Raw genomic sequence first — 108,914 nt, 5'->3', positions numbered from 1 at the left:
TGTTCCAGTCTCCAGGCCTTTGCTTCTGCAGTTCCCTCCACCTCGCTTTTGTGGGGCTTGCTTGCTTTCTACAACTCAGGCGCAGTTCGAATGACCCCCTCCTCAGGTTACATGGGCTACAGCGGTCTCTCTTATCACGCACACTCTAATGTTGATTTTTTTTTTTTCTTTAAAGAGTCTTTGTTGTTGTTGTTTTTTAAATTGAAGTATAGTTGATTTACAATGTTGTGTTAGTTTCAGGTGTAGAGCAAAGTTATTCAGATATATATATATATATACACTTTCTCAGCTCCTTTTCCCTTATAGGTTATTACAAAATATTGAGTATAGTTCCCTGTGCTATATTATCAGTCCTTTCTGATTATTTTCTATATAGTAGCGCCTCACAGCTCTTACGAACCTATCTTGAGTATTAATTTCACGGCTTATCGTGTCTCCTCCTGTAGTAGAATGCAGAGTCTAGGGACTTGTCTGCTTTTTTCACTTTTACAGCCAGGGCCTTGCACGAGGAAACTGTAATGTTCGTTGAACTAGGAAACATAAGCCCAGAGAGGTGGAGCCACTTTCTCATTTGTCACACAGCAAAATCTGAATTAGAACTTCAGGCTCTGAGCCTTTGCTTTCTTTTCCCTCCCTCTTTGGTGGGGATTAGGGCACAAAATTTAAGGGGTGTCAAAAAAATTAGTCATCGAGATATTTTTAAAAGTCAAAATTGGGAATTCCCTGGCGGTCCAGTGGTTAGGACTCTGCGCTTTCACTGCGGAGGGCCGGGGTTCAATCCCTGGTCTGGGAACTAAGATCCTGGCCAGCTGTGCCGCCGCCAGGAAAAAAAAAAAAAAAGTAGAAAGAAGCAAGCTGTGTGTCGCCGCCAGGAAAAAAAAAAAAAGTAAAAATTAATGTCAACAAAAAGCAAAAGACAAGATTCGACCTTGCACTCGCATGACTCACCCCGCCCTAATCCCAGTCCTGGCAGATCCCGTCTTTATTTAAAATTTTGCTATTCTGTTCACCATGGATTTATTTTTTTCCCATTAATTTTGATATTTAAAAAATATTGCAATATTTCATTAGAATGTTATTCATCTTGATGATTGAGTTTTCCCACCCAAGACGCTCACCCTAGTACAAGCCCCGCTTCTGTCTCTTCTCCCCTAGAGAAACTGAGACACGGAGGACTCGGGGTGGGAGTGGGGTAAGGATGGGGGAGCTGTGTGGAGCCGGTTGAGCAACCCGAGCTGCCCCGGGAGGGGCTGGACGCTGACCTTTGTTTATCGCCCGCGGTAGAAGCAGCTAATTAAGTCTCCCCCGCCTGCGGGAGACCTTTCCCAGGTCGGCCCGCGCCTCCTGCGGGGCCGAGATGGCCGCGGTAGCCCCGGCAGCGGTGACCTTTCCGGGTCCAATGGGGCGGGGAGGCGGGAGAGCGGGATGGGTTTAGGCGGAAATGGTGGCGGGGGTGCCGCGGCCCTGGGATCGAACCCCGCCTCGGCCCCCCACGTTCATCCTACCACCATAGGGTAATAGGGGGAGGGAAAGAACGCCCGGTGACGTCATCGAACCCCGAGCCCGGCTTCCGCCGCCGACGTCACAGACAAGCAGCGCAGCGTCACCGCATTCCTCCCGTGACGTCAGCGCGCGAGGCCAAGAACTGGCCCATAGGGGAAGGGAGAAGTCTGAAGGAAGAGATCTTTCCTTTCTCGCACTTTATATTTGGTAAGGCGTTTAAAGTACGCAGAAACTGACTACCACTCCCATCTGGCCTTGCGTGCTGCGCATGAGCACAGCTTCCAGCGAGAGAGCGCGGCAAACCTTTGGGCTAGATTGACGTCCCTTTAGTCGAACCAAAAAGCAAGTTTTACGGCCGCAAACCAGTCCGACCTCACAGGCCCCACCCCTTTATTCTTAGCCCGCAGCTTCCTTGAGGGAGTGACGGGCTCCTCTGCCTTTGAGGGCTTAGTTTCCTTTGATTGACATCCACACCGATGAATCAGAGCGCCGGGAAGTCGAGAGGATGTTGAAATACGTGCCTTGGAGCCAATAGCTTAGCGGCAGGGCCTGGCGCCGTCCAATCACTTTTCCCAGTGCCGCCAATCACCCTGGACCCCGCCCCCGGCGCGTGACGTAAGTAGGGTGGGTAGCAACAGTTGCCCCGGTGAGGGAAACGGAGGCGCCATAGCCACGGTAGTCGTGGCGACCAAGCAACCCGGCAACGCGAGTCAACAACAACAACCGACCGGCCGACCCCCACCCCCACCCCCCCGGCCCGGCCTGGGGACCCCGGCACGTTCTGTCCCCCTCCCAACATCGCCTCCGAGACCTGTGGAAAGCCCTTCCGCGGACAGAAGTAGGGAGAAGCCGAGGTAACCCGTGCGGCCCCAGGGTGGCGGTCCGGGCCGGGGAGGACAGCGATGCCCGGGCGGCGGGTGTCGCTGTAATCATAATCTTGGGGGAAGGGGCGAGCGGTCAAAATGGCGGCGGCGACTGTCGGGGCCGTGGGGGAGGGGGCTGGGGCCCGGCTGGGGCTACACCACCCGCCCCCGGGCCCCGCAGCCCGGCCCCCGCGAGGGGCGGGCGCTCGCAGGCAGACGGCGAGTGGAGGTAGGCCGGCCAGCCGGGGCGGGGGGCTTTTATATGTCGGGAGGCACAAGGGGGCGGGACTGGGAGGGCTGGGCCAATGGGAACGAGGGAGGGGCGAGGCGGGACCGAAGTGGGTGGGCGGGGCCAGATCATAAGGTGTGGGCGGGACCGGCCGGTGTCCCGGGAACCGGGTGGGGCAGCTGCCGCCTAGGCATTCCTGCTCCCCTAAGCGATGGAGGTCACCTGTGCCTTGTCACTTTAGAACCTGCCAGGACTCTGTCTACCACATGTGTGGCCTCAGTTTTCTATCCTGTAAAGTGGGGAGAATCACTGCCATCGCCTCTTTTTTGCATTTCAGGGACTCCTAATTCCTTTCAGGAATTTCTCTAGGGCTCATTCTTGAACTTTTTACTCCTATCTACTTTTTCTGAATTTTTTTATAGATTAACTGTTAGTCTTGATTTCAACATTGCTGTTCGCTCCTACATCTGCCTTCTCTCTGAGAAGAGGTGAAGGTAGACAATTTCATGAAGCTGTGGGTAGGGGTATGGCTTTAGTCTGGACGATTTGGTTCGCAGAAAGTGAAGCCCATGGCAGAGAGGAGTGATCTTGGGTGACTGAGTTAGAAGAACAGAAACTTGATTGCTTCTATGTGGGCAGCTCTAAGATCTAAGATCTCATCTTGTCCCTGGGCAGGGGGCTTGTTCCTGGAGATGGGACCATTCCTAGCTGTTCTGCCCATTCTGGTCTTCCTTTGGGGAAGGAAGTAAATGATGGAGTAAAGGGCGCCTGAGGAAGTTTGACGCTGAGCAGTATGACGCTGCTTCTCTTGGCTAGACACATGTTTTTGTGTCAGTCAAGTTGGTGTCAACTGGGTCACATGTCACTGAGGAGGTACCAGCTTCCAGAGCCACGTGGGCAGGGAGCCGGGACACCGAGGTCGGAGGGAAGGGGAAGTGTTCCACGTTTGTTAGAGGAGAATCTGAGTGACTGCTTTGCCGGGAGACAAGATCTGCCAGCTTGGGGAAGATTTTTTTTTTTTTTTTTTTTTTTTTTTAAATAGCAGCTGGGCCAAGTCCACTGTGCTTATTCTCTGTCTTGCTTTGGAGCTTGGCATCAGCAGAGCCGAGTGCATGCTGCAGCCGTTTTCTTTTAAAATCAGTTAGTAAACTTCAGGGAGAAGGAACGTTTCAGGTTCTCCCAAAGCCTTCCCTCAAGAATTTGAGATAAGGCTTGGGGGTGTCACTTCTCCAGGGACTTTTCCCAGGTCAGGAAATAACCTGATCTGGGAAATATTTCTAAAATCTAGAAATAACCAAGTTGCCAGGTCATCGGCACCTATTAGAAAGGCGAGCTCTGAGCAGAAAGTGATCTAGTCTTGTTAACTGCCCCTCCCCCTTCTTATATCTTATGCATTTGAAAGGCCCAAGCCCAGAGGGGCTATTAGACTCCTGAAGGGAACACTGGCTTTGGTCACTTGTCCTTGAAACAAACAACTACTTTCTAGCTGTATGCTCCTGGGCAAGTAACTTAACTTCTCTGGACCTTAGTTTCCTCCCATCTAAACTAGGGACAGTGATCTTTGGTAATGATTTTAATCTCATATTACTATGCTGTGGATCCCATCAAAGAATACATGTTGAGCATCAAATACATAGTAATTGCTCAAACTATGTTGGCTGCTACTGTTATTATGATGGTTGTTGCTTCCTGCTCAGCCTTTGGAATTATACCATTCGCATTTATTTTTATCATTTTGAATCGGGTGACAGCCTAGTGGCTTTAAAGCTTGACTCACTTGCTGTGTGGGCCGATGACTGGGATCCCGGGAAGCTGAGTGCTAGGACTCTAGTTTCTAGTGGGAAAGTGTCACTCTCCTAAGGCCCTTCTCCAGCTTTAGGAGGGTAGCCAGAAAGAAAATTTTTCCCTGGGCCCAGGCTCAGACCCAACCCTCCGGGAGGCAGCTGGATGAGCTGGAGCTGTGGGTGTCATGGGAAAGGTGGGGACCTGGGAAGGGTGTCTCTGGAGCTAAGGGTCTCTCCCTCCCCTTCCTGCCACACGCCCCAGCATTTTGGGGCTGAAGACAGGGGATAGGCTAGGCAGGATCCACCCCCTCCCCATCACCACCTACTAGGGACACGGCTTCCAGATAGCACCCACACAGCGCATAGTCTTCCTGGCCTAAGGGGCCTGTTCTGGACCAGGAGGCATCACCTGCCCCTGTAGCACAAGCTTGCTGCTGGCAGGAGGCAGTAACTTTTTCACAAGGTCTTACCAGTTGCTAGATTTGAACCGGCGTTTTTTTTTTTTTTTTTTTTTTTGAACCGGCTTTTGACAGTCACTAGCAGTGTGTTCCCAGCATTGTGGACACTCATTTGACAGTAAAAGTTGAGCCCCAGGTGTGTGCTTGTCAGTGTTTTAGTAGCTGGGGATAGAGTCATGGGCAAGGCAGGTCACATCTCCACCCCTGGGGAAAGCTTACCTTTCTGGTCGTGGAGGGAAGAGGAAAATAAACAGGATACAGGGCCAGGAAAAAAATAAAACAGGAGTATGTACTCCAGAGGGCTTGGAAGGGGGTTACCTGAGACCTGAGAAGGTGGCATATGAAGTAGGACATGAGTGATAAGGAGCCAGCAGGTGGAGGCGAGGAGAGCATGCCAGTAGATGGAAGAGCTGGTGCAAAGGTCCTGAGGCAGGAGGAGGCCTGGAGCATTTGGGAAGCCACATTGTGGCTAGAACATTCAGAGTGAGAAAGGGGACTGGAAAGGGCCAGATCCCACAGGGCCCTATGGGTCACGGGGAGGGCTCTGGATTTTATTCTCTGTGATGGGGAGCCTTGGAGCCTTCTCAATAGAGAAGTGACACGATAGGGTTTGTGTTTTCAAAGGATCTTATAGACTATACAGGCAAGAGTAAAGCCAGGAGCCAGTGATGAGAGGGTCCAGGCAAGAGATGATGGTAGCCCAGACTAGCATGGTATTGATAAAGATGGAGGGAAATGCCCAGCCTTAGGATCTATTTTGGAGGAATTATTGACAAGTCTTAAAAACTAACTGGCTAGGGAATTCCCTGGCAGTCTAGTGGTGAGGACTCCGTGCTTTCACTGCTGGGGCCCGGGTTTAACCCCTGGTTGGGGAACTAAGATCCTACAAGCTACGTGGTGCAGCCAAAAAAAACACAAAAAAACCCCAAAAAACTGGATATAGAGGATGAAGGAAACACACATTATTATATGTAATTTCCCCATTCCCCCAAAGTGAGGGAAGTGAGGTTTTCTTTCCATTTCCTTGGGAGGGCCTTGTCCAAGATGTAAACCATTCAGTTAAGTATCTGGCATCTAGAACAGTTGGCAAACTACAGCCTTCACCTGTTTTATATGGCCTGTGAGCTAAGACTGATTTTTACATTTTTAAGAATGATATTTTGTGACATGATTAATATATCATGATATGTGAAAATTATGAAAATTCAAATCTAAGTGTCTAGAAATAAACTTTTATTGGCACCCAGCCACACTTGCTTGTTTACATATTGTCCATGGCTACTTTAATACTCCAGTGGCAAAGTTGAGTCATTGCAATAGGCTGTCTGCCTTCAAAGCCAAAAATGTTGACTTCACAGAAATTTGCCAGCCCCTGACCTAAAGAATTGATTCAAACATTCTCCAGAAACAGGTGTTGGCTTTGAAGATAGGTGCAGCCATTGGTGCTTTTTTTTGGCAGTTTCATTGCTAAGGAACAGATTTGCTGAGTCATGCTCAGATAGCCGGGGAATGCCTCATCCTGTATAAATATTTGTGACTTATTCCTCTCTAGGGAACACCCTACAGAACTCTGCTTAACCTAGTCTTCCACAAATGGCAAAAAAAAGAGGGTTCCCTGGTGAAATAATTATGGGAAATATGTCATTCTGTATCATTGTTCCTGGAGACTAACAATGACAGTGCTGAGAAGGTCTCCAATAGAGAAGTTGGTTTAACTGTTTTATCCATCTCCCCTTCCCCTTTTTGAGCTCAGCCTTTCAGTTGTCTCATCACCACCTCCCCCTGCCCCTGAGGGGAAGGGAGGAGGCCTGCAGGGTTGGCACCTCGAGGAGGAGAAAGCACCAGCAAGTGTGGAGCTTTTTTTTTTTTTTTTTAAATTTATTTATTTATTTATTTATTTATGGCTGTGTTGGGTCTTCGTTTCCGTGCGAGGGCTTTCTCTAGTTGCGGCAAGCGGGGGCCACTCTTCATCGCGGTGCGCGGGCCTCTCACTATCGCGGCCTCTCTTGTTGCGGAGCACAGGCTCCAGACGCGCAGGCTCAGCAATTGTGGCTCACGGGCCTAGTTGCTCCGCGGCATGTGGGATCTTCCCAGACCAGGGCTCGAACCCGTGTCCCCTGCATTGGCAGGCAGATTCTCAACCACTGTGCCACCAGGGAAGCCCAAGTGTGGAGCTTTTAAAGCCCTTTTGTGGTGGGAGGGGCCCCTAGGGGCCAGCTCTCCTAGGGCTGGGAAAGTCCAGGCCAGGGTTTCTCAGTGCCCCCAGTACCACCTGCCTCTGAATCATCCAGGGGACTAGCTCAAACAGTAGACTCCAGGGTCATCCCAGACTCTGGCAGTGGGGCCTAGGAGCCTGCCTTTAACTAACTCCCCAGGTGAGGCTGATGAACACCAGAGTCAGAGTCCCCCTTGGCACCTCTTTGCAAGAGCTTGAGGATTGTGTCTCTCTCCCCCTTCCAGCCCCAACTGGCATGGATGTTTGTTGAATGAATAATAATAATAGCAACTTCCACTTCTCAGTGCTTATTGGGTGCTGAGCTGATCACATTGGATCTTTACAACAGCCTTATGAATCAGGTGTTCTCATCATCCCCAGGTGACAGATGGGAAAACTGAGACCCAGAGGAAAGTCAGTTACATGTTTATGAATTAAGAGACAGGCCAGGGTTCACGTGGAGGTGGGTCTGACACTGGGCAGACAGGTGCTGATCAGCTGCAGTGACTTGAGCACCTGATCTGGGCCAGAGTTTGGACCCAGTAGTATGAGGAGACCTGAGGAGGTGGGCCTCTCTAATGCTGGCAGAAAAGAGTTTGGGAAGGGCAGGGGCTGGGGGAAGATGTCTTCTCTGTGTGCATGGCAGGCAGTAGCCTCTTCCCTCTCCCGGTGGGCAAGCTCCCCCTGCTGCCGGAGTCCCTGGCAGGCCACCCTTCCGTCCTGCCCAGTGGGAAAGCCCAGAACAACTCCCCTGGACCTGAACCAGGGCCCATTTCCCCTTGGCAAGAGAGACCATGTGCCTCACCCAGCTCCTGGGAGAGGGACCACAACCTTTTAGCAACCACAAAAGCTGCCTCTGCCTGGTCAGGTGGGCCCCATTCTGAGGTCAGCGGCGGCTGCTGGGCCTGCCCTGTGGCCAGGACCTGTTCCCAGCCCAGCTGCCCCTGGCCCTAGAAGGCCACTTTCCTTGAGGAGCTCACATCTGGTGTCACCACCCATAACTGCCCTCACTTCTGTGGCAGCAAGCAGCTCAGGAGGCTTTTTGGACTCAGACAGCTTCCCTGTGTCTGGCACCCCACTGGGAATGATACTCAGCCAAGAATCCAAGCCCAGATGGCAGGCAAGTAGGGAACTGGCACAGGTTGGCTGGGAGATAGCTTTTCCCATGACTTTCCTTTCTGGCAATTAGCCACCTAGTCAAGTGCTTAGAATGCCCAGGGTTCAGACTCAGTCCTGCCACTTCCCTGCTGTGTGGCCTGGGGCAATCTCAGCCTCTCTGAGCCTCAGCTCCTCCTCTGGCAGAAGGAACCCAAATTCAGATGTGATTGTTGCAAAGTTTTAAATTAAGTAATGTAGGGGGACTTCCCTGGTGGTGCAGTGGTTAAGAATCTGCCTGCCAGTGCAGGGGACACAGGTTCGAGCCCTGGTCCGGGAAGATCCCACATGCCGCGGAGCAACTAAGCCCATGCGCCACAACTACTGAGCCTGCGCTCTAGAGCCTGCGAGCCACAGCTACTGAGCCCGCGTGCCGCAACTACTGAAGTCAGCGCGCCTAGAGCCCCTGCTCCACCGCAATGAGAAGCCCGGGCACCGCTCGCCACAACTAGAGAAAGCCTGTGTGCAGCAATGAAGACCCAGTGCAGCCAAAAATAAATTAATTAATTAATTAAAAAAAAAAGAAAACCACAAGCTTTAAAAAAAAAAAAAAAAAGTCATGTAGGGACTTCCCTGGCGTGGCAGTCCAGTGGTTAAGACTCCACGCTTTCACTACAGGGGGCGCGGGTTCAACCCTGGTCAGGGTACTAAGATCCCACGTGCCACGTGGCGTGGCCAAGAAAAAAAAAATTAAAATTAAGTAATGTAAAGAAAGCACTCAGCACAGTGCCCAGGCTGCAGGAGCCCTCAGGAGAACTGTACTATTTGTTTTTGGGTGAGAGCCGGAGCTCTTCCAGCACAGGGGTCCCCCAGGCGCTGGGGCCTAGGAAGGAAGAAGGCAGGAATCCTGGGCAGGGATGAGTGGAAGAGGGCAGACCAGCTCCGGTCCATACTCAGTTGCCCTGCAGTGATGGATTCGTTATATCTTGCCACCAGCCTCGGGATTTAATTAAGTTACTGATGAACCCAAATATGTCTCTAGGGAGCCAGGAGCTGTCCCTGGTTTCCTCTGCCTGTAGATTAATTCTTGTTTTTCCTTCTTTTTTTTTTCCTCCTCTTCTCCCCTGCCCCACCTTTCTTCCCAAGCAAGCAAAAAAAAAAAAAAAAAAAAAAAGAAAAGCCTTATTTATTATCATTTTCCCCACTGTTGGCATGGCAACACAGGCGTACGTTACTGAGCTACAGGCAGCCCCTCAACCATCCCAGCCGCCACAGGCCCCTCCACAGGCCCAGCCCCAGCCACCGCCACCACCACCCTCAGCAGCACCCCAGCCCCCCCAGCCCCCCGCCACCACCGCCACCCCCCAGCCCCAGTATGTCACCGAGCTGCAGAGTCCGCAGCCTCAGGCACAGCCACCGGGCGGCCAGAAGCAGTACGTGACAGAGCTCCCGGCCACCCCCACGCCCTCGCAGCCGGCCGGCACACCCGCCCCATCCCCAGCATCCCAGCAGTACATCGTGGTCACCGTCTCCGGTAAGTGGACACGTGCTCAGAGCCAGGGCGCTCAGTGAACAACCCCAAAGGGAGTTTTGGGGAGCCTAGCATCCTGGATGTGGGGGCACCCTGGCGCCCTCCCATTGTCACTTATTACGCCTGTTACCAGGAGGGCAGCTTTTAAACTCTCTGGGGTTCCCCGGTGGGATCTGGGGGGCGCCTCTGGGGAAGGAGTAGTCAGACCAAGCAGCGAGGCCTCTGTGCCCCCAAACTCCTCCCCACCGGGGCAGCTCTTAGAGCTGTTTCTGTCTCTATCCTCAAGTAAGGTGTCACTTGAAGAAAGGGTTGGGCAGTGGAGTTAATTTGCAAACGCCTGCTGGAGATGGAGGGTGAGCGCTCAGCCATCATCCGTAAAGGGATCGTAGCAGCTTCGAGCGCTCAGGGGCTGCGTGTGAGGTGCTCCCTGTGGCAGTTCAGGGAGGTCCGCTGGGCGGCCTGGAGGGACCACTTCCCCTCCCCTCCCATTTCATTTTTTGGCAAGCCTCAGGCCAAGCGGGGCTCTTGGCTGGGCGAGTTCGTGAGCATGTCATGTGGCCAAGGGCTCCTGTTTGTCACTGTGGCCGCCCCTTGAGGCTGTGGAGCAAATGACCAGGAAGCGTGGGTCATGGCACCCATGGTTCCTGCCTAGAGCATCTTCCCCGTGCCCGCTTATTCTAGAATGGGGATGGGCTGAGCAGAGGGAAGTGGGAGCACAGGGTCACGACAGGCAGTCTCTCCCCTAAGGGAGAATGGGGAGCTCCGAACAGGGCTCGGCGTCATTAGTGGTTTCTGACGTGCTCTGTGTAGCGGGGAGGATGCAGCGAAACCTCATGTCGAGGCTGGCCCTGGTCCTCCCAGAGTGGACAAGGAAGTGGTGGGGATCCTAAGGGCATCCTGGGAGGCTGCGGAAGGAGCAGGTCAAGACTGCGTTTAGGACCATAGGACAATAAAGAGTCAAAATTTGTGGCAGTTGACATGGCCCCATAGGACCAGGACAGAAGCAGCTGGGCCCCGACAGCATCCTGGAGGCTCCTGGCTGTGTCGGGGTCCCCAGGGAGGGCCAGCGGGTGGGGCACGCAGGGGCTCAGGACAGTGACTCTTTAACACACAGACTGGTGTGGAGGGATGGCATGTGAGAGTCAGCTGAGTGCAGAGCGAGGCCAGGCCAAGGACGTGGCCAGGGTCACCGGGCCACAGATCCCCACGGGGTTCTCGGCGCTGCACAGGGATCCTGATACATTTCCTAGCCAGCATAGCCCTCACTGTCCAAGAAACCCACTCCCCCATCTCTCACCTCTGTCACCTCCCTCTCACTCTGTGCTCTTGACCCCTGACCCTGCTACTGACCTCACTGGGGACAAGGCATCATCACATGACAAGAAGGACCCCTTCTCCCACCCAGCCAGCCTCCCAGCACCCGGGCTCCATCTGCACCCACCAGCTCTGCTTTCTGGCTTCTGGAAGGGTGAATCAGCCCCCTGCCTGTTCCAGGCTGCCCCCTCCAAGACTTGCTTCTGCCATCCCGGCCTCTTCACTTGGTCCCTGTCTTGCTGATCTTTTCCACTTGCTTGAAAAGATGCAACAGCTCCCATTTTAACCTGGCCCCCCAGGCCCTTCACCCCCTTCAGCTGCTGCCCGATTCTCTTCCCTTTAGGTTAGAATTCCTCAAAGGATTCATCCTCCCTTCCTCAGTCTCTTCTCCCTCACCTCAGCCACCTGCACCTTCCCTGCCCATAGTCCCAGGCAGGGTCACCCATGGCCCCTGTCTGGTCGATCCACTGGTCACTCTCTGTTCTTCTCTTCCTTGGCCTCTGGGCAGCGCCTGACACACTGGTCCCCCCTCCTTCCAGAGATGCCCTCCTGCCCTGGTCTCTGCCCACCTCCTTCCTTCCTCCTCATCTCCCTGACTTCGTCAGCAATGACCTCATCAGGCCTGAGGCCTCCTCTCTGCTCCAGTGATTCTCCCTTCGTGGTGGCCTTGTCCAGCGTCTCAGCTTCCGATGCCACCTCTTATGCTGGCAGTGCCACATTGAGGTCTGCATCCTGGGCCTCAGCCCTGAGCCCTAGCTACCTGTGAGCCAGCAAAGGGACCTCTCAAACCAGCATGGCCAAATAGAAGTCTGGATTTTTTTCCTTCTTCAAATCTGGCCTCCACTGAGACTTCCTTGTCCTAGTAAATATCACCCCCAGGTCTGGGTCAGCCTTGATTCCTGTCTTACCCATCCTTTTTTTTTTTTTTTTTTTTTTTCTGGCCACACCGTGCGGCATGTGGGATCTTAGTTCCCTGACCGGGGATCGAACCCTTGCCCCTGCAGTGGGAGCGCAGGGTCTTAACCACTGGACCGCCAAGGAAGTCCCCTGTCTTACCCACCCTTGAGCAAGCAAGATCTCTTGGCTCCACCTCCTAAATGCAGCCAGAACCCACCCCTCTCCCACCTCCACGGCCCCTACCCTGGTCCAGCCTCTGCTCATACCCTTCACAGTCCTCCCCCCACAGCAACCAGAGGGAGCCTCTTGCCAGCTGTTGATTAGGTTCCATCATGTCCCAGCTCAACCCAGACTATTCCAAGGCAGGTGGCCCTGGGGGCACTCTCTGAGAAACCTTGGCCTGGCCGTTCTTGGCCCTAGGAGACCTGGCCCCCTGTGGCTCACAGGAAGGGGCTTAAAAAGCTCCACACTCCCCATGCCCCTGCTGACAAGTGTCCAACCTCCTGACTCTGGCCTTCAAGGCCTGCTGGCCACCCAGCCCTACCTGGTACTAACCTGCCCCCTAGCATACCTGCTTCAGCCCCACTGGTCTTCCTGTGGCTCCTCAAACCTTCCAGGCTTAGTTCGCCTCTGGGCCTTTGCACTCACCTTGCCCTCTGCCGGGAGCGCTCCCATCCCAGACCTTCTGGTGGTTCATCCCTCGTGAATGCTGGCCTGACCCAGCTCAGCCCTCATACCCCATCAGCCCCTGGGCAGCCAAGAGCAGGTAGGAGGGCTTGCCTGTCACCACTCGAGGACTTTTCGTAGCCTACAGGGCATCTTATTGGCCCTGAACCTCCTGAGTGCTGGCTTTTGCTGCTTCAGGTGTCCAGGGTCCCCAGAACAAGGGTCTGGAATGGATGCACATCTCCAGACCCCAGAACACCCCAAGTCCCAGCCTACCTCCTCTCTTCCCCTTGTCTTCTCCAGCTCCTCCCAGCACTCCCCCAGGGAGTCCCTGGTGCTTACAGGTCAAAGCCTTTGTTTCCCTCCTCCCCTGGTCCCCCCATCTTGCTGTGGGGCACTCAGTGTGGACGGGTTGCAGTGTTGGCGTGAATGGCTGTTGGCGTGAATCTTAGCCTCCCTTCTTTGGTCAGGCAGTGGCTTAATTGTCTTTCACAGTGGTCCCGGGGAAATTTCATTTCCCTTCTGCTCCCAGTTCTGCCAGGAGCAAGCCTGTCCCCGGAAGGCTTACTGGGCAACGCTTCCTTGATTTGTTCTAAGAGGAGGTTGGGTTGCGCCCTGTCACTGAACTTGTGCTGCTCCGTTCACCCCGCCCCCATCCCCTTGCCGTGATTTCCTAGGGTTCCTCCATAACCCTCTCCCAGTTTTAGTGTCCCTTTTATCTAAGGGTGGCCTTTGGGCCACGTGAGCCAGTCCTAGGGGTGGAGGTGGGGGTGTAACTGACACCAGCAAAGGCTGCAGCAAGGTGCCTGGGGTTCCTCCAGAGCCAGACGCAATCTGAGCTGAGCAGGGACCCAGGGAGTGGCAGGGAGGAGGCAGGGAGGGGCCCTGGACGCAGACCTGGAGCCTAGGCTGGAAGCCAGCCAGGAGCAGCACAACTAACCCGATCCTTGCAAGCTCTGCCCTAAGGTGACTTTGGAGGTGATGGGAAGGAAGCTCCAATGTCCCGGCTTAGGAACAGTCCTCTAGATCCATAAATCCCTGGCCTCAGAGGCAACCGGACTCTCACGCGAAACCCGGGTAGAAGGAGGGCATTGTGGGTCCCGCCAGCTGTCCCTAGGAAAGTGAAAGTGAGCCTGTAGAAGGGGATAGGGCTGGGCTGAAGGAGGGACCATGTCCAGCCTCCCCTCCCTGCTTCTGACTTGGAGTCCTTGGGAGTCCAGCAAGACTTGTGTCCAGGAGAGGGACATGGAGGGTGTTTGTCAGTGTCCCCAAGCATAGATGGGGAAACCGAGGTCAGGGCAGACAAGGGACTCAGGACGCTGGGGGCAGCAGGAGTCCACAGGCCCCCCCAAAGAACCTTTGACTGAAATCATCGGCAGGATGGGAGCAAAGGATCAGGAGGGAGAGGGCCATGACTGCCCCATCTGTTGTCCGTGGTGAACTGGGACCCAGCTTGGAGTCGAGCCTCTCAGGTTTCCCTCTGTCTTCCCCCAAGTAGCTCGTGACATTTGAGGCATGAGTAGGTCTCAGCGAGGAAGTGCAAGGCCCAGGGAGGAAGAGACACTCATCAGATTGAGGGACAGGAAATCAGCTGCCGCTTCCTGACTGGAGACTTGAGACAGCGGGGCCCTCTCTGGTCTGGTGCACACGTCCAGAATGGAGTTTGCAGACAGATGCAGATGCTCGCAGATTCATTGGCCCTCTACGCACACGTACACACACACACACACACACACACACACACACACAGAGCCAGGGCTAGACACAATGGTAGGGAGCCTGCCCTGGCTACAGGCAGACAGGGGCTCACACACAGGAAGCCCCTTGTCCAAAGAGTAGACTCTGGAACCTCACCTGCCCGGCATGCCCTCCTGGCCTGGCAAAGATGGGGATTCCGGCCTCGAGGGCTACCCCAGAGGCAGAAGATGGCCAACACTGCTTCCCAGGGCTTCCCTGTCCCAGGCAGATGCTTGATCTCAGCAAGTCCCCAGGCCTCCAACTGCTCAGGGTCCCGCTTAAGGATCAGCCTTGGCACTTTCATCAAAGCACCGGGGCCTAGGAGGTGGCTGGGGCCAGCCCCCCATTCGCTGCCCACCCTGAGCCAGGCTAAACCTGCCACGGGCCTCCTCTGTCAGGCACTATCCCTTGGGCTGTGCCTGGCTTCCTGTGCCTCATGGACACCCAGGTGTGCCGGGCCCCTCACGTGACTTGGGGCTTTCTCAGGTTCCTCCCACTGGGCCAGCTCAGTGAGGGCCTCCTCTTTTACCATTCAGGGAAGCCTAAGTACAATAGATGCAAGGGACAATTCCAGCAAAACATAGGAATCGGTGCCCCCTGGAACTGGTTGCAGAGGCAGCTGGCCAAGCAGGCCTGCGGTTCCACTGTCCGCCCCACATCTGGCTACCACTCCCCCACACCCAACATATATACATTCATGTGCTCTGCCCCAGACTTGGCCCCTGAGGTCCCTGCTTCTACCTGGGGTGACCTTTCTGTCCCGGCCAGGCCCTTCTCCATGTCTCCCCACAGCAGCTGAGGCCCAGCTCCCCGCTTTGGAAGCTGAGCCCCAAAGGGATGCTCTGGACCTTGTGGTGTCCCCATAGGCCCCCGGCTCACTGTCCTCCGGTACCCGCATGCCTGAGTCTGCACACCACTGCCTTTGGGCCCTCAGCCTGGGCCTGACCCTTGACTCTGGGTTCCACACATGGTGTGACATTCATGTGGGCACAGACACGAGCCTGTGTTCTGGTCTGCCAGTTCCTGGCTGGGCGACCTCGGACAACTTACTTCCTCTCTTCCGGTCTCTGTTGCCCTCTCTAAAAACAGAGGTAATAAAAGTTCTTTCCATTTCCAGCTGCCCAGGAAGACCCTACTGCAGTGCCTGGGGCACTGGAAGTGCCATAGTTACTCTTATTATTCCTTGCCCACTGCCCTCCAATCCCACCAGAGGGCTCCCAGGGGATGGGACTGGGACCTTGGCTCCTTCTGGCAGCACACTGGAGGAAGGGCAGGCACATGTGTGCCCCCAGCCCTACCCCACAACTGAAACTGCTGGGAGCAACCAGGCGACACAGAGGGGGTGGGGTGGATTGTGTCCCAGCTGGGGTGAGGGTCTCCCAACCAGTGCCTCTCAGGGACACTCGTGCTCCACGCCCCTCCCTCCCCCCCAGCTCCCCTGTTAGTCACTTAGCGAGATGTGCATGAAACTCGACCCGTGCCTTCCTGATAACATCTCTGGGTACCAGCCTCCCTCCTGACCCCACAGAGTGGCCCCAGCCCCGCGAAGGCCCCACTCAGGCTCTGCCCGCTGGGAGGGAAGTGTGTTTATCCCAAGAGGACAGCCAGGAACTCTGCATCCACTGGGGGGATTAGCTCCCCAAGGTTGCAGGTATAAAGCCGCCCGCACAGCCTGCTGTTCCCCAAGAGGTGGGCGAGGAGTGCTGGGCAGGCTCCCCGGGATGGACGGGGCGGTGGGGCAGGTGGGCACCATGTTCTATGATTGCCTCTTCTTGGCTGCCTGTCAGCGTGAGTACCCGCCTGCCCAGCTCCAAGCCCTCTGCCCCCCCTCCCACCCCGGTGAGGACCGGGAAGCAGGGACAGTGGAGAGGGAGGGGGCGTTTGGCCTGCAGGCCCGTGAGACCTTCTGAGCGACTTCTCTGACCAGCTTCCATCCCTGGGAAGCCAGGGGTCATTTCAAGGAAGGTGGCCCCGACGCCTTGCAAGGCTGTGGGACCTGAAGGGGGGGGGGGCGGGCGGGGTCAGTCCCGGTCCACAGTCCTGCCTGTTGGGCAGAGGGGTCCCTCCCTCCGAGCTTCCGCTGCCTCATGGCTTCTCAGTCACCGCTTCTGGTCTGACTTCGGGACAGTGAGGGTAGGGGAGAGGAGGGGGGCTGCTTCTGGGTGTTAGGGATTATAGGCCCTTGGGGCCCCCAGCCCACCCCAGTGGGCAGTGTTGGGGCTGACCAGGGGCCAGGCAGGAGTCTTGGAGAGCCTAGCCCCACCCAGAGCTGGCCTCAGGCGGCATCGTCGCATCCCAGCGGGCTCAGGCTCAGGGTGGGGGCAGTGGCAGCAGGCAGAGCTGACCTGGTGACCTTTCCCGACAGAAGGTGCCATGCGGGCCAGCGAGACTGTGTCAGAGGCCAGCCCGGGCTCCACGGCCAGCCAGACCGGAGTCCCCACTCAGGTGGTGCAGCAGGTGCAGGGCACCCAGCAGGTAGGACACACACCCCTCCCCCAGGGGTGTGTAGAGAGGGCAGCTGAGGGGGGCAGCGAGGCTGTGGCCGTGGGTACCTTGCTTCCCCCCTGGTCCTGCTGCCCGAACCATCTGCTCACCTGTTCTTATCAAGACGTTCACTGCTGCCGCCCCAACAAATCCCCCCCCTGCGCGCCCCGGGCCGGGCCTCCCCGGGGAAGCCAGCGCGGCTCAGGTCCTTCCTCCTTCCCCCACAGCGGCTGCTGGTCCAGACGAGCGTGCAGGCCAAGCCGGGCCACGTGTCACCCCTCCAGCTCACCAACATCCCGGTGCCCCAACAGGTAAGCGCCCCGCATCCAGCCCCCGCCCTCAGAGCCTCCCCAGGGTGCGGAACCCACCCCGTGGCCTGCTCTTATCTACCCTCACCAGCACCGAGGCTGTGGGGCCTATCCAGGGGCTGCCTTACCTGCTGCCTCCAGCCGGGGAGGCCGTGTCAGTCAGGGCCCACCGGGGAAGGAAGAGCTGCAGGAGTCACCTTAACAGAGAGACCTGAGGATTGACAGTAAGGCACGCGGCTGGTGGGTCCAGCCCCAGTGTCCCAAAGCAGAGACGCCAAAGCCGATTAAGAGCCAAGAACCCATAGCCAGCACAGGGGCGTGAGTGCATGGCGGTCTGTCGCCTGGAAGGCTACACACCGGGTGCCGGCGTCCAGTGTGGACCGGGACAAAGTCCTGTCAGGTTTCAAGGGTGAGAGCACATTTCATGTGCCCTGTGGAGCCAGGCTCCCTGGACGCAAACTCCAGCTCTGCTGCACGTGGGCTCCAGGATCTCGGGCAAGTCCTTTCGCTGTCCTAAACCTGTGTGAAGTGGGGGAGCGACTGCAGCATCAGGACTGTCAGGGCGAGTCTGTGAGCTAGCAGGCATGCAGCCCTAGAATGGTGCCTGGCACGGCACAGGTGCTCCTTAAAAACACACAGGCCGTTGTCAGGAGCTGTGGTCCTTCTCCCCTCTGGCTCCAGGCTCTCCCCACACAGCGTCTGGTGGTGCAGAGCACAGTCCCGGGCGGCAAGAGCGGCCAGGTCTCCCTGACGGTGCATGGCACGCAGCAGGTGCACTCACCTCCTGAGGTAGGTGGCGGCCCCTTTGGCCACCCTCCCCACCCCTCTCCCCGGAGGAGTCAGGACTCACTCCTCCCAAGTCCTCTTTGACCCTGGGTGGGGTGGCTCGGCCGCCAGATCCTAGCCCTGCTGGCTCTGAGCTGAGCCCGGCTCCGGGAGGAGGAGGCAGCTTCTCCCCTGAGTCGAGATGGGCCTTGAAGCTCCAGCGCAGGGCACTGCATCCCAGGAGGCAAAGTGGGCCCCTCTTCCCTTGACAGGGTGGGTAGAGGTTCCTCCTCTGACCACAGGGTGGAATCCAGGGACCCCTGAACACCAGTGAGGGTGTGGAGGCAGGCGAGCAGCCGTGGGTGGCCGGGAGCATGGGTGTCAGCAATCGGAGCTCAAGGTCAGATCCCTGGCTCAGCCATTCAGTCCTGGGGACTCTGGAAAGGCCCTCAGAGCCTACTGAGCCCAGAGTTAGAAATGTGTAACACAGTTAATGATACCCCCTGTGACACAGCATGGCCCAGAGCTATCGGGCTCTGCAGCCAGCCCGCCTGGGTGCCACCACTCACAACTATGTGGCCCTGCATATGTCCCTTCCCATCTGTGCGTCAGCAACTCATCTGGAAAGCAGGGGTGCCCTCACCTATCCTTTCTCACTTCAGGGCTGCAGCCCATCTGATGATGGAGGCAGCAGGTGGCCCATGAGCTGAGGCTAGAGTCCCAGCCCTCTTCGCTGGGGAAGATGGGTCTGAACTCTGAGCCTTGCATCTGGGATGACTGGGGCTGTGGTGGGGACCAGGCATTTGGATGCAAAGGATGGTTACCAGCTTAGGTGGTGGGATACGTCCCCTCTGGCTGCTGCCCTCCCCTAATAGCTCTCTGGACAGCCCTTTCGAGCAGGGTTTTGTCAGGCCCCGGCTGCTCCACACACACACCGTGTCTCCTTCCATTGCAGCGGTCGCCAGTGCAGGCCAATAGCTCCTCCAGCAAGACGGCTGGGGCCCCCACGGGCACGGTGCCTCAGCAGCTGCAAGTCCACGGCGTCCAGCAGAGTGTCCCCGTCACCCAAGAGGTGCCAGGCAAAGGCGGGCAGTGGCAGGGGCGAGGGTGCTGGCCAGGCGGCCTCTGCATCCTCCTTCAGTTGTCAGTGGGAGTTGCAGCGGGGAAGGCCTGTGAGAGACAAGCAGATGGGGGTCCAGCCCCAGCCTGCCACCTAGGCCTTTGGCAAACACCTCTGCTTCTCTCCAGACTCTGCGTTCTCACCTAAATAACGGTTTCTCCCCGAGGGCCTGGGAGCAGGGTGGTTGGGGCCGCCGTGAGGATGAAGCGTGTCCTCGTGGAAAGCACCTAACGCTGAACAGGCACTGGAAACAGCTTCGAGAAACAGCCTTGGCCTCTCTGGGCCCATTTGCCTGGAGGAAACCCCAAGGCCAAGTCCTGGCTCGCCCCTAAGGGGCTCAGGGAGAGGCCTCAGCCTCCAAAACCATGCCCAGTCTTCTGGAGGAGGCCTCACTCTGAGCTGCCAGCCACGGCGGCCAGAGCAGGTTAAGAGGCAAGGGCTGTCTGCCATCTGGTCGTTACCGCTCAGGTTGGGAGGTTCCCAATCCCTCGGAGAACCAGATGAAAGCCATAGACCCTTTCCCTGGAGGAAAGCAGAAACCCCACCCTGAAGGATTCATAGATACTCTCCTGCCTGGCACCACAGCCCCTCTGAACCTCTAGGCCTGGGTTCAAGTCCCGGCCCCATCACTCAGCAGCTTCCCGCCTCCCAGCCTCTGTCCCTCACTCTGTGCCCTGAGGGTGATGCCGGCATCCCCTCCATAGCATGGAAGTAAGGACAGCCAGTATCATGGACGTGTGGGCTAACCCATGTAGGGAGTGGGGGCAGAGAGCAGGGAACCCCTCAGTCAGTCCCAAGTTCAGCTCAGTGCTACTTCCCATCAGCCTCACCTTGTTGAGCCTGGGTTCCACACCTGTAACATGGCGCCCAGAGGCAACCTGGTAATGAACCTGGAAGGCACTTGGTGCAGGGCCAGCAGTGAAAAGCTGGAGAAAGGTGGCGTCTTTCCTTACGGGGCTGCTGTGAGGCTTACATGAGTTCACGTGGGCAGGGGGTGGTGCTTAGGGGCAGGTGGGCAGCCATCATCGCCATCGTTACCATAGTCTGACTTGCCTTTCCTTCCCCAGAGGTCCGTGGTCCAGGCCACTCCACAAGTGCCCAAAGCTGGCCCCGTGCAGCAGCTCACAGTGCAAGGGCTCCAGCCGGTCCACGTGGCTCAAGAGGTGTGTGTCTCCCCCACCTACCTCTGGGCAAACTGGGGCCGGGCCTGGGCTGAGCTGGGGAGGGGTGCAGGCCCCTCAGGCCGCAGGGAGGGAGTGGAGCTCCCCTGGGGGGATGTGGGTCGGTAGGTGGGGAGGCAGCTGGAGCCTTCAGAACCGCAGCCCCATCCTGGGCTCCACCTCTGGCCTTGGGCTGCGGACCCGGTCCTGGAGCCTTACTCTTTCCGGGCACCTGGCAGTTTAGGGCCCAGGTTTTGCTGAGAGAGATCTGGGTTCTCCCTTCCCTTACACGGGGTGGGGATCTTCTGGTCGGGTTGCTGAGTGAGCTCAGCAGCCTCGTGGGCGGTGGAGGCCTGGAGCCCCACCCGCGGCCGCCCCCGGTGACCCCCCAGTGTCTCTGTTTGTCCTCCAGAGCTCAGGCAGTCAGTTTCCCGCTAGGAAGGCAGAGCAGCAAGAGCCCCGGCCCACGCCGCCACCGGAGCCGCCGCCCCGGCCGCCCACGCCTGGGCCCGGGTCGGGCGTGCTGGCCCCGGAACCGCCAGCGTGCAGCGGGGAGGCCCCGCAGCTAGGCAGGCCCGAGCCGCCGCCGCCCCATTACGAGCCGGGCGCCGAGCAGTGGGTGGAGCTGGTGGGCGTGCTGCCCCCGCACCTGCTCCTGCCGCAGCAGAAAGTGGTCCTCGAGCCACTGCCCGGGCTCCCGGCCCGAGCCAGCCCCGACCAGAGGGTCAGGATCCAGAGAGTCCCCCAAGTGCTAGTGTTCGGCACGGCCGCCACGGCCCTCAAAGTAGGTGGCGGACGCTTGGGCGGGGTGCAAGGGGCGGGCGGGGGCGGGATCCGCCGGCCCCGGCCCGCGCCCGGCCCCGCAGGCCCTGTAGACCCCACCTCCACCCAGCCAGTCTGGGGACCCGCCTCTGATCCCCCCCTAAATCGGGCTCCATGTCCCAGGCTCTGCCACTACAGATTGGGGTGGGGGATGGGGTGGGGAACTCAGGCCCCGCCCCTAAGACTTTGTCAGTAGTTCCAGATTCTGGCCCACAAACAGGGCCCCACCCCTGGCCCCGGCTCCGCCCCTAGCATCCGGTTCAAGGTTTTAGGCCCCGCCCCTGTAGACCGGGGTCCGTCCCTGATGCAGGCTCCAACCCTGAAGCCATGTCTGTAGTTCCAGACTCCGGCTTTAGTGACAGCCTTGTCCCAGGACTTGGCTCTGCCCCTGGGTTTCAACTTTCACACCCACGGTAGGACCCCGTCTGGGGTCCCCTCTACGCACCTCAGGCCCTACCTTTACTGTCCCCAGCCCAAGCAGAGAGTCCTGGCTTCTCCTGCCACAGCTGTGCCTGATTCCCAGCCCTGGCCCCGTCCGGGGTATTCAGAGAGCCCAGAAGTGCAGCCTTCCAGCTGGGGAGCTGCCAGACTTTTAGGAGCAGAGGCGAGGAGCTGGGCCACCCCTGACCCTCTGTGTACCCTTCCTCCTGTGCCAGGTGCAGCAGCTCCAGCAGGTGCCAGTCCCACATGTGTACTCCAGCCAAGTGCAGTATGTGGAGGGCAGTGATGCCAGCTACACGGCCAGCGCCATGTGAGTGGGGAGGGGACTGGGGGAAGGGACAGGAGGAGGGGCATGGGTCTGCTCAGGACCCACCGGGGCTTGAGGCCCCCCCCCAGCCCCCAGCGGACCAGCCAGCCTTCAAGGCCTCAAGTGGCGGTAAAGCAGAGGGGACCCTGGCAAGTTGGGAAAGGCATCCCAGCAAAGCATAAGACCTTTGGAATCAGGTTGGTCTGGTTCTATGCAAAAAAAACAGAAAACAAAAATGGAAAAAAAAAATTTTTTTTTTAATTTTACAAGATAAAATTTTCTAAGGAATAGGGAATGTTAAACTGTGGGAAAAAAAGTTTCCTTCACTCCTGACCCCCAACCCTGCCCCAGAGGGGATGCTGTGGCCCATTTCTTTGTTTCCTCCCAGAGATACTCTGAGAATAGAGATTACCCCCTTTCTTTACTCAGAAATAGAGGCCGCGTGTTCTGTCCCCTATCTCTTCCCCTGCCATGTAGCTTGAAGCTCTTTGACCACGTGGGGCCCAGTCACCCTCTTTAACCGCCGTGTGACACTCCAGCGTACAGCCGCAGCATGAATGACATAGCCAATGCCCACCCAGCCAACACGGAGGTGACTTCCACTCACTGGTGCTGCGCACAGCTCAGCGTCAGCAGGTGCCACATCAGGCAGCTGTCGGCCCCAGGCCTGCCTTAACCCCGGCTCTGGCTCCTTGCTGGGGATGCTCCACGCGTGTTACCATGGAGACGGAGCTCCCCTTCTCCACGGGCACAATTCCAGGGCTCACAGTCTCTCTAGTTGTTGTTTCAGTTTCTGGAAGCTTCGTTTGCCTCTTCTTGTATTTGCCTGACTGTTTTCTTACGTCCCTGCCACCTGTGTTCTTGTGGGCATGACACCGGGGGTGGATTAGCTCATGGAATGACTTGGTCTCTGGGGCCTGATGCTGTGGCTGACCCCGAAGGGTGTGACCCTGGCGCCTGAGTCGTGCTCTACGGCATCCAGCTGCCTCATAGTTCTGCTGATTTATTTCCAGTGCTGCCACTTTCTCTTATCCGTGCAGTTGATCAGAGCTGGCGGGGACCGCAGAGGACATTCCAAAGAGGAGCCAGGCTCCCGAGGGCCCCCAGGGGCTCTTCTGCCTCTCCTGGTCTGTCTTTTGCGTCCTTTTTTTTTTTTTTTTTTTTTTTTAACAAAATTATTTATTTATTTATCTTTGGCTGCATTGGGTCTTCGTTGCTGCACGCGGGCTTTCTAGTTGCGGTGAGCAGGGGCTATTCCTCGTTGTGGTGCACGGGCTTATTGCGGTGGCTTCTCTTGTTGCGGAGCATGGACTCTAGGCGCCCGGGCTTCAGTAGTTGCGGCACGCAGGCTCAGTAGTTGTGGCTCGCAGGCTCTAGAGCGCAGGCTCAGTAGCTGTGGCGCAAGGGCTTAGTTGCTCCGTGGCATGTGGGATCTTCCCGGACCAGGGCTCGAACCCGTGTCCCCTGCATTGGCAGGCGGATTCTTAACCACTGCGCCACCAGGGAAGTCCTGGTCTGTCTTTTGCTTCTGGTTCAATTCTTCCTTCTGTGATTATGTGTTTGATCCCACGGAGTCCATTGTTGCCATCAGATTCTTCTGCTATGTGAAGTTTTTGAGGACACTGTATCTCGTCTCTCCCTCATAGTGGGTCATTACCATGTTCCCAGCCCTTTGCTGGTCCAGGTCCCCACGCTGACCAAAGCCACAGCCCTTGGGCCTCCGTCCCTGGCCCTGTCCAGCTTGTGTCCAGAGATACACACATTCATTTATTCAGTCATTCAGCAAACAGTTACCAAAGCAATGTTTTCTGGGAGCACGTGTTGCGTGTAGGGTGCTGGGCTGGTTTTGGCTCCTGCCGCGGGGGGCATGGGCACCTACCAGTCCCTGCTCAGGTCACGCACTCTTGGTGTCACTTGTGCAGTAGATGTGGACTGATGCGAACCAGGGCACAGTGATCAAGAGCTGCATCCTGGTGTCTGATGGGCAATGCTACGCACGTCAAGTGATCACATCCCGCACCCCAGTCCCTCTCCTTGCTGCTCCCAGAGGCCCCCACGACTCCCTCCGCTGCATCCTTCAGCACCTTCTGAGCCAGGCCACTCCTGACGGGCCTCCCTCCCTTTCTGGATTCTAAAATTTAACTTATGTTTTTAAATCACTAATGCATTGAGAGGGCTCAAAAATCAAAACTGTGTCCAGCCACGTTTGGTGAAGTGCCTGCCCCCAGTCCACGGGCCCTCCACCCTCACAGACGGCAGATATAGATATGAAATGCCATGTAATCTCCCCCTTCTGCCCACTCTCTGCACCCTTCCCTGCCTCTTTTGTTCACCTAACCGAATGTTCTGGAGCTTGTTCTTTGGCAGGACCCCAAGACCTTCTTCCTCCTCTCTCACCCCTGTGTAGGATTCCATCACCTTTTAACTTGACATCCCACTAAAGATGGACACCCCCCGCCCAGTCATTTTTACTCTCTTGCTGCGATTTGCAGCCTTGAGCTCGTGTGACCTGATGCAGATCCTGGGATAGCTGGAGAACTCTCCGGGGTGGGGTGGGTTTCTGGGTCAAAGGGAAACACATCTGTGCCCCGATAGTCATTGCTGACCAGCCCCTCAGGGTGACGGCTGCTGGATTTAGAAGTAGAGCCCCCGCTTCTCCAGCACCCTCTTCCTGCCTCATGTACCTTGGTGTGTACCAGCTTCCGAAGTGCCCTCAATTTACCTTTGTACTTGGCTTCTCCTCTGGCTCCCTCGCTAAGGCATTAACACCCCTGGGGGGGACCTTTTCTCTCTCATCCACTGTTGGGTCCAGCATACCTAGAACAGTGCCCAGCATACAGCAGGCACTCAATAGTTCTTTTTTTTTTTTTTTTTTTTTCCGGCTGCATTGCGTGGTTTGTGGTATTTTAGTTCCCTGACCAGAGATTGAACCCCGGCCCCTGGCAGTGAGAGCGTGAGTCCTAACCGCTGGACCACCAGGGAATTCCCTCAGTAGTTCTTTTTATGATTGACTGAAGTGTGTAGCCTATTGCAAGTTACTTAGCTCTTCCAGTTCCACTTCCTCCCATCTGAAGTAGGGACTCCCAAGTCAGGGGGCCGCTTTGAGGATTAAGTGAAAATTTGCCCATCATGCACCTGGGGTGATGCCCGGGGCTGTTGCTTCCCGCTCTCCTTCTCCCCCCGCGGCAGGCCCCCCTCAGTCATGCCCCTGTGCCACCCAGCTCTTGTCCCCTGACTGCCTCCCTCTACTTCTTTCGCAGCCGCTCCAGCACCTACCCCTACCCTGAGACGCCACTGTACACGCAGACGGCGGGCACCAGCTACTACGAGGCCGCGGGCACGGCTGCCCAGGTCAGCACACCTGCCACCTCCCAGGCGGTGGCCAGCAGTGGCTCTGTGCCCATGTACGTGTCCGGCAGCCAGGTCGTCGCCAGCTCCACCAGCAGTGGGAGTGGGGCCAGCAACAGCAGCGGCGGCGGCAGTGGCGGCGGGGGAGGCGGTGGCGGGGGCGGTGGCAGTGGCAGCAGCAGTGGCAGCGGAGCGGGCACCTACGTGATCCAAGGCGGCTACATGCTGGGCAGTGCCAGCCAGTCCTACTCCCACACCACCCGTGCCTCACCAGCCACTGTAAGTGCCAACCCAGGCCCCAGGGGAGGGGGTGGGGTGGGAGGGGGACCCTGGGTGGAAGCGGTGGGTGGTGGATGGTGGTTGCCGGCCACCGTCAGCAGGAGCCTGGGTAGCCTGCTGTCAGGGTGCTCAGGTGAAGATGGCCTGGGATTGAATCCTCGCTGTGTGGCCTCAGACAAGTTACTCAGCCTCTCTGGGCCTCAGCTAATATGCATGACGCTCTTGGAGCTATTACCCAAGAAGTGTCATCTACTCTGATAGTAACCGGTGATGGCGGATAGATAGCAAGGGGAGGGAGATGCAGGCACCACCATGCAAGGAGCTGCCCCGAGCAAGGTTCTGTGTCCATTCCGAGGGCAGCGAGATAACCTTCCTCTGCCAGTGGGGCTCTGTGGAGCAGCCCTAGATCCTAATCCTTACTGGGCCCCTCACCAGCTCTGTGACTGTAGGTGGGTTGTCCTGGGGTGGTCCCCGTCCTCTTGGAGCTTGGCGTCTGGAGCGATGGCTTCCCCTCGTTTTTTCTTGTTTTTTGGTTTTTTTTATTCATTCATTTATTTTTGGCTGCGTTGGGTCTTCATTGCTGTGCATGGGCTTTCTCTAGGGGCAGTGAGCGGGGGCTACTCTTCGTTGCGGTGCGCGGGCTTCTCATTGCGGTGGCTTCTCTCATTGCGGAGCATGGGCTGTAGGCGGGCGGGCTTCAGTAGTTGTGGCACATGGGCTTAGCTGCTCCACGGCATGTGGGATCTTCCCGGACCAGGGAAAGAACCCATGTCGCCTCCACTGGCAGGCAGATTCTTAACCACTGCACCACCAGGGAAGTCCCTTCCCCTCATTTTTAACTGTCGCCCTCTCCCATGGCGACCCACTGTGGACCCCATAACCAAGACAGAAGGTTTCTCAGAAGACAGGACCTCCCTCACGCACCCAAACAGCCTGGCTTCTAAGTCTAATATTTTAATGCTGATCATAACCCACATAACTGATTTCATGACTCCCTAATGGGTCCTGAAAACATGCTTCGCTAGACCAGTGACGTCCGATAGAACATCCTCCGGTGATAAATATTTTCTCTCTGTGCTGCTTAGTGCAGAGGCCTCTGGCCACATGAGGCTATTGAGCACTTGAAATGTGAGTTTCAAGGTCCCAGGAACTGAGTTGTTTTTTTAAAAAACTATTTTGAAAGAATTATAGTCACAGAAGCTGCAAAATAGTACAGAGATCCCTGTGGACCCTTCACCCAGGTTACCCCACTAATTACATTTTACGTAACTGTAGTACAGGATCTAGCTAGGAAACTGACATTGGTACAACGTGAGGGTGTCTACTTCTGTGTCTTTTTATCACATGGGTAGGTTTGGGAAACCACTATCACAATCAAAATGCAGAACTGTTCCGTCACCACAAACCCCTCCTGCTAACCCTTTTTAGTCACCCTTGCCCTCCTCCCTCCCAACATCGCTAACCCCCGGCAATCACGAATCTGTTCCCCATTTCTCTAATGCTGTCATTCCGAGGATGTTCTATGAATGGACTCATACTTTACATGACCTTTTGACATTGGCTTTTTCCATTCAGTGTAAATTAATTTAACAGCCCTCTGTGGCTGGTGGTGACTGATTTGGACAGTGCAGTTCTAGAGAGTGCCACTGGATTTAGTTCCCGTGGGAGATTGTGATATGACACCCTCTCCAGTGTGGTTGTCAGGATCACAATCAGAAATAAATATAGAGAGCACTTAGCAACGAGCACTTGAGAAATGGAAGCAATTCTTAGCATTCTTCCACCCCTCCTCGGGCCCCAGGTCCAGTGGCTCCTGGACAACTATGAGACAGCCGAGGGCGTGAGCCTGCCTCGGAGCACCCTCTACTGCCACTACCTGCTGCACTGCCAGGAGCAGAAGCTGGAGCCTGTCAACGCCGCCTCCTTCGGCAAGCTCATCCGCTCTGTCTTCATGGGCCTGCGCACCCGACGTCTCGGCACCAGGTGGGACCACCTGCCCCTGACAGTCCCTAGCAGCCACAAGGCCCAACCTCACCCTAAGTTATCGAGGTCCTCAGCTCCCCTTGTCCCCTCACTCACTCCACTCCAGCCCCACTGACCTCTTCACAGCTCCTCTGACACTTGCATGCTCCTACCTCAGGGCCTTTGCACTGCTGTGCCTTCTGCCTCACGTACCTTTCTCCATCTCCTGACTCAAACGTCCCCTGACCCCCTTAACTAAAACTTCAGCCTTCCCTCACCTCCTTGACATCCACCCCCCTTACTTTATCCTCCTTAGCACTGAGCACCATCCAACATGCCTTTTATGTTACTTCTCCTTTCTGATCTGTCTTCCAATGCTGAAATGCACGTCCCTTGAGAGTGCAGGGGCTACACACAGTCAGTGCTTAATCAGGGCCTATGAGTCAGTGAATCCATGTAGGAAGGAGCAAGGAGCCCTCCCATGAACCCGCTCTTCCCTGCCTCTCCTTTGCGATCCCCCACACCTCTCCAGGCTGAGCCCCGCTCTTCTGCTGGTTCCAGCTCCCAGCTTAGGCCTTAGACATCACCTCATTCGTGCATTCATGCATGTGTACGTGCAGAACCTTGGGCAAAGTACTGCATGTCTCTGTGCCTCAGTTTCCTCAGCTGTCAATCTAGGATGCTAGGAGTACCCTTCACAGGGTAGGGATGAGGAACACGTGGATTCGAATACGCTAAGTGCTCAGAACAGTGCCTGGCAAATTGTTATGACTAGCAGGCAGCAAATACCTGCTAAGTGCCTGCCCCTGACTCTGGCCCTGTCTTCACAGAGCTCAGTCTGCAGTTGGGGGCCTCTCCTGGCACCCATAGTCCCTGTGGCTTCCCCAGCCCAGCACCCCCAGCTCTGTGGAGATATGGGTCTCACCCCCTGGGCTCTGTTCGGCCCCCTAGCAGAGAGGAGGCAGGTGTGATGTGAAGCTCCTGGTGGACGATCGGTGACCACCCCCAGCCCAGCCCTCATCCTCTGCCTCCCTCCCAGGGGCAACTCCAAGTACCACTACTATGGCCTGCGCATCAAGGCCAGCTCACCCCTGCTGCGGCTGATGGAGGACCAGCAGCACATGGCCATGCGGGGCCAACCCTTCTCGCAAAAACAGAGGTAGGAGGGCAGGGCTGGCCCGGTGCTGGCGGGCAGGGAAAGGCATGGCAGCCCGTCCCCACTCCAGTCCCCTGCCTATCCCTTCTCCAGGCTCAAACCCATCCAGAAGATGGAGGGCATGACCAACGGTGTGGCCGTGGGGCCACAGCAGGCCACTGGGCTGTCGGACATCAGCGCCCAGGTCCAGCAGTACCAGCAGTTTCTGGGTGAGGGCTCCCTGGACTCTGGGGTGGGCCCAGGGCAGGGTATGTGGCCCCCGGAGAGTGTGCAGATGGTTCACTTGCCCTCCCGGAACCTCTTCGCCCCCACTGCACATGGGGGAACTTCTGCTTGGTAGCAAAGTGGTGCCAACTTAATAGGATCCCAGGATGAGGCTCGAGGGGGCAGGCAGCTGGGGGATGAAGGGGCTCACGGTGTCTCCTCTGCCCCCAGATGCCTCGAGGAGCCTCCCTGACTTCTCAGAGCTCGACCTCCAGGGCAAAGTGCTGCCCGAAGGCATCGGGCCTGGGGACATCAAGGCCTTCCAGGTCCTGTACCGGGAACACTGTGAGGTAGGGCATCTGGGCAGTGGGCAGGGGCGAGGGAGGGCCACGCTGCCGCTCAGCCCCCTTGAGCATCCAGCCTCCCCAACAGGCCATCGTCGATGTCATGGTGAACCTGCAGTTCACCCTGGTGGAGACGCTGTGGAAAACCTTCTGGAGGTACAACCTGAGCCAGCCCAGCGAGGCACCGCCGCTGGCTGTGTGAGTGCCTTTGGGGGAGGGGGGAGGAAGGGAGGAGGTTGGGTACCATGTGAGTCAGCCCCCAAGGCTGGGGTGGCCAGACCTCAGACTTCATGCAGGAGTGGGGGCTCCTCTCTACTCCTGCAGTTTGTGGGGTGCACACGGCCTTCTGAGCCCGCCTCCAGAGTGTGCATTGGTACCGGTCTGATGCTCGGTGTTTGGGATGGCGTGCCCCACCAAGCCATTTCCTCCCTGCGGTGGGTAGATGCCTGTGCCCCAATGTGCAGGGTGTTAAGATCCCTGTCTGACCCTGGGGGCAGTGGGGTCTGTGTCAGCCTGACCCCAGGGGTCTTCCAGAGACAGAGAGTACCTGCCTGACCCCAGGGTGGGGTGAGGGTGCTGTGCCCTTCTGACCCTGGGTACAGGACCGTGGAATGTCCTCGTGACCCCCAGGTGGGGTGGGTGCCCACAGGCATGATGAGGCCGAGAAGCGGCTGCCCAAGGCCAGCCTGGTGCTCCTCTCCAAGTTCGAGCCCGTGCTCCAGTGGACCAAGCACTGTGACAACGTGCTGTACCAGGGCCTGGTGGAGATCCTCATCCCCGATGTGCTGCGGCCCATCCCCAGTAAGTGCACGGCCGCCCGGTCCCCGCACCCCACCCCACCCCTGAGTCCTGACCAGCCCCCCTACTGCCCACAGGTGCCTTGACCCAAGCGATCCGGAACTTTGCCAAGAGCCTGGAGAGCTGGCTCACCCACGCCATGGTGAACATACCCGAGGAGATGCTGCGGGTGAAGGTGAGGGCGTGAGGGGGTCTGAGGGGCCAGCTTGGCCCACAGCCCGGGGCCTCCCTCCCGGCTGGGGGCGGCTGGGGGCCTCGGTCTCCTCTGCCTAACAGCGGCGGTAAGATTTGTCCCCGTTTCTGTCCCCTCAGAGTGAGCTTTGGCCGTTGTCTTTACAAACCAGCTTCCTCAGGAGCCCACTTCTGAAACACAACCTGTGTGTGGTGTTTTTGTATGCAACACAGCATCTTAAAAAAATAAAAACCAAATGCACACTTGAAGTAGTTGTCTTCAGAGAGCTTCAGCAGAAAGTGCTTTAGGTGTTCAGAAAGAGACAAAATCTTAAAAAACCAAAAACAAAAACGTCTATAAGGAAACAGAATAGCCCCCTTCGTCAATGCTGCACATTCACTAACTACCAAGATGTGAGGAATTAGATGGGGTGTGCTTGCTCTTGAGCAAAAAAAAAAAAGTTTGTTTTCAAAGTCCTCAAAATGCCAACAGGACAGCTAAACAGAAAGGGATGTCTGAAGAATGACCCCTGGGTACGCTGGACACAGGGCTGGGGTTGGGGGCCTGTGGAGAGAGTAGAAGCTGGATCCCAGGGGAGCCCCCTTCAGAACGGGCAAGACTTATGTATTCATTCATTTATTCCACACGCATTTATTGAGCACCTGCTGTGTGCTCGGCATGGTTCTGAGTGCTGGGAGCACAGCAATGACCAAGATGCACAAAACTCTGGCCCTCCCGGAGCTGACGTTCAAGGGAATAATACAAACAAAATGAAACCAAAGGTTATGGAAGCAGTGCCCTTTCTGGGCAGTGCCCTCCGAGACTTACTTGTGTCCTTTGATGAAAAATAATAATGCTGTTCAGATATAATACACTGAGTTTTTTGGAGGCATTCTTTGGGTGGGTGGTCGCCCAAAGTTTGAAAGCCCTGACCCTTTGATCTCCCAAAGAAAGCAACAAGGTACATTCCTCCCTTTTTTTTTTTTTTAATTATTATTTAGCTCCTAACTCTTTTTTTTTTTTTTTTTTTTTAATTAATTAATTAATTTATTTATTTATGGCTGTGTTGGGTCTTCGTTTCTGTGCGAGGGCTTTCTCTAGTTGCGGCAAGCGGGGGCCACTCTTCATCGCGGTGCGCGGGCCTCTCACTATCGCGGCCTCTCTTGTTGCGGAGCACAGGCTCCAGACGCGCAGGCTCAGTAGTTGTGGCTCACGGGCCCAGTTGCTCCGCGGCACGTGGGATCCTCCCAGACCAGGTCTCGAACCCGTGTTCCCTGCATTGGCAGGCAGACTCTCAACCACTGCGCCGCCAGGGAAGCCCCATTCCTCCCTTTTAGGGGAAAGAAACAGGCTCAGAGAGGTCGCATTGGGTGGGGCAGGGGACTGCGCGGGGTGGGTTCCGCGGAAGCCACAAGCCCTGGGCCCCACAGGTGGCAGCGGCCGGTGCCTTCGCGCAGACCCTGCGGCGCTACACGTCGCTCAACCACCTGGCGCAGGCGGCGCGCGCTGTGCTGCAGAACACCGCGCAGATCAACCAGATGCTGAGCGATCTCAACCGCGTGGACTTCGCCAACGTGCAGGTGAGCGTGGACGGGTCAGGCGAGCGCGGGGCGGCCCGGCGGCTCGGGCCCGGGGCGGCGGCTGAGCCCCGGGCACCCGCCCACTGTGTCCCAGGAGCAGGCCTCGTGGGTATGCCGCTGCGAGGACCGCGTGGTGCAGCGGCTGGAGCAGGACTTCAAAGTGACTCTGCAGCAGCAGAACTCACTGGAGCAGTGGGCGGCCTGGCTGGACGGCGTCGTGAGCCAAGTGCTTAAGCCCTACCAGGGCAGCGCCGGCTTTCCCAAGGCCGCTAAGCTCTTCCTCCTCAAGTGGTCCTTCTACAGGTGCGCGCTGGCTGGGCGGGATGCGGGCGGGGAAGGGGCTGGGCGGGGGGACGTTCCTCCTACCAGGGCCGGACCCAGAGAAGGCTCCTTTGCTTTGGGATCAGGCCAAAATGGGACCAATGAAGGCCCCGCCTCTTCGAGGAGGGTGGGGCTGGACGAGGGCCCCAGCCCCACCCTCTCTGGCGGGACCAGAGAAAGCCCCACCCCCTGGGGGGACTCCGGTGCTTTTTAGGAAGTCGAGGGTCCTGCTGGTGGTGGGCGGGGCTAGGGCCCTCCTCCCTCTCTGAGGGACGCCTTCCCTCTCTGACCGGGAAGCCTGTGCGGGGCCGGGCGGTGGTAGCTGGGCTTGCTCAGGCCTGGGGTCCTTACGGCAGGGAAGAGGGGCGCGGGGCGGGTCCCGGCCTGAGGATTTCCTCTCTGTCGCCTCCCCCAGCTCCATGGTGATCCGGGACCTGACTCTGCGCAGCGCCGCCAGCTTCGGCTCCTTCCATCTCATACGGCTGCTCTACGATGAGTACATGTACTACCTGATCGAGCATCGCGTGGCCCAGGCCAAGGGCGAGACCCCCATTGCCGTCATGGGCGAGGTGCGCACGGCGGGTCCGCTGAGGGCACGGGCGGGGCGCCCCTAGGCAGGACCCTCATTCCTTCTCCTCTCCCCTCCTTCCAGTTCGCCAACCTGGCCACCTCGCTGAACCCCCTGGACCCGGACAAAGGTAGGTAAAGCGTGCCCCTACCCAGGGCCAGAGTCCAGGGGGCGGCGTACAGCGAGGCTGGGGTGGAGGAGGCGGCGGCTGGGGCGCCATGTGGCGGCCTGGTGGCGCCGCCGCCCCGCGCTGAGCCAGGCCTGGTCCGTGTACCCCAGACGAGGAGGAGGAAGAGGAGGAGGAAAGCGAGGACGAGCTGCCGCAGGACATCTCGCTCGCGGCCGGTGGCGAGTCGCCCGCGCTGGGCCCCGAGGCTCTGGAGCCACCGGCCAAGCTGGCGCGGACAGACGCACGCGGCCTCTTCGTGCAGGCGCTGCCCTCCAGCTAAGCCCGTGGCCTCCCCCATCCCCCCACACCACCCCCCCGCCCCGCCCCGCCCCGCCCGCCCTACCCTGCTGCCCCTCCTCGCCAGGGTCCCTCACAGCTTCTGTGGCTTCGCTGTCACCGCTCCAGCCTCGGCCGGGGCCGGGAGGGGGCCTCCGAGACAGGGAAGGTAAGGGGGTCCCTGCCCCGGGTGGGGCGGGCACAATCACAGGGCCGGGCGGAGCCGCAGCTGCAAACTCTGACACAAAAGACGTGCCTTAAGGAACCCGCCGACGTGCCCAGGTGCCCCCTGGGGCAGCCAGCTTGGCCCCTTGGCCCCAAAGGCTGCAGCATCTCCCTCCCCCAGCCCCACCCCCACCCCCCCAGGGGGCAGGCAGGCAGGCCCCCTCCCTCGCGGAACTGTTAACTTATTCAGCTCGCTGGCTTTGCACAGCCTGTCCTAGGCCCAGCCCTGAGCCCCGGGTGGGCGCAGGTGGGCATCACCTGGGGACCCGCCACTGTCAGCAGCAGCCCCGGGATCCCTCCCCCAGCAACCCCACCGCTTCCCACTCCTTGGTATAAGTGCAATTAAAGCTGTGGGTGTCGCATCTCCAGAGCTGGGCCCTCCCTTGCCCCGCAGCCCTAGAGGGGGGCACTGCCCGGCCTGGATAGGGGGAGGGCAGAAGGGGCACCACCCCCAGCTTCCAAAGAGCAGCAGGCTGGACCGGGCGCCAAGCCCGGAGGGACCTGCTGCAGGCAGCGGGCCCGGAAGTGCCCATGCCTGCCCCAGCCAGGGCTGGGTGCTCCGCTCGCTCAGATCCTGGGCCCTCCTCGCCGCTGGTTTGTAATGGAATCTCTATGCTCCTACTCTCCCTGGAGACCGCGCTTCTCCTCCATGCGTGCGATCCCCGCCCTCCACATGACTATTGTGCGATTTGTGAGCGCCGCCTGAGCGGAGTCGGTAACTTGTTGGGTTTTTTTCCAACCATCATGGCCTTATCTGTTCCGGTTTTCTCAGTGTTTTCAACCTGTGAGATAGATGTTTATGGCAAAAAACGAAAAAAAGAAAGAAAAAAAAAACAAAACCTGATCTATTGTATAAAAATCACTATTTTGTGTGCTCCGTGTGCTACAGCTTTTGGGGTGGCTTGCCGACTCCCCCTCCTTACCCCTCGGGGCTTCCCTTCTCCTGGTGGTGAAAGTGTCCACGCGTGTGGTAGTCTAGTGTGCCGAGCTGTTTTCTACCTTTTTGTAGTCTTTCTTAAAACACAATAAATTCCGCTGTGATATTTGGCTACTGCTGACTTGCCGGGCGTTGGTGGGAACCTTGGGGCTGGGGGCTCCAGCTGGGCCCCGAGCCCCTGAGTGGCAGGCAGTAAAGGGAACTCAGTGAGGTTCAGAAATAAAACATTTATTATGTGAAGAGGAACAACAGGGCCGGGAAGGGGAGGTGTGATGGCCACGAGGTTCACCACCTCAGGTCGGGGGAGAGGCTGGGGGTGGACAGGGCAGGGGTATGGGATCCATCTGGCCTCCCTGGGGTGGGGGTAGGGGGGCAACGTCCACACCTGTAGCCGAGAAAAGGGGCAAACTCGCGAGGAACGAGGGCCCATGCCCAGCTTGGGGTGAAGGCGGGCGCTCAAGGCTGGTGGGGCAGGGGGCTCCCTCCCTCTGCCCCTTTCCAACTTAAATAGGCATAAATAAGAAGCGTCCAGACTCTCAGGCCACCAGGGGCTGCCCCGCCCAGCCCCCTCCCCGCAGCCTAACACTAGTGCCGGCCATCGGCCGGCCGGCAGAGGCTGCCGGGAAGGCGGCCAGCTCCCGGGCCGCGGAGGTAGTTGGAGTCAGTGTCCAGGGCGGCCGGGCCCTCACAGCACAATCCACGTGTATCGCTCACTGTCCGCCAGAACCTTCAGTGAGCACCCTGCAGGGAAGGGTGGGGACAAAGCCTTGGAACCTTGGCCTGCCCAGGCTGTAGGAGAGGCCTCTTTCCCCGACTTGATATGGGCCCAGAAGGTTCTGGAAGGCAGGCACCCTGCGACGTTATCTCTGCCTCCTGCCTGCAGCCTTTCAATAAAACGTCTGCTGAATGACTGACTGAATGACAGGCCGGGGGCCCCCAGGTGCCACACCTGAGCTGGCCCCCCGGCCTTGGCCTGGGCTGCCCTCCCCTCACCCAACGCCACGGTGTCCACTAGCTCAGCCAGTGTGCTCCTCCATTCAGCAACACTTAGGAATTAGCGCGTGCTCTGGGCCTGGCCTGGCCCCAGGATAAGGACCTCAGTCCCGGACTGTCGTCGGGTCACGGGGCCCACCTTTGTGCAGCGCCTCGTTGGTCATCCTGTTGACGTAACGGCCGCTGCTCTCAGGCACCAGCCACTTCATGACCATGTCCACGCAGCTCTTGCGGTATGAGCTCCAGACGCTGCCGCTGAGGGAGAGGGGGTGAGCAGTTCTCACCCTGGCCCAACCCACCCCCAGCCCTGGCCCCCCGCCCTGCCTCACCTGGTCTGCCCTTTGACCTCAGTGAGGTCGCCCACGCTGACTGTCACAAAGATGCCCGTGTTGAGGTCCCATGCCACCTTGAGGCTGGTGTGATAGGTCTTTGGTCTACAGCGGGGAGGGATGGTGAGCAGAGGAGAGAGGGAGTGGGACCACGGGGTCCCTGAGCTTGAACCCAGGCTACCCAGAGGGGCCTTTATCTTTGGAGCAGTAATGCAGTGGCCGATCCAAGTTTTGGTGGGCAGGGGGAGGCTTCTCGCATCCCCCATTCCCCCCACTGAGAGGTCTTGAGTGCAGGGCCCTGCTGGGCAAGGGTGAGGGTGGGGTCCCTGCCCACTCACCGGAGCTGGCCCTCCTCGGTGGGGGACGGGAATGCCAGGAGCAGCAGGCCAATGTTAATGAGGACCTGGTTGGTTTCTGGGCAGACCTGGGGGGCGGGGTGTGGATGGTGACACATACTGAGAGTGCTGCCCAGAGCTGGGAGGCCCCGGGCCTGCCCTGCCCGACACCTGGGCCCACCTCCAGGATGACAATATCGTAGTCGCTGAAGGAACAGAACTGGTGACCCCAAGTGGCATCATGGCGGATGACCTCGTTGATGACATACTCGAAGTCCAGTGTGAGCTGCTCCACTGTCAGGTACTGACCCTGTGGACAGTGGGCAGAGGGGGAGGGGGAGGATTGCGCCAACTGCCATCCCAGCAGGTCCCCTGGGAGCTGCCCCTTGGCCTGCCCGCTGCCAGCACCAACCTGGACGGCAGTCTGCTCCCGCATGGGCCGTAGGTTGCGGCCGCGGAGATCAGTCACCACGAAGGGCAGGGAGATCTTGTCGTCCTCCAACTCTGAGGGGGCAGGATGTGGGGGTAGGGATGGTGGTGGGAGGCCTAGAGGCCCCTCCAGGCCAGCCTCCCATGCCTGGGACCCCACCAGGTGGGCTCCCCGCTCACCATCCTCTGGCTCCGTCCCCTCACCGGAACCCAACACATAATACAGCTTGGTGTAGTTGACGTATCCAGGCTCGGAGGCGGGCACCTCTGCTGCAAGGGGGCTGTCCCGGGGCACCGCCTCCCCACCTGGGGCTAGGGGCTCAGAGGGCAGGCGGCAGTGGCTGCTCGAGGGCCCCGGGCAAGGGGGTGGCCGGACTTCCTCCGAGGTCCCACCCTTGGCCTCTTTGGCCCTGCGGAAGATGTCAGCCACAAACTCCTTGGCTTTGGCGATGGCAGGCGAGTGCTCGGGGGCCCCAGAGGGCCGGGCTGGGGCCGCTTCGGGGCAGAGGGTGGGGAGGACAGGGGACATTTCTGGGCTCTGGGGCCCAGGGGGGCTGGGAGGGGCCGGGGGGTAGGTGGTGTGGTCGTACAGGATTTGGCAGAAGCTGCTATCACCTGGAACATAAAAATAAAAGGTGATGGCTGTGGGAAAGGGGTCAATAGATGAGTTCAAGTCCAGAATGCTCTTCTGATCTCCCTCATTATGCTGGGGGGTTCTTAGAAATCCACCATGAGGAGACGCCTCTAGAAGATTTACATATTCTGAGATCAGTCTGAAACACCCAAAAGGGAAAAAGGACTTTTACACACACACACACAATCATGTTCATTCAAACCTTACTTACTCTTGAGCATCTGCTGTATGCCACACACTGAGGACACAGGAGTGAACAAGACAGACAAAAATCCCTGCCCTTGGTAAGCTGACATGTCATCATCATACCAGATAAAAGCCACTTAAGTTTGACAGCTTACTACACAGCCCTCTGTCCTTCCCAACGCGAGCCAGACCAGCACAGGCACAGACTGCCCGAATCCCAGGCCTCTATGACTCCATCTGACTGGGAGGCAGATCCCCCTCTGGGGAATGTCAGTGTGGAGAACCCAGCGTGTTCACTGAGCAGCACCATGGCCAGGCCCTGGGCTCTGCCTGCCCTGCTTCATTTGGGCCCCCCTCAAGCAACCCTTGGAGAGGGGAACTGTCCTCCCAGTTCAGACTCGGGACTGGGCTCAGAGAAACTTGTCCAAGGTCACACTGAGAGATAATACAAGTCTGCCAACGAACTCCTGTCTGCCAGAGTGGTGGCACTTCTTCCGGAGGGGAGGGGGAATGAGCGGAAAATGTTCAAGTCAAAACTCCCCCTCTGTGTGAGTGCCCTCCTAGGGTGAGATGAGTGTTAAACACTGATGACAATGCCCCTCACCTGGGCTGTGTGCGCACGGGCTGAATCCCGTCCCATGTGGTCCTTCCTAACGGGGCAGGGGGTGGCGGCCCCATCCAGGCCTGGCTTGTTGGGGGCTCACGGCTTGGCGAGAAGCAGGGCCTTGCCCATGCCGGCACAGGTGGCCAGGGCAGGGGTGGGAGGCCCCTGGACAGGCCTGAGGACAAAGCACCCTGCCCCTTGCTGGTCTGTGGGCTTCGTTATATACACAGAGTCCTCCTTTCATGTCCATTCCCCTCACACCCCCAGGGACAACCATTTTAAATGCAGTTAGTGGGCATCTTTTTTTTTTTTTTTTTTTTTGCTGCACCGCGCAGCTTGCAGGATCTTAGTTCCCCGACCAGGGACTGAACCCAGGCCCTAAGTGAAAGCACGGAGTCCTAACCACTGGACTACCAGGGAATTCCCAGTGGGCATCTTTATTTGACTGCATTCTGGCAAAACTGGAACACGTTTTAAATTTAAATATAAGTGGTATCACTATCAGGTGATAGATCTTCTTGTGTTTCTTCTGCACTTGAACATGTCTTTAAGGTACACTCTCCACAGATGTGCACGCTGGGGCTCTCCCTGCTGACCCAAGGGAAGTACCCACCCTGTCCTACCTCCCCAAACCCCAGCGATGGACACCAGGCAGCCCCTGGCTCCCGCCACCAAACCTTCGGACATGTCTGGGTGCAGCGCTGCCGGGCCACAGGCACCTCTCTGGCCATAAGGCCCTGGGAGAGCGAGAGAGCCCCCAGGGCCCCACGCTGCCACCAGCCAGTGGCATTATCCAGCTTTTTAACATCTGCCACTCTGCTGGGGGACATCACCTGATTTTCGCTGGCATTTCTGCGATCATCAAAGATGTAAGAAGGCCGTCTGTCCACTAACCACTCCCTGAAATTTTTAATCAACATTTCTCTTTTTGCAGAGAAGAACGCACTGCACTGTCTGTCCAGCACGGTAGCCACTGACCACATGTGACTACTTGAACTTAACATGACTAAAATTAAATTTAACAACTCAGTTCCTTGGTCACATGAGCCACGGTCAAGTGGCTACTGGTGGTAGCTATAGCAGATACAGCAGATCTGGAACATCCCAGCCCTGTGGAAAGTTCTAGTGGACCGCGCTGGGGTGGGCAGTGGCTGGGTTCGGATCCCACATTCCCACTGCCTGGCTGTGTGACCTTGGATGAGGGACTTCACCTCTCCAGGGCCCTGGTCTCCTCATCTGTGACGTGGGGTAGTGACAGCACCGAGCTCGCAGGGCCGCTTGGCCAAGTCATTAGGTCACAGGGCCCCGAGGCTGACAGCGCACGCGTGAAGGGCCTGTCCTCAGACCTGGGGGCCTACCTGCCGAGTGGACCGAGACGGCGCAGGCCACCAGGGAGTAGCTGGTGTTGAGCAGCACCACCTGGTCCTTCTTGAGCTGGAAGGCGGGCTGGAAAGTGGGGAAGGGGTAGACCACCTGGTACTTGGTGTGCAGCATGAAGCCATGCCGCAGGCACTGCGCGCTCGGGTCACCTGCAGCGACACAGGCCACGCAGGCTCAGCTGTGGCCCCAGGGCGGGGAAGCAGGCAGCCTGCGCCCCAGGCCCCGGCCCCTCACCTGGGTGGGCGCGGCTGGCGTCCCGGCAGGCGGCGCAGCGTCCTGGCGGCGGCACGGCCACGGTGCTGATGTAGATGTCCCGGTGGTTCTCATCGCTCATCATCATCATGTTCATGAGCATGCCGTTGGCTGAGCGAGTGCTGGGGGCCGGCACAGCCTCAGAGCCTGGCCCAGGCGCCCGCCCCACCCACCCCTGCCCACCCTATCCCTAAGTCTCACTTGAAGCCGAAGACAATGACCTTGGAGGCGTCGCTGGGCCACTCGCACACGGTCAGGTACAGGTCACTGTAGATCTCCTCATCCTGGAAGAGCCGTACCTGCCGGACCTGAGAGGCATGTTCGGGTCGGGGGTCCAAGCGGGCCCGGGGCCCACCCGAGGCTGCACCAGCCAGCAGTACCGGGCCAGGGAGCCCCAAACAGCCCCCACCAGCACCCCTCTGCCTTCCTGAGGACAGGCTGAGGAGACTCACAAGCGTTTCCCCTCACAAGTGGGGGACACAGGGAGGCCGGGCCCAGGATAGGACACGGCCAAGGAGAGCCCTGCCCCAGCAGAGGGGGCTCAGCCAGACACAGCGGTTCCAAGCCCAACCCACCCTGAAACCTGTTCGCCTCTCTGAGCTCATGTGTAAACTGGGGTTAATGGCACTCACCTCCTGGGGTGGGGCATTTGAGGAGTCGAGGTCAGGGCTAAATTGGGTGTGGCAGCCTGCTCGGTCCTAACAAAGCTAATGGGTCCCTCCTGGCTTGAGGCGTCAAACCATATGAAATTGCTGCCATTTACCCATTTTCAACTCTAAAAATGGCAATTTCCTACACTTCGACCTAACACTTGGAGTCTCAACAATGGCCCCATGAGTACACTGTTTTCACTTTGCGGACATGAAACCTGAGGCTCAGAGGGGTGCCGTGACCGGTGGGAGCCATGCTGTTGGAAGGGACAGCCCAGCGTCAGGCCTGGCCCTACCAGCTTGAGCTTGCTGTGGACGTTGAACTCCCACCAGTACAAGTGGTAGATGTAGAAAGAGAAGTCGTCGTCCCCGCTGCTGCTGGTGTAGGAGAGAACATAACGGCCGCACTTGGAAAAGCCCAGGAAGATGTGTCTGTGTGGATGGGGGGAGGGGCAGAGTAACCAGGTCAGGGCCAGCCTGCCGCCCCACCCAGCCACCGCCCTGCCTGGCCCCAGCCTCACCCTGCGTAGAGAAAGTCTTCATCCACGATGTTCTTGAGAGAGACGCAGACCCTGGGTGGCAGCTTCCGGAAGAGGCGAGGAGAGAGCTGCCCACTGATCTGAGGAAGGGGCAGCCAGGGCTCTTGAGGCACCACGTGGCGGAAACAGCCTGCAGCCCCCCAGTCCCCTCACCCAAGGCCAAGCAGCACCTTTGGGGCCCAGCCCAGCCATGCAGGCCTACTCCCTGCCAACCATAACGGTCCAGGGAGGTCCAAGCTCTGGAAGGTGCAAACGGCGTGAGCCTGACTCTCCACCAGGGACCCGAGCCATCCTCCCACCTCCAGAGCCTCAGGGTTCCTCTTGCCTACGCCCCCAACCTTTGAGGACTAGGGCTGGCATCACCTCCCCCAGTCACCCTTGGCCCAGACTGGGCCACGGAGCTGCCTTCCTGAAGGCTGCCTCACTGCACAGTGAGCTGTGGGCATCGAGAGCCGCTAAGGAGCCTGGGATGGGGGCTTGATCAACTACACTCACCTGTTCCCGACCCACTAGCCTATACACGGGGCGCTCAGGCCCCTCGGGGGCCAGCTGAGGCAGACAGAGGGTAAACCTGACCAGTGACCTTCCAACCCCTGCCCGATTCCCCCTTCCAACAGACTCCCTCATCCCAAAAACTTCACCAAGGACGGATTTGGGGGGCCAGGCAGGCACAAGTTGGGCACTAGGGGATCAGAGCACCTTGGACCCTGCTATCCAGTCTAATGGGGGAGATACAGCCCAGCCCTCAAGGAGATCCCAGGGTGGAACAGCCCTGTCAGCGAGGCCCAGGCTGCTGGGGAGACACAATCCCTGTCCAGGGAGCTTCCAAGCTAGGGGCGGAGCCACAGCCCAACCCAGGGAGCAGTCAAGCTGAGGGTGGAGACTGTCCCTGCCCAAGGAACTCCAGTCAAAAGGAGAAGCCACAGCCCTGCCCTCACAGAGTTCCCAGCCTAATGGAGAAGGCACACTACTCCCGATCCATGGAGACACAGACCTGCCCCAGTTGCTGCTGACCTGACAGCAGATTGTCCGCCCTCCCAGAGCTCCCAAACTGATGGGGGAAAGATCCCAGCACACTGAGAGTTTACAGTCTCATGGGGAGACAGAGCCCTGCTCAGGTAGCTGAAGATCAGGCCTTCTCCAGGGAGCTCCCTCCCATTCAATGCGGGAGGCAGACGCAGTTACAGGAACTCCCAGCTCCCCTGTGGTCAGAGCTGGACAGAGAGAAGAACCCCAGGCGGAGGAATCCCAAAGCCGGTAGCAAGGGCTCTGCCAAGGGGGCGGTAAGGCTCCATAACCGAAGGGCCGTGGGAGCAGGGTTTTGAAAAATGAGTCTGACCCTGGATCGCCCCCTTCCTCCTTACTCCCCCAGCGGCCTCTAAGGCCCCCTCCATCCAAGCCCCCTTCCCGGGGCCCCGCCCCCAGCCCCCTCCATCCAAGCCCCATCCCCGGACCCCGCCCCCAACCCCCTCCATCCAAGTTCCCGCAGCAGCCCCCCCAATCCAAGCCGTCTCCCCGGGGCCCCGCCCAACCCCTTTCCTCCGAGCCCCCCTCCCCCGGGGCTCCGCCCCCAACCCCTCACCCCGCGAACGCCCTCCCTCCCTCCGCCTCCCTCGTCCCTCCTCCCCACCCTTCGACGCGCTCCTCCCAGACTCCAGGCCTCACCTTGACCCGCTCCAGCTGCTTGAGGACGTGCTCCCGCCGCCGCCCCGTTGCCCGCTTCCCCCCGGCGCCCCCGGGGCCGCCGCCGCCGCTCCCGGCCCCGCTGTTCCGCTCCGATTTCGAGCTGGGCGCCATTTTCACCCCCTCCCTCCACTTCCGGAGCAACCGGCCTCTTCGCCCCACCCCTGCCGCCTCTTCATTGGCCCTTTCTCGGCACTGCCGCCCGCGGGTTGGGTGAAAGCCCGCACTCAGGGCCTTTGCCCGCTATGCCTGTCCATCACAGCCATCTCGGCCCCTGATTGGTAGAGACGGTACAGTCCCCGCGGCCTGTGGCCGTATTCCCTCCTTCCCGCAGGGACGCCCCCGTCAGAGGCCCCATTTGCGCCCCTCGCCGAGATGACTTTGACTCAATAGGCAGAGGCGCCCATCAGTCTCCACGGCGTCACGCCCCCTTGTGGCTGGTGGGTTTCCATGGAGACCCAGGCGGTCCAGGCCTGTGGGCGGGGCGATGGGAGCCTGTGGTCCTGAAGGGCCAGAATTCCCAGCCCAGGGATGTCCGCGCCCCGTCCGGGTGCGCGGAGGCCTGGCGAGCATCCCGGGGCCACTGGGCCGGGCCGAAGGAAGGGATTTGCAAAATAAAAGGAAGAAATTCGATTAAAACATCTTTCAGATGGTCTGGGGGGCGGCCTGGCTGGATGATGATGATGGTAATAATGACAACATTAATCACTTGTATATCACTTTACACTTGCCAGAAACAGTTCTCAGCTTACGGTTCTATGTAGTAGGTCGCTGTTATGCCCCTTTTATAGATGATAGTAATAACAGTTGTTTAATGCCTGTTATGAGTATCATCTTCCTGTGCTTTTAGCTCATTTAACTTTCAAAAACCGTTTTGGGGATGGGTCCTTTTATTATCTTCATTTTACACATGATGAAACTGAGCCTTACAGTGTAGCGCTCCTGAATGGTACATATATACCCCAGATGCGAACTGTTACTATAATTAGAGAAGAATCAAATGGATCTGGCTCTCATATTCTTCCAAGCCTCTCACGTTCATTTATTCAACAAATACTTATTGAGCACCTACTATGTTCTAAGCACTGGGGATACAGCAGTAAACAAGACAGATAATAAACAAGGAAATCAATTTGTGTTATCTAATTCCAGCTAGGATTAGAGAGGAAGGAAGAAGGCTGCTTAAACAGGGCAGTTAGTGAGGGGCCCTGTGAAGGTGAGGAGGAGGAATATTCCAGCAAAAACAAAGGTTTCAGGGTGGCAAGATTGAGAGACCATAAAAAGACCAGTTGAGCCAGAGCAGGAATGTGCAAGGAAGAAAGTAAGAAAGGAAAACAGACAAGGACCAGGAAGGAGGTAGGGAGTGTATGAGGCTTGTAGGTAAGAAAGACACCTGGGTTTCACTCTTAAGCATAAAAGGAAGTCTCTGGACGGTTTTTAATAGAAGATGATGGAATCTGAGATGAAATTTAAAAGATCATTGTGATCCAAAGAATTAAATACCCATGAGTCCATACTGGTATAAATAAATGATTGAATAAATAATTGGGGGGGGGAGGGACCAATCTTCCTTATAGAAGATGAGGGATTAATAATAAAAGTAGGGGACTTCCCTGGTGGTCCAGTGGTTAAGAATCTGCCTTCCAATGCAGGGGACGCAGGTTCGATCCCTCTTGGGGGAACTAAGATCCCACATGCCATGGGGCAACTAAGCCTGCCCTCTCTAGAGCCCACGTGCCACAACTAGAGAGCCCTCACACTCCGCAACTACTGAGCCCTCGCGCTCTGCAACTACTGAACCTGCACGATCTAGAGCCTGTGCACCACAACTAGAGAGAAGCCCGCGCGCCACAACGAAGAGCCTGCACTCCACAATGAAAGATCCCGCGTGCTGCAACGAAGATCCCGCAACTAAGACCTGACGCAGCCAAATAAATAAATAAACAAACAAATAAATAAAAATAATAAAGGTAGAAGGAATGAGGGAAATAGAAAATCATCATCACACAATTACCACAGTAATCATTGCAGCAAGCAAGATCTACCAATGGATGCTAAAATTCATGGATGAAACTTGAAGGAGAAATAAGACTTTTGCCTACCCTAAAGGTATCGCCCCTAAAATATTTATTCAGTACTGGCAGTTTTTAAATATATGTCCACAAATTATTTGATGTGCCTCCCTCCAGGAGGTGGAGCTTAATTCCCCTCGTTGGGTGTAGGCTGGATTTAGTGACTCACTTATAAGGAAGAAAGAATGGAAAGGGGACAAGTAACCTGGCACTGAAGAAACCTGGCAGATACCACCTCAATCAAGTGATCAAGTTTACCATCATAGTAATAAGTCATGTGCATGTCATGGGCTCTTGATGTGATGTGATGACACTCGCACCTCTCTGGCATCCTCTCCAAAACCCATAACCTCCATCTAATGAGGAAACATCAAGTGATTGTCCCAAATGGAGGGACAGGACATTCTACAAAAGTCCTGACCAGTATACTTCAAAAATGTTAAGGTCATGAGAAAGCATGACCAAGAAACTGGCACAGTTTAGAGGAGTCTAAGAAGACATGATAACCAAATGAAATGTGATGTCCTAGATGGGATCCTGAACCAAAAAAGGACATCAGAGTGTCCTTTTTTGGGGAAATTCATATTAAGTCTGTAGTTTAGTGAGTAGTATTATACCAACAATGGTTAATCTCTTAGTTGTAACAAATGTGCCATGGCTAGGCAAGATGTTAACATTTGGGACAGTTGCGTGAAGGGTAGACAAGAATTCTTTGTACCAACTACCTCTGCAAATTATCTTAGTCTGTTCGAGCTGCTATAACAAAAATACTATAGACTGGGTTGATTTACAACAAACATTTATTTCTCACAGTTCTGGAGGCTGAGAAGTCCAAGATCAAGTTGCTGGCAAATCTGGTGTCTGGTGAGGGCCCACTTCCTGGATTGTAGACAGCGCCTCCTTGCTGTACCCTCATATGGCAGAGAGAGAGACAGAGAGAGAGACAGAGAGAGAGAGAGAGAGAGAGGCAGACAGAGAGCTCGAAAGCTCCCTTATAAGGGCACTGATCCCATTCATAAAGGCTCCACCTGCCAAACCTAATTATCTTCCAAAGGCCCCAACTCCTAATACCATCAAATTGTGGGGGGCGGGGTTAGGGCTTCAACATTTGAATTTCAGGGGGACACAAGTACAGTCCATAGCACAGACCTGTAAATCAAAAAATTTTTCAAAATAAAAAGTTTTTAAAGAGTTTAAAAGTTTTTAAAGGGGGAAAGGTCATTATGGCTGTGATGGTGTCTTGAATTCAGATAGTAGCAGCAGAAAGAGAAAAGTGGTCATATGCAGAGCTGAGGGGCGATGCTCATGGATTGGATATTGGGGTGGAGGCGAGAAGGGAGTTAAGTCAGTGACTTCCTTAAGCAAGATGAAGGCAACCACACAGGGGGTCCCCCTCATCCCCTTTCCAGAGCCCCACCTACCCCAATGGAAGAGACCTTGTATCCGTTATCCATTGTTGTATAATAAACAACACCAAAAACAGTGGTGTAAAATTACAATAATCATTTAGTATTATTATCTCTCACAGTCCTAAGTGTCTGTTGGGCTCAGCTGGGCAGTTCTCACTTGAGGTCGCTCATGCAGTCAGATGGTACCTGGGGCCGGAGTCACCTCGAAGGCTTTCTCATGCCTCATGCTGTCTGTCAGCAAATGCTGTCTGTCAGCCAGAACAGAACAGAGTGGTCTGTCCAAGTGTCTTGGGCTTCCTCACAGCATGGTGGAGGGGTTCCAAGGGCAAGTCCTATGAGAGAGAACTAGAAGCAATCTGTATCATTTTTCGTGATCTAGGCTCAGAAATGGCATTGTATAACATCTACCAAATTCTATTGATTGCATTAGTCACAAAGGTCCACCCAGATTCAAGGGGACGGGACATAGAATCCACCTCTTAATGGGGGAATGGAAGGACATATTGTAAGAAAATCATGTGGTCCCAAAATTTAAATAACTATGCAGTAAAGTTTTAATATATATTTTAAAAGCACATGGCATTTGAGTTTTTGTCACGGCCACCTTTGGAAATTACAATCTGCCATAGTCCTCTTATCAAATGTTGATAAATGTGAATTATCAAATATTGAATATACAAAATAATAATTTTAAATACATGTGTATGCCTTGTATAAGAATAAAAATTTTACCAATATTCTTGAAGATCCCATTATCTTTATTCCTCCTCAAGGTAACAATATTCTGGAATTTTGTTCTATCATTCTCATATGTTTATATCCCTAAATAATATATTATTTGTTTTGCCTGTTTTGTACTTTTATATAAATGGATTCATAATGGTGGGGGTCTCCTATGACTTGCTTTTTACACTCGACCGTATGCTTTTATGATTCATCCATATTGTGAGTAGTTGGGGATGCATTTATTTTCACTACCATACAGTGAATGCCCCATGATTTATTTATTCATTGTCCTGTTGGTGGAAAGTGCAGCTATTTCCAGTTTGAGGGCTATCATGATCAGTGCTTCTATGAGCCCTTTTGTACATAGGGTTCCCGGGGAACCTGTGCAAGAGTTTATCTGAGGCTCATACATTGGAGTGGAGTTGCTGGTACGTGTCAAATTGTTTCTCCAAAGTGGTCGTGCCAATCTACACCTGTAGCAACAATGTATGAGCATTCCAGTTGCTCTACATCTGCAGCAACACTTGACATAGTCAGACTTCTTCAGATGTGTCCTTTACCAGGTCAGAAACACAGCACTGATGTGTCAGTCATCCCTGCTGGGAGCATCCCAGTCAAGAAAGGTATCCGTATTCTAGTTATAAAAAGGTGTAACCTCCCCTAGGAAGCCTCCTCCCCCAAGCTTGGTGCCCTCTCTGTGTTTCCTTCTCCCATAATAGCATTGTTACTGCTTCCATGGACTTGTGGTTGACACACATTTAAGATACGTAGATTCTACTGTATGTGTAGAACCCACAGAAAAACATGGTAGCTTCTGAGAAGGGGTCCACCTGCTGGGGCGGAGGCAAGCATGGGATCAGAAGAAGGTTACAAGATGCCCTCATGAAGCCACTATTAATTACTGTGGCCAAACCTGTATGCAAACTAATACAATATGTACATAACATTTCTTTTTAATAAATATGCACAATTTGTATACATATTGTATACAGTATATACACATTTCATATACATTTTGTATTCCAGTGTACTTAAGTTTTTTATATATACATATATAAATACATTTGTTTCATTGTATTTAAGTTTTGCTTTTTTTTAACTTTTTGGCCACACCACGCAGTATGTGGGATCTTAGTTCCCCAACCAGGGATCAAACCCGTGCCCCCTGCATTGGAAGTGCAGAGTCTTAACCACTGGACTGTCAGGGAGGTCTGTACTTAAATTGTACGTGTATGTGTATACATATATATTACACACATATTTGTAACAAGTACAATTTATTAAAGAAACCACCATTTAAGCTTGACTATTTGTAGTAAAAAAAATTTTATCACATTTAAAAATTGTGGTAAAATGTATATAACATAAAATTTACCATCTTAGCCATTTTTAGGTGTACAATTCAGTGGCATTAAGTAAACTCATATCATTGTGCAACCATCACTACCTCCATCTCGAGAACTTTTTCATCACTCCAAACAGTACCTCTGTCCTCATTAAACATCTCTTCCCATTCCCCCTCCCCCAGCCCCTGGCAACCACCGTTCTACTTTCTGTCTCTATGAATTTGAAACTCTAAGGACCTCAAAAGAGTGGGGTCATACAGTATTTGTTCTTTTGTGACTGGCTTATTTCACTTAACATAATGTCCTCTAGTTCATCCATGTTGTAGCATGTGTCAGAATTTCCTTCCTTTTTAGGGCTGAATAATATTTCATTGTGTGAATATATCACATTTTGTTTATCCATTCAGCCACCGATGGACCCTTGACTATCGTGAATAGTGGTGTTATGAACATGGTGTGCAAATATCTGTTCGATTCCCTGTTTTGGTGTTTTTGGGTGTATACCCAAAAGTGGAATTGCTGGAACATAATTCTAAGTTTAATTTTTTGAGGAACTGCCATGCTGTTTTCCACAGCAGCTGTACCATTTTACATTCCTCCCAGTGCTCAAGTGTTGCAATTTCTCTACAACCTCGTCAACACTTGCTATCTTCTGGTTTGTTTGTTTGATACAAGCCAACTTAATGGGTACGATCACTTAATTTTTAATAAGTGTTATATTCACACGATTCAAAATTCAGCAGGAGGAAGACATAGAATGGGCAGTAAGCACATAAAAAGTTACTCAACATTATTAGTCATTAAGGGAAAGCAAATAAAGTCACAATGATGTACCACTACACATTCACTAAAATGGCTAAAATTAAACAGACTGACTACACCAAGTGTTGACAAGGATGTGGAGGAACTGGGACTCTCTTAGACTGCTGGTGGGAGTGGAAAATGACACAACCACTTTGGAAGACAGTTTGGCAGTTTCTTAAAAAGTTAAATGTACACTTACCATGCGATCCAGCCATTTCACTCCTACATATTTACCGAAGTTTCTAAAAGACATATGTTTGGGACTTCCCTGGTAGTCCAGTGGCTAACAGACTCTGTGCTCCCAATGCAGGGGGCCCAGGTTCCATCGCTGGTCAGGGAACTAGATCTCACATGCTACAACTAAAGATCCTGCCTGCTGCAACAAAGATCCCGCGTGCTGCAACTAAGACCTGGCACAGCCAAATAAATAAATATTTTTTAAAAAGACATATGTTTACTCAAAGACTCATACATGACTGTCCACAGCAGCTTTATTTGGATCATCCAAAAATGGGAAACAAGCCAAAAGTCCATCAACGTGTGATTAAAAAAAAAAAAAAGTTGGTCTATCCATTCTCTGGATACTATCAAGTAACAGAAAAGAACGAACTATGGTACACGTAAAACTATGTTTTATGTCAATTATATCCTAATTTTAAAAATAAAGATAATTTTAAACAGAACACTACGGTTACATTTGACAACATGGATAAACCTCAAAACTGCTACCAAATGGAAGAAGCCAGACAACAAAAACTACACACTCTATGATTCCATTTATATTAATTTCTAGAAAATGCAACCTAATCTATGGTGACAGCAGACCAGTGGTTGCCTGGGGTGGGGAGTAAAGGGAGGGAGGGAGAGAAGGCTGACAAAGGGGCATGGAGATACTTTTGGGGGTGATGGAAATGTTCACTAAACCATGGTGATGGTTTCATCGCAGGTGCATCCATGTTGAGTTTTGAAATGATGAGTTTTTTTTTAATTGAAGTATATTTGATTTACAATGTTGTGTTAATTACTGCTGTACAGCAAAGTGATTCAGTTATACATATATATACATTCTTTTTTAAAATATTCTTTTTTATTATAGTTTATCACAGGATATTGAATATTGTTCTCCGTGCTCTACAGTAGGACCTTGTTGCTTATCCATTGTATATAAAAGTTTCCATCTGCTAACCCCAGCCTCCATTCCATCCCTCCTCCAACCCCCTCCCCCTTGGCAACCACCAGTCTGTTCTCTATGTCTGTGAGTCTGTTTCTGTTTCATAGATAGGTTCATTTGTGTCATATTTTAGATTCCACATGTAAGTGATATCATATGGTATTTGTCTTTCTCTTTCTGACTTACTTCACTTAGTATGATAATCTCCAGTGGCAGAAATGAGGTGGTTTTTTTAATTTTATTTATTTATTTTTGGCTGCATTGGGTCTTCGTTGCTGTGCGCGGGCTTTCTCTAGTTGCGGTGAGAGCGGGGGCTACTCTTCATTGCTGTGCGCAGGCTTGTCATTGCGGTGGCTTCTCTTGTCGCGGAGCACAGGCTCTAGGTGCACGGGCTTCAGTAGTTGTGGCACGCAGGCTCAGTATTTGTGGCTCACAGGCTCTAGAGTGCAGGCTCAGTAGTTGTGGCACACGGGCTCAGCTGCTCCGTGGCATGTGGGATCTTCCTGGACCAGGGCTTGAACCCGTGTCCCCTGCATTGGCAGGCAGATTCTTAACCACTGTGCCGCCAGGGAAGCCCCAGAAATGAGTTTTGACTCATGTACGCTTTAAATATTTTCATTTTTATTGTATGTCAACTATATCTCAATCAAATTTTTTATTGAACAGATATACAAGGATATTTGGTGGCAAACCCCCTCTCCTCTCAGCACCAGCCACCCAGTTCTCCCCTCAGAGACAGCCAACTTATGAAAATGTTTAGTTTATGAAAATGATCGCTGTTGTTAGCCTGGCTCTGCAACTTTTTTTTTCTTCATAAGATTAGCTCGACTCACACTAATCCATATAGTGGTTTGAATGGTGATCCACAAAAAGATGTGCTGACGTCCTAACCCCCAGAACATGTGAGTATGACCTTATTGGGAAAAAAAGATACACTTAAATGAAGGATTCTGAGATTATCCTGGATTAACCGGGTGTGCCCTAAATCCAATGACCGGCGTCCTTAAAAGAGACAGAAGAGGAGAAACACAGACACACACAGAGAGAGAAGAAAAGGCCACGTGGAAACTGAGGCAGAGATTTGCGTGATGCAGCTACAAACCCAGGAACAGCAAAGATTGCCAGCAACCACTAGAAACTGGAAGAGAGACAAAGTAATCTCTGAAAGGAACCAACCCTGCCGACACCTCGACTTTGGACTTCTAGCCTCCACAAGTCCAAATAAATAATTTGGACTTCTGAAATGAATCCGTTGATGTTGTTTAAAGCCATCCAGTTTGTGGTCATTGGTTACAATGGCCACAGGAAATGAATACAATATGTGTAGATAGAGTCCCTTGTGCATCCTAGATCTTGCTGTCTATTATTTTAATAGGACACTTTTTTTTTTTTTTTTTGTCTGTTTATCTATTCCCCTCTTAAGGGATTTTTTTCACTCGCTCGCACAACACATGTTCATGGATCACCTGGTACTCAGGAAGCACTGTTCTAGGTTTGGGGAGACATCGGTGACTATGGCCACGTGCCCACCTCCATGCAGCTAATATTCAGGTGGGGGAGACGGCCAGTGGGCAGAAATATAAATTAGGATGTGAGAAATGCCAGGAAGAAAAATAAGGCAGGGAAGAGGAAACAGAGTCAAAAAAAATTGCTTCTGATCAGGGGATTTGGGGTGGGGGTGGGGGTTCTCTGCAGAAGTGAAGTGAAGTTGCCAGCCTCGTGAGATGGAGAGCAAGAGAGAATTTTTATTCCAGTTAACGAGCCTGCAGGGAACGTCCTTGTGCATACGTGTTTGGGCTGTGTAAGAAGAGATGGCTGGTCCTTGGGTGTCGCAGAGAGGGTACTATTCGGAAAATTCCACTTGATCCTCTTCCCCAACCCGGTGCCCCGCCCAGCCCCCCGCAGATTTCTCCCTTCCTTGCGGTCACGCAGGACCACGTGACTAATCCTTGCCAATGAGACGCGAGCAGGAGGGTAGGGTGGCCCTTCCGAGTGGAAGCCCTGAAAAAGTGATGGGGAGTCTTTCTCTTCAACTGCGCCAGCCACGCAGAGGCTGCTGTGCAAGGCAGTGCAGCCTCTGTTGGACTGGATCGCAGAGTGACTGTGGCTCCGAGGCCCTGCTGCTGATCTGTTGAGATCGCCGTGTGGGGATGACCGACTCTGATGCCAGTCACTGACCGTTGGGGTTGTTTGTTATGTGGAATGATCTTGCCTGCCCAATATATACGTATATACATTTGACCCTTGAACAGTGTGAGGGTTTGGACGCTGACCCTCTGCATAGTCAAGAATCCGTGTATAAGTTTACAGTTGGCCCTTCAAATCCAAGGTTCCGGATCTACAGATTCAGCCCACCATGGTGTGGTACTGTAGCACAAATTTAGTGAAAAAAATCCATGTATAAGTGGACGCATGCAGTTCAAGGAAATATATATATACACACACTCAAAGATACATAAAATGTGCGTGCGTATATATATAAAATATGTGTAAAATATGTGTATTATAGTATATATGGATATATATAATACAGTTGCTATACATATATCCTTTTACATATATACGTATGTATCCTTTTATGTATTTATATAAAATCTATATAAATAAAAGGAGATTTATCATGAGGAATTGACTTAAGTGATTATGGAGGATGAGAAGCCCCACAAGCCGCTGTCTGGAAGCTGGGGACCCGGGAAAGCCGGTGGCATAATTCCAGTCTGAGGCCTGAGAACCAGGGGAGCCGATGGCGTACATCCCAGTCCTGGGGCAAGAGAAGACTGATGTCCCAGCTCCAGCAGGCAGGCAGGACAAGAGAAAAGGGGCGAGTTCCTCCTTCCTCCGTCTTTCATTCGGTTCGGAGCTGCTGTAGATTGGATGATGCCCAGGCACAATGGGGAGGGTCACTGAGTTTACTGAGTCCACTGATACCCATGCTAAGCTCCTCTGGAAACACCCTCACAGATGCGCCCCGAAAGAATGTTTAATCTGGGGGGGGTCCCATGACCCAATAAAATATTATCATATGATTTTATACTTGACACATTTAACCATCACCAACCAGTATGTGGCAGGCACATCTTCAGTTTTACCAGATACTTTCAGGTTCCTTTCTGACCCTCCTTGTCCATGGCCATCGCTGGCTTCTCTTCTGCCCACCCCTCAGGCATAAGCATCCCTCGGGGGTCTCCCTTGGACTCCCTTCTGTTTTCCTTCTAGACTTTCTCCTTGGTGAACATCATCCATGCTGTGGGTCTACAGTGAGGTGAGAGGAGGGGAGGGAATTCCCTGGTGGGCCAGTGGTTAGGACTCTGCGCTTCCACTGCAGGTAGTGTGGGTTCAATCGCTGGTCAGGCACAGCCAGAAAAAAAAGAGAAAAAAGAAAAGAAAAGGGTGGTGGGGGAGAGAGGAAATAAAAGAGAGAGAAATGGTGGCTTAAACAAGAGAGATACCTCTGTTTCACGCCTGGTCAAAATGACTGGCGCTGGTTGTTTGGAAAAGCCTGAAACTCCAGGGGCTGCTTTGATATCTTTGAGCCTGGTAGGGCCTCAAAGGTCTAACTGTGTTTCCCTGCTTTTGTCAGATATGCATCCCCACCCCCAACCACCTGACTTGTTTCTCTATCAGCCAGACCAGCCACACCCCATGTGGTCCTCGACCTAATGGGTTTCACCTCTCTGCCAGACTGAGAAATTATTCAAACAAGCCAATCACATCCTCTGATGGGAACCAGAGGTCACCCCTCCCTTTTGTCACTACCAAGCCCATCTCCCACAGCCCCTGCTTCTTGGCTCTGCTGCTGAGTGCACCCCCAACCATGTGGCTCAGTGCCCTCCTCCAATTCTGGCCTGTGAATGTGACTAACTAATCATCAGATGATCTCATCTATCCATATTAGGTGTCATGTGTTTGGCCATCTTGTACTATTTAGGGCATGTGATTCCTCTTTCACCAACGGGGTCAATAGGAGGTGATCAAAACACTGGTCAGTCCATGGGTAGCACAGCCTTCCTTGGTATGTGAGACCCAGGTTCCTTCTATCTTGTTGCTCCACCATTCAAGGCCTCTAGTCCCAAGGCAATGTCATGGCCCAAGATGGCTGATGGACTTCCAGCCATCACATCTACATTCCATCAGTAGGAAACAGAAAAGCACCCCCCTTTCCTCAAAGTTGTACATACCACTTATGCTTACATATGGCCACATCCACCTGCAAGGGAGCCTAGGAAATGTAGTTCTTTATTCTAGGCAGCCATACGCCTGGCTAAATATCAGTAATTTTATGGACTGGGTCCAGATCCTGAGGGGCTTATCAGCCAGATGAAGGCTGACTGAGGAATTTGGCCTTAGCCTGTGTCTCAAGGTTGGATGCCATCATAGGATGCGGAGGGGCAGGCCCAAGGTGTGCCTTGGGATCATTAACTGGTACTGAGTTAAGACCCCTCCTTTCCTCTTCTAATTGGGAAAAAACTACATTTTCCATCAGCTTCTTGCTTCCTCCTACATCAACCCTGCCTCTTCTTCCCACCAACCAAAATAAGACCAGATTGCTGCACTAGCTGCCCACAGTGTTACTGCAACCCGCTGACTCCACAGTCATCCCTACTCTGAGATCAGAGCCTCAGGGAAACCAAGAGACACCAACAGCCCCTCCCCATGCAAACTTCCCCACACGTACAGACACAATTCTACATGCATTTCATAAAGGTGTACTAAATGCTGATTCTGCCAGGCTCTACATTGGTGGACCATACTCCTTTGCTGTCCCTGCAGAACTCCCTCCTGGGCAGGGCAGGGCAGTGGAGGACTGAGCTGGGCTGGGCAGAGCTGGGATGGGCTGGACTGGGCTGGGCACGGCAGAGTGTAGAGAAGGGAGTTTGTTGCAGGAAGATAAGGCCAGTGGGTCATTTACAAGAGTGGTGATTATGTTCCTAGCCAATCAGCACATTCCATCTCTGTGGCCACAGGGACTGATTCCAGATGGACATGTGACCAAAACTAGGCCAATGACATATAACCTTGGGGCTTTCAGCTGGACTAAAGCTGGGGATATCTTGGCACTGCACAGAGAATCCTGCCAGTAGAGCTGAGAGGTAGAGAGAGACTCCATCCTGAAAGTGTCATTTGAGTCCCTGGATCCAGCTATGCCTGAAAGACAGCCCCTCAACATTTCCATTCATGAGTTAATAAATACCCTTGTTTGTATTAGTTAGTTTGGCTTGGATTCTCTATCCTTTGCAACTTTAAGAGGCCTGCCAGGAACTCACACAGCTTGGTTCTCATTGCCACTTCCCTGGGGTTAGGATCAGTGCAGTAGTTCAGTAACTCTGTGGGGTTGGCCGCATTACTCTGTTAGGGAGACTAAGGGGCTTCTACACAATGTCCAAGCTAGTGGTGGCCAGTCCCACAGGGAGAGCTTGGAGTGGGGCCCGTTGTTCTCTTCTGGTCGAAGCTAAGACATGTCTTCTAGCCCTGAGGGACCCCTCTCCTGAGGCCACACAGTCCTGGGAAACGTGGTCAAACGACTACATTTTTGGGTCCAAGTTTCCTCCTCTGTGGAAGAGGGATTAATAATACAGACACCCTCTGTCTCCATCATTCTTCCACATCTTAGTCCCTTCTTCCCGCCCACCTGATATACTTCACTTCCATCACCCCATGGCTTGACCCCCACCCCCCACCCCAACAAGCCCCCTGTAGTTGGTGCTGTCTGGGGCCTACCACGCCCCCCTCCGGCCTCACCAGCAGGCATGTAATATCTCTTTAGGGATGGAGTCTGCTCTACCCAAACTGCCAGGGAATTCAGATCCCTTGGGGGCAGCCCTCAACCAGTGACTGATGGAGGGAGTTGGAGGATCAATACCCCAGCTCTCTCACCCCTCGGGTGAGATGACTCTGATCCCCCAGGGTTCCCCAGCGGGACTGAGCCCCAGCTGCCTATAGTGAGAATTTGCTTAACTACAAGTGACCAAACTATCCCAATGTGACCAGGACTGAGGGTTCCCCAGATGCAGGATTTTGAGAGCTAAATTTGGCAAGTTCCAGGCAAGTTGATTACCCCAGTGATAACTCATCGATTCATGACTGCTCCCTTCCTTCTCTCTGCCACATCCCTGCTCCCCTACAGCTGCTGTCTCCCAGACAAATGCACTCAGTCCTCAACTCAATCTGTTTCTGAGAGACCCCAATCTCCTTCACGCCCTTTGAGCAGCCCATCAGCCACTCTGACCCAAGCTGAGCACTTGTGGGGCAGACGCTGTGCTTGGAACTTTTTGCCCACTACCTGCCTTTGCCTTGTGACTGCCTTTTGAGGAGGGGTCTTCTGTCAGCTCCATTTTATGCGTGGGAAAGCTGAGGTTTGGCAGGAAAATGACTTGTCTGAAGTCTTGTGGGTAAGTGGCGTGTCTCGGGGGATCAGACCTGGGGCAGAGACGGGCTTCCTCACCCCTCAGCACACACTTCCGCTCTGCTGTTGAGGGCCTGGCATGTGCTGGGCACTGTCTCACCCCTTTCTTATGCATGATTTCATTTAATGCTTACACAACTCCCGGGAGGCGAGGCAACCATTCCCTCACTTTGCAGAGCGGGAAACCAAGGCCTGGAGAGGTGGCAGAGCCCAGGTTGAAGCCCAGGCAGGCTGCCACTGAGCGCGCATCCTTAACCACCAGGCTGGCGCCTCAATACGTGTAATTTCCTTTTGGGCGGCGGCTGTGGCTATTTGGGGATGGGGGAGCCTGGCTGCCAGTGAGGCCAGCTGGCAGGGGGGAGGAGGGGCCCAGATGGCAGACCTGGCTGGGAGCCCCCAGACCGGTGTCTGCATTGGCAGGCTGAGCCCAGGCTTGCCCTGACCCATCGTTGCCAGCCCCGGTTCCTTGGGGACCCTCCTGTGCCCTGAAGCGTCCTCCACTCCTCTGCCCCCACCCCTACTCCTGCGGTTGGCCCAAATACCAGACAGGGCAAATCTCAGCTTTCCCCCAAACATTCCTCACTCCTGTGGCCCGGCCCAGGCTGGCCGAGGTTACGCAAGCAGAGCTGGGGGGGGGGGGCGCGGGGGCGCGGAGGGTTGGGGGGAGGCGGGTGGGACCGAGGGGACATGCTGGCCTGTCCTCATCACCCCATCCGGCGCCTGTCCGCCCTCCGCAGGGCGCGGAAAGGGTGGGCCAGCTCCCCTGAGCCCCTGGGAGAACAGGCTCGGGGCGGGGGGGAGGGTGGCCAGTGCCAAGAGATGGGGGGTGGTGGCGGCCACAGCAGAACCTCCAGGAGGTGACCGCCTGCTTTCCATTAGGGAGCCCTGGTCAGCAGTTCCGGCGAGACGGCAGACCTGGGGCTGGCTATGGTAAGTTGGGGCAGGGGAGGGTCTGAGGGTGGGGCCTGCCTGCCCAACCCCCTCCATGCGGGGATGCTCCTGTCACCATGGTGACCCGGTGCCCAGCCTGGGGACACCCTGAGCCGTCCCTCAACTCCCAGTGGCTGAGCCTACTGCTGCTTCTCCTGCTGCTGCCCGGCCCCCCACCCGCCCTCGGCATGGAGGACGCCTCGTTCCCCCACCTGGGGGAGAGCTCGCAGCCCCCGCCCCGGGCCTGCCCCCCACGCTGCTCCTGCCCCCGGGCTGACACAGTGGACTGTGCCGGCCTGGACCTTCGGGTGTTCCCGGACAACATCACCAGGGCAGTTCAACACCTCTCCCTGCAGGTGGGGCCTGGGGTGGGGTGGGGGCAGGGTAGCTCCCAGGGGAAGCGGGGAGCCTGGGCAGTGGTTGGGTTGAGGGTGATGGGGTGTGGGGTCCATGTGCAGGGCTGAGGCATTGGGCGTGAGGGTCTTGGCACTGATGCGAGTTGGCCTTGATGAGGGTGCAGGGCTCCGTGTGTCCGGTGAGAGGAGGTGGGGGCGTAGATATTGGAAGTGGGAGGGGCTGAGGGTTTAGGGGTGTCGGGGAGGTCAACGTCTGGTGATTACAGGGTTGCTTGGGGTCAGCGTGGCGGGGCATTTGAGATCAACTGTAGGGGTGCATGGGGCGCTGGGGGCCACTCTCTTTTTGGTTACAGGGTTGTTCCGAGGTAATAAGGCATTTGGGATCAAGTAGAGGGTGATGGGTGTCAGGGCTCACTGCTCAGGCTGATGGGAAGCTTAGAAGCAGGGCCCAGGGTCACGGGGGTCAGGGTGTGAGCGCCCCTTTCCCTGCCCCACAGAACAACCAGCTCCAGGAGCTCCCCTACAACGAGCTGTCGCGCCTTAGCGGCTTGCGGACCCTCAATCTCCACAACAACCGCATCTCCTCCGAGGGTGAGGGGGACAACGGGAGGCGGCCCCTCCCCACCACGGTCCCCGCTGCCCTCTCCCTCCCTCCCCAGCTCGGTCTGTGGGCAGGTCTGCGGCAGTTCCCAGCACTGCCCTTTGCTGAGCAGGATGGAAACTCAGGGGATGGGGGGCAGGGGCTGTGGCTTTTGAGGACGTGGGGGGCGGGGCCTGGAGGAGCCTCTGCCAGTCCCTGGCTGGATGGGAGCACAGACTCCGCCCTGCCCCCACCCCGCACCAGGGGTCCCCTCACCGCCCACCTCATTCATAGGCCTGCCTGACGAGGCCTTCGAGTCCCTCACGCAGCTGCAGCACATCTACGTGGCCCACAACAAGGTGAGCCCCCCTCACACACACACACACACACACACACACACACACACACACACACACACACACACAGGGGTGCAGCCGGGCTGGGGTCATGTAGCACAAAGTGTAGATGGGACAGCGAGGGGTGGGGTGCAGGACGGGGGCCACCAGGACCAGTGCAGCTCTGCTCCCGCAGCTCTCTGAGGCCCCCCAGTTTCTACCCCGCTCCCTCCGTGTCGCGGATCTGGCTGCTAACGAAGTGACGGAGATCTTCCCGCTCACCTTTGGGGAGAAGCCAGCGCTCAGGTAGCCCCTGGCCCGGCCCAGGCCCCAAGGGTCTCAGATATGCCTGGGGTCACTCCCCACCCTGGGGGGGGTCTGGTGGGGAGACAGGGCCCTGGATGCTCTGTTTGGAGAACTCAAGACTGAAGCAGAGAGCACGCACGCTCACACACACACACACACACACACACACACACACACACACACACACATGCACACACTCTCACACTGAAGGTGGCCCTGAGCTGGGGTGCGGGGCGGTGGGGAGGCCAGGGCGGGGCTGGTGGCCGGAGCCTGGCTCCCCTCAGGTCCGTGTACCTCCACAACAACCAGCTGAGCAACGCAGGCCTGCCCCCCGACGCCTTCCACGGCTCCCAGGCAGTCGTCACCCTCAGTCTCTCCAGCAACCGGCTCAGCTATGTGCCGCCCAGCCTGCCGTCCTCGCTGGAGCGGCTCCACCTGCAGGTGCCCCTCCTTCACCTCACCATCCCCGTGTCCCCACCTCCCTGGGCTCCCTGCACCTCTCTCCTGGGGGACCCCTCCACCTCCTTGTTATCCCAGTAGTCAGAAATGTCTTTGAGTCCCTTCCACTGGCACTGGTCGCTCACAAGCTCTCCGTGGGCAGCCTTGCTCAAGCGAGCTCCTCCTCCCTTACTCAAGAGCCCTCTGTGGCTCCCCACTGCCCTCTGTCCTGGACCTCAGTCTCACTCTCTCCTCCCTTCCCAGAACAACCTCATCTCCAAGGTGCCCCGAGGAGCCCTGAGTCGCCAGACCCACCTCCGTGAGCTCTACCTTCAGTACAACCAGCTGACGGACAGAGGCCTGGATGCCACCACGTTCAGGTGGGGCCTGGGGACAGGGGGTTCGGGGGTGCAGCCTCGTGCCGGCAGTAGGGGCTGAGGATTCAGCCTCTGGGGGCCCCGGGCCTCCATCCCCCACCCCTGTATGACTGCTAACTCGAGGCCTCACTTGGTGAGCGCCTACGATGGGCCAGGCTCAGCCAGGCACCTGGCGGCATCCTCGTCTCCAGCCACCCTGTGCCTCGGTCCTACTACCCAACGGCACAGCTGCCACGTGAACATCTCAGACCCAGAACTCTGTCCTGGTCACCCCTACATCTAACCCTCAGGCTGGAATCTGCCCTGATCACCCCCAGGTTTACCTCCTACCCAGCTCTCTCGACTCATCACCCCCAAGTTGGAATCTCCAGCTTACGTCTCTCAGGACCAGTCCTCAACAACCCCCCCCCAACAAGATCTACCCGGCCCCCGACTCTGGGTGCCCAGCCCGACGCCGACCCTCTCTCTCCTGCCAGCAAGCTGCACTGCCTCGAGTACCTGGACCTGTCCCACAACCAGCTGGCCGCGGTGCCCGCCGGCCTGCCGCGCACCCTGGCCGTGCTGCACCTGGGCCGCAACCGCATCCGCAGGGTGGAGGCTGCCCGGCTGCGCGGCCTGCGGGGGCTGCGCTACCTGCTGCTGCAGCACAACCAGCTGGGGGCGGCAGGGCTGCCGGCCGGGGCACTGCGGCCACTGCGGGGCCTGCACACGCTGCACCTCTACGGCAACGGGCTGGACCGCGTGCCCCAGGCGCTGCCCCGCCGCCTGCGGGCCCTGGTGCTGCCCCACAACCGCGTGACCACGCTGGGTGCCCACGATCTGGCCGCCACGCCCAGGCTGGCTGAGCTCAACCTGGCCTATAACCGCCTGGCCAGCGCCCGCGTGCACCGCCGGGCCTTCCACCGGCTGCGGGCCCTGTGCAGCCTCGATCTGGCCGGCAACCAGCTGACCCTGCTGCCCTCTGGCCTGCCCGCCAGCCTGCACACCCTGCGGCTGCAGCGAAACCAGCTGCGGGCCCTCGAGCCTGAGCCGCTGGCCGGCCTGGACCAGCTTCAGGAGCTCTGCCTGGCGCATAACCGGCTGCGTGTGGGTGACATCGGGCCTGGCACCTGGCATGAGCTGCAGGCCCTCCAGGTCAGGGGTGGGCTGCTTGGCCACAGTGAACGCCCGCAGGTGTCCCCACGGCCCCTCCACTCACCGGCCTGCCTGCCCAGCAACTCCCCTGCAAGGCCCTGAGATGCCAGAAAGAGAGCTCCCACTGCAGGCCAGCCCTGGGGTGGATAAGACAGATCCAGCCTCCAGGCCTTTGCCTGTGCTGTCCCTGCCACCTGGTCCTCCACGACCACCCCTCCACCTCCCCAGCCTCTAGCTCCTGCTGAGCGCTGTTGATGCCACAGAATTTAGGGCTTCTGTGGGTGCCAGGCGCTATTCTAGGTCCTGGAGATGCCACTGGGCACAGAAGGACACAGCTCCTGGCCCCTGGCACAAACATCCTAGTTAGGGAGAAAGCAGTCAGCAACGATCATAAGCAGACAATTGTTAGAAGGGCACGAGGAGGTAAAGGAAGTACCATCTTTGTGAGGGGTTAACTGAATCAACGGTTCCCACAGCAGGCAGGGACCCTGCCTGCTAGAACAGGGCCTGCCCCAGAGGGGACTCAGTTTACCTCTGTTGAGGGCAGGATTTGGCAGCCACGAAGTAGCTGAGGGAGGGGGCAGAAGGACCGGGCTGGGCGTGGAAGGGGGCCCGGGAGGAGAGCAGTTTGGGGTTTGGCTAAATGGGTGGCCCAGGGCCTGGGGCCGCCACGGCGCCATCTCTGCCCGCCTGCCCAGGTGCTGGACCTCAGTCACAACGAGCTGTCCTTCGTGCCCCCTGACCTGCCTGAGGCCCTCGAGGAGCTGCACCTGCAGGGCAACCGCATCAGCCACGTGGGCCCCGAAGCCTTCCTCAGCACGCCCCGCCTACGTGCCCTCTTCCTCAGGTGCCCTGAGGGTGGCAGGGCCAGATGGCTCCAGGTGGACAAGGGAGGGCTGTGGGGGACGTGAACAGGCCTGGGGGTGCACCTCCCCTCAAACCCGCCCTCACGCCCACCTCTCGGTCCAGGGCCAACAGGCTTCACATGACCAGCATAGCGCCCGAGGCCTTCCTGGGCCTCCCGCACCTTCGCGTGGTGGACACAACGGGTAACCCTGAGCCAGTCCTGGTCCAGCTGCCGCCCACAGCCCCACGTCGGCCACGGGCAGAGGGGCCCTGAGCCTGGAGGGGCCCAGTAGAGCAGCCCAGACACCTGGGGCTCTGCTGGGCTGTGGACTAAGGAGACAGCACCCAACCTGGGGCCTCGAGCTGGCTCTCCCAGGCCTGGAGAGCTGGGCCCGCCTAACCCAGGCTGGCCAGGATGCTGGGACAGGGGTGCCACCTGGACACACAGGGAGCCCAGGGAGAGACTGAAGCATGCAGCTCGCACACTGGGTGTGCAGGCAGCTCCGACCCTGCTGGACACTCCCCCACTGCCCGTGCAGATGGACACAGCAACAATAAAGCCTAGCCCGGGACCTCCCTCGCCGTCCAGTGGTTCAGACTCCGCGCTTCCACTGCAGGGGGCGCAGGTTCGATCCCTGGATGGGGAACTAAGATCCCACATGCCACACAGTACAGCCAACAACAACAACGAAAAGCCTAGCCCTTTCAAGTGTTCACCACCAACCGGGTGCCCTTCAGCTTGTGGGAGGGGCTCTCATCTTCCCTGCATCCAGCAGAGGAAGCTGAAGCTCTGGGATGCTAAGTGGGTCAGGCAATTTGGCCCAGGTCCTGTGGCCAGTGAGCGGCAGGGCTGGCTGTCAAGGCCCTGAGACACACACGGGTCACCAAGCACCACCACGTATGACCTGACCACACGTGTAAACCCAGATACGCCCAAGGCCACCAGCTGAAGAGACACTTGCAGATGCCCTCAGGTGGGCCACAGACGCTCATGACACGTGCACAGGCCTTCACACACGTCCTCGCAGCAAGGGTGCGCGTAGCACACATCCTTCACGGCACACCCCCTGCCAGCCTGCTCCTCTCGCAGGCACCTCTCCATCAGCCCCCAGGGGAGCTGTGAAGGAGACCCAGCCCAGGCACTGAGGGCAAGAGCAAGAAACAAAGGCAGGACAGAGTGAGCCAGGTATGGCCCTGGCTGTTTATTCCGTGTGTCAGCCCTGGGGGCCCAGCTGGGCCAGGGCAACCCTCTGGGGAGCCAGCTGGGCTCTGGCTGGCCTCAGTGGCTTCTTTGGGGTGTGGGTGGGCGTCAGGGTTAAGGCTGGGGAGGGGCTGGAACTAAAGTGCTTGCAGGGGCCCTTGAGGTTTGGTCCTAGCCGCCCTCCCACCTCGGAGGCAGGCAAGGGGCCGCACACCCCTGGGCTGTGCAAACGGACTCTCTGGGGCCCACCCGGCCAGGCCTAGGTGAGGGGCACACACAGGCTGGCGGACACCGCCCCCAACGTCCCCTGTCAGGGAGGCTCCAGTCGGGCCAGGTGGGCCCAGCCGGGGGAACGTGTCCGTCCAGAGCCGACTGTCCACTGATTGTCTGCTTGTCTGGTCTGAGGCTGTGGCCGTGTTAGCTCCTCCCAGCGCCGGGGCCTTGGGCCCGCTCCCGGCTCTCCAGGGGCCGCCCGCCCCTTCGGCCCCTCACCTGCGGAGCCGCTGCAGCTGAGGGGAGAGGCCGTCGGGGTCAGGGTTGGGGACATGGCCACAGCTGCCCACCCCGTCCCCAATACCCAAGCCTCTCACCTCACTCTCGACCAGGTTCCGTCTATACAGTGCCTCCTTGGCAGCCTCCTGGAGGGCCAACAGGTGGTCAGTGGGCAGCCCCTGGCAGCCCCGGCCCCCCGGCCCCCCGATGCCCGCCCGCCCGGCCCGCCTGCGGCTCACCCTGCTGCCATCATTGCCCAGGCGCCGGGCGGCCTCTGTGTAGAACTGCAGTTGCCGCTCCAAGTGGGCCATGTACTCTGAGGGAGGGAGGGGGTCATGATGGGGCCCCCTGCCTTGCCCCTCCCCCACATACTCATCCCTGAGATCCTACCCCGCCGGATGCCGGGGCCCCCCTGCTCCAGCTGTGCCCTCTGCCACTGGCTGCGCTGTATGATGTCCTGGTACTGCTGGGCCACCTCGGGGGGCACCGGCCGCCGTGCCTGCCTGAAGGCCAGGATCTGGGGGGGTGCAGGGGGAGTTGTGAGGGCCCTGCCCGGGCCTGCAGACCCCCAATCCTGCCCCACCGAGCCTTGCAGGATGGGTACCCACCTTCCGCTCCAGACGCTCTTGGTCGAAGGCCAGTACGCTGAGACTATGCAGGGGCCGGGCTGATCTACGGGGTTGGGGAGGGGGGAGGGGCTGCAGGGATCTACCATCCACGACCCCATTAATTCAACAGACACACTGGGCACTGGGGAACAGTGGGAGACAAGCCAGGCCCACCCCTGTGTTGCTGAGTCCACAACCTAATACGGACAATGGCTGTACACCCAGGCAACTGTGGTGCCAGGTGTCAGGGAGGGCTTCCTGGAGGAGGTGAGAGCCAGGTTGGGACTCAAAGGAGTCAGAGTTGGGCAGAGGAGCAAGGAGATAGTGTGGGGATAGGGGTGCTCAGGACACTGTAACACAGAGAAGCCCAGAGGTCAGTGAAAACTAAGTGTATCCATGAACCAACAGGAGGAAGTGGGGAGAGAGAAGGCTGGACATATTGACGGAGGTCACAAAAGGTCTTAAGGATCAAGCTGAGGAGTTTAAACTAGATGCTCTAGGAAAAGGGAAGCCAGGAAAGGTCTTGAAGCAGGGGAGAGACATGCTCCAATTTGTGCCTGATGGGAAGTTGTCCAGGACAGGATGAGGTAAGAAGAAGGGGGTTCTCTCCAGCACAGCCGGGCCCAGCCACCTACCTGTTCCCTGGCTCCCTCACAGGAGCAGGCACGGGAGGGGCTTTCCCTTTGGGCCCAGCAACCTGCTTCAGAGGACAGAACCAGTCCTGTGAGCCTTGGCCCCCTTGAACCAAGCCTCCCTCCTTCCCGGGGGCTGCCGATGGGCAGGGGTCTCACTGTGGGCGCGGCTGCTGGCACGGGGTCGATGACCAGCCACCTCTCAGTTGTTGTCTCCAACTGCTGGGCCGCCAGTGGCTCCCGAATCCGGACCATCGCCTCCAGCCGCCCCCCTGTGGGCCTGCGACCATCCAGGACCTGGGTGGGGGTGAGGGGAGCCTGTTAGGAAGCAGGCAGCGGCTGGAGGCTCAGGGCTGGGCTCAGGGAGACCAAAGCAACTTCCAAAGTACGAGTCCATGGGAACGGCTGACACGCCAGCGGCTCCTACTGGAGCAGGGTGCTGAGGGTATTTAAGGCTGGGGAGCAGGGAGGTCTGGGGCTCCCGGGGAGGGGCTGGGTCAGCAGAGGGGACCCTTGGGGGCTCAGGGCAGGCAGCACCTGGGTGATGTTCATGAGCGGCACGGCCATACCGGAGCGTTCAGACGAATGTCCACCTCTCACCTCAAGGATCTCCCGGACCTCGCATGCTGTCTCCAAGGCGTCCAGCTTCAGCTGGGCTGTGCCCAGGACCCGGTCGGTCTTGAACAGCCCCCTGTGTGTGTGAGAGGGGACACGATGGTTGGCCCAGGGAAGCTCCCCCTCCTCTAGAGCCCATGCAGCACCTGCGGCCCCAGCTCACCCCTTGTGGACCACTTCGAACTTGATGCCTTTGGTCTGGATGGCCCTTCGGAAGCCACGGTGGCCGCGGTTGATGCAGAGTTTGAACTGCTCCTTGAACTCTGCCCAGGGAAGGAGGGAGGGAGGAGGGAGGGGTCAGGCTACGGTCTCGTGGGCTTTCTGAGGAGGGCTGCCTCCCGCCAAGGCTCACCAGGGGAGTCTGTGTTCTTGATCACACTGGTCTTGTCTTTCTGAGCTTCTTCCTGTGACCAGACAGGAGGCGAAAAAGCTCAGGGGCTGAGGCCTGCCCTTGAACCCCTGCCAGACCCACTCCCGGGCCTGATGGGGCTTGAGCCCGTCCCTCCTCAGCTCCCCACATACCACATTGGGATAAGGGAAGTCGAACCGAACAAAGACATCCAGGTCACCGGGGGACAGCCCTGTGGGCAAATGAGGGTCAGAGCTGGGCAGAGGGGTGGACCCCACGGCCCCACCCCTGCCTGACGCCCCCTCACCTGGGGGTGTGGGCAAGTTGATGCCCTTCACGATGAACAGGAGCATGTCGTTGCTGCTGAGGTCAGGGAAGATCCTTCCAGGAGGGCGGGCAAGAGACAGAGGCACCTCAGTGCCACAGCCTGCCCGCCTTCTCTGCCCTCCCCCCACTCTCTTAGGGGTGTCTCAGCTCCTAGGCTTGAGTTTTGGGACCAGACAGACTAGAATTCTCTAGCCAGGTCCACCACTGGCTACCTTCTGAGTCCTTTCTCCACTCTGCACATATTTATTTGGCCAGTGGCCCTAGCTGCTGTGGGACCTCCTCTTTCTTTGACAGTATTTCTTGAGCATCTACTACATGCCAGCCAGTGTCTTCACTGCTGGGGATACAGAAGTAAACGAGGCAGACCCCACGCCTTTGCTCATGGAGCCGGGGCTAGCCGAGTGGACAGATGACCCATGAATATATAAATAAGCAAACAAAACAACAACAACTCTGCAGAGAATTAAAACAGGGGAGAGAGTGGAGCGTGCTCAGGAGGGGCTGCTTTAGACAGAGTGACCAGGGAGGGCCTCTCACGGCAGGTAACATCACAGGTGACTCTGAACGTCAAGAAGAGGCCGCTACGTGGTAACCTGCCTAAGAGAGTCTGCGCAGAGGAAACAGCTAGTGCAAAGGTCCTGAGTGGGAACGCGGCTGGTGTGTCTGATTGACCAAAAAGAGGTCTATGTGGCAGGAGGTGAGTGAAGTGGGGACGGTGGGAGGAGATGAAGTGATAGACAGCCAGGCTATGCAGATGTAGGGGAGCCGGGGTAAGGGGTGTGGGTTATCCTAGATGGTGATCTTAGGTTATCCCAGGGGCTGCACCTAATCTCGTCGATAAGTGGGAAAAAACAATCCCAGCTCCCTGGGAGTCTCCTGTAAGAAGACCTAACAGGAGCAGGACCAAGATCACCACCCCACGGGCTTGCCCAGGCCTTTGGGCCCAGGCACATGTCTGCAGTCACGAGATCATCCCCGTTTCCAAATGTGTCACTGTCAACACCCCACTGCCGTCCTTCACTCGCGCGTCACGTCTGCCTCAGGACCCCTGCACGCACTGTGCTCCCACCAGCTCCCCAAACTCTACTCCAGAGGCAAGTCCTCTGCTGGCTTCCGGGGAGCACACACCCCTCTCCAAAGGGCTGGGGGGGGTCTCAGGGGCCTTACTTGATGACGCTGAAGGTTCTCTGCTCAAAGCGAGCAGTGGGCGTGGGGAGACCCCGGGCAAAGGCCTGCTTCAGGGTCTCCATGCTCCGCTTGCAGTCGTCCGCCAGCTTCTCAAATCTGCCGGCAAGAGGGCCCTGCTCAGGTCCCGGGTCCCAGGGGCAGGCTGGGGGTGCAGATGTCTGGTGGGGATGGGGGTGGGGCTTCTTACTTGCTGGTTTCAGCGATGTTGCCCAGGTGGGTGAACTGGTTAGAGTGGTTCAGGCACATCTGGGGGAGCAGAAGAAAGTGAGGGGAGGGTTGGGGGGGCCGTGCCCTTGTAGCGACTTGGGCAGGGAATCCCCCTTCACCTCGTGCTGCTGCCTTATGAGCTTGGTGAGTTCACCGTAGCGCCGGACAGACTCCTGAGACAGACCTGGGCCGGGCCGCTGGACCAGGGCGAAGTCGTCCTTGTTGACAGGGGCGGGCGGCACCTGGGGAGGACGAGGCTCATGAGGTAGCGTCTGCGGGTCAGCACGGAGCAGGTCCAACCAGGGCTCTGCCGAAACGTCACCCCTCCTTAAAGAGGCCTTCCCTGACTATGGCTTCATCCCCTGTCCCTGTTCTTTCTTCTTTCCCAAGGAGAAAAGTAATGCTCAAAGAGAAGTGGATGGTCCTGCCCCAAATGGCAGAATCTGCTATCCATTTTCCCCCAAGTCTGATCCCCACCCCCTCTTCCCTAGTAATGGAGTCCTGCCTGGGCACACAGCAAGAGACTACATGTCCCAGTCTCCGCTGCAGCTAGGTGTGGCCATGTGACTCAGTTCTGGCCAATGGGAGGCAAGCAGAAGTGATGGCAACTCCATGTAACTTCTCATAGCCTGGATGCAGACAAGGCATCAAACCACTGTGACCATGTGGACAAGACCTAGGGTGTGGCAGAGCAACAAGATAAAAGAACCTGGGCCCTGAAGGGCTTTGTCTTTTAGAGACCAGAATGCCCTGAATGTTACATGCAAGAAACATAAATGTCTGTCTGGTTTCAGCCACTGTCCTGGGGAGGCCTATTTGTTTCAGCAGCTTAACCTGGACGCTGACTAATACACTCCAAGTCACATGGCTGCTAAGTGGCATGAGCCTGAAGGGTGAGTGCTTGGGAAGGTCCAGCAGGCCTAGAGGGTTCACCTTGGCGATGTCCACAGGCAGCCCGTTGCGTGAGGCCTCCAGCATGGGCTCCAGCCCCTTGGCCTGGCGCAGGTGCATCTTGGCGCCCTCCATGTCATTCTTCTGCTTGGCTCGCAGCGCCGCCTGTAGGAGCTGCTTCCTGCGGCCCTCCAGGAAGGCCAGCTGCTGCTGGGCTGTGGGCACAGGGGCGTCTGAGGGTGCTGCCCAACCCATGGCCAGGCAATAGGCAGCCCAGGTGGGGCAGGTGTACCTACCTCTGGTGGATGTGCCTTTGGGGGCTGCTTTGGCTGCTGGGGCAGATCCTGACTGGGGTGCCTTTGAAGGTGGGGCTTTGGGCTGGGCTGTGGGGGCTGCAGGGCTGTTGAGCTGCTGAGGGATAGAGAGGCAGTCAGAGCTTTCCCAGCACCTGTGATGAGTCCACTCCCCACAGGGTCAGGGCCCGACACTGACAACACTGACCGTCTTAGTTTCTGTTTCCTCAGCACTGAACACAACACGTGATCTTGTTCACACTGAATCTTTGCAACAGCCCTGGGAGGTAGGGACTATTACTGTGCTCAGTTTACAGAGGAGGAGCCCGAGGGTCGAGGGTCGGAGAGCAAAACGACTTGCCCACGGCCACACAGCCAGGAAGCGGCAGGGCCGGACGTGTGGCCGGTTCTTTCTGGCTCGAGGCCAGGGCTGCTTGGGCTTGGCTTTGCTGCCACTCCCTTGCCTCACCCCAAGGTTCCGGCCCCTCACACCTTCTTAGGCTCCTCATCCTCTTCGTCCTCGGGGCCTTCATCCTGGTTGGCCAGCTTCATGGCAGTCTCTAGGACTCCCACCAGGCTCTGCTGGGTGGGCTCGGTGGCCTCCAGGCCCTGGATCGGGGGAAAGCCTGGGCGGCCAGTTGGGACCCGATCAGGAGGGAGAGGCCCACACCATAATGGCGGAGACTCAGGTTCCTCCCCTGATAAGGAGCCTCAGGCCGTTGAATCTACTTTGCACGTAAGAAAGGAGATGCTGCTGGTTGGGTGGAGATGCCAGACCATCCCAGCCTCCCTCCTGCCCTTCCTCTTGCCTGACCCCGGCTGGGCCTTGACCAGACTCCAACAAGCAAGCACTGTGTGAGGTAGTGTGCTGGGCATAAGAGGTAGTCTTGGGCCTGGAGGGACTCCCACGGGACCAAGGTGCAGACACATAATTGCTCTCATGGGGGACACACAGGCAGCTCTGAGATCCCAGAGGACGCCTCCTACCCACTGGGGGGCTGACGGGAGGCGGAGCAGGTACCTGTAAAACTGAGAGCTGATGACTAGGAAGGAGTTGAGTCAAACAAAGAAGAAATGGAGGCAGCAGGCAGTGGTGGGCTGGTGCACAGGCTCTCCAAATAAAACCTCCTGAGTTTTAGTGTTTGCCAATTTCCGTGGTATAAACTCTCCCACTGTGACTGATTTTAAGCTACCAATTGTCTAACAAGCTTGCAGAATTTCTGAATGTGCAAGCCATCGGCTCCCTGAGACTGCAGAGTCGGAAGGAATAGCACCTGCAAAGGCTCAGAGGTTGGAGGGGTAGGGGCCGGGGGCGGGGCCTACCTGGGGGCACAGGCAGCTCGGCCACATCCACGGCTCGGCCAGCCTTGTGGGCTCGGATGGCATCTTGGTATTGCTGCAGGGAACGCAGGTGTTAGGGCTTCCTGGGCAAGGTTTCCAGGGGCTGCCGACTCGCCCACTTGGTCTCCACGCACCTTAACAATGCGCTCGTGCATGCGAGCCTTCCGCTGGTCCCCCGTGGTCTTCGCCTGAGCCGCGGCCACACGGTACCGCTCCATCCGCTGCTCCAGCGCCTCCAGGAGAGTCCTTGGGGGTGCAGGAACCTCTGGGCCAGACCAGGGGGTAGAGTTAAGAGTCTAGGGGCGGGGAGACTGTCTTGCTCTGGCTAGCCCACCCCACAGGGTCCCAGAAGCCTACCTGGCATGGAGGGCACGACGGCAGGAGTTGGAGGCTGTGGTGGCAGTGATGGTGGGTCTGGGGGCAGCTGGTCTGGGGGCAGAGAGGTCCAGTCCAGTGGGGGGCTTGCTTGTGGCCGCCCTTTCCCCCACCAGGCTGGCCTGGCCTGAGGGCGGGGTCCCTGGGCCTGACCAACAGGGGCGGCAGCATTAGAAAGAACTTCGTGGAGGCCTCCAGCAGTCCTGGAGGGTGGGCAGGGTGGGGTCCTCACCAGGTGGAGGGGGCAGGCGTGACAGGTCCACAGGCTCGCCCCGGCTCAGGGCCTCCAAGACAGCGTCAAAGCTCTGGGAAAAGGAAGATCAGGGGAAGAGGCTGCAGCTGGGGGCCAGGACCCTGAGGGGAGTCTCTATGCTCTGCCCGCAACAGAGGACTCCTCGCTCTGTGCCTTCCTTTGCAGCAACTTGCTCAAGCCTCTTCCAGACACTTATGCCCATTTCACAGAGAGGGTAGACTGAGCCTTCAAGAGGTGCAGCAAACTACAGCTACGGAGTGACCAGGATTCAAATCTGTCTGACTCCAGAGCCCCTGTTCTTTGCCATCACGCAATGTCAGGAGCATCCTGTCCTCTCCCTCCGACCCTGTCCGTCAGTCTGGGCATACCTTGGCCACGCGGAAGTGTCTTGCGGCAGTGGCGGTATCTCCCTGCTGCTTGGCGCGGAGGGCGGCCAGCTTGTACTCGCGCTGGCGGCTCTGCAACTGGGCCAGGGGGCCAGGGCTGCAGGGACCTGGGAGGGGGAACAGCACGCAAACCATTTCTACCTAATTCTCACAACAAAGACTGCTCTTAGGCCCACCTTATAGATTTGAGAATTAAGGCTCAGAGAGGGGATACTGCCTCCCCAAGGTCACACAGCCTGAAGATGGCATGGTGGGGACTCAACCGCACGATTGTCAGTCTCTGGAGCCATTGCTGTTTTGCCCCCAAGAGAATTCTGGAAAATTTTATGTACCCTTACACATTTTAAGTTGACATCGAAAACTTTTCATTTTAAGTTGAAAAAGTAGCAAGGGTTGTCATTCCCAGTGTCTCCAAATATTGACATTCGATAAAGAAAACCATCACACCACTCTTTTAAATCAAACGTATCCTAACTACTACGGTGATTTGAAACTCACCAATATTCCCTTTTTGTTTTTTCAAATTGTGGTAAAATACACACAACATAAAATTTACCATCTTAACCCTTTTTAAGTGTACAGTTCAGTGGCATTAAGTACGTTCACATTGTTGTGCAACATTCACCACCGTCCATCTCCAGAACTCTTTCATCTTCCCCAACTGAAACTCTGTCCCTATAAACACTAACTCCCTATCCCCTCTCCCCTCTCCCCTGGCACCCACCATTCTACTTTCTGTCTCTATGAATTTGACTCCTTTAGGGACCTCCTATAAGTGGAATCATACAGTATTTGTCCTTCTGTGACTGGCTTATTTCACTCAGCATAATGTCCTCAAGGTTCATCCATGTTGTAGCATGTGTCAGAATTTCCTTCCTTTTTTTTTTTTAAATGATATTGATTGATTGATTGATTGATTGATTGATGGCTGTGTTGGGTCTCCATTTCTGTGCGAGGGCTTTCCCCATTTGCGGCAACCTTTTTTTTTTTTTTAAGGGTGAATACTATTCCATTGCATGAATGGACCACACTTGTTTATCTATTTACAAGCATACCTCTGAGATATTTCGGGTTTGGTTCCGGACCACCACAATAAAGCAAATACCGCAATAAAGTGAGTCACTCAATTTTTTTTGGTGTCCCAGTGCATATAAAAGTAACTACACTATACCGTAGTCTATTAAGTGTACAATAGAATTATGTCTAAAAAACCAACGTACATACTTTAGTATAAAAATATTTTATTGTTAAAAAATGCTAACTACCTACGGAGCCTTTAGCAAACTGTAGCAGTAACATCAAAGATCACTGATCACAGAGCCCCATAACAAATATAATAATAATGAAAAAGTTTGAAATACTGTGAGAATTGCCAACATGTGACAGAGAGACACAAAGTGAGTAAATGCTGTTGGAAAAATGGCGCCAATAGACTAGCTAAAAGCGCGGTTGCCACCAACCTTCATTTTGTAAAAAACCGCAATATCTGTGAATCGCAATAAAGCAAAAACTAGAAAAAACAAGGTGTGCCTGTATCCGTCAACAGACACTGTGTTTCTTCTACCTTTTGGCTATTGTGGATAATACTGCTAAGAACACAAGTGTACAAATACCTCTCCATGTCCTTGCTTTCAATTCTTTTGACTATATACCAACATTTACTTTTTTTTTGCTTGGTAAAAATTTTTAATTTCTTATATAAAAAATAGCAAAGTTAAAACTGACTGGGGAAAAATATATAGAAAAAGGTAAAAATTATTTTTTGCTATTTTATTAGTCTCCTGTTGCTGCTGTAACAAATTACTGCAAGGTGAGTGGGTTGAAACAACACAAACCAACATTTACTATTTAAATATATGTCAGGGTTCACATTTAGCAATCAGGAATTTCAGATCTCCTTTTGACTATATACCAACATTTAATATTTAAATATATGCCAGGGTTCACATGTAGCACTCGGGAATTTCAGATCTTCCCTTATTTACATCCACATCTCCCGCAGAACTGTATCCTAACGTGACATATGTGGGTACTTGAAAGGCTTTTTTTGACAACCCCGTTGTACATTTAAATGTACATCTATGCACTGTATCAGCAAAGTTGGGCAACAGGATTAAATGGCTTATTAAACAGTATGTTAGTTACAGTTTCAAACAATATGCTCAGTTTTTAGGGGAAGTATCCCTAAATTGAAAGCAATAGGTACAATTGTCAGTATATAAAAAAAAATACAATAGATACACCACCCAGTGTCCAGAAATACTAGAAACACCTGAAAAACAGCATGCATTGTACTTTTTCAGACTGACAACTGGACCCACTGCTTTAGTTTTGGAGGACTTGTCTGAAGAGGTATCTAAAACACCTTAACTTTTTTTTAAATTGAGGTATAATTAATTTACTACGTTGTGTTAGTTTTAGGTGCACAGCAAACTGATTCAGTTATTTATATATATATATTTATTTATTTATTCTTTTTCAGATTCTTTTCCATTATAGGTTATTACAAGATACTGAGTACAGTTCCCTGTGCTATACAGTAGGTCTTTGTTGTTTACCTATTTTCTATTTTATATATAGTAGTGTGTATCTGTTAATCCCAAACTCCTAATTTATCTACCCCTCTCCCCAACACCTTGACATCTGATTGGCTTTGTTTACTGCCATCGCAAGCCTCTGTGTTAAAGAATTTTTCTTCCAGGATAGAATTACTGTTACAATTATTATCAGCACGAAATTGAGCAAAGCCTAAATATATTGAGCTTTTTTGACAAATAATTTTATATACTAAGAGTAAAATTTTATTGGCAAGGCAGCTCTTGCTGACACGGCGGTGGCTGGGTCCACCTCCTAAAATTTATCTCCTGTTTCCTTGTTTATTCTTTTCCTACTTTCCTTTTTTGTTTTTAATATGTAGAGAAACCTGCTTCACATCAACAAATAGACGGAAAGAGACAGTCTTATTATTGTGATGTCACGTGATTCTCAGAGCCCCTGCCCAGCTACATACCAAAAACTCCATTATGAAAAATTGTTGATGATTTCAGCTGAGAATCTCAGATGATGATTTCTGATAGTCGTCCTTGAACTTTGCCAAAAACAAAAGCTTAGAAACCAGCCTGGCTGCAGAAAGATTTAGAGACCAGGGGTTCACTTTCTGAACCCCAGGCCAGTGTTTCAAGTTATCTCTTTGGTTCTCACCAGGGCAGCGTTTGCCCCTGGGGCAGATCCCCATGTTCCTTTCCTAAAGGGGGAGAAGGGAGGATAGGGGGAAAGAAACTTCTTGGGAGGTGCGTCCTCCAGCAGGTGAGTTTTACAGGAAAGACAGACAAGCTGAGGGCTTGGGAATTATTCACTCAAAACCCTATGTGTGGGAATCAAAAAATCTACAAACAATAAATGCTGGAGAGGGTGTGGAGAAAAGGAACCCTCCTACACTGCTGGTGGGAATGTAAATTGGTACAGCCACTATGGAGAACAATATGGAGATTCCTTAAAAAACTAAAAATAGAGCTGCCATATGATCCAGCAATCCCACTCCTGGGCATACATCTGGAGAAAACCATAATTTGAAAGGATACATGCTACAGGGTGAAGTAAGTCAGGAAGAGAAAAACAAATACCGTATGCCAACACGGAACCTAAAAAAATGGTTCTGAAGAACCTAGGGGCAGGACAAGAATAAAGACACAGATGTAGAGAATGGAGTTGAGGACATGGGGAGGGGGAAGGGTAAGCTGGGACGAAGTGGGAGAGTGGCATGGACATATATACACTACCAAATGTAAAACAGATAGCTGGTGGGAAGCAGCCGCATAGCACAGGGAGATCAGCTCGGTGCTTTGTGACCACCTAGAGGGGTGGGATAGGGAGGGTGGGAGGGAGACGCAAGAGGGAGGGGATATGGGGATGTATGTATACATATAGCTGATTCACTTTATTATACAGCAGAAACTAACAAAACATTGTAAAGCAATTATACTCCAATAAAGATATTAAAAAGAAAAAAAGGATACATGCACCCCCAACGTTCATTGCAGCACTATTTACCACAGCCAGGACATGGAAGCAACCTAAATGTCCATCAACAGCGGAATGGATAAAGAAGATGTGGTACAGGGACTTCCCTGGTGGCGAAGTGCTTAAGAATCCGCCTGCCAATGCAAGAGACACGGGTTCGAGCCCTGGTCTGGGAGGATCCCACATGCCGTGGAGCAACTAGGCCTGTGCACTACAACTACTGAGCCTGCGCTCTAGAGCCCACGAGCCACAACTACTGAGCCCATGTGCCACAACTACTGAAGCCCACGTGCCTAGAGCCCACGCTCCACAACATGAGAAGCTATGGCAATGAGAAACACATGCACTGCAACAAAGAGTAGCCCCTGCTCGCCACAACTAGAGAAAGCCTGCTCGCAGCAACAAAGACCCAACGTAGCCAAAAATAAATAAATAAATAAATAAATTAATTAATTAATTAAAAAAAAGAAAAAAGAAGATGTGGTACATATATACAATGGAATATTACTTAGCCATAAAAAAGGACAAAATACTGCCATTTGCAGCGACACGGACGGACCTAGAGATTGTCATACTAAGTGAAGTAAGTCAGACAGAGAAGGACAAATATCATATGATATCAGTTATATGTGGAATCTAAAAAAAGAGTACAAATGAACCTATTTATGAAACAGAAATTGAGTCACAGATGTAGAAAACAAACTTATGGTTACCAGGGGGTAAGGCGGGGGAGGGGGGGAGGGATAAACTGGGAGATTGGGACTGACATATACACACTATTATATATAAAACAAATAACCAATAAGAACGTCCTGTAAAGCACAGAGAACTCTACTCAATACTCTGTAATGATCTATATGGGAAAATAATCTAAAAGAGAGTGGATATATTAACATGCATAACTGACTCACTTTGCTGTACAGCAGAAACTAACACAACATTGTAAATCAACTATACTCCAATACAAAAATTTAAAAAAAAACCTAAAAGGTCTTGAGATTTTGAACACTGTCAATGTGAAAAAAAATAAAGAGGTCATGATTAAAATTACAGTGACTAATAATGTTGTGTTTCTGTTAAAATCAAACAAAAAAACCCCCCAAAACCCTATGTGTGGGAATGTTACTCTGCCATAGAAAGGAATGGAGTTCTGACACACACACTGCAACATTATGCTAAGTGACGGAAGCCAGACACAGGAGGGCAAAGAGTAGACGGACGATTCCACTTAGGTGAAATGTCTACAGCGGCAAATCCATAGGGACAGAAAGTAGAATGGAGGTTACTAGGGGCTGGGATAGAGAGAGAATGGGGAGTTAGCATTTAATGGAGACAGAGTTTCCGTTTTGGGTGAGGAAAAAGTTTTGGAAACAGAGGTGATGACTGAGCAATATTGTGAATAAGCCAAATGCCTCTCAATTGCACGTTGAAACATGGTTAAATAGCAAATGTGTTGTTAAATATATTTTACTGCCACCACACACACAAAACCTCTCTGTGAGCTCATGTCCCCCCTGGAAGGTAGGCTCCAGGGAGGGAAGGGTGTTAAAAATATCTAACAATCAGTGCCGGGCCTGCAACCCCGCAGAGGTCCCTACCACTGAATAAACACCCGGCCCATCCCACGTCAGCCCAGCCCTGTCCTTGGCCTACCTGAGGGCAGCTGGGGCTTAGCGGAGACCAGCGTTGAGGCTGGGGCAGTTGAAGGAGGACCCTCCACGATGACCCGGGAATCTGGGGCCGGTGGGTTCGTAGGGACCGGCTGACTGGGTGCTGGGGTGTGGCTGGGCGTAGCCACTGGGCCCTTCCCCACAGCCACAGGCGGCGGGATGTCCCCTTCATCGATGGCTTTCCCCTTCTGGACGGAGGCCAGCAGGTTTTCAAGTGTCTGGGAGAATATGTGAATGTGGGTTTGGGAGGGGCCTGGAGCTGGGTGGTGGGGCCCCAGCACCCTCCCGTCTGCCCGCTCACCTTAAGCCCCCGGTCGTAGCGCCGCATCTTGGCACCATCTCCGGCTTGCCTGGCGCTTTCAATCGCTGTCTGGTAGAGGGCCAGCCTCTCCTGCAAGGTGGTCTCCAACCCTGGGCTGGGGGTTGTGGCCTTTGGCTGCGGGAGGGGCCGAGCACAGAGTCTGGGCGGTGACCCCACCCGGGCCCGCCCTGACATCTTGCTCGGTTGAGTACCTACTGTATACCAGGCATGTTGCTACCCTAACCCCGAAGGGGCAGAAATCATCCTCCCATTTCCCAGGGCAGAGAACTGGGGCTCAGTGGGGTCCCGCCACCTGCGCGAGGTCCCATGGCTGAGAGGGGAAGAGGAAGGCCTTGAACCCTGGGCTGCAGGGACCAGTGTCTTCGGACGTATACCTGGGCCACAGGAGGGTGGGACTCCAAAGCCTTCTGTTCCTCCCCAAGGACCTCATTCAGTTCCGCCTGCAGGGACACACAGCCGGGGGCCGGTCGTGAGGGCCTGCCAGACGGGGCAGCAACGGAAGGGAGGTGCCCTGCCCCATCCTGGGTGCTCACCAGCAGGTCATCATCAGCCTCCACATCCTCCTCGTCCGTCCCCTCCTCCTCCTCCTTGTCCGGGTCTCTCATGCACAAGCTGGCCATCTTCTCGATGGCCTCCATGGGCAGGGGACCTAGAGGCAGGGGGAGGCCCCAGCTGGACCGGGATCCTTCAAGAGTCCCCAGCCTCCCGTCCTGGTCACCCACGGCCCCGAAAAATAGGGTAGCAGGCGGTGGGGCAGCATGTCCCCCTCCTGGCCCTTCATGGCACCCCACTGCCCTCGGGCCAGCCAGGCATGATCCCCCTCCCCGCCAATCTCCCTGGTCTCATCTCTTCCTTATCCCGCATGAGTTGGAACCCCAGATCTGCAACTTTCTCACTGTGGGACCTTGGGCAAGTCACTTCACCTCTCTGGGCCTTAGTCTTCACATCTGTTGGATGGGGACAACAATAGTCTCTCCCTCATAGGTAGCTTGTGGGGACTAAAGGTAAATGAAGCTCTTAGAACAGCATACTGTCAGCATTTTGTTGTTCATGTTATTCTCGTTATCTGCAGTATCCATGTGCTATAAAGTTGCCGCAAACATGGAATGAGCGAATACTGAACCATTGTCCCTGGAGGAAATACAGCATTAGGTTCCCGTGAGCCTCTGGGCACATTTTTGTCAACCAGCCAATACATAACCTTGTCTTATGTGTGTTTCTATTTAAAGACACCTTATTTAATATATACTGTTGATTCATTAACACTGAACTCGAGGCCAACAGCACTACGCTTGGGGGCTATGTGGATTCACAAAATCACCAACAAAAAGCACAAAAATGAGAAAAATGTGGCATTAAACAGACCAAGGAAAGGACACTTATTTATGCGCTGAGACAAGAAGGCGGAGTGTCGCCTCAGCTGGGAACGTGCACATCGGGTGACTCAAGCTTTTTGCAGCTCTGTGCACGTCTGTGAATGACTGCAAAAGTACTACAAGCACTGATTTGGGGGTTACAAATAAATTTAAGCCAGTAGGTGAAATCACAAATTCAGAATCCATGAATAACGAGTATCAACTGCGTTAGCTAGAAAGTGTAAAGGCTCCATCTGCCCCGAGCTCCAGCCCCACCTGACCATTGCAGAGTCCCCTGGCCCCTGCCATCTCCTCCAGGGCCTCTGCATGTGCTGTGACCCACCCCCCCAGAAGCAGTCCCCCACTCTTCACCTGGCCCTCCCCACTGCAGGTGCCTCCTCCGGGAATCCAGTCCAGCTCACAGGTCTCCCCCATTGCTCTGTGCCTTCCCCATCCCAGCCCCGATCACAGAACAGTGGGTTGGAGGACGTGCCACGTCCTATGTGAAATGCCTGATGAACACTAGAAGATTAACTCCTGTGATGTAAGTGTGGTCATTATTCCCATTTTACAAACAGGGAAACGGAGGCCCACACAGGTGCTGGAATTCATCAAGTCACACAGCCAGTAAGTTGCAAAGGTGGGATTCGAATCCTCATTCTGGGTCCAGAGTTGATTGCTTAACTCTTACCCAGACTGTGGATGTCAGAAGGGCAGGCACCTTCTCTGTCTCCATTTCACCATCGCCCCAGCGCCCAGCTCCAAGCCCCGCCCACAGCGGGAGCTCAGAAAATGTTCAGAGGTGTGTTGAGAGTCTCACCTTTGCCTTTAAGCTTCTCCAGGGCTTGGGGCCGGCCCCCCACCAAAGCCAAGAACTCAGCCTCCAGTTCCTGATCGTTAACTCCGTCCTCAGGGATCATCAGGCCATCTGGGGAGAGGTCAACTAGCAGGCCCAGCTGTGGGAACAATGGGGGTTCAGTCAGACCTTGGGATGCACCCCAGCTAGCTAGAGGCAGCCATGATGGACCTGGAGTCCCCTTGGAAGGAAGGGAACCCAGAGCTGGGAAAAGCCATTTCCCTGGGGAGTACCAGGAGGCCGGAACAGGCCCAGAACACAACACATGTCCCAAGGTGGGCAGGCCCTCTGGCACAGATCAACATGGGGCAAAGGGCAGCTGAAGAGACTCAACTGCCAGCTCTGAGCCCACACCCATGATGTGCTGCTAGCCAACGTCAGTGGGGAAAGAAGGCCCCACACCTTGCCCCACAGCAAAGCCACTCTGCACACCTTGGTTTTTCCTTTCCAGCATCTTTGGCAGAGCGAGCCATGAAGGAAGGCTGGAGGCGTCAAGAGCAAATAGAAGCCCAGACAACGTAGAAGTTGGAATTGGGGGCTTTGCTGTGTAACATACCTGTCTTCCTATCCTATCCTGGTTAATGACCAACCATAATGTGATAATATCAGGTTGAAGTACACAAAATTACCCCCCTTTCTTTGGATCAAAAATGGCCAAATATTGGCAATCATATATGTCTCCATCTAATAGTAATAATGATGATGACGACACTTATTGAGTGCTATGTTCTAGCACTTTCCATAAACTATCTCAATGAATTTTCGCAACTATCCTGTGACATAAGGACTCTTAGGGACTCCATTTTACAGACGAGGAAACTGAGGTTTAGAGTGGTGAAGGCAAGTGTCCAACGTGTAGAAGCCAGGAGGGAACTTCAGGTCACTCAGACTGTTATACCTGGGCACTAAGTTATGACCTGAGCTCCTTCCATCAAAGCTGAGAAAAATCAAACTCTCCCAGTGCCTGGGGCAAAGGCAATGAGGGAGGGAGAAGGGGCCCAACTACAGTTCTGTGGGCTCATGGCAGCAGCTCTGGATTTGTGCTTAGCTCTGGCCAAGCATTTAATCCCTATGACCTCGGGCAGGTGCCTTCACCTCTCTGGGTCTCAGTGTCCTCATGTGTACAATGGGGATAAAAGAGTCTTACCTGGCCAGGCTGATGCGAGGGTTCCACGAGTGTTCAGGCCAGGAGACCCATAACTGTCTTTCTTACCCCAGGTCCGAGGCCTTCCCCTCCCGGACTGGAGCTGCTGCAGCAACAGGTGGCCCTGAGCCCTGGGAGGGGCGCCAGGAGCTGGGGAGCCGGGGCCAATAGGCCGCACTTTGGGGGTCGAACCTAACCAGGGGGGCGGGGACCGCGGCTCACCTGGGGTGGAGATCTGGCTCCCCTGGGGGTGGGGTGGGGCCCTCCCTTGAATGTGTGACAAGGGTGGGAAGGGTCCCCTGGGCCGGGCCGTGGGGTACAGACTCACCTGGCGGGCGGTGGCGGCTCCTCGGCCCGGGGGTCCAGGGGGTCCCTTCCTCTTGTGCATCTTCCAGGCTGGATACTCGGACCACCGGACCCCTGGCCTGGCCTCCCCCGGGGCCTATGGCCGCGCACGCGCCCTTCCTGAGTCCCACGCCCCTCGTTGGCGCCCCGCGACCGCCGACCTCGCGCCCTCGGCCGCCCGGGTGGCCGACCCACTTCCGCCTCGGCCCTTGGGCTCCGCGGAACCCGAGCGCAGCCACCGGACTTGCAGGGCCCGCCGCACTGAAACTACAATTCCCGGCAGGCAGTGCGCGAGCGTGCAGTCGCGCTGCGGAGCGATGGGCGGTGCCGCTGGCTGCGCGGGAAAGAGGCGGAGCGTGCGCAAGTGCGAGGGGCGGTGTTGGCATCGCGCGTGCGCGCGACGGGGCCTCGAAGTGTGCGGGAAAGAGGCGGAGCGCTTGCAGGTGTGAGGGGTGGTGGTGGCCGCCGCCGGGTTGGACACCTGCGAGCTCCGGCCTCTCTTGGCGGTCCTGGTCTGGGCAGTCCTCACTTTTCCGTGACCGGGGTAGGGTTAGGGTGGGCCTGGTCACCAGAAGCCGGGTCCACAGTGGTCAGGCCTCGGACCCCCAGCTGCCCGGCCTCCGTGAGGGCCAACTTTGCCTTTTCTTATCTCAGAAAAATCTTACGCAGATAATTTAACCGAATTATCCCCCAACAGATCCAGGTAGATCTTCCCAGTTCCCGATAAGGACAGAGGGACCTCGACAACTTCTCTGGCCCAGGTCGGTTTTGGCCTGTCCGGCCCCCTAGGCTGGAAGGAATTGACCTGTGGCGGCGACTCCTGCCTCCCCAAGACCCCAGGCATACCCCGAAGGGCGCCCCACCCCTTGAAGGGTTCCCCGGTGGCCCCTCTAAAGCCCTCCGATGACCCTGAAGGGCCCCAGGTATCACCTCGAAAATCCTGCGTTGTCCCTAGAAGGGTCCTAGGTAGCCCAGCCTGGAGGGAGGGGGCTTCACACAGGCTTCCCCATCTTAGAGACTAGAGGGGGGCGGCCCAGGTGCTCTCAGACCCTGGACAGAAGATAGGCAGTTCCCTCTCTGCTCTCTGCAGTATGGAGGAGTTTAAATTCTTACTCGGCCATAGCCCAAGGTAGCCATGACTCCCACCCTGTGTCCTCTTGGGGCCCCAGTGACCCCTGGGGCAGCCAGATGGGCCCAGGTTGGGGTGGGGTGTCCTCAGCCAAGGCCACTGGGTCTGTACCCAGAGACAGGAACTGCTTGTAATGATGAGATTTGCTCCTTGTTTTCAGATTTCTCTAGGGAGGGATAAAATGAGTAAGAGGAAGAAGCTTCGGACCTCAGGTATTTGGACATTAAAGTTGACACCTCTTTATTGCTGCTTCTGCTTATAGGAGGAATGTGGGCTTATTGCAGAAATGTGCTAACATGACCACACCAAGCTCCTTAAAATAACAACAATGACTTAATGCATGCAATGACTTAATACAAGTGTAAATCATGGAGAAGTGCTTACAGTAAAAAGTGAAAGCTTTGTGGAGCCTCCCCCAGCCTCTAGTGGGATCCCACAGCCTAGGGGAGGCCCCCAGGCTTCAGGGCAGGGGTACAGCCTCTATGCAGGCCCACTCTCAGAGATGACCAATGAATAGAGCTTGATGTGCTGGTGTGTGGCGACCTGCTTCACTCTCGAGCCAAAAACCTGGGTTCATCTCACTGTGTGATGGCAGGTGACTTACTGTGTGTCTCACTTTCCTCCTATTTGTAGGGGATAAGAGCACCTACGCTTTACTTTCGAACAATGATTCTCAACCCGTTGGGGGGAGCAATTTGACCTCCAGAGGACATTTGCCAATGTCTAGACACATTTTTAGTTTTCACAACCGGTGTGTGGGCGGTGGCGGGGGTTGGGGGGGGGTGGTTAGTACTGGCATTTAGTGGATTAGGCCAGAGATGCTACTCAAAATCATAGAATGTGGTGAACAGTCCCCGCAACACAGAATGACCTGGCCCCAAATGTCAATAGTACCCAAATGTCAATAGTGCCAAAGTAGAGAACTGTGCCCTAGAGCTCACATGTGGATTAGTGTTTGTAGAGCACGGAGAATAGATCCATGGTAGGACACAAATACATGCTGCTGTTATCATTGCCCTTTCAGATTAAGAAGAAATTTTTCATTCTGAAACAATTTTAAGCTTACAGAGTAGTTGTAAAAATAGTTCAGAGTTCTGTCTACCCTCCCCCTAGCTTCCCCTAATGTTAACATCCCCCTCAACCATAGGATGATGATCAACCGTATAGTGTAGCGTAAAAAACAGGAAATGAACCTCAGTACACTACTTCTTCCAAACTTTTTCTTTCTGTACATAAATACAGTGTTTTTATTGGAAAATAGAATCATCACACATACTGATCTGCAACCTCTCTTTTTCAACTTCATGGTATTTCGAGACTGTCTTTACTTCTCAATATACGTATAGAATTTCCTCATTTGAAAAGAAAAACACCCAGTGTTACATAGTATAGCTCCATTTCCCTGTCATTGGCTAAGGTAATTTAAATTTCTTAAAAAGTTTAGAAAGGACCCCATCACTTAGTGGTTAATCAACTTCGAGAGTAGCACTCATTTTTTCCCAAGATGTGGGACAGGAAAGATACTATCAACAGATTGAAGATGTTTTGTGCAGAGATGAGTAACAAGCTGTTTGGAGGCACAGGCATTTCTCCGACCTTCGAGGGAGAAGCTGGAGCCAGCCAGGCCCACCCACAGCAGGTCATATGGGGCCTCTCTTGGCAGTGGACTCCCCCGCTCAGTGAACCCTGGGCTGGCCCAGGACAGCTCTTTCTGTGTGTCCTGGATGGGGTGGAGAGAAAGGAAGAAGATTCTGGCAGGTGGTGAAAGGAGCCCTTTCCCTTCTGATGTCTTTGGCCTCTGGTGTTGAACACAAGGTTCTGCCTTAGTTTTTCTTAAATTAATCCTGTGGGAACAGATCACAGGAAGGAAATGGGAGCCTCTTCACTTCTGCTGATATTTTTGCTTTTTATTTGGTACAAATAAATGTCCATTGGATGAGCAAAGCAAGCTAGTGTTTGGACATCTTAAGAAACTGAGTAAATGAAGCTGCTATATTTTTACATTTTATGGCAGACCACAAGGTGGGAATGTGTTTGTGTAAGAAACATTCATCGCAGCCTTGCTCTGGGTGCAGTGCTGGCGTGGGCACCTGAGGTGGAGGGTGGGAGGCAGGGTGAAGATGAGATCAAGATGAGACTCAGTTCCTGCCCTTGACAGCTTCAAGGTCTAGTCAGGGGAAAAAGAAAAATGTTTCTCACCAAGAGAGCTAATCAGATAACAGTGGGGTGAAGTTCTAAATGGGCACACACGAACCATAACTGACAGACTTGGGAGAAATTACAGGAAAGCCACTGTGGTCTAGTGAAGCCCCAAAAGCTGAATGGTTGCTGAGGAGGACCCTAGCATTCAGTGTTGGAGAGAGGGGGCTCGTTCAATGGTTTTACTTCAAGGTATGTAAGGAGCTGAGTTTGGAACGGGTCTACGTGACTGACCTCCAAGAAAATCAGACCTGGGTCTGGTTTGTCTTTTTGTTCTCGCTGCCTAGTCAGAGGTGTAGTACACAGTAGGTGCTCGGTAAGTGCTCAGGTATACTTAGGTGTGGAGGCTCTGGAACCGGACTGCCTGGATTCTGTTCCAGATTCCTCAGCCTCCCTGTACCTCAGCTTTCTCGTCCATAAGATGGGCCTAACATCAGGGCCCTGCCTGAAGTTTTGTCATAACGCACCTGAGTTCTCAGGACAGTGTCTGGCGTGGAACTCACTAGAGTCAACCCTTATTATTTGTTCATTGAATAAATGGTTCAGTTAGGACCAGATTTTGGAGAGGTTTTACAAGCCAGCCACTATTGGCAGTTTCTGTATAAGGGAATTTCCTTCATTCAACAAGCAGATGTTAATAAGCACCTTTAGGCTCTAAATTGCTTTCAGTGATGGGAAAGGTATCGTAGGGATACAACAGGGACCAAGAGGCAGCAGAGAAGTCACCTCCTTAGCACTCGATGACTCTGGGTCCCAGTTTTCCCAGGATGGATATTCTGCAAGCATCATGGAAAACCAGAGTGGTACATAATTTAGTGTTGTCTGCATTTCCTGGGAGGTGATCTGGGTTTTCTTGGGCGTTTATTCAGTCATCTACCAAGTATTTATTGAGCACCAACAGTTTATTAGATGCTCTTCTAGCTACTTGAGACCCAGCAGAGAGTGAGATAAATGAGGCCCCTCCTTGCATGGAACAGGTTGTAGTGGAGGAGACAGAAAATGACCCAGTGCATCGGATACTTGCAGAAAAGATGTGAAGTGAGTAAAACAGAGCATGGGCCCGAGAGGAGTTGCTCTATAGAAAAGGCAAGGATGCCTCTGCAGGGACATTTGAGCTGAGACCCGAAGGAGCCAGCACACACCTCTCAGCACTTCCGCAGAGAGACAGTCAGCTGGGCCAGGTTGTCTCGTGTGGTTCCGAGCCAGGCCCGGTCACCTCAGGATTGAACGTCAGTCATGACCAGTCCATAGATTAAAAGCCTTTGGATCCCATGGCCATGTAAGCTCCTGGGTCCCACCTGAATGAAATTCCATCTCATCTCTCACTCTCCAGGCAAGCGTCAGAGCAGGGATTTCCTGCCCTTTGCACAAGCCTGCTCACGTTGCATCAGTGGCCCAGATGTGTTTGGTGGTCGGCCATGGCAGTGCATGCTCCCGCCATCCCCCTCCCCTTCATCTTCTTTTGTCTCTAAACCAGGAGGGAAAGGAATCCGTCCTCCAAAACTTCCAAAGATCCCAAGATTAGGAGACTCTGACGGGGACCCCCGGAGTTCCAAGTTGGGCCATTGGCATCACCCTGAAGAGACAGAAAGCAGATCAGGACCCGCTTCCTCTGCAGAGCAGAGCAGGGAGGAACCAGGGCAGGCAGCTTCCAGGTAGGTGGCTCAGGACATTCCAGCAAGCCTCTCCGCTGACAGTGGGCACAGCACAGTGGCCTAGTGGACAGGATGCAAAGGGGAGGGGGCCAGTCAACACGACCCATCCAGTGCCATGCATCCCCCGCAGGGGCTCGGGGCCCTTGGATCGAGCTTCTCGAAGTTTTGCTCTGGGGACTCTCCTCTTCAGCGAGAAAGGTCGATATTTTAACCATGGGCAAGGAAGACCTTGAATTTTTCAAGGTCACTTAGTTACAGAATGCAGCTTGTCCTGCCTGCTGGTCAAATCCATATTTATCCCACATTCCTTCTTAATCAAGAGGGGACTGAAGGAGTTGTGGGTCTGTGAAATAATAACCCATAAGAGAGAATAACGATCTTTATGTTCCAGGCAGCATTCTAATAATAAATACTTTACACGCGTCAGCTCGTGTCATCCTCACGGCACTGTGACATGGGTTTACATCCCCATTTGGCATATGAGGACTCTGAGGCTTCGAGAGATCAAATGACTTTCCCAAGGCCACTGAGCTGGTACAAGGCAGCCTGGGGTTCTGGCTGCGTCTGGTTCCTGTGCTCTTTACCACAGTGGTTTCCCAGTTCCCTTATTTTTTCAGGAAATACATAATTAAGCACGGTGGGGGAAAGGAAGAAAGACCTGGAGAACCATTCAGTCTCCACAGGGTTAAACCACATGTAACTATAGCAGAGTAGAAAGGGTTAGCAGGGACTTCCCTGGTGGCACAGTGGTTAAGAATCCGCCTGCCAGTGCAGGGGACATGGATTCGATCCCTGGTCCGGGAAGATCCCACATGTTGTGGAGCAACTAAGCCCACGCGCCACAACTACTGAACCTGCGCAGGCTCTAGAGCCCATGAGCCACAACTACTGAAGCCCGTGCGCCTATAGAGCCCATACTGCGCAACAAGAGAAGCCACCACAGTGAGAAGCCCGCGCACCTCAAAGAAGAGTAGCCGCTGCTCACTGCAGCTAGAGAAAGCCTGCACGCAGCAACAAAGAGCCAACGCAGCCAAAAATAAATATAAATAAATAAATTTATAAAAAAAAAAAAAAGAAAGGGTTAGCAGGAGTTAGGAGAAAGAAGGTTCCTGCTACCTGAAGTCTTCAGAGAAAGCATCATGAATTGGACTAGCACGTTTTCTGAGTGAAAAATTGAGGCATGCAGTCTGGCTGACAGAACCATTTTCTGGGGTGTGTGTCTGTCTGATCTCAGGTCTTTGCAATCTTAGGGCTAAAGGCTGTGTGTGTGACAGGAAGAGAGGGGCCACGTGTCACACCTAAGCTGTTCCCCCAGACAGACACAGTGATGTCACACTGTGCCCCTCACCCCTCGAGAGGCCATATCTGGGCTGATGGGGTCACGGCTGCTGCCCACCCTGCTGTGTGAGACCGTAAGAATAATCAGAACCCACAGAAGTGGGTTCCCACTCTTGTTTCTGTTTTTTAAATGTTTTATTAAGAAATACCACACGTGCAGAAATATAACAGACGAGAGCAACATCAAGCAGTCAGTTTAACACATTTATGCTGAGAAATGAAACCTTGCCAGTACCCCAGAAGCCACCCAAACAACCCATCCCAATTAAAAATTTTGAAACAGGCGGTTGCTGTCAGTATCTAGAGTTCCTCTGTCTCCATAACCTCCCTTGGCACGATTCAAGCCCATTAGTGTAGCTTCATGCGTTTTCCTGCTCCACTTCCAAAGTTGAAACCATGAAGTTTCAGTTCCAGATTTTGATCTTTTTTTACAACATACATATCCACGTTTATTTAGACATAACCGTAAGTCTCACCAGTTTTTTTAAAAAGACTTTATTTCTTCAGAGCAGTTTTAGGTTTACAGTAAAATTGAGAGGAAGGTACAGTGGTTTCCGATACACCTCCTGTCCCCACACATGCACAGCCTCCCCCATTATCACCATGACTCACCAGAACGGTACATTTTTTAAACAAGGATGAACCTACATTGACACAGTCCACGGTTTACTTTAGAGTTCACTCTGTGTGTTGTACATTCTGTGGGTTTGCACAGCAGTATGATAACATATCCATCATTACAATATCATACAGAGTTTTCTTACGGCCGTAAAAATCCTAGCCTATTCATCTCTCCCCACAACCCCAGGTAACCACTGATCTTTTCACTGTCTCCATAGTTTGCTCTTTCCAGAATATCATATAGTTGGAGTCATACAGTACGTAGCCTTTTCACATTGGCTTCTTTCACTTGGTAATATGCATCTAAGGTATCTCCACGTGTCTTCATGGCTTGAGAGCGCGATCTTTTTTTTTCTTTTTATAAAGCAGATGGCATGATTTTTTTTTTTTTAATTTTTATTGGAACATAGTTGATTTACAATGTTGTGTTAGTTTCAGGTGTACAGCAAAGAGAATCAGTTATAAATATACATATATCCACTCTTTTTTGGATTCTTTTCTCACATAGGCCATTACAGAGTATTGATTAGAGGAGAGCTCGTTTCTTTTTAGCGCTGAATACCGTCCCATTGTCTGGATTACCACAGTTTATTTATCCACTCACCCACTGAAGGCCATCTCAGTTGCTTCCGCATTTTGGCAGATACGAATACACCCGTTTTTTTAGACACTGTGTTTTTTGTATCTACAACTTCTTTACAGTTTGCAGAGTTGGGGGCTGGAGTGTCAGTCAGTCCAAATGAGAGTTCCTGTTCTTACTTCAGGAGCCAGTTCCTGGGATTATAAGAGTTTAAGTGCTGCCAGAGCAGGCAGCTTGGATTCTAGATGTGGGACTCCACACCTTTCTTGGCAGTCACATGTCCCCTTCTCCATCCCACCCTCTCTCAGCAGGTGTTCCAGGGCCTCCCTCTTAGGAGACCCTGGGCGCTACTTTGCATTTGGATTTCATTCCCCGCTGCCGCTGCCGCCAGCTGCCTCCGTTTGTCTTGCTATGCAAGTTAACAGCATAGGAGGACTTGAGAACCTCCTCTGTTTTGTCTTTCTCCTCCCAGCTCTCCTTATGAGGAAGCAGGAGCTCCCTCCAGGCTCCTCGGGGAGCCAGAAAAAGAGCCAGTTCGCCTTCCTCCTTCCCAGGTGAGCCTGTCTTGCAGCCTGACGTATGTACAAAAGATGCTGCCTCCCTTCAGCTGGAGATCTTGTCTCTGTTCCTCATCAATAACTGCTGGTGGGAGGGTGTGCTGGGGATGGAAGGCAAGGGCCTTGAGAGTTTGAGATTGCAAGAGAGAAACTTGTTCTGGTGTCTGCTTGCTTGATTTCCGAGACCTCATTCCGCCCTCATCTTTACTGCTGTTATTTTTCTTGTTGTATCTGGTTCACAGAACTCAGTCGGGAGGTTTGTCCCCCAGTTTGCGAAACCCAGGAAGACAGTGACAGGACGAGCAGAGAGGAGGGAAGAGGACCCCAGGAGTGGGGCCTTCAGCTTGGTAAGGTCCTACCATCGACCTTCCTCTTGGCCCAACCTTGGCAGCCAAGTTCAGCCTTGATTTCCTTTGGCAATGGCTAGCCCTGCACCTCTCCACACACACACCCCATTTTTAGCGCTGCAGATGTCTGTGGACGGCAGGTGCCATGCCAGCAACTCGCAGGCCTGTGAGAGGCACTCAGGACAGCCGTGCCTGCACTGAAGCTGTCGAGGCCAGAGCTCTCTTCCCCAAGTTGCGTGAAAGTGGTGAAACTCAGAAAGGCAGCCCACATTCTATCCCTGAACCCCTATGCTTCTCAGAAGCTTTGTTGTGAGTCGGGGTGGGTGGGTCTTACAGCATGCTCTCTTGTCCTTGCCACCACGAGCTCCAGGGGTCACGATGTCTCTGGAACACACACCCCTAAAAAAGTGAGTGGTGGGCATTCCCAGCAGCTTTGTTTGTAATCGCCCTCAACCGGGAACACCCCAGATGTCCTTCAGCTGGTGAATGGTTGAACAAATCATGGTCCATCCACACCATGGAACACAACCCAGCAATAAAGAAGGAACAAACAGGTGTGATACACAGAACCACCTAGATGGATCTCCAGGGCATTATGTGGACTCAGAGGAGGTTGCAGAAACAGTATGCTCAGCCATAAAAAGGAACAAAACTGGGTCATTTGTAGAGATGTGGATGAATCTAGAGACCATCATACAGAGTGAAGTAAGTCAGAGAAAAACAAATACCATATATTAACGCATATATGTGGAACGTAGAAAAATGGTACAGATGAACAGGTTTGCAGGGCAGAAACTGAGACACACACGTAGAGACGTTTGTATGGACACCAAGGGGGGAAAGCGGTGGCGGGGGGTGGTGTGGTGAATTGGGAGATTGGGATTGACATGTATACACTAATATGTATAAAATGGATAACTAATAAGAACCTGCTGTATAAAAAAATAAATAAAATTCAAAAATACAGAAGAAAAAAAAGAAACAGTATGGCTACAAGTGTCCATCATCGATGGATGAATAGATAAACAAAATGTGGTATATCCATATGACGGAACGGATATTTGTGCATCCATGTTCACTGCAGCATTATTCACAGTAGCCAAAACGTGGGAGCACCCAAAGTATCCATCAGCAGATGAATGAACAAATAAAATATTGTATATTCACACAATGGAATGTTATTCAGCTTTAAAAAGAGATTCTTTTTTTTCTTTTTTGGCCACAGCATGCGGGATCTTAGTTCCCCAACCAGGGATCAAACCTGTGCCCCCTGCATTGGGAGCATGGAGTCTTAATAACTGGACCACCAGGGAAGTCCCAAGGAAGGGATTCTGACACATGCTACAACATGGATGAACCTGAAGGACATTACGCTAAGTGTAATAAGCCAGACACAAAGCAACAAATACTGTATGCTCCCACTTATACAAGGTCCCTAGAGTAGGCAAATTCTACCGATTCCACAGGAGGTAGAATGGGGGTTGCCAGAAGCTGGGGGAGTGGGGAGTTAGTGTTTCATGGGGACAGAGTTTCAGTTTGGGAAGATGAAAAAGTTCTGGAGATGGATGGTGGTGATGGTTGCCCGACCTTGTGAATGTACTTAATGCCGCTGAACTATGTACACTTTAAAATGATTAAAATGGTGGGAACTTCCCTGGTGGTCCAGTGGTTAGGAATCCTCCTTCCAATGCAGGGGACGCGGGTTCAATCCCTGGTCAGGGAACTAAGATCCCACATGCCGTGGGGCAACTAAGCCCGCACGCTGCAACTACAGAGCCATACGCCACACTGAAAGATCCCGCGTGCCGCAGCTAAGACCCAATGCAGCCAAATTAAGTAATTAATTAAATATTTTTTTAAAAAAGATCATTTCCTTCAAAAAAGATAAAATGATTAAAATGGTGAATTTTACCAAAATTAAAAACAAAACAGCACAGGGAGGCCCCCGTGTGCCCTCCCCGAGCATCCCCCGGTGGTAGCATGTTACGTAACTGTAGTCCATTGGCAACACCAGGCAACTGACATTGACACTGGTGCGATCCACAGGACCTCCTTGATTTTTATATCCTTGATCTTCCCGAGAGCCTCCACGTGCCTGGTGCTGGTGGGGCGAAGGAGCTGGTAGAAAGGGGGGTTCCTGGGGCTTCCCTGGTGGTCCAGTGGTTAAGACTTCGCACTTCCACTGCACGGGGTGGGGGTTCAGTCCCTGGGTGGGGAAGAGCCACGTGATGTGAGGTGTGGCCAAAAAAAAAGAGAGGGGTTCCTGTGCTTCCGGTTCCCCCTCTAGCCCCTGGCACAAAGCTCTGCCCAGCATTGGGACTGATCCCTATTTGGGTGCACCGTCATCCATGCAGCATCTGAGACGTTGAACAGGGGCAGTAATGACTAGAAAAATCCTAGGAGCGGTTGATTATTGAAGGCCCAAGGCTGAGTCTTTTTCTCTCCACAGGAAACACTGCCAGAACCTAGTGCCCAGCAGGCCAGAAGCCAGCCTCAAGAGGAGTCCCCAGGGCTTGCCCTCCAGGAGACCAGGGACCCAGGAGACCAGACCCAGGCAGACGGCGCCTGCCCCGAGCCCAGCGGCCAAAACCCTGTGACGCCTGTGCCTGGCGATGGGGATCCTCAGCCCTTGGCCTCCAGCATTGCCTCTCTGGAGTGGGGGACAGTGCCCTCGGCCTCAGAGAGGGCCAGCCAGGACCACCTGTCAAAGCATGGGACCAACGTGCCAGATGGTGGAAGCACGGAGGAGGGTTGGGTTCCAGGTGATCATGGCCAGAAAGGGCACCTGCCAGGCAGTGATCCTGAAGAGGAGCCAGACCAAGGAGCCCCTCAGGAGGGAGGTGCCCGAGGGGAAGCAGGAGCTGAGCTGCCTGAGGAGAGCCAGGAGGAAGAAGATGGCATCCTGGGCCCAGAGCCCAGATCTGCAGCCCAGGGCCCTCCTGACGCTCTGCAGACACCCAGCTGGACTGGCGGGGGAGCAGAGTGGAGCTATAGCAGCCCAAGATGCTCCCGCCTTGGGGCTGTTGTCATCGCAGGTGTGAGCACAGACCCCACGGAGCCAGAACAGAGGGCTCTGGGGGTGGCTGGGCCAGACGGGACGGTCAATGCCAGGGTGACTGCCTCTCCCAGCCGGAAGGCTTCTGATGGAGGCCACAGCAGGGCCCTGCTCGGGTGCATGCCTCTCACTGGGGAGACCACAGGAGGCAGAGAGGAGGCAAGGTGGGAAGACAAGCCCCCTGATGACGTCCCGGGGGTCCTTGCAGCCTCCCTGGCTCTGGCTCACGAGATCCAAGAGCCCACAATAGGTGTTGGGGATTCCAGCCCTTTAGCCTTGGAAATGGGTCCAGGTGTGGGTCAGACACAGGTACCAGGCCCGGATCAAGAAGGGCTGGGAGGTATGTGCTTGCTGCCTTTGCTGTCGCAACCTGTGGGTGAAAAGGCAGCTGAGTTAGGGAGCCATAGCCACAAACAAGACTTCAAGGGGCTCAGTTTGCCCCTTGGAGCCTGTGCTCCAACAGTGTTCAGAGAAGCAGTGGACGGCCCTCCCCAGGATGCTGGGGCACATCAGGGCAGCCCAGATGCCCGCACAAGCCCGGCAGGCCAGCCTGAGCACCCTGCTGACTCTTCAGAGCAGGCTGTCTGGGAGGGGTCCCCAGCCATGGAACTCTACTTCCTGCTGGACAGCCAGACACAGGATGCCCTGGAAGCCCCTGGTTTTGAAGCCCCACCTGAACAGGTAAGAGCTTCCTTGAGTTACAGCCAGATGTCCTAGTACAGGTGCCAAATGGCCACAAACCCTCCCAAACCACCCGGTAGTGGGGGAAAGGTGGGCACGTGGCCATCTGTTTGTACGGCAGATGAGTCCGGGGGTCTGAGTCACAGCTTCAGCGGCTGTGGAGTCTGTGATATTCTGGAAAGGATAGACCTGCCTTTCTATGAGGGGCCCATCTGTGTGGGAGCTGAAGAGCCCCGGGATGTGACACACATGTATTTTGTCAGCCCAGGGAGAACCCCTGGTGCACTTGCCCCTTCCACCCTTCAGTGCCCTGCTCTGGCCGGAGGTTCCCAAGGGATGTATGGAGGGTGACAGACCAAACGGGGTGACCTAAAGAAGCCAATGACCTCAAAGCTGGGCCTGCGGGCGGGGACTTCGTTCCCCCACCGGAAAGAACCTTTGCCCATCTTTAGGGTCATTTGGGGGCCCAGATACAATTCTTTTTCAGACATATACATGGAATTTCATTTGCTGGAATTTTAGGGGCTTTGCTTCCTTCAGGGATCTGCCTGCTGAGCGTGTGCTGGCCGTTGGCGGTCACCTGTCAGGGCAGGTGGCAGTCCCTGCTTTGGCCCTGCCCCCCCAGGAAGCGCCACATCTCTGGCTGCTGGTGCACTTGAGCCTGAGCTAAGTGCTTTGCAGCCTCGCCCTGATAGGTAGGTGGTTCTCTTTCCACACACTGGGTGTGGCTGAGAGGCCGAAGAAGGTTGGGCACCTGCCCCAGGTGAGGCAGCCAGCAGGGGAGGAGCCTGGGTCTGTGCCCAGGTTGGCCTGATTCTGCAGCTGTGCCTCAGCTGTTCTGTCCTGGAACAAACACAGAGCCCATGTCGCTTCACAAACATGGCCTCCGTTTCTTTGGCTGTCCCTGTTTTAAAACTTCATTTTTTTGGTTGCTTGAAAATGTTTTTAAGATGTGAGAGTCCGCTCTATGCCAGGAGTGAACAGATCAGGCATGGTCCCTGCCCCCATGAGGTTTTCAGTAGCACCGTTCCCACCTGCCTCTCCCGGAGTGAGCATTTTGTTCCCTGTCATTTCGGCACTTAAAGAGTCTTATATGACACAGCCCCCAAACAAGCAAAGGACGTCATCTGGTGCCCAGCTGAAGAAAGCTAGCTGTTCCCACTGCAGAGGGGGATGTGACTGGCTTGAGCTAACGTGGGTCTCAGGCGCTGCCTTCCCAAGGGATGGCCAGGGGTCATTTGTGACACAGGCTTACCGAGTGACTTTTCGGACCCGGCCATCCCTGCCCCGGCCCCCATTCCTTGTACCACCCATTGCACATTGCTGTGATCACCAGATGAGCAGGATCACAGAAATCGAGTCACACTGCGGTTTGGTCACAGTGTTTAAACACGATCGCCCTGGAGAGGTAGGTGCTCAGGTGCTGGGCAGAGCTGAAACTTTATAACTAAAGCTGCATCCCTGGAAAAATGCAAACCCCTCTCTTGGAAAGAAGAGCTAAGTTATCCCCAGTCTCTGGCTTCTTGGGCTGTGGCTGAGGGATAAGGCTGGGAAAGCAGTTGGGACCTTGGGTGGCATCCAGAGGGCAAAGGAGCAAGCCCTCCCGGACCTGCCACCAGTGAGTGCACTCTGAAGTCACCAAGGAGCTGGCAGCACCAGTGCGGGGGACCCAGCAGCAGCTGGGGTGGACAGCCCTGCTGGGAGAGGAGGCGCTACCCTGACAAGGCTGTGGGCACCCAGACGTGTTTTGTTTTGACACTGGGCGTTCCTGAACAAGTCGGGGCAACCCAGGCACAGGTTCCCATGGGAAGGTGCGGGAAGGCCCTGTGGGCAGGGACACATGGGAACAGAGCGCAGGTGGACCGAGAGAGCAGCCCTCGACCTCACCGTGGCACAGCTGTGAGCACCGCTTCAGAGGAGGGGCCCTGGGGTCTCGCAGCAGTGACAGACTGGCTTCAAACCCAGCTGCCCGCACAGGAACACTTGGTGTTTTCTTCTCATCGCGGCTCCCTGGGGACGTGGTGCTCACCCCAGGGCCGGTGGAGCCCTCCTCTGCCCACAAGCAGCGTCATTTAAAACACTGACTCCCAGGCCTCTCTCACAGCCCACAGGGGTGGCCCCCACACGTTCAATACAAGCACCGCCTTTGTCATGACATTTACACAACCCTGGTGGGAGCCGTGGTACCTGTTGGGAAAGAGACTATTCCTCATGACTAAGAATGGTGCCGTGAGTTGGGTGAATCTGTGGCATCAAATTGTTTTGTTTTTTTTTAAATTTATTTTTGGCTGCTTTGGGTCTTCATTGCGGTGCACGGGCTTTCTCTAGTTGCGGCGAGGGTGGGCTGCTCTTCGTTGCGGTGCACAGGCTTCTCATTGCAGTGGCTTCTCTTGTTGCGGAGCACGGGCTCTAGGCACGCAGGCTTCAGTAGTTGTGGCACGTGGGCTCAGTAGTTGTGGCACGCTTGCTTTAGAGCACAGGCTCAGTAGTTGTGGCACATGGGCTTAGTTGCTCCGTGGCATGTGGGATCTTCCCGGACCAGGGCTCGAATCCGTGTCCCCTGCATTGGCAGGTGGATTCTTAACCACTGCACCACCAGGGAAGCCCTCAAATTGTATTTTAAGTCACAGAGTTGCCTCCGTGAAAGTCGGCCAGGCGCACGGGAGAAACTGTATCGTCTAGAATATGCTTCCCAACCTCAGCACTACTGGCTTTGGGGGCTGGATCGCCATTCTGTGCACAGCAGGGGCTTGAGCAGTGTCCCTCGCCTCCACCCCCAGGTGCCAGGAGCGCCCTCTCCCCCGGGCATGACAACCAAAAGTGGTTTCGGACACTTAAGTGTCTTGGAGGCGGAGCCATCCCCACGAGAGAGCCGCCGGGCTGCAGCCAGTTCCTCACGTCTGTTCCTTTGGATTCGGGGACCCTTTGCAGGTCGAGCTCAAGCCCTTCACCCCATCCGCCACCCCAGGACTTTAGTCTCCTCAGAAAAGGCCCAACAGTCCTGGGCCGGCCGCTCCACTTCAGCCTCTTTGCCTCTTTTCAGAAGGACGTACGTCACCTCCACAACTGAGCCTGACATTTTCCATGAAAATTAAACCACCGTTGACATTTAGAAATTTAAGCTTCTCAGGGTTATCTGGCTCTCTCCCCTATTAATTATGAATTTTCCCTTCAAAATACATTTGCAAAATCTCTTCCTGACATGAAACTCGTGGCCTATCTGGCCGACCTCTTTCCCTCCACGCCAGATGCCCACCTCGCCGCAGTCGCCACCACTCAGGGTCTTCTCTGTACCCTTCTAGATACTGCAGGACAAGCTGGAGACAGCACCACTCCTCAGTTGTCAGGGACAGAGAACGTGTGGATGGAGCCACCCACCCGTACAAATCAGCCTGTCGAAAGGCGCAGGCCCAGGACAGGACCCCAGCGTCAGGCCCAGTACTGCCCTTCTGCTCTCTTTCCAAAGAGGGAGGGTGAGAGCAGCCCGGGCTGGTGGCCCGTAGGTCTGGCCATCGTGGCATCTGTCCCCCACACCACTTTTCCTCTGCGGGAGTCCAGCCTCGGTGTTCCTGGCGTGGCAGAGGAGAAGCCAGACCTCCCCTGCCTGACTTTTCCTTCCCTATGCAGGGCTCGCCCAGCTGGGCCGTTCACATGTGTGCGTGCTCTCTCTTTCCAGTTGTCTCCTGCAGGGAGCGGGCTGGACCCTTGCTGGCCTGGCACCAGCCCACGTGCCGACGGAGGCTCCCTTGCTGAGGCCCAGCCAAGGTAGGCAGGGTAGGAGGCCGCCCCAGAACCCTTTCCTTGACAGGAGTCCTCCTTTTGTCCCTGGGAGGGGAGAGAGTGGCTGCTTTCCTGGCACTAGAGCCCCCATGCTCTGCCTCCCCCCAGCCCTGTGAGCTCCCATTTTGTGGATGAGGGTGTCGGAGGTCGCCCTGGCTCTGCCTCGAGGGGCCTCACTTTCCTTGGTCCAGTAAGGTTGCTAAGCCCCGACTTTCAAACCACCCATGTCCCCTGCTACCCGCGAGTGGAGAACTCGTCAGCAATCGGCACCCAAGCCAGCATCTCTCCCAAGGACCCCTGCGATGATGCCCCCGGCTCTGTGGTGGTTTTAATGCACACTGTGCGTTTTTCTGGAGAGAAGGTCCAGAGCTTTCCCTGAATCTCCATGGAGGGGGAGTGGACCCAGACAGGGCTAAGAACCATTGGCTCACAGGGGCCATCCCCTCTCTGGCACCCTCGGGCCCTCCAGAGTCTCCCACCTGTCCCATCTTATTTCCTGCTTGATTTTATTCCCCAAGGCAGCCCACCTTCTTTCCCTCCTGCAGGCACCAGGTGTGCTCTTCCTCCAGCCTATGGAGTGTGTGTGGGTGTGTGTGGGTGTGTGTTGGGGGGGTCCTCTCCCCCCACCCCAGAGCCTCTCACAGCCCATCACCTTTGCTGTCTCCCAGCCTTGCTGGTGGCTAGCATTGAGCGACAGTCCTCTCCCGTTACCTTGAACCTGAACTGGCCTCTCTGCAGAGTGGCGGCTTATCGATTATTTATGGCCAAGCTTCTGTTTCTGTCTGGCAAGTGTGGAGGAGGGTTAGGAAGTTTGTCTCTTTCCTCTTTCTCCTCCCCCTCAGGGGAGAGGGAGGCCGTGCTCCCACCTTCTGCCCTTACACATATCTGTAAATAGTACCTGTTGTACCACTTGTTGCCCCACCCCCTGTGCCCCCCTCCATGCACACACGCACGCCCTGCACAGGGACCAGAGGCAGTTTAGTCAAAGTGGCCCCACTATTGTTTGGGCAAAGAGGAGGGAGATTCCTGGGTGAATCTCCGGCGGCCTCCATGGATGGCTGGAAGCCCCCAGGTGGGTCCCAGGGTCTGGTTCTGTGGCCCATGGCTGAGGGAGAAAAGGCAAGAGACTGAGGCCCGGACTGGCCAGTCGTCTCAGGGTGACCGAGGCAGGTGGAGCAGGACCAGAGTTCCCGCAGTGACAACCCAGGAGATGCTGCCAAGCTGGGCAACCCTCTGCCCACCACAGGCTGCACCCGTTAGATACGGTGGTGCAGAGGCACGTCCACCCCTTCCATAGACACTGACGCCCGCCAGTGCCGGCTCTTCCAGGAACTGCTCTGGGCACTGGGAGGCTGCGTGGGACAAAACATGAAGCTTCTACATAGTGGGGGTGGGAGCAGGGGTGAGCGAGAGACAGACAAATTAGGTGGTCAGATGGCAGAGTGTTGGGGAGAAAAAGACAGCAGGGCAGGGGTTAAAATTTTAACCTGTGGTGATGGAGAGGGCTCCCTCCTCCCACCTTCTCCACCCCAAGGAGGAGACATTTAGGAAAGAACATTCCAGAGCCCTAAGAAATGCTCAGGGAATGGCCAGGAATTCAGTGTGGCTGGAGCAGGGGGGAGGTGAGACAGGAGGGAGGGGCTGGGGTCTGGAGGTGGGCAGATGGTGCAGGGCTTTGGGGAGGGACTTTAGGCGGGCTTTCCATTGCCACGCCCTCCCCTGCCCCCCAGGCCCCAGGGGGGACAGGCTGTAGGGGCAGGAGCTGGGGGTTGGGGAGGCTGTGGCAGCTGTCGGACAAGGGCCACGGCGGTGGGGGAAGTGGCTGGATTCTGGGTGCGATTTCAGCAGTAGAGCCGGCTGGGTCGGCCATCAGGGCTGTGCCCAGGGTGGCCTCATGACTGTCAAAGGCGTTCATCTCTGGAGAAGACAGCTCGAGGCCCAGCAAAGCCCCCCAGGGCAGAGTCTGGTGGAGCTGTCCAGTGAGGTCAGGCCTCTTGCCCTCCCTCCCTTCCCGCCAGGACCCGAATGGGGATCAAGACCTGCGAAGCCGCCAGGATGGAGGATGCAACAGACACCGTGCGAGGCCTCGTCATCGAGCTCTCCAACCTGAAGTAAGGGCTGGGCTTGGATCCACGGATCCACAGGTCCCCGGGATGGGTGGAGGGGATGGGGCCGCGGGAGGATGGTGGAGGGCCCAGTACAGCAGCGATCCTGGGGTGTCAGGGTGGGCCCGGGATCCCCAGCGAGGGGCCTCTGGGAAGCTCCACCGTTGCTGGGCCCCAGCCGGTTGTGTCATAAACCCGTCCTTCGCAGAGTTGTTAGGTTCTGAAGAGGGGCTAGAAGGGTCACAACCTGCCCTGCAGCAGGCTGATTCTGATTATGCACGTGTGCATGCCTGTGTGTGTGTGACCTGTGAGTACACAAGTGTGTGAGCCTGTGTGAGCAGGCTGGTGTGTGCCCGAGTGTGAGGCATGGTCCCACTCTGCCGCGAGGTGGAGCACAGCTCAGACCCTTTCCCCCACAGCCGGCTGATCATGAGCGCCCACCGGGACCTGGAGGCCTTCAAGCGCCTCAGCTACTACCAGAAAGCAAAGCCGGCAGGGAAGGCCCCTGCACCCTACACACCAAAGGGGGCTGGGAATCTCCCTCGAGGGGAGCAGTCCTGGAGGGACTCGTAGGTGTGTGTGTGTGTGTGTGCTCGTACAGGCTCGCCGGCCCCCAGAAGTGCCTGATGTTCCTGCCAAACAGCTGGAAACAATCCCTCAGCAGACTCCGGAAAGCCTGCTGGCCCCTGTGTGCCCCCTGTTATTTTGTTACCATCCGAGATGCTCCAGCAAGTCCTGATGGGCCCCAGAAACCTCCCCTCAGCTGACCTGGAAGTCACCTTCCCATGGGAAACACAAAAGGCCCTGCCGTCCTCAGCAGCCTCCCTTGGGAGTCGCCGGGGGGAGGGGACCTGCTCCTCCCTGTGGCAGAGGCCTGGAAGCTGGAGGCAGAGAGGCGCCCTGGGGCCCCAGGAAGCTGGGGGTGGGGATGGCAGAGCCGCCCAGATGTTTATCTGGATTTGCAAATTTCAGCTCCTTAGCCGAGGTTATGGAAGGTTCAGAATTTGTTTCTTTCCTGGAGGAGAAAAGGGCTCGCTTTGTTGGTTGTACCCTTGTTTTTCTCCGGATTCCATTTTATTTCTTTTGGGAAGCCCATTAATAAATGATTCCCTAGCCAGACCTCAGACCTCGTGACCTGTTGTTTGGGGTTTGAGGCATTTTCAGTTCCTTGATGTCTTGCCCACAAACCTCCCTAACCATCTCTTCTTTGACTTCTACTTTTCATCTTCCCTGGGAAGACAAGTTCGGCTACTGTTGGATCCAGGGGTCCCCCATGCAGTACTGAGTGTGTCGGACTCAGGAGCAGGTGGCTGTGTGCACGAATTCAAGCACACACAGTATCTTGACTGATTGTCCAACTGGAGTTTGCGAGTCTGTATTCAGTGCTGAGATGGCTTCGCCTGTCCTCCGTGGGACAAGCTGCCTGGAGGCCTTGGCCCGGAGGGACACATCCCTGGGGGAATGTTACTGACGCAGACACAGCTACTGCCTGGAGGGTGCTGAGGGCAGCCATTGCACACACCATCCCACCAAACCATACCACAGCCCCAGTGATGTCACATTGTCACAAGCAGTCCCGGGTGCTGCTGTCAAACCCATTTTGCAGAAGACGTGCTTCTATTAAATAAGTCACCACGAGATGGACCACACCCAATACTTCAATTTGTTGCTCTGCCTGTGGCTCCTGCACCCTAACTCCTACAGCCAAGGCAGGGCCCCCTCCCACCGCCTTTTTATACCCTGGGACACCCCATTTGCGAGGGAGCAAGGTGGGTCAGGGTCCCCCAACCCTTCTGCCTGCTGGATGTGCAGCTACTTCCTTGAACCCTCCAGCACGTGCCCAGTCACCCAGTTCCCTGTGTCTCACGCCCCAGCGGCTCTGGCTTATACAATTAGCATTTGCAGACACCTGGGGGTGGCTGGGGGATTGTGTCACCTGACTCAATCTGAAACTCTTGGGGCTGCTAAAGAGGCCTCCTCTGTGTCTTCTTTCTTCTCCTTCCCTCTCCTTTTCAAGCTTGGGCAGCAGGCTGTCTTCAAGGGCCGTCTCCCATCCCCGGCTCACCCCAGCCCTCCTCCTGGGTGGCCTCAGGTCCCAGTTCAAGTGGAAAAGCCAAGGGCAAATCCTGGGAAGTCCAAATCCTGCCCCCACTCAACCCTGGGAGACCTTGTCGGCTCGGGGTGGAGACCGGGCCCTCAGGCCAGCCTTCAGACTGGGGGAGGGATGTGGAATAGGCACTTGTCACCTGCTGCCCCTGGGAGGCTGGGGGAACAAGATGTGGGGGTGCAGGAGACAGACAGGGGATGGGGATCCCCCCAAGCACAGCTCCCCAGAAGGACCAGATCATACTTCCTGGGTGGGGATGGATCTCCACCCCCCACCCACTCCTGCCCAAGCACAGCCAAATCACCTCTGTGGTGCCCCCTACCCATGGCCTCGCCTGGCCCAACCCCCTCCGGACATATGCCCATTCCTTGCAGCTCCCCACCCCACCCCTGCCCCAGCCCATAAGTCCTTCCCTTGCTCTGAAGGGCCTGCGTGTGACTCCATGGCCCCCAGTTGCTGGGGCATCGATGGTGACCTATACGTTCACTAAGAGCCTCCTAGGTGAGGACAGTGATGGGGGGAACCTCTGTCTCTCCATTGCCCCCTCAAGTCAGGCCCCCACCTCCAGTGTAGGGGATTCCATCTGACATGTCAATATGCAAGGGGTGGCTGGAAGAGTTCGCAAACACGAAGCGTCACAGAAACAGCCTCATGGCACCAACCCAGCAGCAAGTGCCCTGCTCAGAAGTGCCAGGCTGGGGCGACCCCTCAGAACCCCATCGCTGCCCTGTGGTGCCCACTCCCATTCCTCAGCACAAAGCAGCTCACCCCAGGGCCCCAGGGTAAATGGCAATCCAAACAGCAGTTGGGGCATGTGGAGGTCAGAGTAACGTGGGGGTAAGGGATGAGCCAGGAGAGGAGGGTCCCCAGCCCCACTGGCACAGTTCACGCTACCTCGTCCCAAGACCGAGCCTGCTATGACACTGATCCGTTCATAAACATTTATTGAGAGCTGACTGGGTGCCCAGCGCTGGGGAAGGAGGGCCGGGGTGCCTGAGAACCACCTCCTTCCGTGAGGGGGTCGGGGCGCTCTTTGGGCTGTGCTCCCAGACGGGGCTCCTTTGCCAGGCCCTCAGGATGGGGGCAGGGCCTAGGGGCGGATCCTCGGAGGGTGAGTCTTCCCTGAAATCCAGCCTCCAGTGGGCCTGGGTCCCCAACCCCAGGTGAAGGCAGCAACCCCGTCCTGCCCGCGCCAGCCTCCTTAGGCAGAAGTGAAGGGACAGCAGGAAGAGGGGGTAGTTCCAGAAGGATTCCCGGCACCTTTGGAACCTGGATTTTAAAAGCAGAAGGGGAGGAGAAAAACATTTAATAACAGGGATGATTCAATGCTCCGGAAGTACCGACTCAACCTGCAGGGCTGTCATGGCTCTGGCGCCACCTGCAGGCTATTTCTGGAATAGCACCCCTGTGACATTCCCGGCCCAGGGCAGCCCCAGGTGGGACCCAGAGCCAGACACAAAGCGCAGAAACTCCAACTCAGTCCTGCCGTGCTGCCTCCTCGCGGCCGCAGGGCTCCGGGAACCCCGGGTTTGTTACACCCAGGTTACCTGGGAGGACGGCCTCAGGCAGCCCTTCTGTGCCAATATCCTGGTGAGGGCTTCCCCCACCCCACCCCTCACGCCCGCGAAGGCAAGTTTTCCTGTTCTCTCGGACTTGAGGGGAAAAAAGGAAGACTCTGAGACCACCACCTTTGCATCCCTTCAGCTTCCCACCTCTCCCAGTTGGACCTCGTCAGACCTCATAGGGAATACTATCTTCTCCTGGAGGCAGTCTCTTCTAACAGATGTTCACTGCACAGCTGCCGGGATAGGGAGGGGTCCTCCCACCCGGTGACTTCCCCAGGGGCTCACAGTCTGATAGGAGAGGCAGTACCCACACCGGGCACCCAAATGGGTGGGGGTACCGCCCGGTCAGACCTGTCTTCTCTGTTGCTGACTTCCTCAAAGGCAATGAAAGTTGTTAAAACGGATTTCTCTTTTAAAACACTGCAGAAACTGAGGTCTTTCTCATCTGTAATAATAACTGCTGCCATTTAAGACAGAGCTAACTCAAGGCCTGCCAGTCTGTGGCCTTGCAGCATGGCAGCGTCAGGGGGAGCTGGTTAGAAATGCAGATGCTCAAGCCTCACCCAGACCTGCAGAACTGGAATCCACATTTGATGAGCAAGATGCGGGGGGGGGGGGGGGGGAGCGCCCTATGTGGTGGGCCGTGCAGTGTGGGGAGAGCCCTTTAGACCTCAGGGAGGCTTCAGCCATATCTCGCTTCTAAACTTCAGCCTCAGCCAGTGGCTGATTCACACACAGCAAACTCATGGTACTTCCCTCCAAACTGACGTTTCCCCAGGCGCTGGGACTCTCCCTCTTCGCCGCCTTGAACACCTCTGCCTGGAGGACCAGGCTCTTCCAACACCTTCACATCCGTTCCCACGGTCCAGCCCGTTAGCCACGGTCTTACACATTCACAGTCCAACACATGCAGACCTGGTCTTGTCCCTTCCTTGGCTCCCTAGTACTCAAGTCCAAACCCTTTAAGGTGACCAGCAAGGACCTACAGGTCCTTTTGCCGTCCCTGAAATCTCTGACACCTTCCCCTCCGACATACATGCACACATACTCTATCCCAGACACACCGAACTTCACTAAGTTCCTAAAGGAGCCCCATTGCCTGGGCTCCACTTCAGCGCTCCACCAAACTGAATTAGGCTTCCAGAAGTCACTTTCTCCAGGAAGACCTCCTGGACCCCTTCACCTGGATCAGGTGCTTCCTCTAGACTCCCCCATGCCTGTGTTTTAACTCTCACTCTCCCATCTACCACGGCGGGCCAAGCCCAGCCCAGTGCTTGGCACAGGGCAAGCCTCAAAGACTATCTGGTGAATGAGTGAAAAAGTGAGGCTCAGTTTCTCTAACTGAGCCATTTCCCTCTGGTCACACAGCTCCCACGTGCCAAGCCGGATTGGAGCCCCTGCTGTACCTGTCCCCAGATCCCATCAGTAGTCCCCACAGCCTCCCTGCTAGATCACACCGCGCCTGGAAAAGGTCGGTGTTTCCCTTACAGGCCCAGAGAGGGAGAGTGCCTTGCCCAAGGCCACACAGGGAACCCCATCCCCAGCTTACCCGCGTAGGGCAACAGTTCTAGAATACTGTTCTAAGCTGTGTACATGGATTATCACCCCCAACCCTCTGAAGTGGGTGACCCCAGGGGTTAACCCACTTCACAAAGGCCCCTAGGGGCTCAGCCCAGGGCAGACCCCCCTCCTCGAGTCCCCCCAGCCACCTGCACAGGCTCCTCCTCCTCCTCCTCCTCCTCGGCGGTGTCCGGAGTCCAGCGTCTTCGCCTTGTCCGAGCGGGCCAGCTTCCTGCCGGCCGAGTTGCGGGTGGTGTAGCTATAGACGGAGGTGTAGCCCTGGCCGGTGAGCGGGCAGAAGCGGCGGGTGTGGGCATGCTCGCGAGTGGCACCACACTGGGGGCACACGTAGTCTCGAAGGATGGGGCACAGCACCCGGCCCGCTTCGTCCTTGAGCACGTGGGATTGGTAGATGGCCCGGGACTCGCCGTTGTGCTTGCAGAAAGTGCACAGGCGTTCAGGAGCTGGTGAGGATTCCGGGCTGGGTGTCTGACCCTCCAGTCCTGGCACTGGTTCTGTCTGGAGGTCCAGCCTGGTCTCAGGCTCCTCTTCCCCACGCAGAGCCCCCACCAGGCGTGCCAAACCCAGGTAATCTGTCCATGGATTGAAAGTCCCCATGGCTGGACACCGTGTGCCAGGCGGAGGGGCAGAGAGAGAAGAAACCCAGCCACCCCAAAGCTTGTCTTTCTACACCTGCCTTCTTAACCCCCCCTTCCCCTCTCTGGAGCCGAGCAGTCTGGGCTGTCAGTTCCCTCCTTATACCTCCAAGGGGGTGTGAAGAGGGAGGAGCAGGCTGTAGGAGGTTCCTTATTGTCACAGGGGGGCCTGCTGCCGCTCCCCCAAGAATGCACCTGCCAAGGGGATGCGTGGTCTCTGGGTGGGCTGGAGGCGAGGGGGGGGGTGACAAGACACAGGATGCAGGGGGCACCAATAATATGGAGCCACACACCCCACCCAGAGGGCATTGGGAGGGCGACCCCTCCTTAGAGCCTGCCTGCCTCTCCTGCCCCACAGGGTGATGGGGGTGGGAGGGTTGGAAGCCCCACCCGACAGACTAGCATTGATGTAACCAGTAACTTAGTAACTTCTTTCTTCCTGCTCCTGGGCTGGGGGAGGGGCCGGGTACCCCTGAGCTCTTTGGGAAGGGTTGGGGAGCTGCTAATGCTCCAACTGTCTTTGGAAGGAGGATGGGCCTGGCTTATGGGGTGGGGGGATAAGGACCAAGGCTCCCAGCTCTGGCCACCCTCAGGGAGCTTTCACAACCCTTTTCAGTGGATCCAAGCATTTAATGGATGAACAGACTGGGGTATGAAACCACCTGCCCCTGGGGTTATTCACAAAGATAAGCACCAAAGCCTGCCTCCCCACGCAGTTAGCAGTTACCACCGGAGCCTTAGGTATTGGGGAGCCTTAGGACCAGCTCATCCTGGTCCTAAGGGGTGGAAAGGGGGTGAGGCAAAACATTATGGGGGGTGGAGGAGAGCACAGGCACAAGTTGGGCTAACGGGGGGACCCCTAGCATTCGCGAGTGCCTTGCTCTCCCCCTCAAATGAGACCTCAGCTCAGTCTCCGGAGGATAAGGTGTGCCCAGGAGTCACCCACGTGGGGCACAGATGGGCAGGTGGAAGGATCAACTGGCATCAAGGTGCTAGGTGGGCAACTGAAGGTAAAGCAGGGGTCTGTGGGTACCAGGCAAGGAGGGTGAGAAAGCTGGGCCCGGGACTTGAATGCAGAGAAGAGGTGTTATGCTGCCTACCCACCTCAGTCATCCATTCATTCAAGAAAACTTTATTGAGCCTTCCGGAAGCGGGGCTCACTAATCTCTTTCACAAAGGTTTTTCAGCTGCCCAGCCCTGAGCCTGTGATTCATGCCCCCAGCCCTCCAGGATTTATTCTCCAAATCCAGCCTGTGCCCGTAAGGATCCCAGACACCAGCCCTCACCAAGGGGTGAGAGGCTGGGGTCAGGGTCAGGTACTGGCTGAGCAATTTTGGGGGGGGGGGGAGTCCAGGGTGGGTTTTTTTCCCCATCCCATTCCCCTTAGGCTGTGTCCGGCCCAGACACAGTGACATTCATCCCTCGGTGGGTCTGGCCTCCGTCCTCACAACCCACCGACAACAATGAATGTTGATTGTGACCTTCGCTGTGGCCTAAGGGAGGGGATGTGTTCAGGATCCCCTGGCCCCCCCAGATCTGGAAGGTGGGGGTCGTGATGGGTGGACGGCAGTTCCAGGCCTCGGGGTCCACTCAACGGTCGATGGTTTGCCTGAGCTGCCCAAACTCACCGACAGGTTGAATGTTCCCCCAAACCCTTGGCAACTTCTTGGGGAGTGGAGGCTGGGTGGGGGTGAGGGAACTGGATAGGGTGAGGGAGGAGAGGGGAGGGAATAAGGAACTTACAGACTCATTAAGTCAGCAAATAGTTATTAGGTGCCAACTCTCTGCTCCGGGAACCGGAAAAAGCAGGAGATAAATATAAATAATAATAACAGTAGATATTTATGTTGCCTTTGCTATGTAAATGTAGCAGTTCTGGGCGCTGGGCTCAACTTTTCATGCATTTACCCAAAGCATCCTCAAAACGGCCCTGAGAGGTGCATATTACTTCCATTTGTCAGTTTGGGAGACTGAGGCCCGTAGGGCACCACTAGTGAGAGGCAGAAGAGGGATTCCTAGTGGCCCCAAGATGTCTGGCTGCCAAGTGGTTCTTGCCCCGGGGACATCGATTCAACAGAGGGATAAACAAGACATTTTAATACAATGTTAATACCTTCGGTGAGCTTCATCGTGTTCCGGGCACAATTGTTTCTGAATCACAAGAACCCCCAGGGGTTGTCAGTCTCCACTTTGCAAATTCTGGCCGGCGGTGGGGCCGCTAGCAGGCAGGCCCCGCCCGCAGGTCCACTTGCGGGACTTTCGGACAGGGGCGAAGCAAAAGGACCACAGAGGACCACAGGTTGCCCGCCTGACTGCAGGGTCTTGGGCATCTGAACTCAGGCCCTTGTGGCGGTCAGCACCCAAGCGCACAGACACGCGAGGGTTGCCCCGTTAATACGGGGTGCGGGTTGGCTCACCCTCGGGCCTCGAAATGGGTTGCGGTCAAATCCCTGCTTCGGCTCTGATTGTGTCAAGATGCTGCCCCCTCCGCATTTCTTCACCCGCGAACAGGGCCCCCAGTCCCTCCCTCTAGGGGCTGCGCAGAGTTGGGTGCCCGCCCCCTCGGGTGCCCCTACGCGCAGTCTCAGGGGAGACCGCCCCCCACCTGGGTCTGGGGCCCTCCGAGGACAGTCTGGGAGGGGACTTCAAATTTCCTGGCCCCTCCCATTTCACTGAGGGCAATATCGAGCCCCAAAGGATGAACCCCCTGGCGTAACCCTAAGGTGGACTAGGGCCCCCAGGGGTGCTGAGCTTGAGTGAACCCCAAAACGACCCTCCTTAGAGGCGGCCTGAGGCAGCGCAGTCCTTAAAGCCCCACCCCCGAGATCCCCACCTAGAGACTGCCTCCAGAGACCCGCCCCTCAGAACCCACAGACTCAGGCCCCTCCCCCAAGACCCGCCCCCTCAAAGCCCACCCACAAATTGCACGTCCCTAGGACCCTCCCTCTAAAGCCCGCCCAGATAGACTACCATGTGGCCCGCCCCCAAAACTCAACCTCCGTAAAACCCGCCCCCTAAGCCGGTTCTCAAAGAGCCCAGCTCCCTTAAGACCCGCTCCTGGGCCCCGCCCTCAGGGCCCCCCCAGCCGCAGACTTCCCATCTATTTTTGGCTCCGGGAGCGCCCAAGGCTCCAGAACCCCGCCGTCTAGGATCTCTTAAAGTCCGCCTGCCTAGACCCCCAGGGACCGCATCCCTACGGAGTCCCCAAGGCCGTTCCCTGGAGCTCAACCCCGCAAAGGTCCGCCCTGGCACGACCTTCCCCCAAACCGGACCCCCTCGGAGCCCGCCCCCCGCAAGACCCGCACCCCTTGAAATTCCCCCACCTCATGGAGTCCCTTCCCCAGAGCCCGCCCTCTCGCCCACCGTGGGCCGGGGTCCAGTCACGTTCCCACCCCTGTCTGGAGCTCCGGGTGGGGCGCCCTCTCCCGTGGCCCATCCACCCGGCCTGCAGGGCCCCATTCAGGCACAGGGTATACAGGACCTTCTCAGGGAGCATGTGGCGGGGGGGGTCTTGCTTTGAAGATGGTGGTCGTAACAAGCAGAATATGGAGAGAGGAGGGGTAATAATAATAATGCTTTATATACATCACCCTATTATTAGAATACCCAGTTTATCGCTGAGGAAGATGAGGCTCTGAGAGTTTGGAACAGAAGTCTCTCGGCAGCTCCTAAAAAGCTTTGTTCTTAACGACCACGAGGCTAGAATGCGGGGTCATCAGGCACGAGGCACTCTGGCCACACTGCGCGGCGTGGGGGGCTCCCATGACACCGCTGCTCCTTCTGTGCCTCCTCACAGGTTTCCCGGGGGGCTCTGACCTTGACCTACCTAAGAGGTAAGTTCCAGGGAAGGTGGGGCTAGGGCAAGAGGGCGGGGCTTCGGGCCAAGGGGAGGGGTGGGAGGCGGGCAGCGCCCAGACTCATCCTATGGGGGAGGGGCTGTCTGGGCACAACCTGGGGTCTGACTGTCTCCCTTCGTCATGGTGAGTGTTGGCTTCCTGCCCTCGGTGTCTGTCTGGGTCCTCCTGTCTGGGTCTGACTGTGTCCCTCACAGGCGGGTATTTGTCTGGGTCCCCAGCCCTGCTGTGTGCGCCGTCTCTGGCTGTCTCGGGTCGCCTGTGTGTGTGTCTGGCCCTTTACACCCGATCTCCCCTCTTTGTCTGTCCACCTGTAGGACAGACATGTCCGGGGCTGCCCTTTGGTGAAAGGCGGCCTCTGGTCTGTCTGCATCTCACTGTCTGCACCTGGGGCCCTTAAGCAGGGCGCTGACTGTTCCTCGCGCCAAGTGTCCTGAGGCCTTCTTGGGGGCTGACTGGGCCTCCAGTCTGACTTTGAAGCCCAGCAGGGTAGGAGGCAGGGAGCTGTCTCCTCCCACCCCCAACCCCGGGCCCTGGAGCAAAGCAGGGGTGCCCTTCAAGGCCTGCTTCTTCCTCATCCTTATCCCTGGGACCCTACACCCCAGCTGGGAGGGTCTGTCTGGGCAGGGGGCTGAGAATGACTGGCGTGGCGGGCAGCCTGTCAGAAGCCATGCTGACCCTGAGCCTATCCCCACCCCGACCCCCATCCTGAGCTCCGGGAAGGCAGGGCAGCTGGCACAGGGTCTGGGGGTCAGGGTCGGAGGTTAGAGGTCCCAGTGGAGCCAGATGGGCAGGCAATGGATGGAGGCAGCTCTGCTGTCAAGTTGAAGAACAGGGTGGCGGGGCCGGGGGGTGGGGGCCAGCATGAGGTCAGAGATGCAGGGCTTCCAGGGGGTGTCTAGTGGCTTGTGTGTCCCTGTGTGTGTCCCAGTGTGCATCTGTCCTTGTGTCTGTGCCCTTGTGTGTGTGC

General features: G+C 55.4%; 6 protein-coding genes across 17 annotated transcripts; 3 read left to right on the top strand and 3 right to left on the bottom strand.

The window, feature by feature from the left end:
• The first annotated feature begins 2,154 nt into the window (after positions 1 to 2,154).
• On the top strand, positions 2,155 to 34,152 carry RFX1 (regulatory factor X1). Of its 5 annotated transcripts, none has more exons than XM_068536890.1 (21): positions 2,155 to 2,341; positions 9,294 to 9,681; positions 16,658 to 16,767; positions 17,004 to 17,087; positions 17,766 to 17,873; positions 18,805 to 18,921; positions 20,037 to 20,132; positions 21,608 to 21,702; positions 24,960 to 25,326; positions 27,128 to 27,309; positions 28,328 to 28,447; positions 28,538 to 28,653; positions 28,880 to 28,998; positions 29,081 to 29,190; positions 29,642 to 29,793; positions 29,868 to 29,965; positions 31,393 to 31,542; positions 31,637 to 31,845; positions 32,279 to 32,432; positions 32,516 to 32,561; positions 32,711 to 34,152. In XM_068536890.1, the coding sequence occupies exons 2-21, from the start codon at positions 9,360 to 9,362 to the stop codon at positions 32,878 to 32,880; spliced, it is 2,925 nt and encodes a 974-aa protein (XP_068392991.1). In that variant the 5' UTR covers positions 2,155 to 2,341; positions 9,294 to 9,359; the 3' UTR covers positions 32,881 to 34,152. The 5 variants fall into 5 exon arrangements, with proteins under 5 accessions (XP_068392991.1, XP_068392992.1, XP_068392993.1 ...); XM_068536891.1 differs by having other exon boundaries at positions 2,155 to 2,357; positions 16,661 to 16,767; XM_068536892.1 differs by having other exon boundaries at positions 2,155 to 2,357; positions 29,081 to 29,148.
• Positions 34,153 to 34,250: 98 nt separating this feature from the next.
• Positions 34,251 to 42,166, bottom strand: DCAF15 (DDB1 and CUL4 associated factor 15). 2 transcript variants are annotated; one of them, XM_068536887.1, is made up of 13 exons: positions 42,035 to 42,166; positions 40,352 to 40,449; positions 40,127 to 40,262; positions 39,382 to 39,488; positions 39,163 to 39,302; positions 38,907 to 39,077; positions 36,305 to 36,739; positions 36,108 to 36,199; positions 35,877 to 36,005; positions 35,699 to 35,784; positions 35,361 to 35,465; positions 35,171 to 35,286; positions 34,251 to 34,779 (listed from the first exon to the last, which is right to left on the bottom strand). In XM_068536887.1, the coding sequence occupies exons 1-13, from the start codon at positions 42,164 to 42,166 to the stop codon at positions 34,724 to 34,726; spliced, it is 1,803 nt and encodes a 600-aa protein (XP_068392988.1). In that variant the 3' UTR covers positions 34,251 to 34,723. The 2 variants fall into 2 exon arrangements, with proteins under 2 accessions (XP_068392988.1, XP_068392989.1); XM_068536888.1 differs by lacking the exon at positions 35,361 to 35,465.
• A 14,484-nt stretch (positions 42,167 to 56,650) lies between these two features.
• On the top strand, positions 56,651 to 61,862 carry PODNL1 (podocan like 1). Of its 4 annotated transcripts, XM_068534822.1 has the most exons (11): positions 56,651 to 56,732; positions 56,863 to 56,913; positions 57,045 to 57,269; positions 57,767 to 57,860; positions 58,144 to 58,208; positions 58,381 to 58,490; positions 58,775 to 58,931; positions 59,193 to 59,308; positions 59,623 to 60,439; positions 61,138 to 61,286; positions 61,409 to 61,862. In XM_068534822.1, the coding sequence occupies exons 2-11, from the start codon at positions 56,911 to 56,913 to the stop codon at positions 61,557 to 61,559; spliced, it is 1,887 nt and encodes a 628-aa protein (XP_068390923.1). In that variant the 5' UTR covers positions 56,651 to 56,732; positions 56,863 to 56,910; the 3' UTR covers positions 61,560 to 61,862. The 4 variants fall into 4 exon arrangements, with proteins under 4 accessions (XP_068390923.1, XP_068390925.1, XP_068390922.1 ...); XM_068534824.1 differs by lacking the exons at positions 56,651 to 56,732; positions 56,863 to 56,913 and having other exon boundaries at positions 56,929 to 57,269; positions 59,782 to 60,439; XM_068534821.1 differs by lacking the exons at positions 56,651 to 56,732; positions 56,863 to 56,913 and having other exon boundaries at positions 56,929 to 57,269.
• A 596-nt stretch (positions 61,863 to 62,458) lies between these two features.
• Positions 62,459 to 80,419, bottom strand: CC2D1A (coiled-coil and C2 domain containing 1A). 4 transcript variants are annotated; one of them, XM_068536882.1, is made up of 29 exons: positions 80,139 to 80,419; positions 78,631 to 78,766; positions 76,989 to 77,104; positions 76,830 to 76,895; positions 76,435 to 76,569; positions 76,117 to 76,351; positions 70,426 to 70,550; positions 70,037 to 70,109; positions 69,787 to 69,858; positions 69,564 to 69,694; positions 69,412 to 69,484; positions 68,581 to 68,714; positions 68,092 to 68,206; positions 67,838 to 68,010; positions 67,024 to 67,146; positions 66,885 to 66,943; positions 66,677 to 66,793; positions 65,490 to 65,563; positions 65,356 to 65,414; positions 65,186 to 65,237; positions 64,997 to 65,096; positions 64,819 to 64,909; positions 64,378 to 64,515; positions 64,222 to 64,286; positions 63,587 to 63,650; positions 63,369 to 63,495; positions 63,218 to 63,294; positions 63,077 to 63,124; positions 62,459 to 62,995 (listed from the first exon to the last, which is right to left on the bottom strand). In XM_068536882.1, exons 1-29 carry the CDS (start codon positions 80,196 to 80,198, stop codon positions 62,975 to 62,977), a joined length of 2,859 nt encoding a protein of 952 aa, XP_068392983.1. In that variant the 5' UTR covers positions 80,199 to 80,419; the 3' UTR covers positions 62,459 to 62,974. The 4 variants fall into 4 exon arrangements, with proteins under 4 accessions (XP_068392983.1, XP_068392985.1, XP_068392984.1 ...); XM_068536884.1 differs by having other exon boundaries at positions 64,222 to 64,283; XM_068536883.1 differs by having other exon boundaries at positions 68,092 to 68,203.
• Positions 80,420 to 81,434: 1,015 nt separating this feature from the next.
• On the top strand, positions 81,435 to 98,981 carry BRME1 (break repair meiotic recombinase recruitment factor 1). The gene is made up of 8 exons (XM_068536886.1): positions 81,435 to 81,496; positions 84,961 to 85,138; positions 88,150 to 88,231; positions 88,477 to 88,581; positions 91,031 to 92,317; positions 95,994 to 96,082; positions 98,116 to 98,208; positions 98,622 to 98,981. Exons 1-8 carry the CDS (start codon positions 81,466 to 81,468, stop codon positions 98,773 to 98,775), a joined length of 2,019 nt encoding a protein of 672 aa, XP_068392987.1. The 5' UTR covers positions 81,435 to 81,465; the 3' UTR covers positions 98,776 to 98,981.
• Positions 98,982 to 101,278: 2,297 nt separating this feature from the next.
• Positions 101,279 to 104,110, bottom strand: NANOS3 (nanos C2HC-type zinc finger 3). Its single transcript, XM_068534818.1, has 2 exons — positions 103,584 to 104,110; positions 101,279 to 101,578 (listed from the first exon to the last, which is right to left on the bottom strand). Exons 1-2 carry the CDS (start codon positions 104,050 to 104,052, stop codon positions 101,511 to 101,513), a joined length of 537 nt encoding a protein of 178 aa, XP_068390919.1. The 5' UTR covers positions 104,053 to 104,110; the 3' UTR covers positions 101,279 to 101,510.
• Positions 104,111 to 108,914: the final 4,804 nt, after the last annotated feature.

The sequence above is a fragment of the Eschrichtius robustus genome, chromosome 2 (assembly GCF_028021215.1).
Source record: "Eschrichtius robustus isolate mEscRob2 chromosome 2, mEscRob2.pri, whole genome shotgun sequence".
In the NCBI taxonomy this organism is placed as follows: domain Eukaryota; kingdom Metazoa; phylum Chordata; class Mammalia; order Artiodactyla; family Eschrichtiidae; genus Eschrichtius; species Eschrichtius robustus.
Note: the sequence above shows the minus strand (reverse complement) of the source record. Positions and strands in the feature narration are given on the sequence as shown.

What these genes read in the sequence shown, in the direction of transcription:
- RFX1 (XM_068536890.1), top strand. Translation starts at nt 9,360, where the DNA reads ATGGCAACACAGGCGTACGTTACTGAGCTACAGGCAGCCCCTCAACCA. An exon ending in CCATTGCCGTCATGGGCGAG is followed by an intron (nt 32,433 to 32,515) that starts GTGCGCACGGCG and finishes CCCTCCTTCCAG; the next exon opens with TTCGCCAACCTGGCCACCTC. An exon ending in CCCCCTGGACCCGGACAAAG is followed by an intron (nt 32,562 to 32,710) that starts GTAGGTAAAGCG and finishes CGTGTACCCCAG; the next exon opens with ACGAGGAGGAGGAAGAGGAG.
- DCAF15 (XM_068536887.1), bottom strand. Translation starts at nt 42,166, where the DNA reads ATGGCGCCCAGCTCGAAATCGGAGCGGAACAGCGGGGCCGGGAGCGGC. An exon ending in GAAGACTTTCTCTACGCAGG is followed by an intron (nt 40,263 to 40,351) that starts GTGAGGCTGGGG and finishes CCATCCACACAG; the next exon opens with ACACATCTTCCTGGGCTTTT. An exon ending in GGGGACGGAGCCAGAGGATG is followed by an intron (nt 36,200 to 36,304) that starts GTGAGCGGGGAG and finishes CTGCCCCCTCAG; the next exon opens with AGTTGGAGGACGACAAGATC.
- PODNL1 (XM_068534821.1), top strand. Translation starts at nt 56,991, where the DNA reads ATGGTGACCCGGTGCCCAGCCTGGGGACACCCTGAGCCGTCCCTCAAC. An exon ending in CAACCGCATCTCCTCCGAGG is followed by an intron (nt 57,861 to 58,143) that starts GTGAGGGGGACA and finishes CCTCATTCATAG; the next exon opens with GCCTGCCTGACGAGGCCTTC. An exon ending in GGGGAGAAGCCAGCGCTCAG is followed by an intron (nt 58,491 to 58,774) that starts GTAGCCCCTGGC and finishes GGCTCCCCTCAG; the next exon opens with GTCCGTGTACCTCCACAACA.
- CC2D1A (XM_068536882.1), bottom strand. Translation starts at nt 80,198, where the DNA reads ATGCACAAGAGGAAGGGACCCCCTGGACCCCCGGGCCGAGGAGCCGCC. An exon ending in TAAGCCCCAGCTGCCCTCAG is followed by an intron (nt 70,551 to 76,116) that starts GTAGGCCAAGGA and finishes TCCCCCTCCCAG; the next exon opens with GTCCCTGCAGCCCTGGCCCC. An exon ending in TGCACGAGCGCATTGTTAAG is followed by an intron (nt 69,485 to 69,563) that starts GTGCGTGGAGAC and finishes CGTTCCCTGCAG; the next exon opens with CAATACCAAGATGCCATCCG.
- BRME1 (XM_068536886.1), top strand. Translation starts at nt 81,466, where the DNA reads ATGAGTAAGAGGAAGAAGCTTCGGACCTCAG. An exon ending in CCAGGGCAGGCAGCTTCCAG is followed by an intron (nt 85,139 to 88,149) that starts GTAGGTGGCTCA and finishes TTCTCCTCCCAG; the next exon opens with CTCTCCTTATGAGGAAGCAG. An exon ending in GGAGTGGGGCCTTCAGCTTG is followed by an intron (nt 88,582 to 91,030) that starts GTAAGGTCCTAC and finishes TTCTCTCCACAG; the next exon opens with GAAACACTGCCAGAACCTAG.
- NANOS3 (XM_068534818.1), bottom strand. Translation starts at nt 104,052, where the DNA reads ATGGGGACTTTCAATCCATGGACAGATTACCTGGGTTTGGCACGCCTG. An exon ending in AGGAGGAGGAGCCTGTGCAG is followed by an intron (nt 101,579 to 103,583) that starts GTGGCTGGGGGG and finishes TTTAAAATCCAG; the next exon opens with GTTCCAAAGGTGCCGGGAAT.